This window comes from Pleurodeles waltl, chromosome 3_1 (genome assembly GCF_031143425.1).
Source record: "Pleurodeles waltl isolate 20211129_DDA chromosome 3_1, aPleWal1.hap1.20221129, whole genome shotgun sequence".
Classification (NCBI taxonomy): Eukaryota; Metazoa; Chordata; class Amphibia; order Caudata; family Salamandridae; genus Pleurodeles; species Pleurodeles waltl.
The window spans coordinates 107,308,619-107,452,797 of NC_090440.1; the positions used below are offsets into that span (position 1 = coordinate 107,308,619).

General features: G+C 45.5%; 1 protein-coding gene across 1 annotated transcript; it reads left to right on the forward strand.

Moving 5' to 3' along the window:
- Positions 1–4,082: 4,082 nt before the first annotated feature.
- On the forward strand, positions 4,083–73,599 carry LOC138283338 (succinate receptor 1-like). The gene is made up of 4 exons (XM_069221334.1): positions 4,083–4,156; positions 7,811–7,873; positions 23,102–23,156; positions 72,619–73,599. Exons 1-4 carry the CDS (start codon positions 4,083–4,085, stop codon positions 73,597–73,599), a joined length of 1,173 nt encoding a protein of 390 aa, XP_069077435.1.
- Positions 73,600–144,179: the final 70,580 nt, after the last annotated feature.

Sequence of the window (144,179 nt, forward strand, 5' to 3'; positions counted from 1 at the left end):
CTTCGCAAAAAACACCTCTGTTTTCTTCCAAAATTTTGGACGTGTCCACGTTGCGCTTTGGGGTGTTTCCTGTCGCCGGCGCTAGGCCTACCCACGCAAGTGAGGTATCATTTTTATCGGGAGACTTGGGGGAACGCTGGGTGGCAGGAAATTTGTGGCTCCTCTCAGATTCCAGAACTTTCTGCCACAGAAATGTGAGGAACATGTGTTTTTTTAGCCAAATTTTGAGGTTTGCAAAGGATTCTGGGTAACAGAACCTGGTCCGAGCCCCGCAAGTCACCCCTCCTTGGATTCCCCCAGGTCTCTAGTTTTCAGAAATGCACAGGTTTGGTAGGTTTCCCTAGGTGCCGGCTGAGCTAGAGGCCAAAATCTACAGGTAGGCACTTCGCAAAAAACACCTCTGTTTTCTTCCATAATTTTGGATGTGTCCATGTTGCGCTTTGGGGTGTTTCCTGTCGCTGGCGCTAGGCCTACCCACGCAAGTGAGGTATCATTTTTATCGGGAGACTTGGGGGAACGCTGGGTGGGAGGAAATTTGTGGCTCCTCTTAGATTCCAGAACTTTCTGCCACAGAAATGTGAGGAACATGTGTTTTTTTAGCCAAATTTTGAGGTTTGCAAAGGATTCTGGGTAACAGAACCTGGTCCGAGCCCCGCAAGTCACCCCACCTTGGATTCCCCTAGGTCTCTAGTTTTCAGAAATGCACAGGTTTGGTAGGTTTCCCTAGGTGCCGGCTGAGCTAGAGGCCAAAATCTACAGGTAGGCACTTCGCAAAAAACACCTCTGTTTTCTTCCAAACTTTTGGATGTGTCCACGTTGCGCTTTGGGGTGTTTCCTGTCGCTGGCGCTAGGCCTACCCACGCAAGTGAGGTATCATTTTTATCGGGAGACTTGGGGGAACGCTGGGTGGAAGGAAATTTGTGGCTCCTCTCAGATTCCAGAACTTTCTGCCACAGAAATGTGAGGAACATGTGTTTTTTTAGCCAAATTTTGAGGTTTGCAAAGGATTCTGGGTAACAGAACCTGGTCCGAGCCCCGCAAGTCACCCCATCTTGGATTCCCCTAGGTCTCTAGTTTTCAGAAATGCACAGGTTTGGTAGGTTTCCCTAGGTGCCAGCTGAGCTAGAGGTCAAAATCTACAGGTAGGCACTTCGCAAAAAACACCTCTGTTTTCTTCCAAAAATTTGGATGTGTCCACGTTGCGCTTTGGGGTGTTTCCTGTCGCGGGCGCTAGGCCTACCCACACAAGTGAGGTATCATTTTTATCGGGAGACTTGGGGGAACATAGATTAGCAAAACAAGTGTTATTGCCCCTTGTCTTTCTCTACATTTTTTCCTTTCAAATATAGGAGAGTGTGTAAAAAAGACATCTATTTGAGAAATGCCCTGTAATTCACATGCTAGTTTGGTCACCCCGGAATTCAGATATGTGCAAATAACCACTGCTCCTCAACACCTTATCTTTTTGGAAATACAAAGGTTTTCTTGATAGCAATTTTTTACTCTTTATATTTCAGCAAATGAATTGCTGTATACCCGGTATAGAATGAAAACGCACGTCAGGGTACAGCTATTTATTGGCTCTGGGTTCCTTGGGTTCTTGATGAACCTACAAGCCCTATATATCCCCGCAACCAGAGGAGTCCAGCAGACGTAACGGTATATTGCTTTAGATAATCTGACATTGCAGGGAAAAGTTACAGAGTAAAACGTAGAGAAACATTTATGTTTTTTTCACCTCAATTTCAATATTTTTCTTTTTCAGTTGTTATTTTCTGTAGGAAACCCTTGTAGAATCTACACAAATGACCCCTTGCTGAATTCAGAATTTTGTCTACTTTTCAGAAATGTTTAGGTTTCTGGGATCCAGCATTGGTTTCATGCCCATTTCTGTCACTGACTGGAAGGAGGCTGAAAGCACAAAACATTTCAAAAATGGGGTATGTCCCAGTAAAATGCCAAAATTGTGTTGAAAAATTGGGTTCTCTGATTCAAGTCTGCCTGTTCCTGAAAGCTGGGAAGCTGCTGAGTTTAGCACCGCAAACCCTTTGTTGATGCCATTTTCAGGGGAAAAACCACAAGCCTTCTTCTGCAGCCACTTTTTCCAATTTTTTTGAAAAAAACGAAATTTTCACTGTATTTTGGCCAATTTCTTGGCCTCCTTCAAGGGAACCCACAAAGTCTGAGTACCTCTAGAATCCCTAGGATGTTGGAAAAAAAGGACGCAAATTTGGCTTGGTTAGCTTATGTGGACAAAAAGTTATGAGGGCCTAAGCGCGAACTGCCCCAAATAGGCAAAAAAAGGCCTGGCACAGGAGGGGGAAAAGGCCTGGCAGCGAAGGGGTTAAGTGCTACTTTGATTATAATATTGCATATTCTGCACTATTTTTGGCATGCCTGTTTTTGCACTTCGTAGGATGTGTTGCTTTTGTAATGGTACCAATTTGAGACTGGAAGAATCGCAACCGGCACCCCCAGAGGGGACGCCCAATAGAGATATGTATGTTAAACATAGTATTTCTTCTATAATGTACAGCACATTATGGAATAAATACACTCGTGCGGATCCTGAGTTACGTTGGCCTATGCATGGGTCATTTGATTTGTGAAAGATTGAGTAGGTGGAACAATGTATGTGTAAGCGAAAGTCTAGGCAAGATATGTTTGACTGTGTACGAATGTGGGAGAAAGAAGTGCGTGGATGAGTGAAGCGTGAGCAAGCCTTGCTTGAGAAAGAGCAGCGGAAGAAGGTATATATGAAAGCATTGGAAATGAGAAATAAATAAATAAATGACTTAAAGGAGCTAGAAGAGGCAGAACGTAAATTAAAGGTAACTGCCCAATACACCGTTAGGCAACCTCTCTATCCTATCCTTAATAAACCACACAATGATTTTTTGTTACTAGATCGCCCTCCACCTCCGTATGTCGTTCCTTCTGCCCCTCATGAGTTAGCTAAGGTCTCCGGTTCGGAGCAACAGAAGATACGAGACAGTCGCTCTATGCTGCCTGCTGACCGTGCGTCTGAGCTTAGATCTATTGCTTGTAAAACAATTTGTAGCGTTGTCTCTGCTTCTGAACTTTTAGACAACATGAAAGGGTGGACGGAAAAGGAGCAGCTATATTTTACTGAGGCATTTGGCACAGAAGTTATTGAACTGTATGGGAAATATTCTGATGAGTTAGAGCTCGATGATGTAGCAGCTGATCATAAGCAAATGCGTGATGGTCTTTTTGTTTTCTCCCAGGTGGCTGATGCAATCAGGCGTTTGATGAAATTATGTGTTGTGGCAGTCCGTTTGCAAGAGGAGAAAAGGGCTGTGGACGTAGTTGCACGGACATCTCAGACCGGCGGGGTGCAAGCTTCCATCTTCGGAACAGATAAGACTATGACAGTTCACGCGAAACCAATGCGGGAGGCCGCGCCTTTGTATGTTCCTCCTAAAGGATTGGGTACAAGTGATGATAAAACTTCTGTTGATGCTAAGGGTTATTTTATTTATAATTGGGTGTATACTCCTTGGAATAGGGCAGATGTAATGGTACTTAAAACAGCATTACCTGACCCGTGGAAAAATCCAGCCGCCTTTTATGAGGAAGGTGAGGGAGCAATTAGTTCTTGTACTATGACTTTGGCTGACATTGATTTATTTTTTGGATTGATATTACAGCCAGATATGTGGAGAACTGTTCATAAAATTGATGATTGTGAAGTTTTTGGGGTGTCATGGAAAGAATTAGAACAGATGGACGGGGATAGGGAACCTGCGAAAAAGCCATATCAGTTGATTCTAGATCTTCCTGCAGTCATATATAGTTAAGTTAAAAACGATTTTCCCCCTAAAAAGATAGATTGGACTGTTTTAGTGTCTTGTAAGCAAAGGGCAGATGAATCGGTCTCTGATTTCTTTACACGCTTTGAAGAAGCATTTCATGATTTTAGCGGCCAGTTATTGGCAGATGATACGGGCAGACATTTGTTTGTCTATAAATATGTCTCAAATCTGTTACCAGGAATAGCTAGTCTTCTAAAAGCTAGTGAAAGTTCATGGACTACCTCTACTCCGGTTTCTCTTTTGACTATGGCTCAGTATTATGAACGTCAGGAATTAGAAGCAAAAGGTAGCGAGGATAAAAAGATTAAAGAATTAAAGACGTAGGTTATGTTGGCTGAAGCTTATGGTTTGCCTTTTAGAGGTAGTGATAGAGGTGGACGTGGATCTTATGGTTCTTCTTACACTCATTCGAATTTGTCTGTTGATCAGTGTGCGTATTGTAAGAAATTTGGGCATTGGGCTGCTGATTGTCCAGCACTACGTGTTCAGCAGTGTTCACGTGGTCGGGGACAAATGAGAAATCGCTCAGGATATTCAGGGCCTAGAAGAAGCACAAATGATCATGCTAGGGTTGATGCTAATGTACGAGGGCAGGATGGGTTTAACACTTTTGATAGACGGAACCAATTCCAGATGTCTAACCATGTGCAGCCTGATTTCCAAGATTCTGCTTATGCATAGGATTGCCTAGGATGGGGTAAGGAATCAGTTGAAGTTCCAGTAGATCAGAGGGGTCCCTATGCTACAGCACATGTTTTGGGTTCTACTGATCAGTTTCTGGTTGATACAGGAGCTACTCGTAGCGCCTTGTCTAAACAATTGATTCCAAGGGCTCCCCTGTCTGGCTTAACCATTACATCGATAGGTTTCAATGGAACACCTTCCCCTAGCCCATTGTCACAACCACTTGCATTCCATGTTGATAAATTTTCTGCTCCATGTCCATTTTTCCTTTCTCCAAATACACCAGACAATATTGTGGGTCTTGATATGCTCAAGTATTTCAGGGCTACAATACGATGCTCTCCTGAAGGGGTACGTGTTATTTTAAATGATAATCATCCTGTGATGGAAAGAGTTTGTCTTGTTAAAGAGGATATTGCATTAGCTTCACTCCCTAGTACTTGGTGGGCTACTTCAGATACTGATGTGGGACAAATGATTATTCCACCAGTATATATTAGTGTCAAGGAGGGAGCTGTATTGCCACGTTTGCCTCAATACAAAATTTCACAGGAGGGCGAAGAAGCACTCACACAAATTGTGCATGATCTTATTGCAGTTGGAGTTGTTAAGGAAGTTCCGTATAATGTTTGTAACAGTCCGATTCTTACTATTCTGAATAAGGATACTGATACTAGGATTTACCGATTCATTATTGATTTACGAGAAGTCAATAAGATTGTGATACCACAATATCCTGTGGTATCTGACATCATGACACTTCTTACTTTGGTTCCCCCGACAGCAACTACGTTCTCTGTGATAGACTTGAAGAATGCTTTATTTTCGATCCCTATTCATCCTGACAGCCGATATTTATTTGGTTTTACTTTGAATAAACAATCATATAGATTTTGCAGAGTTCCTCAAGGCTATACTGAGAGTCCAAGTATTTATAGTCAAGCGTTAAAACGACAACTTGATTCTTTTGCCTGAAGATGTGGCTCTCATACAATATGTTGATGATATTTTGTTGGCAGCTGATACCCCTGAGCAATGTGAAAAGTGCACTTTGTCCTTACTTTCTTTTCTTGCTTCACACCATCATAAAGTGTCACAAAAGAAATTGCAATATTGTAGACCAAAGGTAACCTATTTAGGTCACCTTTTGTTTAAGGAGGGCCGTGCACTTACATCAGATCGGATTCAAGCAATTTTATACACACCAGTACCCTCTATACAGAAAGATGTTCGTGCATTCCTTGGTCTTACTTCTTTTTGTAGGCAATGGATATTAGGTTTTTCAAAAATTGTCAAACCTTTGCTAGCACTTTTGACTAAAGATACTCCAATGCCCCTCCAATGGACGGATGAATGTGAGACTGCTTTCCGGCAGCTACAACAAACCCTTTGTTCAGCACCAGTGTTAGGTACTCCAGATTACATGAAGCCTTTTGCACTTTATGTACATGAGAAAGATGGATGTGCATTGTCAGTTTTAGTACAGACACATGGCGATAAGCAGCGTCCCTGTGCATATTTTTCAGCAGTACTTGATCCTGTCACTCGAGCGTTGCCTGGGTCTTTTCGTTCAGTTGCCACAACAGCTGTGTCAATACGTTCAGAGTGAAGGGATAGTTTTGTCACATAAGCTGTTGGTGTTACTACCCTATGCGGTTGATGCTCTTTTAAATCAAACAAAGACACAACATTTAACTAGCGCTCGCCTGACAGGATATGAATTGACATTGCTGGCTCCTCACATTACACTGAAGAGATGTGCAACACTAAATCCAGCCACTTTGTTGCCATATCCGGTGACTCAGCCTCAGTCACAAGAAACACATGATTGTATATTCCTTACCGAAGAACAGACAAAGGGTCGTATTGATTTACAAGATAAGCCCCTTCCAGATGTAGACGGGGAATTGTGGGTTGATGGGTCTTGTTTGAAGTTGCCAGACAGTACGACCTCAGCTGCATATGCAATCACCACAATACACACGGTAGTGGAGACAGCTCGTATACCACAGAAGTCAGCTCAAGCAGCTGAACTAATAGCTTTGACACAAGCATGTGAGCTTAGTACTGACTTATGCATGAACATTTATACAGACAGCCGCTATGCTTTTGGAGTGGCTCATGATTTTGGTTTGCTTTAGAAGGAGAGAGGCTTTCTCACATCCCACTGGCTGCAGATAATGCACGGAGAATTAGTGCATAACCTCTTGACTGCATTGACATATCCAAAGAAACTAGCTATTGTGAAATGTAGTGCACACAAGAAAGTGACCGATAAGATAGGGCAAGGTAATGCCCTTGCGGACCGTGTAGCACGTGAGACTGCGATGCAGCAAACTACTACTTCTATGTATGTAGTGAAGTCACAAGCTGAACGTTGGCATAATGCTAGACAAGATGTATTAGATATACAGAAATCTGCTTCTGTGAAAGAACGTGAGCAATAGTCCGAAGAAGGAGAATTGGATGATGAGGGCTGTTGGCGGAATAAGCAGATGGATAAATGGAAATTGCCTATAGCTTTTGTACAACCTATGGTTCAGATGGCACATGGGCTGGTACATGTTGGAGCTTCAACAATAACAAAGTTGCTTACGCAAGTTTGGGAGCATCCAGAAATTTCCGGTACAGCTAAGAGAGTAGTACAGTCTTGTTTGATCTGTTTACAATACAATCCTGGAAAAGGGACACGTACTCCTGCGTGAGGGTTTGCTACACCGACTGCACCTTTTGAAGTTCTACAAATGGATTATATTCATCTTGAACGCTGCAACAATTTAAAGTATGTCTTGGTGGTGGTATGTGCCTTCAGTAAATGGATAGAGGCGTACTCCACAAAGGTCATTACCACAGCGAAGGTGCTTTTGAAAGAATTTTTCCCTAGGTTTGGTGTTTGCAGACTTTTATGGAATGATAACGGACCTCATTTTGTTGGGGAAGTTATTAAGTATGTCTTGAAAGGATTAGGGATCAAACAGAAGTTCCATGTGGTTTTCCACCCACAATCAGCAGGGTTGGTGGAAAGGTATAATGCTACTTTGAAGCTGAAGTTAGCGAAAATACAGGCTTCCACATCCTTAACTTGGCCGGATGCATTACCGTTGGCATTATTGTCTATTAGGTCAGTGCCACACTCTCGAATCAGCCTTAGTCCTTATGAAGTGGTGTTTGGAAGGTCAATGAACATTTGGGGAGTTCCTAAGCCAAATTCTGTATATGATGTACCTTGTGTCCTGATGAATGATTATTTGGCACAGTTAACCGACAATTTGGTTTCTATTCATCAACAGGTTCGAGAAGCACTTCCTGACAGATGTACAGGTGAAGGTCATTAACTCCGACCTGGTGACCAGGTGATGATTAAGTCCTTCGAAAGATCAAGCAGCTTGGAACCAAGGTGGCGAGGCCCAGAACAGTTGCTCCTTGTGACAAGGACAGCAGTTCGAGTGACGAACCAAAAGAATTGGGTCCATAGTACTCACTGCAAGAGAGTGCTACCTACCTTGGTGGAACCTGCTATGCTGACCGATCATCGAGAGATTTTGACCACGGAGAAAGGCCGGGCTATATCACCTGACGAATCTGCAGAGATCTTCCAGGACGATACGATTTCTGGAGTGTTGCGATATAATTTGAGACCGAGGAAAGACCCCGTAGTGCTGGAGAAAACTGGTTGAGCTACCGCCCTGGATTAGTGAAACGGAGAGCCAATGTGGCAAGGGGGGGGGATCAGCCATGCATTAGAGTAGAGACACCCGTCTTGGTCCGTGGTGAAGAAATCAGCTGCTGCCCAGGGATAAGAGCTCCAACGATTGTTTTTAATTAATTTTGGAAAGGGTCGATTATCACTGTTGCAAAAATGAATAACAAACTGATCATTAGTACTATGGGGTTTGTTGTTGTTTTGGTGGTTATAGCAATTAATCACCTGGTATGTTGAAAAGAAGGCTCCTGCTCGTGAGTTTTTTCTTGCCACTACTCCAGTACCAGAGGATCACTATTACTTTACGCTTCCCTATCAGGAGTAGAAGCACCGTCAATCGTACTTCAATAATACTTTCATTCAGATGTTGCATCATACTCATAATGCTACCAATACTACTAACTGTTGGGTATGTGGAATGATACCTGCGCATCAAAAGAAAGGAGGAACACCTTTCATTCCTCTTCCTTTTTCACACAATGGTTCTTGTCAAGCTTGGTATACGTTTTTGTTTGCATCTGGAAAACGTACAGAGGGCGGACTTCTTTTTCTCCTTAATAAAGTATGCTACCAAGACAAAGATGGGTATCCCCAAGCCAAATGAACTAAATGGGAATGGGAAGAGGATCAACCGGACAATGTTTCAACACCATATGTCTTCACAAATATAAGAGACTCTGACAAGAAAGAACAATTTGTGATTTCTGTTACAAAAACTAAAGCAGATTTATGTATACGTAGCATTGGGCAAATTCCAGTAGGGATAAGCGATTGTACCTTGATTTTAACTATTGAGGGTGTAAATAATAGTAGTTTTACAGCTTCACATAATACATACTTTGTTTGTGGTAACTATGGATATTACCAACTACTTGTTGGGTGGCCAGGTGTGGGTTATGTATCTTTTCTATTACCCCCTGTGTTTTTGGCCCCTGCATCATATCATCGAGATTTTAAACTGTTCAATGACATCATTAAAAATAGATATAAAAGGACAATAAGTAGAAATGAGGTAGACCAAACGGATACTAGCCTGCAACAATATGTTGATTTTAATTTAGGGTTGTTCTCCTTTGTGGGTGCTGCGTTAAACAGTAGGAAAGTGAGACGATTGACTAGGGTTGTGGAAGCTGTTACCAATCAGGCAGCTCTAGCACTTGGGAATATTACAGAGGAGCTCCAAATTGCGAGGATTTTAGCACTCCAAAATCATATGGTACTAGATGTGATATTAGCTGATGGAGGTGGTGCATGTCGCATCATCGGTAGTAGTTGCTGTGTTTTTGTTCCAGATCACTCACCTTCAGTATATGATGCAATATCTAAATTGCATACAATTGCTGCAGAAATCCACTCAGAGACTGGTACTTGGGCTTTTTCTGGATGGTTTTGGGCTCTTGTTTCCGCTTGGGGCTGGAAACTACTGACTATCCTGTGTGTAATGATTGCAATATTTTTCACATGCTGTATCTGTATTCAGTGTGGTCCAATGTTCTGCTCCATGTGTATTACTGTTTGTATGCCTACCAAAAGAAATATTACAGAAATGAAAGCACAACATATGTTAGATAAGGAAATAGCTGAAATGATGAGCATAAATATACAAGATGAATATTTAGATTATCCCAGAAAGATGAATGTCTTCAGCTAATGCTGAAAGGGTCGTCTGTTGTAACTTAATAGCAATTAGATTAAGCATTAGCAGAAGACATCTCGTATTTAGCAACTATTGTGAACATTTGGCGGAATCCATTTTGTATTCATGGCAGACATTTTCTCTGCCATGTGCTCGCCATGTGCTCTGTCCTACCTTTCTGTTAACTACTCTTGAAAATCTGTCTAGTGACAAGTTATATTTAGCATCTCCCACTTTCGCACATGCCCAGTAAGATCTGCAGCTGTTAGTAATCAGTAATAGACAGTAATATGTCAACTAGTCCTTGAAACTGTTAGCCCCTCCTACCTGTAGACTGTGCATTTCCATATGACCTTACATGTATGTAAGTCTTGCTTCTATAATTGTACCACCTTCTTTTAGCCCCTGCATGGGTATAAAAGGAGCATGCTCTCTTAGTTCAGTGTGCTACTTCAAACATTACCAAAGGGTACTGTTTGAACTGTAGTACCACCTCATGAGGTTTAATAAACTTTTTTCTTTTATTTCAGTTTCTGTGCCAACTTCTTCCTATATGGTCTGAGGACTTTGTGCAGAGAAGGGTGAACCCCTTGCACTAGTAGGCCTTGCTGAGGCTTACTTCAACATAGGGGCTGTCCTGACTGGTGGGTGACTCCTCCTTGTTTGTCTCATTATACTCTCCTGCCTTGCCGCCAAAGTGGGGGCAGTGGCCGGAGGGGCAGGCATCTCCAGTAACTGTGATGCCCTTGGGTGCTGTAACAAACAGCATGAGCCGTTGAGGCTCATCGCCAGGTGTTACAGTTCCTGCAGGGGGAGGTGAGAAGTACCTCCACCCAGTGCAGGCATTGTTTCTGCCCCAGAGAGCAGAAAGGCTCTCACCCCAAGGGGGGAGAAACTCGTCTCAGTGGCAGGTTCGCACAGACCAGTCAGTCCTGCACTGAAGGATTAGGTAAAATACAGGGGGCATCTTCTAAGATGCCCTCTGTGTGCATTTTGTAATAAATCCAACACTGGCATCAGTGTGGGTTTATTATTCTGAGAAGTTTGATACCAAACTTCCCAGTATTCAGTGTAGCTTATGGAGCCGTGGAGTTCGTTTTGACAAACTCCCAGACCATATACTTAATATGGCCACACTGTACTTACAATGTCTAAGAATAGACTTAAACACTGTAGGGGCATATTGCTCATGCAGCTATGCCCTCACCTGTGGTATAGTGCACCCTGCCTTAGGGCTTTAAGGCCTGCTAGAGGGGTGACTTACCTATGCCTCAGGCAGCATTTTATGTGCATTGCATCCTGAGGGGGATGCCATATTGACTTTGCCTTTTTCTCCCCACCAACACACACAATCTACAATGGCAGTGTGCATGTGTTAGGTGAGGGGTCCCTTAGGGTGGCACAACATGTGCTGCAGCCCTTAGGGACCTTCCTTGGTCACAGGGCCCTTGGTACCACTGGTAACTTTTACAAGGGACTTATCTGTGTGCCAGGGATGTGCCAATTGTGCAACAATGGTATATTTTAAGTGAAAGAACACTGGTGCTGGGACCTGGTTAGCAGTGTCCCAGCACACTTCTCAGTCAAGTCAGCATCAAAATCAGGCAAAAAAGGAGGGGGGGGTAACTGCAACAGGGAGCCATTTTACTACAGTATGTCATTGCATGATACTAGTCAGTGGTTCCTTCACATGGGCATGTACAACAGGTGACGATGAGCAACTTCGGAGTGTGCCCCACTCCACTATCCATATAGTTAAAGTTCCATTCCTAATGATTACTCAAGCATTAGGCGTTTTATTAAGTTGTTTAATCCAACTAATAATATAGAATCTTAAATCAAACAATCCAAAGACTTGCAGCTTATAGCCCCATCAGACCATGTCAAATGCCTTCTCTAAATTCATGGAATCCTCTGCAGACATAGCCAGGAAGTACTTTACATGTGCTAATTGGCACAGACTATGGGCCTTATTAGGATTTCAGCGGACGGTTTGCACCATCTGCAGAATGTCCGACTGGGAGGTTGCCATCACACTAGCTATCTCCCCACCGGACCCATTAAGAGTTGCCCGCTGGGCTGGTGGGCGGAAACTGAAGTGTCTGTCGGCCAGCCTTGCGGGAAACAGTCGGCAGCATTGCTGCTGGCAGGGTGCACTAACACATTTGCAATGTTTCCTGCCTGCACAGCAGACAGTGAACATTGCGATGGTGCTGGGTAGGGGGACTCCTGTACAGTCCATGCCTGTGGCCTCCTACATCTGTTCTCCACCAGCCTTTTCATGGCGGTAAAACCACCTTGAAAAGACTGGAAGAGAATGAGGTCATAATCAGCAGGGAGGCTCTGCATGCAGCGCCACCCTGACTGTCTGCGATCTCCGCCACTGCCAGGCTGTCGGGATCATGGATCGAGGCGGTGTTGGCAGGGGTCCTAATGTGGCGGTCAGACCACCACGTCAGTGGTGGTCCTGACTGCCTCAGCAAGATTAAGGTGGTCATTACAACCCTGGCGGTCGGTGTTAAAGCGGCGGTAAGACCGCCAACAGGCCTTCGGTAAAAAATTTGCAATTACGACCGTGGCGGAAACCGCCAACAAAGACAGCCACTTTAACACTCTGACCGCCACAGCGGTACAAACAAACAGCTTGGCGGTCACCGCCAACAGACAGGCGGAGGACAATGTACCACCCACAGTATCACAACCTACCAATCCGCCACCTTTTCCGGGGTGGATTCACCGCGGACAAAAACACAGCAGAAACAGTACTTCGAAGGGAAAACGCTCACCTCTATAAACCCCATGAGGAATCTGGACGCCATAGAACCCGAGCTCCAGATCCTGCCAGCCTTCATCTTCTTGCTCCTCTACCAGGAACACGAACGCCGGCGGCGAAGACAACGGTAAGTACTACACCTATGACACAGGGGAGGGTGGAGGGGAAAAAACAGGGACACACATGCAACACCCCCACCCCCACCCTCACCCACTACAACCCACACACTAATACAGCATGATACATCTCATTTACACCCCCGAAACCCCCAGGAAGAATGCAAAGACAAAAGCAAATGAGGGTAACCATTGTAATCTATTAAAATCAAGGACACATAAATATATATACACTATAAACAAATATATACACCAAGAATAGTAGTCCAGGTAGTGCTCCATTGAAGTCCGTGGAACACTGGGCCCACACGGCATGGGCGAGGCCCACACTCAATCCCTGAACATGACGGAGAGAACACTGCAGGGGCATCAGATAGCAATAAAACAGGCACCTCAGGGGGAAGGGAAAAGGGGGGCACCTCAGCCGGTTGAGTGCACGACGCCAAATCCATGAGGGAGCCACATGCCCACTGTTCAATCCTGGGGAGTGCAAAGCCACAGTCTCTCAAGTCTCTACAGTGGGTGGGTTGCCCACAGTTCAATCCTGGGGAGTGCAAAGCCACAGTCTCTCAAGTCTCTCCACTGGGTGGGCTGCCCACTGCTTTATCCTGGGGAGTGCAAAGCCACAGTCTCTCAAGTCTCTACAGTGGGTGGGTTGCCCACTGTTCCATCCTGGGGAGTGCAAAGCCACAGTCTCTCAAGTCTCTACAGTGGGTGGGTTGCCCACTGCTTCATCCTGGGGAGTGCAAAGCCACGGTCTCTCAGGTGGATGCCTTTCTCCACCTGTTCTGGAGGGGGCCTTGTGCCCAGAGTGCTTCATCCTGCTCATGACGGACTCAGTAGCGTCAGTGCCCTTGGCGCTCATGGGCCAGCGGTGCTTGTTGCGGGGGTGTCCTTGGCAGCGGTGCTTGTGGCGGCGGTGCCCTGTTCAGCGGTGCTTGTTGCGACGGGGTCCTTGGCAGCGGTGCTTGTGGCGGCGGTGTCCTGTTCAGCTGTGCTTGTGGCGGCGGTGCCCTGTTCAGCGGTGCTTCCTGCAGGGGTGTCCTTGGCAGCTGTGCTTGTGGCGGCAGTGCCCTGTTCAGCGGTGCTTGTTGCGGTGGGGTCCTTGGCAGCGGTGCTTGTGGTGGCGGTGCCCTGTTCAGCAGTGCTTGTTGCGGCTGTGTCTTTAGCAGCGGTGCTTGTGGCGGCGGTGCCCTGGTCAGCAGTGCTTGTTGCGGCGTGGTCCTTGGCAGCGGTGCTTGTGGCAGCGGTGTCCTGTTCAGCGGTGCTTGTGGCCGCGGTGCCCTGTTCAGCGGTGCTTGTGGTGGCGGCGCCCTGTTCAGCGGTGCTTGTTGCGGCGGTGTCCTTGGCAGCGGTGCCCTGTTCAGCGGTGCTTGTTGCAGCGGAGTCTTTGGCAGCGGTGCTTGTGGGGGCGATGTCCTGTTCAGCGGTGCTTGTGGCGGCGGTGCACTGTTCAGCGGTGCTTGTTGCGGCGGGGTCCTTGGCAGTGACTCAGCTGCTGGCAGTCCTTTCTGGCCCAGCGGGGCTGGTGCTGGCAGTCCTTCATGGCCCAGCAGGACTGGTGCTGGCGGTCCTGTCTGGCCCAGCGGGACTGGTGCTGGTGGTCCTGTCTGGCCCAGCGGGGCTGGTGCTGGCAGTCCTGTCCTGGGCAGCGGGGCTGGTGCTGGCGGTCTTGTCTTGGCCAGCTGGGCTGGTGCTGGCGGTGGCCTCCTGGGCAGCTGGGCTGGTGCTGGCGGTGGCCTCCTGGGCAGCTGGGCTGTTGCTGGCGGTGGCCTCCTGGGCATCGGGCAGATGGAGGTGGCCTCCTGGCCAGCGGGGATGATGGCGGTGGCCTCCTGGCCAGCGGGGATGATGGCGGTCTTCTCCGCCGTGCTGCTCTTCCCAGACTTGCTGACTTTTTTGTGGCCCTTACCCACCTTGGAATGTGTCGCAGCTGACTCCACACTCCCACCTGTACCCCTGTGAGCGGCTTTGGTGGCTGGAGTCATCCCCTTCTCCCACCGGGAACTGGCCAACTTTTGATGCTTGACAGGTGGGGGACTGTCCGTGCTGTGGCTCCGTGCCACACTGGCTGCCCTGGTGGCCGGTGCATTCCAGATTCCGGTGACTACAGGCACCACTAGTCCCAGAGATGTTGTGGCTGAGGTGCTAGGTTGGGACCTGGAGAGTCGGGCCCTAGGAGATGGATGGGGTGGCGGAGGTGAGGGAAAGAGGTCAAGGTTGGACAGGAAAGGTTTCTTGGGAACACTGGGACGGGTAGCTGAAGGTGGTTTGGGAGTGGAGGAAGAGGTTGTGGTTGTAGGAGGTGTTCATTTGGTGACTTTGGGTGAAGGTGCATGCGCTATAGGCTGTCGTGAGGTGGATGGCTGTTGGGTGGGTGTGTGCCTGCGTTTGTGTATCTTGGGAGGTGGCGTCACAGACACACTGGGAGAGGACGCAGGGGACGTGTGAATGGCAGTGGGGGTGGTGACTGCACATGAGTGGTGTGTGGTGGTGTGTGTGCTGGTGATGGAAGTAGTGGCTGTAGATGTAGTGCATGCAGGTGTGAGTGTAGACGAGAATGGGAGGGAGGAGGGAGACGAGGAGGAGGGGGACACAGTGGAGGCAGTGGATGTTGGTGTGTCTGCTTGTGTGTGATGCTTGCGTGAGTGCCTGTGGGATGTGTGGTGCTTATGTTTGCCAGTGCTTCCCTTGTGTGTTGACATGTGTGCATGCTAGTCTGAAGGTGTGCTTGGGATAGGCTGAGGTAGAGGGGATTGGGTCTGGGTGGAGGAAGTTGGAGGGGGAGGCTAGAGACAGGGACAATGGCTGCCATCAGTGCTGAGGCCAGAGTCTGGAAAGCTTGCTGAAGGGCTGCCTGACCAGAATGAATGCCCTCCAGGAATGCATTTGTTTGTTGGAACTGCCTTTCTACACCCTGGATGGCATTCAAAATGGTAGACTGTCCAACAGGGAGGGACCTGAGTAGGTCAATGGCCTCCTCACTGAGGGCAGCAGGGGTGACTGGGGCAGGGGCTGAGGTGCCTGGGGCGAAGGTGATGCCCACCCTCCTGGGTGAGCGGACACGGGGCAAAGGCTGAGGGGCTGCTGGGAGGGCGGTGCTGGTAGGGGGGTGGCGGCTGTACCTGTAGACGCAGGGGGAACAGATGTTGCTGCCACCACAAGGAAGCTCCCATCAGAGGACGAGTCTGTATCACTGGTCTCAGCTCCTGTCCCCGCCATGGAGCTCACCTCGCCCTCTGTCCCACTGGTGAACTCCGAGTCCGTAGTGTCGCCCTCTAGGACCATGTGGGATGCAGCTCCCTCCTGCTCCGGTGCCACTGTTCCTCCGCCTGGTGATGCTAATGCACACAAGAACAGGGAGACCACAAAAAGGGGGGGGACGACAGAAGAAAGACATGTTGAGTGCATGCATTACCGCTACCGTTGGCGGACACAACAGACACAGAAGCCCCCTGCACTACACCGCGCACTTGGGCTCCACTGTTCAATCCCTGGGACATGGCCTACAAGGCTATGGCCGACATCTGCACACATGGATGACACAGGAGCCTGACTAGGTGTACTTGGCACTGTACACAGGTGGGGTGGGGTGCCACAGGGTCTGCCAGAACAAGGGGACCTAACTAGCACACTCGCCCTGGCCTAGGGAAACCCACAGCCCGCCTCCCCCACCCAGACACCTCCACTGCGTGCTGAATCAGCAGAATGAGACTGTACTCACCCCCTTGTGTCTGCTGTGATGCCCTCAAGCGCCCATCCAACTCCGGGTACGCCACCGCCAGGATCCTGAACATCAGGGGGGTCATGGTGCGACGGGCACCCCTCCCACGTTGGGAGGCTTTCCCCAGCTGGGCCTCCGCCATCTTCTTGCTCCAGCGGCAAATGTCCTCCCATCTCTAATGGCAGTGGGTGCTCCGGCTGTGGTAGACCCCCAGGGTCCAGACGTCCTTGGCGATGGCACGCCAAATATCCTTTTTCTGGTGGGCGCTGACCTACATGAATTGTACATGGGGAAAAAAAATAAAGTTATTACCAACTGCACTGTCACAGTCATTGGCCCCCATCCCTACCCTTGCCATGTGGCACATGCACTCACCGTTGTTTCATGCACGCCTCAATCCCCCCCCATCTTTCATCCACCCCACTCCACACAGGCATTGCCCATACAGCATGGTAACGGTGTACTTACCTGTTTGTCTGGAGGACCGTAGATTAGCGTGTACTGGGGGAGGACCCCATCCACGAGTTTCTCCAACTCCTCCGATGTGAAGGTAGGGGCCCTTTCCCCAGACGCACGAGCCATTGTCTCTTCCAGACCGAGGTCACAGCAGCACTTGTAGTGTAGGTCCTCTCCTGTCGAAGATCAGGTATCGAGTGATTGAACAGATAGAAAATGGCGGTCACGTCCGCTGCGGTCCGTACCGTCACCATCGGCGTACATCGTCATTGGCTCCTGGGACCCATAGAGTCCAATGTTAACCAAAGCAGAATTGCGCCACGGTCTTTGACCGCCTACCGCGACGGTGTACAACGCCAGCGCAGTTACCTCACATCCCATTGTCCCACTTTACAGGTCAGGCAGCCGCCATTTCAGGGGCCCACATGGCTTAATTTTTAACTGCGTCACACATACCTAGGCCTTGCCTCAACACTCATACAGGCCAAATTTCTGATTATGATTCGTGTTCTGTGTAAGCTGTGGGTACGTACCTCCGAGTTAGTTGACTCTGTGCTCGCTGTTGTCCTTCATAGGCACCGTCCGCTGGGACATGTGAGGAGGTGGCGGCATCCTCCGGTGTACAGACCGCTGGTGGACCTGTCGACAATGGAAGAAAGACATGTGATCATGACCTACAGGCTTGATTGTGCTACAGTCCTGGAACTGTGTGCCCAGTTGGAGCCAGACCTGATGTCAGCTATCCCATCCCACAGGAATCCCTCCTCAAGTGCAGGTGCTGTCACTACTCCATTTCCTTGCAAGTGGGTCATTTCAAACAACAGTGGCCATATCATCAGGGATGTCCCAGCCTGTGTTTTCCAACGTGTTGTCCAGAGTGTTGTCTGCCCTGCTGAATACATGCGGAGCTACATCGTTTTCCCTCAAGTGGAGGATTTGCCTACAGTGAAAGGTGACTTCTATGCCCTGGGACATATCCCCAACATCATAGGTGCCACTGATGGGACACATGTGGCTTTGGTACCCCCCTGCAGGAGTGAACAGGTGTACAGAAACCGGAAGAGTTATCATTCCATGAATGTGCAGATGGTGTGTTTGGCAGACCAGTACATCTCCCATGTTAATGCCAAATTCCCTGGCTCAGTACATAACGCTTACATCCTGCGGAATAGCAGCATCCCTTATATGATGGGTCAACTCCAGAGGCACCGTGTGTGGCTATTAGGTGAGCACCTGGAAGCAAGTCAGTGGGAATGGTTGTCTGGGTCGGGGCTATCCCTACAGGTTAGTGTGTGTCTAACAGTTGTCCCTCGCCATTTGCAGGTGACTCTGGTTACCCCAACCTGTCATGGCTACTGACCCCAGTGAGGAATTCCAGCACAAGGGCAGAGGAACGCTACAATGAGGCCCATGGGCGAACTCAGCGGATTATAGAGCAGACCTTCGGCCTCCTGAAGGCCAGGTTCAGGTTCCTCCATATGACAGGTGGATCCCTATTCTACTCACCAAAGAAGGTGTGCCAGATCATCGTGGCCTGCTGTATGCTTCACAACTTAGCTTTGCGACAACAGGTGCCTTTTCTGCAGGAGGATGGTCCAGATGGCGGTGTTGTTGCAGCTGTGGAGCCTGTGGACAGTGAAGACGAGGAAGCAGAAGAAGAGGACATCGACAACAGGAAATCGGTGATCCTGCAATATTTCCAGTGAGACACAGGTAAGAATACAAACCTGCTTACTGCATGTACTTTAACACTACTACCTCTGAACTGTCTGTCGTTTTCACCCAGTGTAGGGTCACTGAGTTGTCACTTTCCCTTACGATTTCACAGATGTGGGTCCCACTGTGTGACATTTGCTTTGTTTCCTCATGGACTAGAGCTGTGTGACATAGGTATGTTGACATTACATTTGAAAGAGCATTTTGTCACTGTAATTGCTAATACACTATTTCGAAATCACAGACTGACTCCAGATTGTTTTGTGCTTCAAGGGTGTTTATTTAAGTGCTCAATATTGGAGGCGGTTGTAAAATGGTGAGGGGTGATGGTGGAGGAATGTCCATTGCAGAGTCCAGTCTGCATTGCCCAAATGGACATAGGAAGTGGAGCTGGGGCAGTTTGAGGAAGGACAGGGTGACAAAGTGGGACAGAAGGGAGACATTCAGGGTGGTCTTATTTCTTGGTGGGGGTCTTGGCATCGTTCTCTGTCTTTGTTCTGGATCTCAGGGACCGTTGATCACCCTGTGCAGGGGGTGGGGTGCTGGTGTGGTGGTCCTGTGGCGGTGCCTCCTGTCCACTAGCGCCGGCGGAAGTGGTGAGCAGTTCATCGTCCAGGTTAGTGTCAGGGGCCCCTTGTTGTGCCACAGTGTCCCTCCTGGTGTTGAGGACTTCCTTCAGCACCCCTACGATGGTGCCCAGGGTGGAATTGATGGATCTGAGTTCCTCCCTGAAGCCCAAATACTGTTCCTCCTGCAGGCGCTGGGTGTCCAGAAACTTGGCCAATAACATTGCCATCGTCTCCTGGGAATGGTGGTAGGTTCCCATGATGTTGGAGAGGGCCTTGTGGAGATTGGGTTCCCTTGGCCTGTCCTCCCCCTGTCGCACAGCAGCCCTCCCAGTTCCTCTGTGTTCCTGGGCCTCCGTCCCCTGGACCATGTGCCCACTGCCACTGCCCCCAGGTCCCTGTTGTTGTTGGGGTGGTGGGTTAGCCTAGGTTCCCTGTAGTGGTGGACACACTGCTAATTGACGTTCCTGGGGACAGAGGTATGGGCCCGCTGGGTGGGTGCTGTGCTGGTGTTTCCAGAGGGGGGAAGCTCTGTGGTGGCCTGTGACTGTGTCAGGGGAACCGACTGTCCCGAGGTCCCCGATGGGCCGGGCTGGTCATCTAGATCCAGTTGGACAGAGCTGCTGTCATCACTGTGGGCCTCTTCTGTTGGTGGTGTGGACATGTGTGGACCCTCCTGTCCTGTGACGTTGGGTAGGTGTCTTTCATGGGTATAAAAGGATGTGTGTGGCATGGTGTGCAATAGGTGGGTGACCGTGTACCCCAGTGCTTGCATTGCTGTGTTGGTCCTTGTGTGATGGTGGTTTAGAGGGTGTATGGGTATGTGCAGTGGCCATGCATTGGTGATGGGTGTCTATTCTTTGTTGTTGCAAACAGGGCTTGGGCTTGGGATGTGTGGTTTGTGATATTGGGACATTTGTGAGGAGTTGGAGTGATGGGGGTGAGGATGGGGGTATGTGATAGCATGCAAGTAGGGTGGAGGATGTAATAGTTGAGATTTGACTTGCCAGAGTCCATTCCTCCATCTACTCCTGCGAGGCCATCAGGATGCAGAATCGCCAAGACCTGCGCCTCCCATGTTGTTAGTTGTGGGGGAGGACGTGGGGGGCTGCCGCCAGTCCGCTGAACCGCAAGGTGGTGTCTTGAGACCACAGAACGCACCTTCCCTCGTAGGTCGTTCCACCTCTTCCTGATGTCATCCCTATTTCTTGGGTGCTGTCCCACTGCGTTGACCCTGTCCATTATTCTTCGCCATAGCTCCATCTTCCTAACAATGGAGGTGTGCTGCACCTGTGAACCGAATAGTTGTGGCTCTACCTGAACGATCTCCTCCACCATGACCCAGAGCTCCTCCTCAGAGAACCTGGGGTGTCTTTGCCGTGCCATGGGGTGGTGTGGGTGATGTGTGGGGTAGTGTGTGTAGTGATAAGTGGGGTGATATTTAGTGGTGTGTTGTGTGAGGTGCATGGAAGTTATGTGGGTGATGGTATTGTGTGCTTGTGGATGCTTGGTAGTTGTTTGTAGTGTCTCTCTCTGGCCTTTTCTCTGTAATTGTGGTCGTAGGGATTTGTGTGTGATGTGTGTTTTATATTGTAATGGGTGTGTGGGAGTGGTGTGTGTATGTGTATCAGGTGTGTGTATTTCGAATTGTCCAATGTGGCTGTGTTTTGTATATTTGTGTGTATTTTGAGCGTAGCGGTGTGTACCGCCAATGGAATACCGCGGTTGAAAGACCGCCGCGTGGATTCGTGTCTCTTAATAGTGTTGGCGTATTTCTGTGGGCGTGACGGTGGAGGTTTTCTTTTCGCCAGTTTATCACTGGCCTTTGGTGTGGCGGACTTCTGTGGGTGTCTGAATTTTGGCGGATTCCGAGCAGTGGGTCATAATGACCGTGGCGGAATTCCACTGCCGCGGCAGTGTCTTGGCAGGCTTCTGCACGGCGGTAAGGGGCTTTTACTGCCAATGTCGTAATGAGGGCCTAACAGTCTTAAGACCGCCAGCTTCTTAATGAGGGCCTATATATAGTACTGCAGTCATGCCTTCTCCTATCTCACTCCTAAAGCCTGGAAAAACCTGAAGCTGCACATCAGAGCAGCCTTCTCCATTCTTGAATTTTGCAAGAATCTAAAGGATTGGCTTTTCAATCAGGCCTACCCTCAGCTGGGTCAACATGGCTCCTGCTTCAGCACTAGGATACCCTCTTGTGAGATAGTGCGCTCTATAAATATACATAAAATAACAGACTGTGTCAATTGATACAACCAGATTATATGGGTGAATTTAGTCTGAAATTACCATCAAGAGTTCCCTTGCAATAGTTCCACTGGATATCTTTGCATCAACAGTCATCACTGAGAGCAGTCTACATTACCTTAAGCCATTATATATCTTGCCACACAGTCTGTACTACTCAAATAAAATGGAGAAGCTAACCGTTTTATAGGGCCCCATTACAAGCTTCTAGTAGAGCTGTGTACTTATTTAATGATGAATAAGCTGTACTCTTGATATGTACCCAAGCACAGCAATTTTCCTCTGCATATGCGTCTTGACAATCTGTTTTCCATAGTTACTCTGTCCAAAGATTGGGAGGGTCATGTCTGCTTATTTACTTTGCAGAACTCTTGCAGAATGACTAGTGGGTTGTCCCCACCCTAGTGAACTGATCACTGCTCCCTACATTATGTCCCTAATTGGTCCAATTTACTGGAGTCACAACGTACCAGTGAGCTGTAACGAGTCTGAGGATATGTAGGATTTGAAGCAGTGGCCCAGATACTAATCTGCCAACCCTCCACACTATGGGATCCACACAAACCAGGAAACACACCAGTGATGCACAATTCCTACAGGGATAAAAGGGAAATGATTAGGAAAGTAAAACAAAACACTGCAGTCAGCTCTGCTATCAAGAGTTTGGAACTGACTAGTTTCCGGGAATGTCCCTGGGTCTTAAGAGGTTGGCTTATCAACAGAACTGGTGGACATTAGATGCAACCATTTTGGGGAAACTGGCTCTGAGGCATGAACAATACCAGTATGGGATGTAGTTCACAAGATGTATACTCTTTAAAACATAAACAGTGAGTAATGATAAAGCACATTATGCAAGAGTAAAGCATCTCAGACAAATTAAGCTTTCATTATCAAGGAATCTCACCCAATACACCAAATCTGAACAAGGTAGTTGACAAGTCTTGGAATATATCAGGAATTCCATTCTAGGACAGCAACACAAATCATTTCAACACTAAGAAAAATAATGGGATTGTATGGAGGTATAATGAAATTAAGACATATGTACAGTAGTGTTAACCTGCCTAGCAAAGCTAACTCCATTGCTAACTTCATTGACCAAGATGATTTTTTTTTCAATCTAAGAACACAGTCTTCTCCAAGGTAACACATGGCCTATTAATCCTGCCCATATAGACAGGCAAATTGGGCTTGATCCTTAGTCCAGTCCAGCCTGAAAGCAACCAAACTGAATTTCCAGTCTACTGCCCCTGTAGATGAAAATCCAGGTAACCGCAGACCAGCTTCAGACTCCTTCGACCTCATCGCTGTCTTTTAAGTTGGATCCTGGTTAGTGGGATGAGGAAGGGGACTGATGAAGGACCTGGGCTATTACAATCCTGAATACATTTTCCTGATGGTTAGACTATTCAAGAAGAGTTTTGTGAAGAACAGTGTCTTCATTTCCCTCTAAAAGAACATGATTGAATGAAATTTCTAGATCCCGGTAGTCAGGGAGTTCCACGTCTTAGGAGTATAACAATATATGGCAATTCATCTTCTTTCTTTCTTGCTGAATAATTGTGTTTCAAGCCTGTTGGACTTGATTCTGTCAGTGATATGTCACTCACTGGTGATCTTGATCTCATTTGGCAGATGTGGTGAAGCACTCAAGTTTACTTCTTTACATGTGATGAAGCTGACACTAAAGGTAATTGGACAAGTACTCCTGAAGAAAGGCACCCAATAGAATTCATCAAAGTTGGGTGTGATTCTGTCAAACTTCCTGTGAGCCTTGATGCATAGCGTGTAAGGGTCATATGTGGTTCTGGGATGCTAGTGAGCAAGTTAGAACCCCTTCAAGATGTGAAAGGACAAGGGCATTCTGAAGTCTGCTTCATGGAGAAAAGGCTTGTTAATATGGTGCCAGCTGGTTTGTGTCTTTTCTTAATGAGCTCTTTGTAGCTGATGTTGGTGTTGATGTAGAATTTTAGGGATCTGGCTCAGTTGAACAGCTATGGGGTGAAGCCATCAAAGGTTTTTCTTTGAGAGCCATATTTGCATACATGACTTTAGGGCAATGGCAATGGCAATAACTATGGCAACAGAGGGCAGCCCTACCTGGTCCTCCTCTGTCAAGTGGAACTCCTGAGAGCTGACGCACTATGGATCTCAGGTTCTGATAGTTAGTCAGATTTCATCCCCCTATTGTAGGCCCCATTTCTATTCTACTTAGGACAATGGCAAAGAATTCCCAGTTCAACCTGTCAAACCCCTTTTCTTTGTCTAGCATAATCAATGGGCTGGGATCCTTTTGAGTTTCTCCCTTTCTATTAAATAAATGGGACATATGTCATACATTATCAGAGCCCTGCCTTCCTTGCACAAATCCTACGTGGTTCATGTTGACCATCAGTGGTACGATTTTATCGAACCTAGAGATCAGTATTTTAGTGAATAGTTTAGCATTTGCATTCAACTGAGCTATTGGGCAATGTGAGTTGCAGTCTACAGGGTTCTTCCCCACTTTAGGGATAAGTGCAATCTTCTATTTTCTAATTAAGGGTGTAAGTGGTAAACAACGAGGTCAATGAGCCAAGCAAAACAGCAGCATTGTCTCTATAGAAGGCTACCCAGATACAACTGGGTCCCTGTCCCTTTTTTGGTTTCATAGTCTTCATGGTTTCCAAGATTTCCTGCCCCTCCATTAGCTTATCTAACTCCGCTATCCCTGGCTGTGGGATTTTTGCATCAAATACCTAGGTGAGAAATGCGAACATTTTGCATCTGTTAGTCTGTTCAGAGGCACATAAAGATTGATAGAACTTGATGAGCACATCTCTTTTCTTACTTTCATCATGCAAAAGGTCACTTCCCACTGCTATGGGAGAGTTTGCCTTTTATGGTCTGAGTCTCATAGAAAGAAAATGGTCCACCATATTGCCCTTATTGTAAAACGTTCGCTTTACCTCCAAGGACTTGTACCTGCCTTCTTATTGTATTAATGTCTATAAGGACAGGGGAGATTTTATGTTGGAATTGGAAGTCAAAGAATTGGCTGGGCAATTTATCGTCCAACAGGAAATAATCACACTGTGTCCTTGTTTTGATCATCCCATTTACTCCTCTAATGGTCACCTTAAAACTGTCCCACTGTGTGTGTGCAGGTTACCGTCCCCTGAGTCATTCTCTGCCATGTAGGTAATTATGACATTTCTATGTTCTTCTTTATAAACTGGGTCTCTAAAATATCACATCTGCATTGTCTGCTACCCACAACTGGTCTCCGGTCTCTTTCTTCTGATTCGATCTCCAACTTAGCATGATCAGATACATCATCCATCCTCCATCCTCACCAGCCTATCCAGTAAATTTCTAGAGAGGAAAATATAGTCATTGTGTGTATAGGTCCTATGGACTGAGGATTAGAAGGAATAGTCCATCTTGTTGAGGTGAGTATATCTCTGTCAACCACTGCTTCTTAAAATACTCCTTTCATATTTGGGACATATCTTCCATGTGCACAGAAGCCTAGGCTGAGCTTTCACGCTCCAGATCCCAGACCAAATTGAAATCTACATCAATAACGATTGAGTCAGATGTCTGGCCAATATTGTCCCTAGAAATACATGTTTTAAGTCATCCTGGGCATTGGGCCTATATATATTCATCAATAAATACTGTTCCCCATGCACTTTAGCAAAAAGTATGATGAAAATTAGCATTTGGAAAATAAAATGTCCCTTTACAGGAATTGTTACCCCTGACAACTGATTTTTGCTGATGCCCAAAACAGCTGGGGATAGGACCTATACCTCATTTGGTGCGTATCTTCCCTAAGATCTTGGGATGAAGATTATATTTCGATTTGCCTGTCTGATGTATCTTCATACACTATTAAGGCTCCTAATATTCAATAATTCACTCTTTGTCTCCCCCTTATGAGCTTGGAATTCTTCTCTCAGGTGCCCCAATCTATTAAAGGAACAGAAAAATCTTAACCCACAACCAAACATTCCAAACAAATTAACTTTCATAATAGGTGCTGGATCCCAAAATATCCTAAATAAATTGACTTGTCAATGGCACCAAATCCTCAAGGAAAAGCTGCTGTTGTTGAATCTGAGAAAATGTTTCCTAGACTGCTGTACACATCTACTGTGCTTCACGCTGCTCTCAGTATACCAATCCCCCCCCAAAAAAAACCAAAACACATTCAATTCATTCCCACCAGGCTTCAAACACCCATCACAGGATGATTATGCATGTGTGCTCAGATTGAGTGTGTCTATCACTCCTGGTGACCAATTCCACTAAAATGTAATATAAGCAACACACTTCCTCTCAGTTTCAGATTACTAAATAGCCAACATTTCTGTGTCACTTTGCTCTTGGATTTAGATTTAAGGATTCTTTGTCTCTGTGACATGGGGGGTCATTACAACCCTGGCGGATGGCGGAGAACCGGCGGTAAGACCGCCAACAGGCTGGCGGTCTTACCTTGGTGTATTATGACGATGGCGGTTACCGCCATGGTCAACCGCCGGTTCTCTGTCCCGCCCGCCAGGGTGGATACGACCGCTGGGCTGGAGACCTGGGTCTCCAGCCCGGCAGCCGTCATCATACCGCCGGCGGTATTTGGACCCGGCTTACCACCGTGGATTTCCAGCGGTTTCAACCGCCATGAAATCAATGGCGGTAAGCACTATCAGTGCCAGGGAATTCTTTCCCTGGCACTGATAGGGGTCTCCCCCACCCCCGAACCCCAACCCGACTCCCTCCCCTACACCTCCCACCACCCCTGCCACCCCCCAAAGGAGGCAGGGCCCCCCCTCCCCACCCGACCCCCAAAATAACATTACTCACATACACCTGACATGTATGCAGGCACCACCAACACGCACACACCCCAACATACATGCCTACATCCACACACACAGTCAGACACGCACACCCACATTCAAACATACACGCACACATCCATACAGACATACCCACAGCCATACACGCACTCATTCCCATACACACAACACCCCCGCAAGCATACACGCTCTCACACACCCCCTCTACATACACACACGCACACACCCATGCAGGCACACAAAACACAACATCCCCCACCCCCCTCCCCTAACGGACGATCTATTTACCTGGTCCGTCGATCCTCCGGGAGGGGACGGGAGCCATGGGGGCAGCTCCTCCGACACCACACCGCCAACAGAACACCACCACAGGATGTGATTCGCTGGGCGGTGTTCTGTTGGCGTGGCGGTGGAGGTGGAGCAACCTCCACTTCCCCGCCGCCCGCAAGTATGGCTGTTGGCGGCTCTCCGTCGGAATAACGACGGGAGTAGCCAACAGTCATAATACGCCGAGCGGCAAACCGCCTGCACAGGCGGTCTTCCGCACGGCGGTCCCTTGGCGGTTTTGCTAAAAGACCGCCGAGGTCGTAATGACCCCCCTTGTGTATTGCATTTCCATGCTTTTGCCAGGTAGTTCTCCTGGGAGGATCGTAGTCCCTCTGCATCTGAAGACTCATCACCGCCATCGCCAGGTCTCTTTCGGTTACAGGATCATTGTTTCCTTGCCATTCCATTCAAACTGCAAGTCATTCAGGTACAACCACTGATATTTATTTTGCTTGTTTGCTATCCCCCGACTTAGCTCCTGAAAGTCTCTATGGCCATGTAGCATGGTGGCTGCCAAATCCTGGAACAGAGATACTTCAATACCTTGAAACAAAAGTGACCTGTGCTTCTTTGCACTAGCCAATATTTTTTCTTCTAAGGGTTAGCTTGTTGGTTTTACATCTATGTCTCTTGGACACAGATCCTCTTTCCTCTTTTGTCCTCTCTGTGCACTTGGGCAATTAACACAGGTCACTTACATCCTGTTCCAGAAGAACTCAGAACAATTTTGAGAAGTGCTCCAACATGCTTGTTCTTCTGCCAAATTCAGGATCTGAATGTTGGTTCATCTAGATCTATTTCCCAAATCATCACATTTAGAGGTAAGCTCTTTGATTTGTGTGTCTGATTGTAGGGGTGGGCAGATGCTCTGTCCCTGAAAATGTTTGAAATTACACCTCTGTATTCACAAGGCTTTGATCAAATCACTAATATCTACCTTGCTGTCTGTTATTTGTTTACCCAATTTGTAATGCAGAATAATCATGTTGTCTGTGAGCGATTGTTTGACCTGGCCCTTTCTGCAGGGTCATCCCCAGGCATTTTGCCTTTTCCCTCCCCTTTTTGCTGAAACCTTTTTTTGGGGCGTTAGGACTCCAGGCACTTTACCACTGCTGCACAGTGCTGAAGTGCAGGTGCTCTGTACTCTAAACATGCCAATATTATCTTAACCACAATTGGTATATTTAATTTACTTGCAAATCCGTAGTAAAGCACACTACATATGCCCAGAGCCTGTAAATGAAATGATACCAGTGGGCCTGCATCACTGATTGTGACACCTGATTGTAGCCCTGTAAATAAGTCTCTGGCCTGCCAATGCAGAGCCTGTGTGCGCAGCTTTAAACTGCCATTTCAACCTGGCAAGTCCACCCATTTTCCAGACCCAACTCTTCCTTTTGATTACACATACGTTACACATACGTTACCCCAAAGGCAGGCCCTAGTAAGCCCCAATGGCAGGGTGCAGTGTATTTAATATTTAAAATTTGGAGATGTACTTTTAAGTTTAACATATCCTGGTAGTGAAAAACTGTTAAATTTGTTTTTCACTAGTTCAAGTCCTATCTCTCTCATAGGTTAACATTGTGATTGCCTTAAAACATCTTTTACGTATAGTTTCTAATTGGGACAAAATAGAAATGTGCAGTTTGGTATCTCTGGACAACCAATTTAAAATCACAACTTATGGTGAAGTCGTATTTTAAATTATAACTCTGAAAATACCACTTTTAGAAAGTTGACATTTTCTTACTTTAACTATTCTGTGCCTCCGTCTATCTCTGGATACATATCTGGGGTGGATGACAGCTGGGCTTTGTGCATTCCCTCTAGACAGTCACACACAAAGGGAGCTGGAGTGTGACATTTGCATCCTGATGGCCCATTACCAGGCTAATGGGTCTTCCTGGGCTAGACAGGAGGAAAGAACTGACACTTAAACCTGAATAAGGCTGTGCCTCTCCTCCTACATAGGGCTGCATAACCCCCTGTAGAGTGTATGGAGCCAAGAAAGAAAAGTCAGGGACCTTGTGATCTTCAAAGGCATCCTTGGAGCCTTCCTCACCTCCAATCCTGGGCCTCAGAAGTGGTTTCTACAGCTGTTTTTTGCAAAACACGGTGCTACGACTTGACTGAAAAATCTGCGCATTGCTCCTCTGACACTGATGCAGAGTCTGCTTGATGACAGTGTATCCACAGCCTCGTTGGCTCGACGATGATGCTCTATGCTGCTCGTTGACGCATTCATCTCAACGAAGTTCAACGCAGGACCCGACTGTGAGGATCTACAATGAGTGAGTGGAAAATATGTATTGCCTTTGCATTTGCTCCTCGATGTTGATGCTTCCTCCATCCAGGGTACTGTTTCAGCGGACCCTGTGTGGGTTCTGTAGCTGGCCTTTCCTCCATCGCAGTCGTCCTGAACTTTGGATTTGCACCATTCTCTCACTGCCTCAAGCAATCTTTTAACTACTGGTAACTTCTAAGCACTGTTTTTACATTTACTCTTTTAAAATTCATATCCTGACTTCTACTGATTGGATTTTGGAGTTTTGGTCTTGTTTTACTGAGATAAATATTCTCTATTGTTCTACAATGGTGTGGTGTCTTTTGTGGTGTCTTTCTCTCTGTTACTGTAATCGGCAGTTGCACAAATACTTTACACATTGCCTCTTAAGTTAAGCCTGACTGTTCTGTGCCAAGCTACAAGAGGGTGAGCACAGGTTAAATTAGGTTGTGTATTTGACTTACCCTGACTAGGATTGTGGTCCCTACTTGGACAAGGTGCATACCTCTGCCAACTCGAGGCCAAGGGCCTCATTTAAAAGTGGCTTGTGCTGCCACTGCATCACTTTTTTTGACACACCAGTGGCACATGCTACAAACCTATATCTAGAAGGCCACGCAAAGCCACTTTGCGTGGCTTTTTGTGGCCTTCTAGATATGGAGTAAGGTAACGCAGCACAGGTTGCTGCGATGCCTTACCTTACAGCAAAGAAGTATTTATGGGTGTTGTGGTGGGTGTTCTCACACAACACCCATGGATTTTGACGCATTCCCATATTTACAAGATTTTGTAAACCTTGAAATGTGTCAAAAGCATACGCCTCCCAAAGAGAGGCACAAGGGAGGTGTGAAATACCTTTATATATCCTAATGTTTCCCTTTTCTATGGAGGAAAAGTCCTCACATGATTGCTTTTGTGACGGAAGGTGTGTCTTCCTGCACAAAAATAGTCATTCCTTCAAAGCAGACACCTTTGCACAGTGGGACAAGGGTGCCTGCATTGGTGCATGGCAGCCCATTGTGGCCAGAGCAGGGGAAAAGGACAGGAGTACGTCGTATCTCATATAAACAACGAAACCCTGCCCTTTTCTTTTGATGCACCAAGAATTCATGTGGCGCAGCCTGTTCCAAAACCTCCTAAATGAGGCCGCAATTTCTAAAAGTAATTTATCAATGCTTGCTTTTGATTCAGCAGGGTAAGTCTTCAGCTCTTCTTTTGTCAAAGTTCCTGTGTGTTTTGTGGCCAAAATATCAGAAACTGTAAAGTATTTGGCTGAGACCTCAATAACTAATAGTCTATTTTATTTTGTTGGTTAATTCTGTGAGGTGGCAGGGAAATATGTAGGCTGCCAATATAGCTTAATCCTTCCTTGCAGGAACAGTTTCATGTGCCAGGCATGCTGAAGGCTCAACCGCAGTGTTCAAAAGCAGGTCATCCCATTGGGCCTACACCACACTAACAGCACACTTCAATTGCCCTGTTTCAGAGAGGCACCCATCCCTCCGTGGATGGCCTCTACAGTTCTGCTTCTCGCTCTGTGCCTCGCTTTTCTTCAGGGCCAATGTCCTCTCTATAATTGAGAAGTCACATAAGTAAGGGCTGAGCAGCACATACATATTCATACCACCTCTTTTGTTTTCTTTCCCATGCCTGCTTAGGGGCCAACCCTCTTGACATGCAGTACACAATGCCTGCGCTCCAATGTAAGAGGGGACTGAGATGGTTGCTCCCCAGTGCTTAATTTGTGCTTGTTGTTTCCGGTGCGCGGCACCGCCACCTATTTTTTAGGGCTGGCACTTATTTTTCTGCCTCAAGCATTTACTGCGAACGGAGGAAGAGATAAACGAGAAAGCGTCACAATGGGAGAAAGCAGAAAGCTGCAAGAGTGAGCTGAAGGTGCTGGGAGTGACTTTAAATGGATTGAAGAGGCCAAAGATGGCTTCAGGATTACACTGCCTCAGTATTCCGTTTTAGCACATTTAGTTGCAGCAGCCGCATGTTTAAGAGGAGGGCTTTGGGCACCGGCACGTTTTTATTTTCAAATTAAGCACTGTTGCTCCCGCTGTTCATTCAGCGTGCCACGCAAAAGCCACCTGTGGTCCCAATACACCCAGTTACAAAGGTCCCCCAGATCATTCTCTCTTGGTAGAGTTATTGACCCTGTTCTCCTCTGGGTTGGCCTCATCTCAATGGACTCCCTCAGCTCTTTTCAATATTTTGCAGCCTCCACATTCCCTCTCGTGGACAGGGCCTACAGGAACCAGGCCATGTGGGTCTCAGCCACCATTTATTTTCGCAAGCTTACCAGACGGGGCCCTGGTCACTACATACATCGCTTTAGCCATGGGCTGCTGTCTCCCTAAGACCCCTCCACTATGACCAGGGGCTCCTCTGACACCTCCCGCCAGGTTACTCAGCAACCTTGGCCCCCAGTAGAATATCACTAAAAGGATGAGGACTGGAGTGACAAGGATTCATTACACTCCAGTTGCCATCTTCAGGGTATGTCAATAAAAGTTAACTTTTACAAAATTACATTTTCCCTGCCTGAAGTTCCATTAGCCTGCTAGCAGCAGCCGTATCAGTGCTTGACCTTAATGATTAATAATGAGATGTGCAAAGTGATCAAAAGCTGCAAAACCTTTGCAGGAAGACCAGTTAGGGTGAACCCTGGCACCTCATTAACCTGTAAAGGGTTTGCCCTTTTACAAGTAAATGCAAGGTGAGACTGTGGAAGGCAAAATCTGTTACTCCAGTTAGGCTGGCTTCAACCCCATTGGGAGGGAAGATACCCTCAGACCCAGTTTTATGCAACCACAAAAGAAAGAGTTACTAATTTCCCTTATCACACTTCTGGATGGCCACACAGGCCCTGCACAAGGGAGAAAGGTTTTCCCCATTTTGGATTTTAAGAGCAAGGTGCACGGTGGGACTATAATAAGTAGAGCAAACAGGAACTGCTGAAAATGTAGGCAGGTTTGTTCCTGGGAACCTATACCCCATTCATTAGGGAGGTGCCAGGTGTCACCCCTTAACACTAGCTGTACCTATCACTGAATTGTATTATAATTTTATTTATTTAGCATTTACTACTCCTGACAAGGCGTTGAAGCGCTGAATGTGTAGCAGCATGCTGCTCCAGAGCTGACGGTTAGTGGCTAATCCAGTATTATTGCTTATTGTTGACTATAATTTAATTGTAATTGTATTTATATAGCACTTACTACTCCTGACAAGGCATTTAAGTGATTTTCGGTGAATAGCACGCTATATTGGAACCCAAGGATTAGTGGTGTATTAGTATAGGGAAAAACAAGTTAATTTGAGGGCTTGACATGTTATACATGTACGTTTGTTAGTTTGATTGAATAGGATAAATTAGGTTTAGAGGAGAGAAATAATCTAGAAAGGGATATTAGGAAGATCATTGTAGTAAAATGAGGTTTGGGGTTAGTCAAGCAGGGGAATGGAACATCGGGAAAGGGTTATATGGGAGATCATAGTATTAGAATGAGGTTTCTGATGATTCAGGGAGGGATAGAGGGGGGAAGTCAAGAAAGGATATTATGGAGATCATAGTAATAGAATGAGGTTTGGGTTGAGTCAGAGAGTGTAGGTAGAGGATAATGTCAATATATAGATACATAACCACATAAAAAGGGATACACATTTGTAAGCTAATTAACAAAAGAGATAGAAAATTGTATTGCATAAAATTCAATATATTTAAGTTTAGAGAATAGTTAGAAATTCAGACTTTCAGGGGTTGCTCTGTGAAAAAAGCAAATTTATTTGTGTACAGTTCAATATTGAAATACTTATAGATACAGTTGTTATGATCATATTTATATAAGGTGATAAATAAAATTACGAGCCTCATAATCATACAATCAAATAACGTATATGAAAACTATGCAGTGACCTATATGCACGTTAAGCATAAAATAATGAATAAATGTATCAAATGATACATAATTACAGGCATTTGCCCCTCATCTATGTTAGGGAGTGGTGGTCATGTAGGTCAGAGCCAACTCAAGTAGCCTTCTGAGGATAAGATAGTTATCCATGGTTCTTATGTTTGAGGGCAATGCATTCCATAGTTTGGCCACTTAAGCAAAGAAAGATGCACATTCCCCAAGTTTTTTTCTTGTCTGTTGGGATTTTGAGTCGGGGTGTCAATCTTGAGTGGAGGTTCCTTTGTTGTATGTATTTTGTGATTTTATTCCTGATAAAAAGTGGTCCTGTTCCATGTATTGCTTTGTGGGTGACATAAAGCAGCTTGAAGGCGGATCGTCAGGCAACTGGTAACCAATAAAGGGAGGGGAGATGTAGTCCTGTGGCTTTACATGTAGGAGTAGTCTGACAGCAGGGTTCTGAATTTTTTGTAGTTTTTTCATAGTTGATAAAGATGATTCATGGTAGAGGCCTTGACATAATCAAGTTCAGAGTGTACAAGGGAGATAGTTGCTTGGACCTGTTGTGGAAAACCTTGCTCGGGGAAGATGCATCACATAATGTTCACAGTAATGAAGCTTGATTTTGCTAACTTGTTCACTTGGGCATTCATTGATAATTTGGAGTCCATGGTTACAAAGTTTCTTACTTCCTTAGACACTTTAGGAGGTGGTCTCAGACCTTCAGGCTCAGAGTGGATCATAATTTTTCCTATCATCTCCTATGAGTATTTCAGTTTAGGAAGCATTCAATTGAATGTGAGTTTAAATTCATTGATAGTGTTTCATGGTCAACTGTGTCGAAGGCAGCTAAAAGGTCCAAGAGAAGTAGTGCAAAAAACCATTTCAGTTTGCTGTGTTTATAAGGTCATTCCAGATGCCAATGGGGGCAGATTCTGAACCTCTCCTTGGACAGAATCCTATTTGGAAGTCGTAAAGTATAGAGTCATCTTCAATTAACTGTGACGTCTTGGCAAATGCTGCTCTTGCCCAGGAAAAGTACAGTTGTAATCGGTCTGTAGCTGTTTGGTGCATGTGGGTCCAGGTTTGTTTTCTTTAACAATGGGCATATGTTTGGCTTTTTAAGTCTTCTAGAAAGTTTCCTGTAGTTAAGGAATTATTGATGATTTTTTTTACTGGTGTGGCAGCAGAGATGGTTATGTTCATGTGGATTGTGGTGAGGAAGGGTCCGAAGGGCTGCTGGCTGGCCTGCTCGCTTTGACCAGATACCTAAATTCACTTTGTGATAGTTCTTTGAACAAATGCACAGAATGGACTATCCTACTGTTAGAGGAGAGTGTTGGAAAGGGTTGGTGATGGTAGTTTTCCTTTGTTTTAAATAGGAGTCCAACATGTCTGCTTTGATTGTGTAATGATTTGACAGTTTGTTCTTAATATCTTGAGTCATGGGATTAATTCCTTCTGTGCACTTTGTGAAATTCTGTGAGAATTTTATAAAATTCTTTATTTGAATTCTGTCTGCATACTACTTTTTTACCTTTATTGATTATTGACTTGTATATTCTGTTGTTTGTGTCAGTGACGTTTGTATTGATTGCTATTTGTTTTGACCCAGATGAGTTGCAGCTTTACAGTTTGTTGTTTTATCTTTTTTAGTTCTGCCTTCCTCCAAGGTGTTTTGTTTCTTTTGTTCTGTTTCATTGTTCTTAGTGGTATTAGGATTTTAATTGCTTCCTGGATCCACTCATAAAGTTTTGGAACTGAATTAATTGTGTCTAGAACTGGGTTGGAAGTTAGTTGTGTTTCTAGGTGTTTTAAATTCAGTATGTTCCATGTTCAATTGGTGGATGCATGTATGCTGGCCTTAGGTATGTTGATCAGTAGTGTTTTGAGTTAGTTAGAAAGCTACCAGATGGTGGTCTGACCATGTGACTGGAGTAATCCTTTGAAAGGTAACTAGTTCTGGATTTGCAGAGATGATATCTAAGATGTATCCAGTGATGTGTGTGGGTTTGTGGATGTTTTGATGTTTATTGTGTCTAGGCCAGTGATGATCATTCTTGCATTTGGCATATTGGATTTGTCAAACCATATATTTACATTCCCAAAGGTGCATAAGTTGATGTGTAGTATCATAAGGTTTGAAACTGTGTCTAGAAATGCATCTGGGGATGTTGGACTGCTAGATGGTGGTATGTAAAGAAGGAGGAAGTTACAGGAGGAAGTTGTGAGAGGGTTGCATCTGGTCATAATGGCCTCACAACCGTGTATGGAAATGTTGTCAGCTTTGGTGAGATGTATTGTTTCCTTGACTACAACAGCTAGTCCTCCTCCTTTTTTGCCTATGTAATTTTGCATGACAGTTTTTATAGCCTGGGGAATTTGTTCATGCAACACTGGAGCCATATCATCCCCTAAACATGATTCACTTATGAAGAGGAAGCCAGGTTGTGTGTCAGTGAGGTGGTCGGAGATGTAGTGCTTGCTTTTAGACAGTGATCAAGCATTTATAAGTGGGCAGTCCAGAGACTGTGTTTTGGTAGTGGTGTGTCTTTTTTGCTTGATGAGTTAGTAGTACTGTGTAAGTAAATGTATTATTAGTGTTGGTATTAACTGTATGAAGATAACCATAATGTTGTTTGTCTGTATTGTAATTCTCATCCAGAAGGTTTAGAAGGCATTTTGCTGGGTCTTCATGTAGGTGGTGGAGATGGTGATTGAAAATGAGGTGTTGGGCTGTGTTATTTTTGTAGCATAGCCTTGTGTAATAGGCATGGAGATGCAAAGTTGTGAAGAATGTTATTTTATTTTTGTTTTATTTATGTTTGTTCAGGATATTAGGTGAATGGTTTAGGGGTGGTGGTGGACCATGTGGGTCATGTTTTAAGGCTCTAAATTGTGCAATGTATGAGAGGCAGGTTGATAAATGTTGTTGTGTTGGGGTGTTTGTGGGGGTATTGGTGAAGATAGAAGACTTGGGAGCAAAGATGGTTTAGGATTTGTATTATTTTGTAGTCATGAGGGTGGTAGTGGGCTTTTTTCCTGTTTTGTGATGGAATATAGAATGAAGTTGTGTGTGTAATATTTCGATGTGCTGGTGTGTGCTTTATGTTTGTTTTTGTGGGGTAGTGGGATGAGGTATTGATGTAGTGAATTTCTTTGAAGGATTTGGAAGTAAAGTATTGTTAGTGAGTGGACATTGAGTGGTAAAGGGGCGGTGATATGACTTGGAGGACGGTATATGTGGTGTGTGAGAAGGGATGGATAGGGATTATGAGTGTTAGTGTTAGATTTGGTAGCACAAAGAGGTAATATGTGTGGTGGAGTGGAATGTAAAGATTGTTTTGGTTGTACGTTTTTAATAGAAAGATGTGGATGTGTTGGTGGTTGAAATGAAAGAGGGTTAAGTATAGGTTAGGTGGCAATGTAAAGGGGTCTGGCAGGAATAGGTAGAGTGTAGAGCTGGTGTTTTGTATGAACAGGAAGTGTGTGTTTGTAGAGATTAAGGTTAAGTATAGTGTGGGTTTGTGTTATGTTGGTGATGTGTGGATTTTATAGTGATATAGGACAGAGTGGTGTTTTGTGTGACAATGAAGATGCTATTGTGTGGCAGTTGGGGTAGGAGGGTGTATAGATGTGTTTTGTGGGGTTTTGTAGTGGTTATTGAAACATTGAAGTATGGTTAGGGTTTTCTGGTTGTAAATAAGTAGTATGCATTTGCTGAACGTGTGTTATTTAGGTTAAGGTGGTGACTGGTGAATTGTGAAAAGGGCCACAAGCATGATCTGGCCTGAACAGGCCCGAACAGACAGCTGCAATTGTCCTCTTCTCCCTTAGCCTTGGCTGAGACTCCCTGTGGGGGAGTGATATAGTAAATTTCTGTGAAGGATTTGGATGTAAAGTATTGTGAGTGGACGTTGAGTGATAAAGGGGGTGGCAATATGCTTTGGAGGAGAGTATATGTGGCGTGTGAGAGGAGATAGATACAGATAATGAGTGTTTGTGTTTGATTTGATAGCAGGAAGAGGTAATATGTGTGCTGGAGCTGGGTGTAAGGATTGTTTGTGTGTTTTTCATAGAAAGAGGTGGATGGTGTTGGTGTTTGATATGAGAGAGGGTTGAGTATAGGTTTAGAGATGGTGTTTTGTATGAACAGAAAGTGTGTGTTTGTAGGAATTAAGTAAAAACCCTAGCCCTAACCCTGGCCAATCAGAATTCTATCCTGGGTTATGGCCAGACGTTGCAAGATGGAAAGCCCTGAGAGGGCGACCCGCCTTCCGAATACACCTACCGCCATCTGCCCTTTGCATAGCCCACTGGCATGGACTCTGTGATCAAAGGGGACAGGGAACTGATTGAGCCGCAAATCAATCAAATTGGTGCCCATATAAACCCGGCATGGGCCAGACGAGTGTGCATGGGCCCCAGGCCTGCAACGTGGCACAGACCTCAGCTGGGCTCCCTTCAAGCAGTGATGGGGGGACAATCGGGAGACAACAGAAAGAGGAGGTACTGGCCTGGTGTCCTCAGCCACACAGAGTGGTCACTGAGAAGGTGCTGTGGCCCCTGCAAAGTTGGGGGGACTGAGGTGGCTCTGGCAGCTTGTGTTGGGGGTAACAAAAACAAGGTCCTGGAGGCCAGGAGCTTGGATGAACATACAGCGATGGAGTGCAGTGAGTGGTAGGCAGCTGGCCCACAAACTGATTCTCCTCCCGCTTCTACATCCCCCTGCCCTCTTTAAGGGAGCTCTACAAATAAGGCCTTGGCACATGGGGGAAAGCATCAAGCACACAGCCCTATGATGTGCTACAGAATGCTCTGGTATGCAGAGGGCTGACTTGGAGGCCAGGACTGTGATTTAGACTGGGGCCTTCCGTCCCCCCTCTCTCTTTTGTCTTCTCTCCCTCTTCTTTTTTCCCCTTTGGCTGTTCTGGCTATGCTGCCCTTAGGTGGGAAGACATACTGAGACTTGGTGGATGCTGTGCTGGAACTGGGGCTGATGGACCCCTGTTACCCTGATACCTGAGCCCTACTGATGATATGGTGACCCCTCCCTAAATTCGTGCTGGTAATCGCGGGGCTCAGGGCAGTGCAGAGAAGACAACCCCAGGACTGCTCGTGCGCCTCTGGTGCAAGGACCAGGGAAGAGGCGGGTCCTGTACCTGTAGCTCATATCTTCAGCGGTCTGGAGAGATATTACCCTAAACTGAGGCACCTCTGGGGTGAGGCACATCTGGGGCACATCTGGGGTGGACTGCTTGGCAAATTGGCCTACCAAGATTATGTGGAGAGAGGCAACAACCCACTGTTGCCTGGCTGTCCATCCCGAGTGCTACGGCCTGTGCTGTCCCGCAACCTGTTAAACGGGGGTCTAGCAGGTTCACACAAATCATTCATCATGCTTGTTAGAAGTTAGGTCTTTGGTTGGCAGTCAGGTTATCCCCTGTCCAAGCAAGGACCCTCACTCTAGTCAAGGTAAAATAGAATCACCCTCAGCTAACCCCTGCTTACCCCCTTGGTAGCTTGGCACGAGCAGTAGGCTTAACTTCAGAGTGCTAGGTGTAAGGTGAATACACAGTAACTTAATGAAAACACTATAAAATGACACAACACAGGTTTAGAAAAATAGAGAATTTTTATCCAAACAAAACAAGACCAAAATGACAAAAATCCACAGTACAAGTCGAGTTACCAATTAAAAAGCAAAAAGAGTCTACATGTAGTTTTAAACACTACGCTAGCGCTGCTAGCGTGAAAATGCACCTGGTGCATGTCAAAATAACCCCGCACGGGCGAGTGTGCGTCAAAAAGGGCCTGCGATGCGTCAATATCACTCACAAGCGAGACCTTGCGCTGTTTCTCCTTTAGTCGGGTCGGCGTGCGTCATTTGTTCTCTCCGCAGGAGAGCGATAAGTTGATCCGGTCAGCACTCTCGGGTCCGGGCAAGCCTTGCGTCGTTTTTACACACCCAGTGGTGTTTGCGTTGGAAATTCAGCTGCACAATGATCTGAAAACCATGCAGTGCGGGTTGTGATCTCACCAGCTTCTGTGCATCTTTTCTCCATCCCTGGGAGTCGATCTTCGGGTCGCATTGTAGGCGAGTGTCAATTTTCAGCTGCGATGCCGGCGGCGCGTCGATTTTTCAGCCACAGATCGGAGTCACGTCGATCTTTTCCCCGCAGAGCGTTCTGTGCGGGATTTCTCACTCTTGGGCTGCCAGCTTCTCCTTTCAGGGTCCCAGGAACTGGATGGGCACCACTTGGCAGGGTAGGAGTCTTTCCAGAGACTCCAGGTGCTGGCAGAGAGAAGTATTTGCTGCCTATGAGACTTCAAACAACAGGAAGCCAGCTCAAAATCAAGCCCTTGGAGATCTTCACATGCAGGAAGGCAACACAAAGTCCAGTCTTTGTCCTCTAGCACAGGCAGAACCAGCAACTACAGGATAGCTCCACAAAGCACAGTCACAGGCAGGGCAGCACTTCTTCTTCAGCTCTTCAGCTCTTCACCAGGCAGAGGTTCCTCTTGGTTTCCAGAAGTGTTCTCAAAGTCTGGGTTTGGTGCCCTTCTTATACCCAATTTCTCCTTTGAAGAAGGCCTACTTCAAAGCGAAGTCTCTCTTGATTGTGAAATCCTGCCTTGCCCAGGCCAGGCCCCGGACACTCACCAGGGGGGTTGGAGGCTGCATTGTGTGAGGGCAGGCACAGCCCCTTCAGTGTGAGTGACCACTCCTTTCCTCCCTCCTAGCACAGATGGCTCATCGGGAAAGGCAGACATCACCCCAGCTCCGTCTGTGTCACTGTCTAGTGTGAGGTGCCACCAGCCCAACTGTCAAACTGACCCAGACAGGGAATCCACAAACAGACAGAGGCATAAAAATGGTATAAGCAAGACAATGCCCACTTTCTAAAAGTGGCATTTTCAAACACACAATCTTAAAATCAACTTTATTAAAAGATGTATTTTTAAATTGTGAGCTCAGAGACCCCAAACTCCAGATATCTATCCACTCTCAAAGGGAATCTACACTTTAATCAAATTTAAACGTAGCCTCCATGTTAACCTATGAGAGGAACAGGCAAAGCAGCAGTGAAAAACAAATTTAGCAATATTTCACTTTTAGGACATATAAAACACATTACTATGGGCCTGATTACAACTTTGGAGGACGGTGTTAAACCGTCCCAAAAGTGACGGATATACCACCTACCGTATTACGAGTTCCATAGGAAATAATGGACTCGTAATACGGTAGGTGGTATATCCGCCACTTTTGGGACGGTTTAACACCGTCCTCCAAAGTTGTAATCAGGCCCTATATGTCCTACCTTAACCATACACTGCACCCTGCTCTTGCGGCTACCTAGCGCTTCCCTTATGGGTGCCTTACATGTAAGAAAAGGGAAGGTTTAGGCCTGGCAAGTTGGTACACTTGTCAAGTCGAATTTACAGTTAAAACTGCCTACACAGACACTGCAGTGGCAGGTCTGAGACATGATTACAGAGCTACTTGTGTAGGTGGCACAACCAGTGCTGCAGGCCCACTAGTAGCATTTGATTTACAGGCCCTGGCACCTCTAGTGCGCTGTACAAGGGTCTTACTAATAAATCAAATATGCCAATCATGGATAAGCCAATTACATACACATTTTGTAAAGGAGCACTTGCACTTTAGCACTGGTTAGCAGTGGTAAAGTGCCCAGAGTAACAAAAACAGCAAAATCAGAGTCCAGAACACATCAACAATGTGGGAAACAGAGGCAAAAAGTTAAGGGAGACCACGCCAAGGATGGAAAGTCTAACAACGCTCCTTTATTCTTTGGCCTACAGAGTCTGAGCATGCCTGTTGGAGACTTTGCTCTGCAACATGGGACAAAGAGAAGGCACTGAGCTCCACTGCCATCAGGATAGACATGATACTTCTGCTTCTGTGGCCCTACGGACCAATCCCTCCACCAACCTTAAATTAGACAGCATTCTGGATGCTAGTTCGGTTCGATTGCCACTGCATCCGCCCTGGAATTAGACCGTGAAGATCAAAAGAAGTTGGCTGAACGTGTCTCCCTTGCTAAGCAGGAGTTTACAGGCATGCCTCCATACAGAAATTAGGGGCCCGAGTGGAGGACTCAGTAGGACGCTGCCACTGTAACAATCTCCATATTGTGGGTGTCCCAGAGGGAGCAGAGGGGTCTGACCCCATCCAGTTTTTGGAAACTTGGCTCTCAAAGGAAGTAGATCCAGGCCGACTGACCGCCCATTTCCTGGTCTAATGTGCTCTCAGGGTCCAAGCATGATGCCCTCCGGTGGGGGCACCGCCACGCCCAATAGTAGCTTACATAATGAACTACAGGGATAAGGATTGTAGTGAATCCTAGTTTGTTTTAACGGGATAACAGGAGTTAGCTTAGCCGTAGGCTTGTAAACTCGTGCCCCCGTCACCTAGTGACTTTTAACCTACTTAGCATGCTCTGTCTTAGTCCATTTAATTATTTATTTCCTTTAAGATGGCGGCCTTGTTTATAGTTAGGCCACTTGTTATGAGTTTTATTATCAGTGTCACCGCACCAAGGCGTCAAGATCAAGCACGAAAGACAAATAAACAGTAGGTGTTCACACTTAGGGATTTTCCCTCTCTATACTTTCGAGGGATTGTTGATATTAATTGTCATCCCAAGCATGCCTGTTATCTATTGTTTTGAATTACACCTACGTCAGGGGACCTTGTAGATCTGTATAAATACATCACACTTTAGACAGATAATCAGAGGGATTCCGACCAGAGGGCATCGCCACCATCGCTGATACCGATGCCGCAGTCATCTTGGCGCTGACCCAGTCTTCGTGTCCCTGCGGAGTCTGAGATAGAGACCTCATTCCAAGGTAACGAGGGTTGGGGGCTCCTCTCATGGACACGGCTTTGGCAGATTAGGTTTAACGAACCCAGCTCTCCTTTAGGTAGGAGGTTAGGCCTATTCTCATTAGGGTATTAGGGCATATTCCATTTTATACATACATATATATTTCTTTTATAGATTTGAAAATGGTGGGGGTCTTCATAACAATGACTCTCTTCTTCACAATACTGTTGCTTGGTATATTCATTATCCTAATCATTGCAGTTCATGCAACTTATCGCAAATTGCAGTTACGTTGAATAAAAACTATTATAACTTCACTGCATCTATGTTATTGCCTTTGTTTGTATGAGACATAATATATCTGTGAGAAAAGGGTAATTTCCGTTTAACCACAACAACCCTGAGAAATCTTACTTTGATTCCAATGCGTAAGCGACTGCTACAAATCACGTTTTACTATTGGGTTTCTGGTGAGGTACTGCTAGTGAGCTGGTAAGGTTTGGACAACAGTTACAACTAGTTGTAGGAAAAGACTTAGGGCCAGATGTACAAAAGGGTTTTACCCATTCTGTGTCTATGGGAAAAAGCTTTCGTACATATGGCCCTTAGTCACCTACAAACGAAAGCACTGTCATCCTGAGACCAGCAGTCTTGCTCAGAGCAAGAGTCCAAACTACGACAGGATGTGATCCTTCAAGTAGCCAGAGAATGCCCTCCACTACAATATGATAATGTAAAAGTATTCATCTTCCCAGAATACCATCTTCCCAGTGCAACACCACAGAGCCTTTTTTTCTGAGAGTGGAACACAAGCTAAGACAGGTCAGGCTCTGATACTCTCTGTTTTTCCCAGCCAAGTTCAAGGTAATGTTTGGACGCCAGAGTTATTTTTTCACCAAACCTGGGGATGTCTGGAGTTGGGTGGAACAGAGACGTTATGAGGCCTCTGCACCAATGCCGTAGAAACTATGAGTCCCATGATGCAAATGGCGCACAAGCTCACGTGGGTCCTACACCAGAGCAGGCCAGGGAGGAACGGGCTCAGGCCCTAAAGGTCACAGCCAATCTCTGGGAGGAGCACAAATCACCATCAATTACTGCTTCAGGAGATGGGTATTCTGATATTGACTCTTCCCACTCCATTTGCATTGGGAACTCAATGATATTACTCATTTACGCAAAGGAGCAACATCACTGACCTTGTCAGTGAACTGCTCTGCCTCCTCGTAGCTCCACCGGCAAGTAGAGCCCTTTGTTTCTCTGAACTCTGACCTCTGTCAGGAATTTGAGGCCCTCCTCCACCTGCAGGCTTCTGCCTGCGCCTCATCCTTGGTGTCTAGTGTCTCTGCTCTTCTAGGCTGCCCTCTGCCCCTCTTCTCCTTTTTTCCTCTTTTGCCTCTGTCTCACTCTTTGTGTGCTTTTCCTTCAGTGTGTTCTGTCGCCTTTGTGTTCCTTTTGTCTTTCGCTTTCTGCGTTTTGCTCTCTCCTCCCCGTTTCTTTCTCCTCTCACTTCGCTCTCTCTCACTCTCCCCTCTTTCTCTCTGCCCAGCCGCTGCTGCCCCTGAGGCCCACCCCCTCCTCTCTCTTATGCTGTATCCCTGCTGCTGCTGCCCCCATGCCACGCCTCCTTTTTTCGTGCCGTTTTCCTCCCCGCTCCCGCCTCCCACTTGCCCTCTCCCCCCCCCTAATTAATGGCGGCCACTACGCAGTAGGATGAGCAATATCACTGACCTCGTCAGTGAACTGCTCTGCCTTCTCGTAGCTCCCGTGGCAAGTAGAACCCTTCGTTTCTCTGAATTCTGACCTCTGTCAGGAGTACGAGGTCCTCCTCCACCCGCAGGGTTCTGCCTGCGCCTCATCCCTGGTGTCTAGTGGGAGAGCTCTGCTCTTCTACTAGGCTGCCCTCTGCCTTTCTTCTCCTTTTTTCCTCTTTTGCCTCTGTCTCGATCTTCGTGTGCTTTTCCTTCTGTGTCCTGTCCCTTTTGTGTTCCTTTTGTCTTTCACTTTCTGCGTTTCACTTTCTCCTCCCCATTTCTTTCTTCTCTCACTCCGCTCTCGCTCTCCCTCCTCTCTCCCCCCCACTGCTGCCCCGCAACCCCCCCTTTTTTCGTGCCATTTTCCTCCTCTGCTACCGTCTCTCAGCTGTCCCCTCCTCCCCCCTCCCTACTTAAAATGGCTGCACTCAGCAGTCGCACCGCTAGTGCACTGAAGGCACAACTAAGGCAAGCCCGTCTGCACCTGGACCGTGCCCAGGACGAGAACCCCTGGTTCTCGTTCCCCCACCGCTGCAAAGCATGACGCGGCTACAACACCATCACCCTCCATGCACTCAGCACCGGCAGCTCATCCACCTGCCGCCAGGCCACCCGGAGGCTCACCCGCAGACCCTTCTCCTGCTGGAGCTGCACCTTCACCAGCATCCATGCCAGCGATCGACCCGCCAGGGCAAGAATCCTACTCAACACATGCTTCATCCACAAACACTCCATCGAACTTTGAAACCTACTCGACTCAGCCTCCCCGAACGTCGCCCTCCTGATTGAGACCTGGAGGAGTGCCTCCTCAGTGCCCGACATCGCCAAAGCCATTCTGGATGGCTACAATATCACCCGTAGGCACTGCACCAACAAACCAGGAGGAGGCATCACCATCATCTACAGGAATACTCTCAGAATCATGACCAGCACTGGAGACACCCTCAGCGCCTCCGAACACCTACACTTCCAGATCCACACCGATCCAAACACCACCCTCAGAGGGACCCTCATCTACATACCCCCCAGACCCTGACAGCAGTGCAGCTTCATCGACGTCGTCAGCACGCACGCCCTCACATCCACAGACTACATACTCCTTGGAGAACATCCACTTTGAGAACATCAACGACAACAACTCCACCACCTTGCTCGACAGCCTCGCCAACCTCAGACTCAAGCAACTCGTCACAACACACCCACTCTGCAGGACACACACTCAACCCCATCTTCTCTGCCAGCAAACACGTCTCCTTCAGCGACACCACTGAACTCCACTGGATCAACCACCGCTGCATCTACTTAACCTTCGAGAAACCCACAGCGCACCACCACCTGCAGCGGATTCCCCACCACAGCTGGAACAAGGTCACGAAGACCAGATGATTACCACCCTCTCCCGGAACCCAACAATCGACACCACTGACACAGCCGCCCGCAACCTCAGGCAATGGATCGACGACTGTGTCAACACTCTTGCCCCAATCAAGAAACCTTCAAACAGACGCACCGACAGAAAGACCTTCTGGTTCACCGCTGACCTCCAAGAATCCAAGAAGGCATGCCGAAGATTGGAGAAGAAGTGGCGCCAAGAACAGACACCGGACAACCACACAGCCCTCAAGAACGACATCCGCAGACACCACCAACTCATCCGAACCGCCAAAAGAACCTCCTTCAAAGAACGCATCAACAACAACACACACAGCTATAAGGAGCTCTTCAACATCGTGAAGGAACTCTCCAACCCCGGTTCCAACACCAACGACATCCACCATCGCAAGACCTCTGCGACTCCCTAGCCACCTTCTTCTACCGCATGATCACAGACATCCATGACAGCTTCAATAACAAGACCCCCCCTGTCAACCACCAACACCACAGACTCACCGCCCCCCAGCCACACCAACCTTCTGCTCTCCTGGACCCACGTCAATGACGATGAGACCATCAAAATCATGAACACCATCCACTCCGACTCACCATCCAACCCCAACTCCTGAAGATCATCAACAATTCCTTTGAGATCGTCACCTTCCCTAAGAGCTGGAAACACGCAGAGATCAACGTCTTCCTCAAGAAACCCAAGGCGGACTCAAAGGACCTAAAGAACGTCTGGCCCATCTCCCTGCCCCCCTTCCCGGCAAAAGTCATCCAGAAGATTGTCAACTCACAACTGACCCACTTCCCCATGGAAAACAACACTCTGGACTCGTCCCAATCCGGATTCCCCAGCAACCACAGCACCGAAACCGCCCTCATCCCCACCACTGAAGACATCAGGACCCGACTTGACAACGGCAAAACCGTGGTCCTCATCCTCCTGGACCTCTCAGCCACCTTCGACACCATCTGCCACCACATCCTACGCACACGCCTCAATGACGCAGGGATCCACGACAGAGCCCTGGACTAGATCACCTCCTTCTTCACCGGCAGAACCTAGAGAGTCCGCCTCCCTCCATTCTGCTTTGAAGCCACCAAGATCATCTACTGCGTACCCCAAGGGTCATCCGTCACCCCGACCTTCTTTAACATTACATGACACCACTCGCAAACATTGCCCGGTCACACCACCTCAACATCGTCTCATACGCCGATGACACTCAGCTGATACTCTCCCTCATCAAGGACCCCGCCAACGCCGAAACCAACTTCCACAAAGGAATGAAGGCCATCGGCAAATGGATGAAGAACAGCTGCCTGAAACTGAACTCTGACAAGACTGAGGTCCTCATCCTTGGCTCCACCCCCTCTGCCTGGGATGACTCCTGGTGACCTGCCACACTGAGAACCGCACCGACGCCCACCGACCACGCACTCAACCTGGGGTTCATCCTGGACTCATTGCTTTCAATGACCCAGCAAGTCAACGCTGCCTCTTCCTCCTGCTTTAACACTCTCTGCATGCTTCAGAAGATCTACAGATGGATTCCCACCGGAACCAGAACGATGGTCACCCAAGCCCTAGTAAGCAGCAGACCGGCCTACAGCAATGCCCTCTATGCAGGAACTATGCCCAAGCTCCAGAAAAGACTGCAATGCATACAGAATGCCTCCGCACACCTCATCCTGGACATCCCCTGCCACAGCCACATCACAGCCCACCTGAGAGACCTGCACTGGCACCCCGTCTACAATAGAATCACGTTCAAGCTCCTCACCCATGCTCACAAAACACTGCACAAAGCTGGACTGGAATACTTCGATGACTCACCTTCTATATCCCAACCCGGCAGCTTCGCTCCGCTGACCTTGCCCTCGCCACCGTTCCACACATCCATAGAATGACGGTGGCAGATCGTCCTCCCACCTCGCTGCCAAGACGTGGAACATCCTTCCTTTCGATCACAGGGATTGAGATAGGCCTCCAAGGGTCGTTATGTGTTGGTAGAGAGGATCCTGGATGGCAGGACTGTATTGCTGGGAAGCATATATAGCCCTAACATGGGATAACCAACTTTTTTGGTGAAATTATCACCGACTCTTACCAGATGGGCCCATATCCCATGGATATTGGGCGGGAATTTTAATTGCATACTTGACCTGCAACTGAACCGCTCGCACCCGCCGTTATCGTCCTTCCTGGTGGTGGCAGCCATGACCCCAGGCCACACCACCCTCAGCCCTAACACTGACATCCACCCCTAAAAACTGTCCCTTCCCCCTTAAAATTACCCCAAACCCCCACCCTGAACCGTAAAACACTGCCCCCTTTAGAAAAAAACAAAAAACTCCCTGACTCCTCCCACCCGCCTTGAGCCTTAAAACTACCCCACCCTAAAAAATTGGCACTTATTTTGAGGGCCAGCGCTTATTTTTCTGCCTCAAGCATTTACTGCAAGCAAAAGACATATGGGGATGACAGAGGAAGAGAAAAACGAAAACACGTCAGAAAGGGAGAAAGCAGAAAGCTGCAAGAGTTAGCTGGAGGGGCAGGGTGTGGCTTTAAATCGAGTAACGAGGCCCGAGATGGCTTTAGGATTATGCTGCCTCAATATTCTGTGTTCTCACAATTAATTGCAGCAGCCACATCTTTAAGAGCAGTACTTTGGGCACCTACACATTTTCCTTTACAAATTAAGCACTGCTAAAACTACCCCACAAACCCAGCCCCAGCCTTACTTACCTCTCCCGTTTCTTCCTCTTCTGTTCTTCTCTGCCTATCCACACAGCCAGACCACACAAAGTTCTCTGCCTTAACCACGCAGATCAGAACCCTAAGCCCTAGGACCAATGGGAGACATGGCAATTTCACCCAATCAAAGCCCTAGCCCTAACAACCAATTGAAAGCTAAACCCAAAGCATCAGGTCCAATAGAAATCCTAGCCATAGGAACCAATCATAACCCTAAACCTATAAGCCAATCAGAACTTTAACCATAAGCCCTAAGTGCAATATAAACCCTAGCCCTATGAATTAATCAGAACCACAGACCTATTAGTCAAGCAGAACTCTAAACCTAACCCCTAAATCCAGTAGAAACCCTAACCCTAGGAACCAATCAGAACCTTACCTTTATCAGCAAATCAGATCTCAAACCCTATGACCTAGGTCCAATAGAGACCCTATCCCTAGCAGCCAGTCAGAGCACAGATGCAACAACCAGTAAGAAACTTATAAAAGGAGTATGTGACTTTAAACACAAACTGGTGTGTGGGGCAGGAATGTGCTCCTGAAGTAAGAATCTCCATGGATACAAACAGGCTAAAATCCAAACTATGTAGGTCCTCTTCAACCCTGCAGGTAAGGCCCAAATCAAAATCCACAAAAAATATTGCTTTTGCTCACTTAAACAAATCACTTTTCTAGCCAAAACCAAGTGCTACTTAATTTTCCAAAAACAATTTTAACCACAAAACAGGATAAGCAGTCTCTTAAACACACTCTTGTTAGCCACAGGTGTGTATTGCACCTTTTTAGCTTGTAAAAAGGGTGTGGGGTGGATTGTCTTCAAGAGACCTTAACACAGTATAGTGGAAAACTAGGAGAGGAATTTAAACAGTCATGAGTTTAGGAAAACTGCAGTTTTAAAAGTACAAATTGCACAGAAACCGAGAGAGCAATATGAACAGTCACTGGTTGAGGATAAAAGCAGTTTTAAAGTTTCAAAATACACAGCACAAAGTCGGTGTTCTTATCACCTTCTTTGACACCCTACTCTGAATACTTTCTGGGCCTATAGAAGAGACAAAGGACTGCACCTGCTGTTTGATACCTGTGTGGAGACCTTAATGGCTGGACATTTTGCCACTTGTACCCAGGACAAGAAGGTGGACTTCAAGGATCAGTTGGCTGACCTCTGGTGTGGCTATTGGGACACAAAATGCTACTAGAGGCCCTTTTTTAGTTCTCTACCTACCCAGTTGCAACTAGGCTTGAAATGGACTGTGTCAATTAGCCTATCCAGGAGTGTATCCTGACACCTAGATGCTGTCCCTGAGGTCCTGCGACACTTGGCTGTGTGTAACTGGACTTCTCCTGAAATGTTGGGACTTAGAAAACTTACTGGAGATTCCACCTGCCTGCAGGAACAGGACCAACGACCCCAGCTGATCCAACCAAGGCACAGCTTTGCTGGGATAAACAGACCGGTTCCTCCTGCTTGTACCTCCTCCTCTGAATGAATGAATGAATGAATGACATAACACTTGCACAGCGCATCAGCTGCCCAGACTGGGCCTCCTGGCACCTGCAGTAAGGAAGGTCACCGGTAGCTATTAGTCATCTCTATTTAAACAGAAATTCTGGAGATGTGGCTCTGAGCAAGAATAGTAAGTTATTCCTGCAGCAAATGTGTTTCAGCAGGCACTTGGAGAGAAAGTATCAAGCATTGTGAAACCCATTGTTAAATAGAGCCTGCAGTTGTGCCTGGCTGGAGGATTCTGAAGTCCAAAAAAAGAGTCTAAGGTCCTGATTTAGAGTTTGGGGTAGGGTTACTCCATCACAAATGTGACGGATATCCCGCCTGCTGTATTACAATCTCCATAGGCCATTATTGTTTGTAATATGGTGGGCGGGATATCAGTCATGTTTGTGATGGAGTAACACTCTCTGCCAAACTCTAAATCAGGCCCGAAGTCCGAACATAGATATCTTGACTAAGCAAAGGAACAAATAGTATACGGCTGTCATGCCGACCTCTCTGGGTGCAAAATTGTAACATTTGCTAAGCAAAGCTTTTTCCACTAAAACCTTCAGCAGGATCCCGCCAAACAGCTATCTGGCTTCAAGAGAATTTCCTCAGATAGAGCTGACAACCCTGCCCTGCTTGAGGATTTTGACTTCTATTTCAGAGGTAAACCCTAATGTAAAATCTTTGACTGTGGCCAGCCTGCTTGGCATATCAGACACACTGTGGTGGTTATGAAAGTAAATTACTTTATTGAAGCACTAATAAAAGTAATGTGTAGAGTTCAATAAATGTTGTTACTTGAAAAATGCCAGATGGTCATCTGTGTAATCTCAAAAGTATCGGACTCTATATGTAGAGGCACTATTTAATTTATAGCTCCTCTCTACTTCTTTGTTTTTGAGAGTCACTTGAGCACTGCACTCTTATTCGACCCTCACCCTCTCTTTTTAACCTTGGTCTTCATCTACCCTGTACTGATTAAAGTTTTTGATGTTTTGGTATGATGAATAACCAATTTTAACAGTTTTTTGCTCTCTCCATTTTTTATTGCACTCCTAGCGTAAACTATTACGCTTACTCTAGTTGAGCAATACGGCATAAGAGCCCACTTCGGGGTGCCCGCCAGGCATTGCAGAGCCGGCCTGGTGAGGAGCATTTCCCGATGATGATGCTTGTCATCCATTGTGATGCATGAGGGCTTTTGCTCCTGATAGTTCAGGTCCCCTATGAAGCCAGTACAGTTTTGGAACAGTGTATCTTTATTTATCGTACTATAGTTGGGAGACTGTACACTGGACCACGTAACCTCCCGGTCCCTCCTTTCGCCATTTTCTATATATTGTATTTAAAACTCATCAAGTTGTAGCAGGCCTACATTTATTGTATTATTGTGCTAAAAGAGGCCTAATCATGTTTACTTATTTAGCTCTGCATAATTGTCAATTTGGTAAGGCCAGTGGGCAGATACCCTGACCAGCGGCACAGCACAATACTCATGTGGACAGTAGGAATGAAGTACATACATGTCCACCTCCTTCTAGAAAATATTGTTACTTTAGATTACATGTTTTCATGGTAGCCTCTTTAACAGAGCTTATCTCTTGCTAGATAAACTGTAAAGTGATATTTAGCTTGACATGTTTAGTTGCAAATGTTTACTAAAACTAAATTAACAGCCTGTGGATCACCTTAAAAAAATTGGTGCGGTTGGATTTCTATTACCCTGATAACAATTATGAGATTCAACATGTATTCACTGAGCTCAGCAGAAGGTAGGGTGTCCAAGTGCAGCAGTTTAAAAAACGCATTCTGCAGCACACATAGGAGGACACAATGCAAGGGTGCCTGCATTGGTGCTGGTAGCCCATTGTGCGCCAGTGCTGAGGGAAAGGACAGGAATGTGTTGTATCTCATAGATACAGTGCATTACTGCCCTTTTCCTTTGACACAGGGCAGCACAGCAGGAATCCTTGCGGTGTTGCCCTTTGCCAAAACCTCATAAATGGGGCCATAGGTGTTATCTAAATGGGCCATCCCAGGCAGGATGGGGGGGTGGAACTGTGCACTGCCCGACTTGCCCTTCAGTAGACTTTCACTCCAGCTCTCATACAAATAACTTCAAACCTGCTTATTGTGCCATGTTATGCAGGAAGTGATGTAATAGGATATCCTGTTTACAGAATCTGTACAGTGGGTGTACTTTCACTTTCACTTTGCAGTCTCTGATTATTCTAGACTGTGTGGCTGTGTGCAAAGTGTTGTCCTGTGAATTTGTGCTTTTGTGTCCAGAGTGCCATCTTACTTGTTGTTTTGTCATCAATATTGTGTTGTAGAATACTGTCTGAGTGTTTGTTGTATAAATGTATCCAGTCCAGTGTTGTATTTATTGTCTGTGGGAGTCTGGTGTGGGTACTGTTATATAGGGGATAGTTAGGCTCTTCTATTTGTTAAGTTTTCTTTGTATTTCCTCACTCAAACTTTCCCCATTTCCCCCTTTTTTTCCTTTCTTTTTTTACTACTACTTTTTCCCCTTTTTCTGTGCCTAAATGTCTGGTAGGCCACGTCTCTCCAGGATGGATGAGGAGGAATTGGGGGGGGTTCATATGGCTGGTTTGCCATTTACTCCCACTGATGCTGGAGGCTGGGGGTAGGGTGATACAGGGGTATCACACGGAGGCCCGAAAAGTCTGGTGGGGGAAGGTGCGCCATCACTTGGTGCGTCTGTATGGGAGCGAACGTAATGAGCATCAATTGAAGCACAGCTGGGCTGACCTGATCTCCAGGGAGCAAGATCTGCTAGACCACCTGGGAATCATGATTGGTGGCCATGTTGGTGAGTACAGATCATGTAAATGTACACAATTAAAAGCTGTGTAGTGACATGAGATGATTGGTACCCAATCTGCCAGATAAGTAGCTGACTGTGTGTAATGCTAGGGAAACATACAGGGTAATTGATGCACTATGTGAAGGATGACAAATGCTTGCAGTCAGACTGCTCATGTTTTCCACACTTACAGGTTGCTTGTAGCAGAATGTAATGTAGTGCCGCCTTTGTGTCAGACAAGCGACACATTAATGACGCAATCAGGACTCTACAGGTCACAATTGCCAGTGAAGTATGGATGTAGTAACATCATACCTACATATGTTGACGCTATAGCTAGACTGACATTGGAAACCCTACATGATGCTGACCGTCACGTCAATTGATGATAGCAATGTGGCCCAGACATATGTCTCATGTGTGTCTGGTTAGTTTGTAGGGAAAGTGTTCACAGAAGTGCCATGCCTGTTCGGGATAAATGTGCTCCTTCACATTTTATTGATACATGCCAGATCTGAACATGAACCATATTTGTAAAGGAGTCAGGTGCCCTCAGCTAACATCTTAGATAGGTATTTTTTGTTACTTGTGCCAAAATCCGATTAGGGATGGCAGTCCAAAGGTATGGACTAGGGTACAAACATCTATGTTTGGTGCCAATCACCATTGTTTGGGCACATCAATTTATGAAACTGTAACAACATTAGGTATTGCCAAAGTACCTGGCCCTCTGTACCATGTACCTAACTGTCACAAATGTGTCATGACCACATAGGCTGTTTGACAGGTCATGCAGTCCTCAAGTAACCAGCTTTTGGATGTCTCTCTTGGATGCACATGAAGAGATGAATACACACCTATATTGTTGCTGCACACTAATGGAGGTGCATGTTTGCCACCACATGACAGTCAGGGCCACTGCATGTGTGTAGAAGTGTGTGTAACTGTAGCAGGAGACCCTTCCTATGTAAATGTTGCCCAGGAATTATTCCATGCAGTAGGAGCATGTCTGAAAGTGTTTCATTACTCATGTCAGATTATCACATTGTATTTGTATTTGAAATTGTTTGTCAGTGCACGGATTCTGAGCATATTCTTCCTTCCATGCTTTACAGGTGGACCTGCACCGTACACAGTGGGAGAGGTGGCTCGTTTTGAGGACCCCGACACCTACAGTGAGTGTTGACATGTGTGGTATGTTTTGTGTTTGCTCGTGATGTGTGATGGACTACTGTGTGTTGAACACATTGCAAGGTGTGATGCGCTGCCCAATCATTAGTCTTGTTCCATTAGTGGGATTTCAGTTATCACATTATTTTGAGTTGACCAATGCTTATCCATTTGTCTGATCTTGGGTTTGTAGGCCATTCCTGTAGGGCCCGCTATGGGAACTGGAGTGAGTCATGTGGAATACACTAGTTACAATAAGAGTTGCACTGTGACTCGTCTCGGACTGAGTCTGCATGTCAGACTGACATTCTCCCAGATAGCTTCTGCAAATGGCTTGTCTGAAGACTGCTGCTTCCCTATTAACCGATGTACTGAGTACACTGTAGGTTGGATCTTCCGGGAGCATGTACTTCCACAAGTTGTACTAGAAGTGTGTTGGACTAGAGTGCAACGGCCTAGGTGTGCATGCTATTCATGATCATGGGTGTTCTTGCTCCTCTGTGTCTGTTGAAAATTATGCCTCACTGGAAGTATGTGATGTAGCCCTAGGTCAGTACATTTTGACATGTGTGGACCTTGGATAGGACAAGGTTTAGCTGACTCCAATTTGTTGATAGCCCTTACTGGTGGTGTGTGTGTGGAGCCAAAAACATGTTGAGATTTCTATACACTCCTGGGTGTGCATGTATTTTGGGATTGTTTGTTGTTCTTCCCCCCCCCCCCCTCAAACACAGGCATGGGTTTGTGAATAGGGTACCTAGGACTGAAGCAACCAGTATGTTACACATACTTGTGATTATATGAAATATGGTTTTGAACCTAGTGTACACACTCAGTTATGGCACATGAGTACTATACTAACAAATCCCATTACAAATTGCAGACCTTGAAGTTTGTGATTGTTATCACATACACTGACATATGTAATCCAGGCAATAGGCGGAGGAGGTGCAGCATGATTGTTAGCTGCAACTGTCAGTACTTTGATGACAAGTTATTGCCAGTTGTTACCCATCATGTAGATTTTGTATGTGCTATGTGTGAGATGACCTTTGTAGGCAGGCTTTCCATGTACTTCCTCTGAGACTTTCAATGATCTGTATGGTGATATGAGCTGTTACAAGTACAGTAGATGTATTGTCAGATTGAGCACTTGTGCTATTCCACACAATGCTGTTCCTATGGTAAATAGTTGCCTTTTGTCTTCACAGCTGCAAACATGACTGCCGCACAGAGGCATGAATTTGAGAGGCAGGCCATGAGGTACCGACACATCCTGCAGGTGCAGTCGGGGTTCCGAAGGATGGCCCGTAAATACCAGTCAGATCGGGCCTCCGGAGCATGGTGGGCTTCACCACAGGGTGGCCCAAGGTTGCCCACTACAGCCACCACCACCACGACCACCAGTTCTCCCCAAGTGGCCCCAGCCACAGCGGGGACAGTTGTCCCTGCCTCTGCAGCACACCCAGGCCCCAGCACTGTGACAGCAGCAGGACAGTCCAGTGGGCTAGGCTCAACACGCCCACAGAGCACCTCTGCCGGGACCCAAACAGCAGCAACACCACCAATCGACCCTGCGGTATTCCTGGCTTTGGAACGCAAAATGGACAAAGTTATAAGGAAGGTGGACAATCTCAGCCAGGATGTCGCCTACATCAAGAAGCGGGTCAGATCTATCAGGCGGACCCTCCGGAGGGCCAACCTCTAGGACTGATATATTCAATGGTCATTATTCCCTCCCCACCCTCCTCTTTCCTTGTTATCATGATTAGTGGGCTTGGGGGATTAGTGTTAGGTTAGTATAGGTTGTTAGTTTAGTTAGTGTTAGGGAGGAGGGTGGGGGGGGTCCTGATTCTTTCTACTTTTCCTTATTAAGTGTGTGGGTGGGGGTCAATGTTGGGGTTCCTGTGTGTTTAAAAAAAAAAAAATATATATATATATATATATACTGTATGTATTTAAAAAAAAAATCAAAAAAATATATGATTGTTTAGGATAGTATAGTATGTGTGTAGGTTAGTATGTGTTGTCCTGCATGTGTTCTGTCTCATAATGGTGGGTGTGGGGTTGATGTTTAGATCGATTCGTTATATGTGAAGAGTAAGTTTAGCTTAGGTTAGTTAGGGACAGTTGTGGGTAATGAGTAGTCAGGTTAGATTAGTGTAGGTATGACTTTTCCCTTAGTTGCCTCTGGTGTGATTAGTTTGGAATAAATATATAGATAAACCTTTGCATTATGTGTTAACTGCTACTTGATCATGGCCTTGGCATCAGTGTAGATGATTGTTGTTCTATGACATTTGTGTCCTATGCTACAAACAAAAACAAACTGAGGTGTAAAATGGCAGCTACCCCAGTGCTACCTTGGTAAGTATCCACCATTTGTTAGAACCACCAATCGGAGTTGACATGGATCACAAAGGATTTGTGTCGATGAGTATGTTTTCTACGTCACAAAGTGTGCTTCCAGACTTGGTATTGTGGGGACATTTTTAGGTCGGACTGCAGTGTGATGTTCAGGGACGTCTTTGAAGATGAGGTCTTGTTAACACTCTTGTCTTCTTGTCTTCATAACTGACAGAGATCATTTGTGCAAAAATTCAGCATGATTACCTATTTGGATGTTTACTCAGAAAGGTTGATTGATGCTGTGTTTTGTCGTGTTTGCTTAGATTAGACTGCATAGTTCAATGTGTTAGTATTGCATGGTGACAAAATTTATCAGGCACTATTAGTTGACTTTGATTTCTCTTGATGAAGCATTATTCTGTCCAACACAGCATGATGGTGTGTGGTTTCTCCCTTCATCAGTTATTCTCCTCAGCATGGGCAGGCTACGATGCAATCCTGCCCACTGCACAGATGTATCTGACTACATGATGTCAGGACAGTTGTATTGATAAGCAACATGATTGTCACACAGGCACATTTGTGTTATCTACTGCACAGTTGATGTGTCAAATTACACAGAGACATATTTGGTGTGCAAGTGCTATTTATTGATAGGTGCTGTAGTGCAATATGTACATTGTCCATGTTTGCTGAGTCAGTTCTAGTGCAATCTTACATGGTGATCCTACAGAAGGGGTGTAGATAATGCTACTGACATGCTGGGGTGATGTTACAGACAGTGCAGAGGGACAGGATTTTCCGATTAGTAGGAGAGAGACATTAACTGGGCATGCTGACAAGTTATACAGTGGTTTGCAGAACAGTCATTGAGTATAGTTGTTGTAAGACTGGCATTTGACAAAACGTAGGACCTTGGTCAAAGTAGGCCATGGTGCAGGAACTAGTGCTTCCGGGTACTCTTCCGTGTGAATGTGATCTGTTCCATGTCTTCTTCTTCTGATGTGTGTGTTGCCTGCTTTGTCCTTGTTGTTGTTGGTTGTGAAGGGGCAGCACACACCTCAGTGTTAGAAGACGTGGGGTCAGACATCCCGGTCGCTGCTCCCTGTGAAGGTCTTAAGGGCAGTACTGCAGCAAGGAGGGTCTGCTGGTTTTTGAGAATAGCAGCCACATCACGATGGTAGGCAGCCAGGTCGGCCCTGAGGGAGTCATGATTGCATTCGTGCATGCAGTGGAATGTTCGGGGTGCGAGGTGTTGTGGCAACTCCCTTACTGCAGTGGTGAATTCCTTGACAGTTTCTTGTAGTCCTTGCAGTATGGATGTTAGGGCTTGCATAGCTGCTGCCTGATCTGCAGATGACATCATGCACGAGCGCACCCCATCAAGGCTGGCTGCCATAGTTTGCATCCCCACCCGCACCTCCTTGGCCAGCTCCCTCTGTACTCCAACTACAGTTCTTTCAAAGCTGGTGCCAGTGTCGTCAGAGTCCTCAGCTGTATTGGAGCTGGCAGGTCTTGCAATTGGGGTGGTTCCTCTGCGCTGGCTGCTTGTTCTGTGCTCCTCCTTGTGACTGAAGGTGGGATTTGGAGGGTTTCAAGGACCTTTTGGATGGTCTCCTGGGGAATGTTTATGGGCTCGTCATCCATGTTATCAGGGAAATCTGGGGCAGGCATATCGGCAGGAGATCCATCTTCCTCTGCAATGAAACAGGGTACAATTAGTGTGTCTGTGTTGTGACAATTTTGATGTGACGTGCCTGCCTTTTGATGAATTCACTTTGTGATCTTGTTTTGTATTGCTATCTGCTGTCCTTCAGATGGGCATTCTTCCAGGCCTATGGCCCACCTGTGTGTCACATGTATGTTCTTGAGTTATCAGACTTGTCAACCTCATCGCCTCTAGGTGTTGCTTTATGTCAAATAGAGAATAGCCATCTTTTTGTCCTACTCGACACTCCGTGTATATCCATTCTCATGGTGAGACCTTTCACTGGCTGCGGGTGTTCTGATGGTCCTGGCAGCACACTTGACTCTCAGGACCTGCACCAATCCCTGAGCGTTCACATTGACTTAATTGTAATTGACATGTAGCATATCCTATGCATGGCAATGTTATGATGTGATATGGATGTTGATATTGTTAATGTGTCCTGCTGATGTTGGGTAATGTGTGTTACATTGGATTGCCCTGATAGTCGTTTCAGTGTCCTATTTCGTCCTCTGACTGTGCAGGTGTATTTCAGTGACCAGTTCCATGTGTCCCCTCCTCAATGCTGTTGTCTGAGCAGTATGACATTTGTGATGTTTCCTTGTTTGCCAGGCATGGGAAGGACCCTGACATATGCAGCATGGGTGTGTCCTTGGTGGTGTGTCACTCCTATTGTTGTTTACATTGGCTGATGTTTGTGACACCTATGGGCATTGACATTTGCGTGTACTGGGGCCTTTGTCTTGTTTCAGGAGATTGTTGCAGATGTCATCCTCACCCCATAATTTAGGTATGTATGTTCCATGGGGAGGTTACTGCCATTGGCTACTATAGCTGCACACAGATCAGAGGTGGTAGTGGCAACTGTTGTTGCAGTTACATTGCAGTTGTCGTTTTGCCTAGAGGATTGCTAATAGGGCCCTAGTTACTGTAGGAGATATGTTGGCTGACGAGTGTCAGGATGTAAGTTTGACGTAGTGGCCTTCCCTCCTGTCGAGGCTTTCCCTTTGCCCCCATGGGACTGTTGTTGGTGTAGTGTAATGTTGTGCCCCAGCTTCTGTTTGTGCAGGCCATGCCCCCCTGCAGTACCCCTTTACCCATGCCTCTCCATGTATATGATGACTTACATGCAATGTGTAGTAGGTATTTCCCCCCCTGCTTGCAGTCAACATTATTGTATTTTAATTCCCCATGCGACTTACCCTGCATGTGCGTTGTCTCGTGGTCCTGTCCTTGAATCCCTGTGACGTTCTCCTCAGGGATGACGGCTGCGACCATCTCTTCCATGTGGTCCAGGGCCTCCTGGTGTGCTGGACTCCCACCTCCAGTCTTCAGTGCTGCCTTCCTGTTCCGGGCCATCTTTTCCTTGGTCCTGCGTTTGCAGTCATGCCAGCGTTTCTTACACTCGGTGACTGTCCTGTGTACTTCAGCCTCACTGTTAATCTTGTCAACAATTTGTTGCCATGGCCTCTCTCCTACTGATTGGCAACTTTGAGGTGATAAACAGTTGGTGCTGGTGTTCAGTCACCTCTTTAACCAGGATTTCCTGCTCCTCTGCACTGAAGCGACACTTTCTTTTCATTCTATAAATGTCCTGGTTCTTGTATGGATCGTCCTGGCTTGTTCCTGGTCTGCTGTCATCTTCCTGGGGTCTATAATGGCATCTGGGATCCATTTTGGCTCTCCTCTGGTGCACTTGCAGTTTTCGCGGGTATTTTTGACGCTATTGCATCAAAAAACGGCGCATATCCAGGTTGCGGTGTCGTAAATCGACCCACAGTCATTTCCGCCGCGTTAACGTCGTTTTCCTTTACGACTTGACGCCACGGTGTGCTTCAAAAATAATGACTCCCACCTGTTGATTGTGCCGCCATGCGTCAAAGTATAAATTTGATGCCCGCATGGTGCTACGAAATGGCGTTAGCCGGCGGTAAAAAAATTTACGCAAAACTGCGGCAGCGCAGTTTTGCGTTAGAAAGTATAAATATGGCCCCTAGGCTCTGATTTATACTTTTTGATGCTAAACTGCGCTAACGGAGTTTAGTGGCAAAAAGTATACCGCTGGCTGGCCCCATCCCAAGACAAGGGCCGGGCATCATATTTATGGGATGATGTTAGCCGACAGTAAGGCCCGGCTAGCGTCATAAAAAAGGACGCTAGCCGGGTGGTGGAGATGTAGGGGAACAGGGGATTTAGCGTCAAAGGATGATGGTAGTATGGGAAGAGGCATAAAAATGCCTCAGACCAGACAAGCATCATTTTCTGACATTAAAACCCCATGGACATGACTCCCGTCTTAGTTAAGACAGGAGTCATTTCCCCCACCCCAATGGCCATGCTCAGGGGACATATGTTTCCTGGGCATGGCCTTTGGGCCCAGTGCCATGTAGGGGGGCCCAAGTTAGGCCCCCCCATGGCACTACATAAATTTTTTTAAAAAACTTACCTCTACTTACCTATATTTACCTGGGATGGGGTCCCCCATCCTCCACAGTCCCTCCGCTGTGGGTGTCCCTGGGGCTAGGGAAGGGCACCTTTGAGCCTTTTGACCATGGCAAAAAGGCTCACAGGTCTCCTAACACCTGCCCTGACCCAGGCATTAAATAATGGTGCTGAGCAAGCTTGGCGTCATTATTTAAGGCCCCCGTGCCTTATTTTAGCACAGGAGAATTAATATTGCACTAAGGCCATATCACCATTTTTTGCCCAGTGACCCCTACCTTGCATCTCATTGACGCAAAGTAGTTTTCTACAGGCAAAAAATGACTTTAACTCCAATATTTTGATGCTAGACATGTCTAGAGCCAAAATATAAATATGGAGTTAAGTTTGCGCTGAATTAGCGTAAAAAAATTACACTAATTCATTGCAAACAGAATATAACTCTGCCCCTTTGCTCCATAAACTAACATGGGAATATTTTCCATGAGCATAAGTATTGCTAGGAAGGAGATGAATGTATCATGAAAGGACCCAAATGATTGGTAATGATAAATCCAACAACTTGCCACTGTTGAATTTATCAGAACTAACTTATCATAACTAATACAGAAAACAAGTTATACGACTTTCTTTTCTGTAAGCCAAATTTCAGGATGCTAGTGGCCTCTCCTGATTGGTCAGCCTTAACAGGATTAGCCAGGTTGCTTTGATGAGGGGATCAGTGGCCTGCACTGAGTAGTGGTAATCTGATGGAGGAGGTTGACAGATGCTGAGGCCAGACCAGGAGAAGGGCTGGGTAAATCAAACTGAGCTTCAAAGGAAGCAGGACAAAAAGGAATGCCATCCAGGCCTGCCCTCTCACCCTGTACCCCACAGATAGATAGCCCAAGAAAGGAATTTGTAAATGTCCAGAAGGTGGGGTGGAAATGAGCCACACCAGTAGGTTGGTTTAGCCAGGTCTTGCTCCTCAGGAGGAAAATCAACCATTTTGGAATTTTAAAGTGCAGTGCTTTATGGGCCAAGAAAATGGCACACTTTAGAGAAAGCTATCATGCTTTTGGGTGGTACCCTGCAGCTTATTGGACAAGGGTGTCGCCTCCACTCATCCCTCAAAATGATTGAATAAAAGTGGCTTATCTGCATTGCAACTGAGATCTGCTGCCTGAAACCACTATGAGAAGAAGGACTTCACTGATGGAACCTTGGTCTGCAACCCCAAGGTCTGCACACTGAAGTACTGCTACTGTTACACACTGGAACAACAAGCCTAAGAACTGTACCTTGATTAAAGAAGGACTCATGAGTGGACTCCATGAAAGCAACAGGTTTACAGAGCTTACCTGCACAAACAATCACAAAAGTCCCAAGCCTGAAATGCGTCCAGTTGACTTTTAAGGATCTGGCCAGTCCTAAACTTCCAAGCACCATCTCAATCAATCAATCAATCAATCAGGAACTTGTAAAGTGCACTACTCACCCATGAGGGTCTCAAGGCACTGAGGAGGGGAGATGAAGGGGGGGTGCTGCTACTGCTCGAGTAGCCAGGTCTTGAGAAGTTTCCTGAAGGTAAGGAGGTCTTTGGTCTGACGCAGGTGGATGGGAAGAGTGTTCCACATTTTGGCGGCGAGGTGTAAGAATGATCTACTGCCAGTTGCAGCTCTGCGGACGCGTGGAACGGTTGCGAGGGTGAGGTCGGCAGAGGGGAGATTCAGGGTTGGGGTGTAGATGGAGAGTCACTTGTTGAAGTATTCTGGTCCAGTATTGTGCAGTGCTTTGTGAGCGTGAGTGAAGAGTTTGAAGGTGATTCTATTGTTGACTGGGAGCCAGTGCAGGTTTTTCAGGTGGTCTGTGATGTGGCAGTGGCATGGAAGTCCAGGATGAGGCATGCAGAGTTGTTCTGGATGCGTTGCAGCCTCTTCTGGAGTTTGGCCGTGGTTCATGCATAGAGAGCATTGCCATAGTCCAGCTTGCTGCTTACAAGGGCTTGGGTGAATGTTCTTCTGGTTTTGGTGGGTATCCATTTGTAGATCTTTCGGGGTATGCAGAGGGTGTTGAAGCAGGAGGAGGAGATGGCATTGACTTGCTGGGTCATGGATAGTGAGGAGTCCAAGATGAATCCTAGGTTGTGTGTGTGGTCGGTGGTAGTCTGAGTGGTTCAGAGAGTGGCAGGCCACAAGGAGTCATCCCATGCAGAGGGGGTGGAGCCGAAGATGAATTGAGTTTCAGGCAGTTGCTCTTCATCTGTTCGGCGATGGTCTTCATTCCTTCGTGGAGGTAGGTCTTGGCGGAGTCCTTGGTGAGGGACAGGATCAGCTGGGCATTGTCAACGTTTGAGATGATGTTGAGGTTGTGGGATCAGATGATGTGAGCGAGCGGGCCATTGTAGACGCTGAAGATGGTCGGACTGAGGGACTAACCCTGGGACACGCCGCAGATGATTTCAGTGGACTCTGAGCAGAATGGGGGGAGGCGGACTCTCTGGGTTCTGCTGGTGAGAAAGGAGGTGACCCAGTTCAGGGCTCTGCCATGGATTCCAGCATTGCTGAGGCGTGAGCGTAGGGTGTGGTGGCAGACGGTGTTGAATGTGGCCAAAAGGTCCAGGAGGATGAGGGCCGCGGTTTCGCCGCTGTCCAGTATGGTTCTGATGTCATTGGTGGCAGTGATGAGGGCGGTTTCAGAGCTTCTAGACCCTTGGATGTGTGTTTTGGGGACTTTGAACCCTCAAGAGGAACTTCAGGAAGAAGTTCCAGAAGTTTGGAGAGGTTTGGAGCAACTTTTGTAAAAAGCTCCATAAGTGGATCAAAACACCATCGTGAGTCAATCTGACTACCTACAACTGCGACCCAGCCAGGATTTCAGGATCGTCCCACTGAAAGTTCTGGTGCTCCAGACTTCCAGGATTTGACCAGGGCACAGTGGAAAGGCATTCCAATGATGTTGCATCGAAATTGGCTTGATGAGGAGGACCACATGACGTCGAGAGAGAAAACCTCCAGAAAAGTTTCTAAGTGCAAAGGTAAAATTTTGACCATGGCTGTATCTCTGCAGGGCTTCATTGTGGTTGGCCTTAAATTTTGACTTTGTCCCGGTCAAGCACGACCAGATATCTCCTATTGATTTCAAAGCACTAGAAAGCACATGTTTTATTTAATCTTCAAAAATTCATAACTCCAGCAACTTATATTGTATTCTTGTTGTTTTGGAATCATTTCAAAGATAAAAATAAATACTATTTTTATAAATTGGTGTTGGATTTGCATTGTGTGTTGTCTTACTTATTTACTGTATTGGTGCATTTCAGGCCCATATTTATACTTTTTGACGCTAAACTGCGCTAACGCAGTTTAGCGTCAAAAAATTTAGCGCCGTCTAACGCCATTCTGAAGCGCCATGCGGGCGCCGTATTTATGGAATGGCGTTAGCCGGCGCAAGCAGACCGGCGCTGCCTGGTGTGCGTGGAAAAAAAACACGTAGACCAGGCAGCGCCGGCGTAGGGGGAAAATGGCGTTAGGGCGTCTTAAAATGGGGCAAGTCAGGTTGAGGCAAAAAAATCGCCTCAACCCGATTTGCGCCATTATTTTCGACGCCCAGACGCCATTTAAATGACTCCTGTCTTAGTAAAGACAGGAGTCATGCCCCCTTGCCCAATGGCCATGCCCAGGGGACTTATGTCCCCTGGGCATGGTCATTGGGCATAGTGGCATGTAGGGGGGCACAAATAAGGCCCCCCTATACCACACAAAAAAATTTTAAAAATATAAAAAATTATACTTACCTGAACTTACCTGAATGTCCCTGGGGTGGGTCCCTCCATCCTTGGGTGTCCTCCTGGGGTGGGCAGGGGTGGCAGGGGGGGTCCCTGGGGGCAGGGGAGGGCACCTGTGGGCTCATTTTGAGCCCACAGTCCCCTTAACGCCTACCCTGACCCAGGCATTAAATAGTGGCGCAAATGCGGGGTTTTTTGACCTGCCACCTCCCGGGCGTGATTTTTGCCCGGGAGTATAAATACGACGCATTTGCGTCGCCGTCATTTTTTTAGACGGGAACGCCTTCCTTGCATCTCATTAACGCAAGGAAGGCGTTCACGCAAAAAAATGACGCTCTTTACTCATACTTTGGCGCTAGACGTGTCTAACGCCAAAGTATAAATATGGCGTTAGTTTTGCGCCGAATTTGCGTCGAAAAAACCAACTCTAATTCGGCGCAAACGGAGTATAAATATGCCCCTCAGGCCCATATTTATACTTTTTAACGCTAAACTGCGCTAACGCAGTTTAGCGTCAAAAAATTTAGCGCCGTCTAACGCCATTCTGAAGCGCCATGCGGGCGCCGTATTTATGGAATGGCGTTAGCCGGCGCAAGCAGACCGGCGCTGCCTGGTGTGCGTGGAAAAAAACCACGTAGACCAGGCAGCGCCGGCGTAGGGGGAAAATGGCGTTAGGGCGTCTTAAAATGGGGCAAGTCAGGTTGAGGCAAAAAAATCGCCTCAACCCGATTTGCGCCATTATTTTCGACGCCCAGACGCCATTTAAATGACTCCTGTCTTAGTAAAGACAGGAGTCATGCCCCCTTGCCCAATGTCCATGCCCAGGGGACTTATGTCCCCTGGGCATGGTCATTGGGCATAGTGGCATGTAGGGGGGCACAAATAAGGCCCCCCTATGCCACACAAAAAAAATTAAAAAATATAAAAAATTATACTTACCTGAACTTACCTGAATGTCCCTGGGGTGGGTCCCTCCATCCTTGGGTGTCCTCCTGGGGTGGGCAGGGGTGGCAGGGGGGGTCCCTGGGGGCAGGGGAGGGCACCTGTGGGCTCATTTTGAGCCCACAGGCCCCTTAACGCCTACCCTGACCCAGGCGTTAAATAGTGGCGCAAATGCGGGGTTTTTTGACCCGCCACCTCCCGGGCGTGATTTTTGCCCGGGAGTATAAATACGACGCATTTGCGTCGCCGTCATTTTTTTAGACGGGAACGCCTTCCTTGCATCTCATTAACGCAAGGAAGGCGTTCACGCAAAAAAATGACGCTCTTTACTCATACTTTGGCGCTAGACGCGTCTAACGCCAAAGTATAAATATGGCGTTAGTTTTGCGCCGAATTTGCGTTGAAAAAAACGACGCTAATTCGGCGCAAACGGAGAATAAATATGCCCCTCAATGCTTTACATAACTGTCTCCTAAGTTAAGCCTGCCTGATCGTTGCAAAGCTACCAGGGGTTGAGTTAGGGGCTGATGTTTTGAGACCTTGACTGAGCCTAACACTGTCTGGGGGCATTATTGCAAATGGTAGGTGCATACTTACTCATACTAATAACCAGCGCTTAACAGGTACTACATGCCCCTTTCCCTTTAATTATTAAAATATGGACCAAGGGCATGGGGTCCCGTGGTGCCTATTTGGGCTTGAGAAGGGGGACCATGTGCCCCTTCCTAAAACAGTAAGATATTTGCCACTGGGGGCTCTCAAGGCTCAGGTAAGGGCACCACATGCCGCTTCCCTATAATTAAAATATGGCCCCAGGGCATTGGGCCCCTGGAGCCCAATTGCGGGCCACACAACTTCCTCCACTAATGTAAAAGTATTTGTCTACAGGGATTTAGTCTTCAGGGCCTGTTAAGGCTTACAGAAGGGGTTCCACACGACCTCTTCCACTATATTTAAAGTATGTCTCCTGGGATCCGGCCCCTGTTACTCATTTGGGTTGGGGGAGGGAGACACTCATATCACAACAAGACTGCTGGATTTGGGGTGGCAGCACCTTTTCTTGTAGGTGACTGAGTAACTCCCACACCAGTTGGCAGCTGTCGGCCCAACCCTTGCGCATCTCCAGCAGCACTTCACCCGAACCCAAATGGTAGAGGTGATTGGTGGCAGCCTAGGGCATGGAACTCTGAAAACACCTCAGGGAAATCAGAGAAAACAAGTCTTACCCTTTTCTCTCCACATACAAGTCTCTTACACACACAAAGGCAAAAAAAGAGATGCAGGAAAGTTCTCAGTACGTTTATTGAAAAGACTGCAATCTACGATAAAATGCTTGAGATGCAGTGATAAGAAAAGTGAGAATTAACAAAATCAGGATTGTGAAAATCAGCATTGTAAATATGAACAACCCAAACATATTGCAATGTCATGGACCTATCATTCCAACCTAGTAGCAAGGGGCAGATTTAGGCAAAGTGGTGCTGAATCCAATGCAGCGCCACTTCTCTTGCACCCCTCAGCGCCCCCTATGCCATGTGTGCACAGTATTTAAGATACAGTGCACCATGGCCATAGTTAGGGAACTAGCGTCAACATTTTTTATGCTAGTTTGGTGCTTTGCAGGATTAGCGACAAAAACATTGATGCTAGTCCTGCAAAGTTAATAGATGCCCTTTTTAATAAATGGTGTGCCTCCTTTTAACGCCTGCTCAGATCAGACATTAAAAAAATGCCACAACAATTGGCGCAAATAAATCTTTTGGATTTCTTTGCACCATTTTTTCACACACCCCTAATAGGGGGAATGCCCCCTTGCATACATTATGCCTGGCAAAGGCATAATGTGGCGCAAGGGGTAACAAGGTGGTGCAATGCATGCATTGTGCCACTTTGTAAATCTGGTGTGGCAATTTGTGAAGCCTAACACTACATTAGAGTAAAAGAATGATGCTAATGTGGCACTAGAGCTTCTTAAATCTGGGCCCTAATCTCTAACCCCTTTCAAGATCATGGAGATGTATGCTAATCCTGTCTATGCAGTCTCCTTGAAAAGCACACTGCACCTCCGTTACCTTAGTACAAGGTCAGGCCTCCAGTCTCCAGATCAAGCTCCGTAGTGACACAAAGGCTGAGGTCGTCCGCAAACCAGCATGCAGCATGGATGGCAATTCCTGGCTGGAACCCCCTCGGATGTCCTGTGTCCTACAAGGTGTTTATATAGGGGACATGTTTATGTTCTAGCACAGAAGCCTGACGTGGGTATGTACCTAAGCACTGGACAGTTTACGTAGTCTTGTGGTGACAATACAAAATACTATCCTGTGTGCCACGCATTAAGTTCTTGTTAACCCGGGGTACTGAACACGATGCAGAATATTTTAACATAACCCTGATAGTGACATTGTTGCAGAATAGCAACTGATTACGGAAATAAAAACATTACAACTAAAACAAGCTGAACTAAAATGAATAAAAAATGACTAAATCAATACAGAGCATATTATATGGCTAAAAGGACACAGGCTGCAAGCCTAAGCTAAGCCAACACTGTGCCGTGGAAGGGAACTACAAATGGCCCAATGACACTAATATTAATGTATTTGGCCACAGCGTTAGGGTCCCTAGGGCCAATAGTGGCATGGGATGGGGGCCTCTCATGCATGTATTTGTAAAAACCAAGGGACCCAGGGTCCCTGGAGCCAATAGCCACGTGGGGAGGGGGCTGCACCCTCCCCTCCCTCAGCGATGGGGTTGGCTGCTTGCTGGGCGTTGGATGCAGGGCCTGCGAGGGGTTTGTTACAGGCCAGGTTCAGCAGCCATTCTTCTATATTGTTGGCTTTACATATGGTAATAAAATAGTACTTTAAAAACCCTTGAAATTCACTGAGAAAACAAGTGTTAAAGTGACATTACAGTTACATGAAAATCTCAGCGCCAGTGTAATGTCTTACAGTCAAAACAACACATACCTGCCAGCTTACAAATTAATTTTATAGTGCAAGGACGCGGTGGGGCCTTGGAGGAGGAAGGAACTTGTGCCCAGAGCTACCTAAGAGGCACTCTGCCTCTCACTCCCTCCCAAAACACACAAAAAAAACACAAAGGGTCATTGAGGCTGCCGCTGATGTCCTGGAGTGTTTTCACACTTCCTAATGGACATCAGCTGCTTACTGCCTCCGTGAACAAGTTAGAAATCCACTGTTTACTATGATTTTCCGCTTGTTTTCTCTGCCACTGTGTGATTTCAGCTCTTCACCAGTTAACCATGCAAAGGGAGCCGAAATGATGTGACACACGGTGGCACTGTATGAGTTGGTAGGTCTGAAAAACCACTGAAATTCACCAGTTATAGTTATCCCTAGTAACTATACCTTGGGCCATCCACATGCACTGCTAATTATCTCCCACATTACATCAATCATAACATGTTCAATCATATAATTGAAAACATCATTTCAACATCTGAAATGACATCTTTGATGATTAGACTGTGCAAGGCAGGAGGCACGACTTATAATACTCGAAATAACTATAACTGAAGAATTACAGTACTTTTTAGTTTAAAATGTTACATTTGCACTACAATGTTCACCCAACTATAAGGTGACTTTAACCTTTGTTTTTGCAGTGAATATATATATGTATAATGCGCTAAGATAAAGACTGATTAGTACAGCATGTGTACACATGATACCAGAGGGAGGAAATTTGGTTACAGGTCACGTGCAGCTCTTAGAAATTTAGTAAAATTGTACCAGCATGATTAAACTGGAGAATGACAGGACAGCCAGATGGCTGAATCTACTCGCTGTATTTAAATTAATTTCTGTAGGTGGCACCTTTATATTAAAGTGTTGTCAAAGCGGGATGATATGTCCACTCTCTGTCAACAGCGAGACGCCAGCTCATTCTGTTTGCTGGTGTCATCTACCTGGTTCCTAGCCATATTTATGACTAGCAACCTGCAACGGGAAGCTTCCACATAAACAAAGAGGCGTCCTCCTCATGGTAGCTGTGGGCTTTTGAAGATTAATCACGGCGGGCGCACTGGCTGCAGGCCAGGAATAACACTGCGCACATGGGTGTTCTTTTCTCCACGTGAAGCTACATTTCTCACAGATTTGTGCATCCACCTAAGGTGCGGTGCTTTTCGGGTAGATTTTTTCCATCCACTCTAAATTATTCATATGTTCTCTCCAAATACAAAATATGATGCGTTCAGGCCTGTTACCATGGAATCCCTAACTTGGGACTATCTATTAGTGACAATCACAGATATCATGCGTTTCAGCCTGGCCCCTCGGTGCAGCCACACCACATATTTGCAGGTAAACAGCAGTCTCTCATAGCTTCCGAGGCATTCGGGAGGCTTGGCGGCGGATGCGCGCGCTGTGTGCCGCACACTGTGTGGAGAGGATGGCTGAGGCATCTGAGCAGGTAAATGCGTCTGCGGCAGTTTAAATTATATGGATTTAGAAGAGAGATAATCGCTCGCGAGTGTGCCCATTGATGTAGTGACGCCAGCACTGCAATAGTTCGATATCCGAAATGTGACGTTGTCGCGTTCTTTTGCAGTGGTGCCCCCTAGGAACGCTGCTAAAGCAGACATATGCCCCATTTGGAATCGGTTTGTATTGCAATTGTATTTATGTGGCGTTCCACTCTCCTGAGGAGGTTCCGAAGCGCTTTCAGTGGAAGTGTGGAACGGCCCTCCCTAATAATGCAGAAATGTGAAAGCTGTATTCCAGAAACGGTAGAAAATAAGCTTATTGGGTTTATTAATGGTTGGAGGGGTGCACATTTTGAGCTTGATTTTAGCTCGATAGAGACAAAAAGTAGATACTGAATACAATTGCAACAGAAGCATATGATTGAGAGCTGATGGTTTTAGAATTCACATTAGGAAACGAAAAGTACAACTTCAAACGAGATCATGAAAAAGTAGCTTTTCACGCGTCATTCTGATACAGACTCTACATATGATTGTTAAGCCTGTAGTTTATTGTGCATTCATTTTTAAATATATTGCTGAATTAAAGGAAAATGTTGTCTGGTCACGAGGGTATAACCGTTATGAAAAAGCCTCCACATAGTCTCCGGTATAGTATATCCTAATAATGAGGTCCCACAGGTACTCCTAATTTTGGCACCTAATCACCGTGAGAAGTCGTATTTTACCGTATATCCCAAACTCTGACAAAGCCACATGTGTTAGGGAGAGGGCGGATTACGTTCCACCCTCAGTCTTGGTCCTGTTTCCTAATTTGCCCCAAGTATTGCGTTTCCCTTCTTCCTGTTCAGGCACACTGAAGTTTAAGGCTGGCTTCCCATAATGCACTATCGCTCCCCTATCTGAGTTGGTTTTGAGGAAGATCATTTTAGTAACAAGTCCCTCCCTCATTCCTTTCTTCCATAGCAACTATGTATCTATTTTCTGGTCCTTGCCACCTCTCCTACCAAACAGCCCATACAGTGCATTGACACAGTCTCAGGTCTGCATAAAGGGCTTAACAAGCAGCCTGGCTATCAGAGGTCCAAGCTGTGATAATGCTTGATATCGTAAGACAGAAGGTAGATTTGTAGAGCACTGCTTGTCACGGGCGAGGGTATCCAGGCACTGGCTACAGCCTACTCACTAGTGTCTAGTCACTCATTTGAAATAGACCTTTTCACAGCTACCGGGTGGTATATACAATGAGTCATCAACACATAACTTATGTTTGTGTATCTGATTAGGAAGTGTTGACGTTATGGACAATAGTGCACAGGCGTCCACATAACTTATGACATCAACACAGCTGATTAGACTTTAGTGTTTGTTGGCTTTCTTAGCTGAGTGGGTCACATGAGACATGTGCAGTATGTCTGAACTAGCTTCTTTCCCTAGAAACTAAGAACCTCTTTTACAAGGCCTTTGCGCCACCACTGACTAATTTTTTGGGACGCAGCAGTGGCAATAGCAGTGCTTTACACTGTTCCAGGTTTACAAACTGACATATTGGGCCCAATGCATCAGTTTGTAAAGCCCTACGTCAAATTATACCTGTGCAAGGTATAATGTATGCAGGGTAGGCGTTCCTACGGGAAAAGCCATGCAGAACTGATGCAGTGAAATTTACATTTCACTGCGCCACTCTTCGACTTTACTGTGTCAGAATGTTACCGCCTGCTCAGAGCAGGCTTAAAATTGAAGCAATGCTTTTCTCTATGGGGGCCTCCTCGCATTGCAGGAGTAGCGTCATTTTTTTGATGCTAGTCCAGCAAAGCTTGAGTTTAGCGCCAACAGAATTTCTGACGCATCTGTCAAAACATGTGTCATGGAGCCCTGTATTGTAAATACAGCATGTCTATGGCATCATTTGGAGATGGTAGGGCATCAAAAGAAATCTGACACATCGGGCCAATATTTCAGATTCTTGAAAATGAAGCCCTACATTTATTCAGACCAAGTATGGGAGTCTCTTGATGAGACAAAAGGTAAACATTTTATCTTAAATTCTTATCTTATCTTTAGATGTACAATAGGTTTATGTTGTGAGAACAGATATTGTCGAAAACTTGAAGAAGGAACAAAGAGTAGGGATTCAGTGGAAAACACTGGTTCTTCCATATAAGCCCTTTCACAATGCACACACACTGTAAGAACCCTATGTGCCAAATCAGAGTTTCAAGTCACTAGGTGGCACAGGATTTCCTTTAATGTAAGTCTTACCAAGGTGTTGTTAAATAAACCTACAACTCATTAAAACTGTACACTATATATGAGCACATTAACAATACGACCGCTTATGTGGTTCCCTGTGGGTAGATCCTTGCTGGAGTGTCAGGATATTTAAATAAAAATCAAAAGAAAATCGCCTCCCTGAAAAAAGTTGAGAACTAACTGAGTTACTACAGTATGATGCTGTTCTAAACGGGCTCTGATCTGGCACTCCTTGCCCTACATGGTTACCACTGGAAACTAAACATTGGTGAAAAAGCTTGAGGGAACACCTATTATCAAGACTCCCAGTTTTCAGTTTTTACTGATTTTTACAGATAAACACAAAGAGAAAACCATCATTACTTTCTGTCTGTCTGTCTGTCTTTTTTTTATTTTTAAATATAGATACATATGGAAAATATGTTATCTTTTGGATGATTCACACTTCTGTCAATCATGAGTGTTCAATAGTTGTGCAGTTTGACAGGCCAGGGAGTTAAAACAATTAAAAAGATATCCTAATGAAGCTTATGCAACTGCAGCAGTACAGCTATTTAAGCTGTTCTGCAATGCAAATGGTATCAAATGACTGAATTTTACTGTAAATGGTTAAAATTAGTTGGACATTCAAACTTGAGTAAACATTTGTTGGTGAAATAAATGTGGAAATGTACCCATTGCAGTTTCATTTTTTGCACTAAGCACAAAATAAATATGGATAAATACAGATAAAATCAGCAAAAAGTAAATATGGATAACTATCGATGGAAATGCAAAAAAAAAATATACTGCAAAACTGGTAGCGCAACTTTATTATAAACGTGGACTGTTATGTTTGTTCTCTTTGAGAAGCATCCATCACTTGTTAGTTCCTCTGTGAGTTACAAAGCTGGATCAGTTTCATGCAAATGAGCACAACACCACCTCTATAGAGCAGATAGACCCAAACCTCTCGACATTGTACTCTGTGCAGCTAATATTAGGAAACCCCATATAAGGCTAGTCGCTCGGTCTTATAATTCATGAAGGGGTCTTTAATCACTGATAGAACCCTTGGCACAGGACCATCGTGCTAAATTTAGGTCCAGATTTAAGCCTCCTTGCTCCACATTAGGGTCATTCTTATCACACAAGATTTACAAAGTGGCGCAATGTATGCAAGGTGCGACTTGTAACCCATCGCTCCACATTATACCTGCGCCAGGCATAATGTATGCAAGGGGGGCGTTCCCCCATTAGAGGGGGCGAAAAAATGGCGCAAAGAAATCGAAAAGATTTCTATGCGCCATTTTTTGCAGCATTTTTAATGCCTGATCATAGCAGGCATTAAAAGGGGGCACACTGTTATTTATAATGGGCCCCTACATACTGTTTAGGGTTAGCGCCAACATTTTGGCTGTAACCCTGGACAGTACATCGATAGTGTCACAAATTATGTTAGAAAAAATATGATCTTATATAGCCATTGCTCAGAATACTGATGTTTAAATAATGTTATAGAAAGATATAATGCTTTTTCCATAGGTATGTAATATATTACCAAACATGACAGTGAACACAGTTTAGGCTGTGTTCACTTTCAAATTATGTTTCGAAAGAACAGTTATTTTCTAATTTGTAATTGACAGAAAGCAGAAGAAGACTTTTGTGAAAGTGCCAAGACCATCTTGGGGACCATCCAGAGGACAGTCTTCCCTGCCACATTTTTGTCCATCCTAGTAATCGGGCTGATCCTAAATTTCTCAGTGATGTGGATCCTCATCTACCGAGTGAAGAACTGGAACCGCACCGCAATCTTTCTTTGCAACCTAGCCGTGGCGGATATTACCTGGATTCTAACGCTTCCCTGCTTGATATATTACCATTTCAACCACCTGCACTGGATATTTGGAGATGCAGCTTGCAAGATCACCAGAACAGTTTATCACGCCTGTTTCTACTGCAGCATCTACTTCGTCACATGCCTCAGTGTGGACCGCTATCTAGCCATAGTGCACCCGCACAAGTCTTACCTGGTTCTAAAGAAGCATCAATCACTCCTGATCTGCATCACCATATGGGCATCCACTGTCCTATGTAGCACGCCCGTTACTTTCCTGGCCTCCACTCAGACTTGTGACAGCAATAAAACCACGTGCTCTCTCTATGTCTTCTCCAATGCCACCTACATCACACTTCCCTTTTCCTTGTGTACAACCACCATTGGGTGTTTGCTTCCTTTTGTGTTCATCTGTTACTGTTACTGCAGCAGCCTTGGCGAGCTGCGGAAGGGAAAGCTCCGTCGGTTTCAGAAGAAAAACACTCTAACAAAGCTCATGTGCTCAGCTCTGATCATTTTTGGCCTTCTTTACTTACCGTACCATGCCTCGAGGAACACCTGCATCATCCTGAGAGCCTACTGGCCCAATGCAAGCATTCCCATTGAGGAATCCGACGCCTTCTTTTTCGTCGAAATGGCGGTCTGCAGTCTCAACACCTGCATCAACCCGCTTTTCTGTTTCGTTAGTGGTGGTGATTTTCGAGAACAAGTTTGCAAGCTTTTGCCATCATTTGGACACATCGGCACCTGGAGGGCGAGGAAGAATAGATCTACCGTTCACCCTAATTAACCAGTAAACCTATACAAATGTGGAACTATGTCTATTCTTCAGTACTTCTTCAACTGTTCCTCGATGAAATTGCACTTTTTCTGTAGCTAATTCAGAATTGTGCATTTAGCTTTGAACTGTGTTCGTGTTTTTATTAGCGCTGGAATATCAAAAGAGGCTCTTTTGCGCGTGCATCTCTATTAAACACCAATCAAATAAGCGCTCACGTGTAATTTAAATGTTATAGAATTATTTCGGTTGACGTCATAAATTAATTGAACATTATTTCATACTTTGGAATGACGTAAGATTAACACCTGATTACACTTAAACATTTAGATGAAAGATTATCTGGTGAAAGCAATCAGCAACTGAGTCCGGTTCACAAATACAGAAGAAGGGGATATTAGCTCTGATTCGTCCAAACGTAATTCAAGTCCTTAAACTCAGGAGTAGCGCCAGACTTTAAATGAACATTGACTTTCATTGTGTGAAAAGTTACTTTTTGACCTATGGGAAGAAAATCATTAAATCAGTTGGGTGGTAGCACGTCTGGTCATGGCTTCTTTGTTGACTAGATTGGAATTTGTTGAGAGCTCAGAATGCTATTATGTATTCAAATGTTGGGGCCATTCAATAAGTCATCATACGTGCACCCTGGCACTCATTGTTGTGCACATGCATTCATTCATCCACTCACTCCCTTGACTGACCTTTCATTTACCCATCATCAACAAATGTACACCCAGACACAAGAGAAAGTAAAAAAATACAAGTTGAAAAAAGAAACGTGCACTGCTCTAAAATTGACTCAGCCATGTTTGCACTAAAAATCAAAATTGAACATAGCATTGAAAGGACTTCTTGAATTGTTATTATACATAGTGTATCATTATTTTAAATATCCAGCATTGCCAAATCAGCAATGTATTTGTCAACTTGGAGCGGTAAAATAATAGGACATTATGAACAATACCACTCCAAGATGGCTGCTCAGGTCATCTTAGAATGGTATAATGCCTAGTATTTCATGGTTGTACTGATCCAACATGGGCCACACAATGCTTCAAAATTCAGTTGCCATCTTGGAATGCTAAAACAATGATACACTATGGACAACACCATTCTAAGATGGCCGGCTAGTTTGAAAGCAGGTTTATGTTGATGTGCACACTACAGGTGAAATGAGCGGGTAGCAAGCAGCCTGCTAGCACTGTTCAGGGAGCTGTAGGATACTGTGAAAAACAAAATAAAAAAGAAGTAGGAAGTAAATGCAAGGTGACCTAATAATGCAGAAAATGAAAAATCAAAGGACTAGCCCACCAACCCTGTCTCAGAAACACACTAAGTTTTAGGCAGATTTGCACATGTGATCAGGCAAAGTTCTGTCACTCAAAGACAATAAAGCCAATGGCCGAAGTGGGCTAACATATTACCCCATGCTGTGTATTGCCATGGGAGCATGTTAATGGCAAATAAACACACCAATGCAGAAGAGAGCTGACCAAAGCTGTACAGGTATGTATTTTTTGTGATTTATATTTATTACAAGAGTGTGTAACACCACTAAATCTGTCTAGCCCTTGTAAATCTGTCTAGCTTTCCTAAGAGGATTATCACAGTGCTACGCTTAATTGTAGGATTTGTGAGAGGGGGGTAACCAAACCATTGCCCACTAAGTTAATCTTTGCGATGTTTTGTAACAAAATGCCGGTCTACAGGTTTTATCATTGGCTTGTTACCCTAACCAGGTCTGTCCAGCTGTATTGAGCATCAGTTTTCCAACAGAGCACCCAGCTAGCATAGTATCTTAAAATTACAAATATACACAAAATGACAAAACAATATATAACTCCTCCTAAGAAGAAATAACACGTATTCTCACAGTGCACATTTTCTACACCAAGGGCAGTGGCGTAACAAAAAGTGAGGGGGCCCCTGCAAAGTACATGGAGGAGGCCCCCTCCCTGGCCCACCACCTACCACTTTTTCTGAAGGGGGTCCCCTGGAGCTTGTGGCCCCTGCACCGTGGGGGCTTACATTACACCACTGACCAAGGGTTGGTAAGAAGGGGTAACCAACTTCAAAATCCTTGCCTGCAACAGTAATCTATGGGATGTCATGTAAAGAAATACTGATCTACAGCCTTTAAAACAGTGTAATAATGATTTGCCCTTAAGGGCCTATTGATTTTACCATGTGCTTCTCAAAACAAATAATACAGGTCTGCTGCCTTTGTCATAACTTTTCATAAGAAATAGGCAAGACCTATGCCATCTGATATCATGTTTCTCAATAAATCATCTAGGCCTATTGTTAGGGTTTGTGCACAGCAAAGAGCATGTCCCCTCTCACTGCACTAGTGGGTTCTGTAATAGCTCCCTTTTAAACTTACTATTGAAAGCCTTTCTTGTTATCTCACCTCCCCCCCCCCTAGGCTTCTGTGTATGTTGTTTAATGTGCTGTTTTGTTTACACATTGGGCCTTGCTTTTACCAAGGCTTCTTTAAAACACTCCTCTCTAGGCCATGTGTTAATTTAACTCATTTGCATAATAACTGAAACTCTGCACACCTTTCAAGAACATGTGCAGCATGTGAGGACCACACCCAGCTCTTCAAACCACACCCAGCTCTGCACACCTTTCAAGAACATGTGCAGCATGTGAGGACCACACCCAGCCCTGTCTATAAAAGGCAGCCCTCGAGCCTCGCCCAGTGCTTGTGCTCGTCTACCTCCCGCTTACCTGAGGACAGATCCCTCGGCGCTGGCACTCCTGCTCTCTACAGACTTTTATTGGCTTCAATGGGCGCAGCTGCTGGCTCTTCCTTCTTCCGGTTTCCGGTTCCTCCTTGCCTCAGCCTCTCTCCTACAAGCAACCTGCAAAAGAGAAAGAAGACAAGGTTAGACTGATCAGTATCTCTTGCCAGCAACAAGTAAGTGCAAAACTTTTATTACCTGAAAGAACTTTAACAACAATTTCTGGATTCGTGTATAGACAATTTGAAACAAGATACTTTCCACGAACATTGTGATTCAAATGTTACAACAATACTTTGCGGAACTTTGTGAAGCAAACATTTTTTTATGGAACTTTTAAGAATCGAACCGTGGAAACCATTAACAGCAAGGCAAACAGTAAATCAAGGACTTGCACAAATTACATGCTGTATTTTGACGTAAAAGTACAGTATTTGTTTTATAAAAGATTCTGGAAATATGGGAAAAGTGAGTCTGCTATTGGCAATTTAGGCTTTAGTTATATTAACATGAATGTTTGATATTGATAATTCTGATAACGGTATTTGTTTAATGTTTTAGAAGCTTTAGAGTAATAGAAAGCACATCCCAGAGCAGTAACACATTCCAAACCTGGAAACTAGAGACCAGGATCCAAGAGGTACTTTTAGAAGAACATTTCTAATAAATAAAGGGATAGTCAGGAACCCAGTTAGGAATAGGATGTACTTATCTGTTCTTTGTTTATGTTTCATTAGGCACCAGTTTCTACCGAAGTCAGAGAGGGCCGCAGATTTGTGCAGCACTTCAACAGTGGAAACGCAAGAACGCTGTTGTCTCTTTATTTTATTTTATCCACTTCCCCCCTTCCCTTGAGCTTCTGTTCTTAGTGCACTGTTTTAAAAAATTAGTGTGCTGGAACAAGCAGTTTCAGGGTGGGGTCGGATTGTCTTCAACCTCCATCAGAACTGAACAAGGACTCAGGTGAGCTGGGCTTTGACAGAAGCACAAGCCTTAAATAAAAAAAAAATTTCAGTTCTGGTGGACGATGAATATCGGGGAAGAAATAGAGGGCATTGACGTCACGGATATGGCGCAGGCCCTAAATGAGGACTTGGCTCATAATGAATCAGTGTCTGGCATCTTGCAACATATGCAAGAGGAAATAGAGAGATTAAAGATGGAGAATACCTCTTTAAAACAGGATTTAAGCAGGTATAAATTTAGGGTATCTCAGTGGAACACAGCTTTTACGCCTTTGTTTAAAACCTCAGAGACAGGGGCGCCATCAAAACATACAACTTTGCCTCCCCCAGTTGAGGTCACTGTTAATGTTCCTAATGCTGTGCCCTTAGCAGCACCTGAACGTTTTCATGGAGATAGTAACAAATTCCATGTTTTTATCAATCAATGTAAATTACACTTCGTTTGTAAGCCACAACAGTTCCCTACTGATGCTACGAAAGTGGCATTCGTCTTGTCTTATTTGGGTGGCACAGCAGCCAATTGGTCAATTCCTTTCGTGGAGAGAGATGATCCCATCCTCCATAATTGGAATCAATTTAAACGTACCATGACCAGCCTTTTTGCAAAACACACTTTCATGCAGGCAAGTGATAATGAGCTTTTAAATCTTAAACAAGGTAACAAGGATTTATTGACCTATCTCACTAGTTTTAATCGTTTACTCACCGAGACACACTGGCCAGAAGAAAAGCGTGTCTCCCTTTTCTATAAAGGTTTGAGAGACGAGTTAAAAGACGCGCTGGCTCATATCGTTGATTTGCCAGAAGACTATTCAGACTTTGTAGATTTAGTTGTGAAATTAGAACATAGACTAGGAGAAAGAAAGGGAGATAAATACAAACTGGAATCACGGTTAACTTGTATTAGACACGAGAAGAAAGACCCAGATAATAAACTCCCTGAACCTGAGCCTATGCAAATAGGGACACTCAGAGGTTCACTCACATCAGAGGAAAAAGAAAGAAGGAGAAAACTTCAATTATGTTTATATTGTGGAAGGGCAGGTCACTTTGCCAGAGAATGTCCAGTAAAGCCTAAAAATCCACGAAAGGGTGCTGTTTCCTCCACCTCCTCAACTGAATCGGGAAACGATTAAGCTCGACAAGGGGAGAGGTTACTTGTTCGAGAAAACATCTTAATCAAACCTCTAATGCTGCAGCCTTCATGGTACCGCACATACCTAGACATTTCATAATTCAGGTCGTTTTAATTGTTACTACCCAAGTGAGGCATTCTCTCCCTGTCCTACTGGACTCAGGCGCGACAGGAAATTTTGTGGATAATAAGTTAGCTGAAAACTTAGGACTTCCTATGTGCCTAAAGCCTTGTCCAGAAGCAGTATGTGCAGTGGATGGGTCAGAATTGACCTCTGGATTAATCACAAAACAAACAAGTCCACTTGTTATGGTCTGTCAGAACGGGCACACAGAGGTGATTAGCTTTGATCTGATAGATACTCCTAATTTTGGTTTGATTCTCGGGGTACCCTGGTTAACAACTCATAACCCAAAAATTGATTGGGTGAATAGAAATGTTACTTTGGATTCCTCTTTCTGTAGAACCAATTGCTATCAAGAAGCAGGTACAGAACAGAGCACAGTATTACACTGTGCTAGTGTTATACAAGATGAACCAAGTCTCCCTCCTGAATATTCTGACTTTAAAGACGTCTTTGATCCAGTAAAGGCTAGTGTGCTGCCCCCACATAGGTCTTATGACTGTCGTATAGATCTTATCCCAGGGGCCCCTTTACCTAATAACAGAGTATATGCTTTGACTGACGAAGAAACCAAATACTTAAGAACCTACCTAGATGACCTACTACAGTCTGGGTTCATCCGTCATTCCACATCTCCGGTGTCATCTCCACTCTTTTTTATCCCGAAGCCGGATAAATCCCTGCGCGCGTGTATCGATTATAGAGGACTAAATAAGGCTACAATAAGGGGGATGAGTGGAAGACAGCTTTCAAGACAAAGTTTGGTTTATTTGAGTACACAGTAATGCCCTTTGGGTTATGTAATGCCCCTGCGGCCTTTCAGTTCTTTATAAATGAGGTCCTACACAAATTCCTGGACGTTTGTGTCATAGTATACATAGACGACATCCTCATTTACTCTAAGAACTCAGAAGAACATACCCAACATGTTCGTGCAGTATTATCAAAGTTAAAAGAAAATAATCTTTTTGCTAAGTTAGAAAAGTGTACTTTTAATGTCAGCAAGGTGGACTTTTTAGGATACTGCCTGTCACCTCAAGGAATAACTATGGATGTAAAGAAAATCAGTGCTATTGCTGATTGGCCAGAACCATCCTCTGTAAAAGATATTCAGAAATTTCTGGGTTTCGCCAATTTTTATAGGAGGTTTATTGCACATTTCGCAGACATTGCGGCCCCAATAACTACCTTGTTGCGGAAAGGGCAACGATTTCTTTGGACTGATGAGGCGGCACACGCCTTTCAACTCCTAAAACAAAAGTTCACTTCAGCCCCAATTCTGAAACATCCTGATCCTGACTTGCCTTTTTTTGTTGAAGCGGATGCTTCACAAGTAGCTTTAGGAGGAGTTCTCTCTCAACGAGATGCAGTAGATGGCCAGTTACATCCTATAGCCTTCTATTCCAAAAAGTTATTACCAGCTGAACAAAATTACACTGTGGCTGAAAGGGAACTACTAGCTATCAAAGTAGCCTTTTCAGAATGGAGGCACCATTTAATGGGAGCCAAGTACCCAGTTACAATCTTTTCTGACCATAGGAACCTACAGTTTTTTGGATCACTTAAAGCACTAACACCACGTCAGATGCGCTGGTTAATTTTTTTTAGCACATTTGACTTTGTAATAACCTATAGACCAGGAGCACAACAAATTCAATCTGATGTGTTATCTAGATACGGACATACTTCAGACATGAAACAAGATAAAATAGGAGAACCCATTATTCCTCCCCAAAAGTTTTTGGCACCAGTACAACAGAAGGATTTCATCACAGATCTATATAATGCACACATGCAAATAGCACCTCAGGATTGGTTAAAAGATTCCCATAACACAATACAACGAGGTTTATTGTATCACGACAACATGCTGTTAGTGCCCACCTCTGAATTACAAACACAGGTGATAATTTGGCATCACGCCTCACCGTTGGCAGGTCATCCTGGTTGGGTAAAAACCCTGGAAAATGTGCAAAAACACTTTTGGTGGGACACTATAAGAAAGGACATTAAGCAATTTGTCACTACCTGTCCAATTTGTGCAAGACATAAATCTTCTCATAAGGCCCCTGACGGTTTGTTAATACCAATGCCAACACCCAAGCAACCTTGGCACACTGTGAGCGTAGACTTTATTGTAGGTTTACCACCTGTAAAATCTTTCACAACAGTGTTGGTTATAGTGGATTCTTTATCTAAAATGGCACATTTTGTACCATTACGGAAATTACCCACGGCGGCAGAATTTGCCGATATTTTTATAAGGGAAATTGTGTGTTTACATGGTTTGCCAAGCAAAGTGGTGTCAGACCGAGGGAGCTAGTTCAACTCTAAATTTTGGAAAAAATTATGTAAAAAACTGAAAATAGATGTGGCATTATCCACTGCTTTCCACCCAGAGACAGATGGACAGACTGAACGACTGAACCAAACCTTACTTCAAACGCTACGTTGTTTATTGGCTGATTATTCTAGTGAATGGTTAGAAGCTCTCCCTGTAGCGGAGTTTGTTTATAATAATACTGAGCATTCAGCTCTACTTTGCTCACCATTCTATTTCTTGCAGGGGTATCATCCAAGAGCTATACCCATTTTGTTAGAAGATTCTCTGTTACCTACAGTAACGGATAGACTAACAAGGTTAGGTGACATACAAGACAAAGCCAGGAAACATTTATTAAAGTACAAGGAAAGCATGAAAAGACAAGCAGACAAACACAGATCTGAGGCCCCAATGTATAAAATCGGTGACAAGGTATGGCTCTCCACAAAGAACCTAAACATAGAGGGATCCCGAAAGCTGCAACCACGTTTCATTGGACCCTTTAGTATAACTGCCATAGTAAACCCGGTAACAGTAAAATTAGATTTACCAAAAGAATATCCAGTACATACTACATTCCATGTGTCCTTGCTTAAGCCGTACAATCCAAAAACCCGACCTGAACCACCACCTCCACCCATACCAATTAAGGGAAATCTAGAATATGAAGTGAAAAGCATAAAAGACTCAAAAAGAATTAGTGGACGTCTGTTTTATTTAGTAGAATGGAAAGGATATGATAAATCTGAGAATTCATGGGAACCAGCATCATATGTACATGCCCCACAGCTGATTAGACGGTTTTATTTAAAAAATCTAGGAAATCCCCGTCCTGTAGGAGGGCCTTTGAGGGGGGCAACTGTTAGGGTTTGTGCACAGCAAAGAGCATGTCCCCTCTCACTGCACTAGTGGGTTCTGTAATAGCTCCCTTTTAAACTTACTATTGAAAGCCTTTCTTGTTATCTCACCTTCCCCCCCCCAGGCTTCTGTGTATGTTGTTTAATGTGCTGTTTTGTTTACACATTGGGCCTTGCTTTTACCAAGGCTTCTTTAAAACACTCCTCTCTAGGCCATGTGTTAATTTAACTCATTTGCATAATAACTGAAACTCTGCACACCTTTCAAGAACATGTGCAGCATGTGAGGACCACACCCAGCTCTTCAAACCACACCCAGCTCTGCACACCTTTCAAGAACATGTGCAGCATGTGAGGACCACACCCAGCCCTGTCTATAAAAGGCAGCCCTCGAGCCTCGCCCAGTGCTTGTGCTCGTCTACCTCCCGCTTACCTGAGGACAGATCCCTCGGCGCTGGCACTCCTGCTCTCTACAGACTTTCATTGGCTTCAATGGGCGCAGCTGCTGGCTCTTCCTTCTTCCGGTTTCCGGTTCCTCCTTGCCTCAGCCTCTCTCCTACAAGCAACCTGCAAAAGAGAAAGAAGACAAGGTTAGACTGATCAGTATCTCTTGCCAGCAACAAGTATGTGCAAAACTTTTATTACCTGAAAGAACTTTGACAACAATTTCTGGATTCGTGTATAGACAATTTGAAACAAGATACCTTCCACGAACATTGTGATTCAAATGTTACAACAATACTTTGCGGAACTTTGTGAAGCAAACAGTTTTTTATGGAACTTTTAAGAATCGAACCGTGGAAACCATTAACAGCAAGGCAAACAGTAAATCAAGGACTTGCACAAATTACATGCTGTATTTTGACGTAAAAGTACAGTATTTGTTTTATAAAAGAATCTGGAAATATGGGAAAAGTGAGTCTGCTATTGGCAATTTAGGCTTTAGTTACATTAAGATGAATGTTTGATATTGATAATTCTGATAACGGTATTTGTTTAATGTTTTAGAAGCTTTAGAGTAATAGAAAGCACATCCCAGAGCAGTAACACATTCCAAACCTGGAAACTAGAGACCAGGATCCAAGAGGTACTTTTAGAAGAACATTTCTAATAAATAAAGGGATAGTCAGGAACCCAGTTAGGAATAGGATGTACTTATCTGTTCTTTGTTTATGTTTCATTAGGCACCAGTTTCTACCGAAGTCAGAGAGGGCCGCAGATTTGTGCAGCACTTCAACAGTGGAAACGCAAGAACGCTGTTGTCTCTTTATTTTATTTTATCCACTTCCCCCCTTCCCTTGAGCTTCTGTTCTTAGTGCACTGTTTTAAAAAATTAGTGTGCTGGAACAAGCAGTTTCAGGGTGGGGTCGGATTGTCTTCAACCGCCATCAGAACTGAACAAGGACTCAGGTGAGCTGGGCTTTGACACCTATAGCCCACACTGTTGCCTTGCCTCTATCACCAATTCAGTCCCACGATACTGAGCATAAACAAGGCAATTTTCAGGCATACAGTTATGAAATAACACATTTTTACAGAATAACAGTTGGATATGCATCCTGTCTCAAATGGTCTAAAAGGATTATCACATTACAAATTCTCAATCCCAAGGATGTGTCGTAAGAGGTAATCAGCACTTAACACTTTGCCTACTATGGTAATCTATGAAAGTCCACATATCAAAACATGTGTCTGTATGCTTTAAAGCATTGTAATATCCTTAAAAACCTTTTACCTTTAATGCATGGGTTTCACAGTAAATACGTCAGGCCTTTTGCCTCTTTCCTATGGCATCTGACATACCTTTTCATGATGAATCAATCCGATGTATAACAATTATCATTTGTTTGTTACCATAACCGACTCCAAGCTACTGCATTGAGCAAAAGCTTTCCCACAGAGCAATCATCTGGTGTATGTTCATAAAATTATAAACATGTGATAATTTCAGTTCGAAAAACATTGTACAACCCTTCCTAAAATGGGGTAAAGGATTAACACAGAAAACATTTTCTACACACAGCATTTGTCAGAGGAGATAGTCAACACCAAAACCCTTGCCTACTACAGTGATCTGTGAGATACCATGTAAGAAAATAGCTATCTATAGTAGTGTATTGGAAGGGACAATCACTGCTCACAGGTCGATCTTCAGATTCTGGCTCAGAGACTAGAGACTGCTTCTGTGGTTTAGTGCTCTATACATGTTTAGGGACTCATCCGTTCCCCATCTCACAGTTAACATCTGGGATTTTTTCTTATTAAAATAAAACCATAAGGAACACATCCCCTCTCAGAAATGAAAGATAACCAATTTGACTCTAACATTGTAATAGCCATGATGTATGTGATGCACCATTCCCATGAATACTTAATCAATCAATCAATCAGAGGTGCATATAAAGTGCAGCTTTTCACCCCAGGGGGTACCCAGGTGCTGAGGGCTGTCACTGTGGGGTGGTGGTTTCTCATCAAAGAGCCATGTCGTGAGATCTCTCCTGAAGTAGAGGAGGGTGCAAGCGGTATGCAGCTGGGAGGGCGGTCGTTCCAGAGCTTAGCGATGATGTAGGAGAAGGAGCGCCCACTGCCACAACTGCCACACACTCTCGAGACTTGTGCAAGGGTGAGGGAGGAAGAGCATAGTTCTCTGGAGGGCCGGTGGAAGGAGAGTCTGTGGTTGATGAAATTGGGTCCGATGTTGTGGAGGGCTTTGTACCTGAGGGTGAGAACCTTAATCTTGCACCTCTTGGGCACGGGCAGCCAGTGGAGATCACTGAGGTGGGACGATATTCCAGACCACCTGGGCAGGCCAAGGACCAGTCTAGCTGCTGCGTTCTGGATGGTTTGGAGGCAGTGGAGGAGCTGGGTGGGGAGTCCGGCATAGGGGGCGTTTCAGTAGTCTAGTCTGCTGGCGATGAGGGTTTGGGTTACCATTCTTCTGGCTTTGATGGGGATGGGGACAATTTTACATAGCATGCAAAGGCTATGGAAATATGAGGAAGTTACTGCATTCATCTGTCACTTGAAGGTGACTATGCTGTCTATGATGGAGCCGAGGTTGCAGGCATGCTCAGAAGTTATCAGGGGTTGACGAAGGGCCACCAGGTGTCATCCCAGGGGGAGGTGTTGTTACTGAAAATTATCACTTAAAAATTATAAGAGACCAAATGGGTTGGACAGTGTGAGTTATATCTAAGTGAAACCAATGATGTGTAGACAGAGTCAGACAGGTCAGAATCAGTCAGGTGTTCCTCTGAAATGTCAGAAAGAAGAAAGTCGGGGCAGAGTCAGTAACGTGATAGACATACCTCAGAACACTTACAGCAATTTCTCCACCAGTTAATTTATTTTTGTACAGTTTTATGTAGCATGAACTCAACCACAAAGTATTGGAATTCTTACATGAGCAGCAGTTGTTTTTTTTGTAGGCACCGGGACATAAAGTGATTTGTAGAGAGTCACAGGATATTGAGCCCACACCGAGGCTCAGACTTGGTTCCCCAGGTCCAAACTCAGCAGCTCTGGCTGTTAAGCGACATCCTCCCCACCAGTAATTGAGGTACCTAAAATATGCATATCACATTTCAAACTAATGCTTCATTGAAATGTTCTGTTTAGAGCCCTCCTACTACACCTTGGCATACGGTAACACAAGCTTAATATAGAATGCATCATTGTAAAAACTGCAAACTCCGACTTGAATTGAAGGACTGCAACTAGGATGCTGGGCTCCATTTTCTGTGTTATGCATTTCTCGCTGAGATCTTTGCATTAAAACAGCAGACCCAAACCCCGAATCATCCAATTCACTGTTTCTTTCTAGCAGGGTGATAAAACGATTTGTACAGGATTGGTAACTTTGCTACATAAGCCATAGTCTAAAGTGCAATACAAAATACAATATTGTAATGGCATCTGACTTTTTAACCAACTTCAGAATACCCTGTTTTGGAGCCTCTTTGTTTCATATTCTTTATTAGGTAGCAAAGACCCAGGAGTGTGTATAAATTCAAAGAATTCGAAGGCAAAAATGGCCACAAATCCCATTTAATCTGCCCATTTCCTAGCTTGCTGAGTCACTAAATGCCCTATTCAATCTCCATCTTTAACATGTCTCAATATTTTCCATCTTTAGCTGACCTTCCTCCAACCATTAGTTCCCTTTGGAATATCAGGTTAGAAGAAATGATGTTTCTCCACAGTTGTTTCCTTTAATACTCTGCCTTTTCACACATAACCTCCTGGATTTTACTTGAGATTATGTTCTCTATGAAGAATCTTTGCAAAAACTTAGGACCTCATTTACAAACCTTTTGTGCCAGCGGTGCATCATTTTTTTTGACGCAGCGGTGGTTCTAGGAGTGCACTTACACTGCTCCGTATTTACAGACTGACACATTGGGCCCAATGCGTCAGTTTGTAAAGTCCTGTGTCACATTATATCTGTGCCATGTATAACATATGCATGGTAGGCTTTTACACGGAAAAAGCCACACAGTACTGGTGCAGTGAAATTTACAACATTTAATTGAGTCATTCTGCAATTTCACTACATCAAAATGTTACCACCCGCTCAGAGCAGGCATAAAATTGATGCAGGGCTTTTTCCTATAGGAGACTCCTCGCATTTTTTATGCTACTCCAGCTTTTGGTGAGTTTAGCTCCAACAGATGCATCAACATTTTTGGTGCATCCATGAAAACGTGCGTCATTGAGCTCTTTATTGTAAATACATTGCATCCAAGGCATCGTTAGGGGATGTGCGGGAAGTGCAAGAAATGTGGCTCATCGATAGCTGTGCGTCAGATTCTTGTAGATGAGGCCCTTAATATGAGATTGATAAGGTTGTGAATACAAATATGTCTTGTTACTGTGCATAGGCCTTCTTAATAGAGTTGAATAAAAAAAAAAAAACATAAATGATTGGAGACCTTGACACTTACTTTGGTGAAATGACATTTGTAACCTGCCCTTCCTATTGGTCTCCCGGTTTAGAGGATGTGGCCACTTTGGGTGCGATGCACTGCAGATGAAAAAAATGGAAAGCAAGAAGCCCATTAGCATTGCTTGGAAAGCTATAGTATCCTCTTAAGAAACATTAAAATAAAATAGGAGAAACAAAGAAATGAAAGGAAACTACAAAAAAAGCAAATTAAAAAACAAGCATTTGTAATGCAAAAAGTCTTGCATTTTCTTGAGTTAGAGCTATTAGCATTGTAAATTCATAACTGGACTCATAATTTCGTCTTTTCCTGTCATATAATTCCAGTGGCCCTGAATATAACTAAAGCACTTCCATTTACCTTCTTTCTCTATCTGCAGCAAACAATCAAAATGTTGCTATTTATCACCCTAATTTAAATCTACCCTATTCATTCCAATAGAATACCACTTGCATCACTCCACCAACAGAGTTGCTGGCCCTCCCTCCAAGATGTCTCCTGTTAGACCTGACAGCCTTAGGGTGGTCACCCCTAACTTTTTGCAAGCCTCCCTCCACTTTTTAGACACTGTTTTTGCTGGTTTTTAGACTCTGCGCGCTTTACCACTGCTAACCAGTGCTGAAGTGCACATGCTTTCTCCCTTTAAACTTGGTAACATGGGATCATACCCAATTAGACTATTTAATTTACTTATAAGACCCTAATAAAGTGCACTATAGGTGCCAGGGCCTGTAGATTAAATGCTACTAGTGGGCTGCAGCAATGATTGTGCCATCCACTTAAGTAGCCGCTTAACCTTGTCTCCGGCCTGCCATTGCAAGGCCATTGTGTGCAGTTTCACTGCCAATTCGACTTAGCATTTAACAGTACTTGCTAAATCTAAAACTCCCCTTTTTCTACATATAAGACACCCCTAAGGTATGCCCTAGGTAACCCATAGGGCAGAGTGCTGTGTAGGCAAAAGGCAGGACATGTACCTGTGTAGTTTACATGTCCTGGTAATGTAAAACTCCTAAATTCGTTTTTACACTGCTGTGAGGCCTGCTCCCTTCAGAGGCTAACATTGGGGCTGCCCTCATACAGTGTTTGAGTGGTAGCTGCTGATCTGAAAGGGGTAGGAAGGTCATATTTAGTATGGCCAGAATGGTAATAGAAAATCCTGCTGACTGGTGAAGTTGGATTTAATATTACTATTTTAGAAATGCCACTTTTAGAAAGTGAGCATTTCTCTGCACTTAAATCTTTCTGTGCCCTACAATCCACGTCTGGCTGGGTTTAGTTGACAGCTCCTTGTGCATTCACTCAGACACACCCCAAACACAGGATACTCAGCCTCACTTGCTTACATCTGCATTTTGAATGGGTCTTTCTGGGCTGGGAGGGTGGAGGGCCTGACACTTACATGACAATGGACAGTAGCCTGCCTTCACACAAAGGACTGCCACACCCCCTACTGGGACCCTGGCAGACAGGATTGAACTGAAAGGGGAACCTGTGCACTTCTGAGCCACTCTTTGTAGTCTCCCTCACTTCAAAGGCACTTTTGGGTATAAAAACAGGGCCCCTGCCCTATCAAGACAAACTCTCCCTGGAGAAGAAACCTGAACTAGAACCTGCATCCTGCCATGAAGAACTACCTGGCTGCCCAAAGGACTCACCTGACTGCTTTCTGTGAACGACTGCTGCCTTGCTGTTGCCCTGCTGTCTTGCTGCTCTCTTACTGTGCTGCAGAAGTGCTCTCCAAGGGCTTGGATTGAGCGTGCCTCCTGTTCCCTGAAGTCTCAGGACCAGAAAAGACTTCATCTCTGCAAGAAATTCCTTGTGCACCGAAAAACGACGCACAGCCTGTGAAAAACTACGCCCAGCCTGCACCACAGTGAAAAATCATCGCACGCCGAACCCGGAACAGCGCTGCCCGACTCCGCAACAGGAAGAACAATGCAGCGCCTGCGATGCGACCGGAACTTCGACGCACGGCCCACTGGATCGACGCACAGCTGACCCAGAATGACGCAGCTGGACTTCCAGAATGGAATCAACGCCGTGCCTGCCGTGTGGGAAAAATTTCCACGCATCGCCCACTGGAATCGACGCAGCGCTTGTGACTTCAACGCAAGCCCAGGATTTTCCACGCATTGACCCCGGGGCGTCTGAAAACCAAGCAACCCAAAAAGGATCCAAGTCCGTGCGCCGGAAATCGATGCACGGCTTCCCCGCGAAGGGGCGAAACCAACGCACACCTACCTGTTTTCCACACATCTCCTCCTCTGTGGCCCCTTGCGAGGATTTTTCAACGCATACCTGGTACTTTGCCTTGCAAGAGTCACTTGTTGTTTCTAGAAGACTTTAAGACGCTTTATATTGCTTTTGCAGTAAAATCACAATTCTAAAGACATTTTATATTACTCTTCCAGTAATATTTCAACGTATACTTATTGCATTCTAATCGTTTTTGACCTGCAATTATTCAGATAAAGATTGTATATTTTTACAAACACTGTGTGGTGTGTTTTTGGTAGTACTATATGGTGTTATTGTATGATTTATTGCACAAATACTTTACACATTGCCTTCTAAGTTAAGCCTGACTGCTCAGTGCCAAGCTACCAGAGGGTGGGCACAGGATAATTTGGATTGTGTGTGACTTACCCTGTCTGGAGTGAGGGTCCTTGCTTGGGCATGGGGTAACCTGACTACTAACCAAAGACCCCATTTCTAACACCTCCCACCAGCAAGTTTAATAAAAAGTGCTGTAACTCGGCCAGCACTGCCTGGGTCCTAGTTTTTTTTTAACACTGTCAGCAATGTTGCTGTGCAACGTGGCTAAAACATTGTCAAAGGCAATAGCTTGCATAGGCGAGACCTCTTGACTTTACCAATGCTTGTTTTGTTTACCAAAGAAGTAAGTAGTGGCTAGGGCTCACATTTTTGGCATTGAAACCCAAGGGGTGGCTACTATATAAAAGTATCCAAAATGCTTCACAGAAAATTGATTTTGCTGGACTTGCAGGCTGCAGCACAACACTATAAGTAAAAGTGTACCACATTTCCAGTGTCTGCATGCAAGATCAGGTACAACAGACTCCTTCTCTGCCTCCGCAAATGAGACATTTAACCACTTGGTGGCTTCATACCCTCCTGTTAAGCTTCATCACTGCTTCATCAATTGTCCCAGTGCTTAATTTGAGCCAATGGTTTCCGGTGCATGGCACCAGCACTTATTTTTGAGGGTTGGCACTTATTTTTCTGTCTCAAGCATTTACTGAGAGCAAAAGACACATATGGGAAAGACGGTGGAAGAGAATAATAAAAAAGTGTCAGAAAGGGAAAAAGCAGGAAGCTGTAAGAGTGAGCTGAAGGGGCAGGGAGTGGCTGTAAATGGATTGAAGAGGCCCGAGATTACTTCAGGATTAAGCTGCCTCAGTATTCCGTGCTCACACATTTAATTGCAGCAGCTGTGTGTTTCAGAGGAGAGCTTTGGGCACCAGTATGTTTTTATTTACAAATTAAGCACTGGTTAGTCCCAAGATGTTCAAAGTATTTGACCAGCTGGGGAGACTTGTTCTGTTGTCCAGGTATCCATTCCATTTAGAGTTTGGTGCAGAGTGAGAATAACTTAATTCAACATTGGTTATGATGGCTTCCACGTTTTACATAGTGAACTGATGATGTGTTTCTAGTCGAACTTCATAGGTGCAGATGACAATCCTGGCTCATGATTAAAAGACCTCTGTCAAATCAGTTTTCTGTTCTGATCTCAGCTCCTTGTGGTGTGCCATGTTTGTGTGGGTGTTAGCAAACTCTCTTGCTCACATAATCATCAATTCCGTATATGTAAAAAGTCTCTTCGATTGTACTTTGATGAGTAATCCGATCAATACTGATAGTGTACCACTCCATTTATGAATCTCTGAAGCAGAAAAGGTTCAACATTAACTAAGGAGACACCCATAGTCGCAACATATCACCAGAATCATGGGATAGCAAAAGTGAAAGCACATGCCTGTTGACCCCAAATCACCACACAGTAAATTAATTCACAAGATATTTACTCTCTATGGCAGGCCATTGTATGCATCATTGTATGTTCTTTCAGCAATCTTTTAATGAAGCATGTTAAAGAACAACAATAATAGACACAAACAACCCGTGATTAAAATGGCAGGTGTCATCGGGTTACTTATAGCACTCAGGTTAGTTAAATCCCAGCTGTACCAATGAGCAGCTACGGAGTAGGTTTTGCCAGTGTCACTCCTTGAACACATCTATGTGAATACCAGAGTCTGTCTGCTCTCTTTAAAAAGTGGAAACAATGGCAAAACCACTAAGGCCCTGATTACAAGTTACACAGTACTGCTGTGGTGCAAACTCTGCATGCAATATTTACATTGGTGACATTGCACCAGTACTCTGGAGTGCTGGGACACCGGCCCACTAAACCAGTCAGAGCAGAATTCCAGATGGTAATCTCATTCTGCCTGACTCGTGATCAGTCCATAAGTGAGCCTTAGCTGTTCTTACTTTTTACTATACAGTATCTCTACTGAGCTAACAAAAAGCCTCCCAACACCTCCAAGAACAAAACCTTGACTGATTGGGTAGCACACCCATGTTAAGTGTTCACGCTTTTGTTGAAAAAGGTCGCTGTGTATGATTGTTTGTCAATGATTAGGATTGGTATTTTCCGTCAATTGATGCCCTAGGTGTTTGTTAAACAGGATCATCTATGAGAATGTAGGATGTAAAGCAAACTGAAGAACAGAAGGTTGTACAACTGCGGAAAGCGGTGCAGGCTTTAACACCCGAACACTTAGGCCCTCATTCTGACCTTGGCGGGCGGCGGAGGCCGCCCGCCAAAGTCCCGCCGTCAGGTTACCGTTCCGCGGTCGAAAGACCGCGGCGGTAATTCTGACTTTCCCGCTGGGCTGGCGGGCGGTCGCCTTCAGACCGCCAGCCAGCCCAGCGGGAAAGAGGCTTCCACGATGAAGCCGGCTCGGAATCGAGCCGGCGGAGTGGAAGCTGTGCGACGGGTGCAGTTGCACCCGTCGCGTATTTCACTGTCTGCGCAGCAGACAGTGAAATACATGTAGGGGCCCTCTTACGGGGGCCCCTGCAATGCCCATGCCAGTGGCATGGGCACTGCAGGGGCCCCCAGGGGCCCCGCGACCCCCCCTACCGCCATCCGGATCTCGGCGGTCCGACCGCCGGGATCTGGATGGCGGTAGGGGGGGTCGGAATCCCCACGGCGGTGCAGCAAGCTGCGCCGCCGCGGAGGATTCAATGGGGCCGCGGTACACTGGCGGGACCCCGCCAGTGGTGCCGGTCCGACCGCGGCTTTACCGCCGCGGTCGGAATCCCCATTGGAGCACCGCCGGCCTGTCGGCGGTGCTCCCGCGGTCCTCCGCCCTGGCGGTCAAAGACCGCCAGGGTCAGAATGACCACCTTATTCTGCAATTACTTGTTCATGGAAGTTACAATTGTATGTTAGTGTTGCTGATTTACTATACATTTTTGAATAAATGTATGCTGAAGCCCCGTCCGTTACTTGTAGCTGATTTTTTGTGCCGGAATCCATCAAGTATTTTAATTTCTGCAATTCAGCAAAAAAGTCAAACCTTATCAAATATGGTGTTTATTCACATTTCTTCTGTATCTGATTAGAAGTGCAATGAAAATTTTTCAAAAGTCGACAATCAGCCTACAGTAATGATGAAAGATACTGAGTGCATTGGTAATATTTGATGTTGATTGAATCTAGCTACAAAGCAGCCAGTGCATAACAATGGCCGGCGCAGGCCCTGCAGTTGTGGGCCGAGCTGCAGGGGAGCCTCTGAGCAGAGCACCCAGGCCTGAGAACTCCTGAGTAAGTCCAGAGGGGGGCATCTATGCACTTTGCTGGGGGACCCCCTTGTCATTACGCCACTGAAAGAAACAGGCTATACAGAAGGGGTGATTCAATAGTGAAATTGTTGTAAAACGGGAGCGAGGGTTTATAGAAGAGTAGCTTGAGTGGGAATTCTTAGGGAGGAGTCCGGGAACTCGGCTGTCACAATGCAATTAAATGTTGTTTTAAGAGACACTGTATATAACTGATTTTTAGTTTGCTTTCTGAAAGTGAAATAGAATGTGTTCTCTGAAGAAAAGTGATCTTGGGAACATGGGAATGTTGAAAGGTGTGGGGATGGGTGGGTTTGGGAACGGGAAGCCTACCGTTCTCTTCCACATTCCTGTACTTGGTGAAGACATTTGCCCCAGATATGCCAGCAAATCACCTTAATAAAAATAGCTCTCCTAGCACAGAGCTGTGCCTGCTGGCATTTCCTTTCGACTTGTACGACGTTCTTGTAATTTAATAATTGTTTTCCTTTCTGTAATTTTTAATGAGGCTGTGTTGCAGTGGTTGTCATTTTTTTCCCCGAGACACAGAAAGGCCGTAATGAAAGGTGCATTCTTTAAAGAAGTCTGCTGTCGCCAAATAGGAACGACCCTGCCGTAAGCAAAGAACCTCAGTGAACCCGTAGGAATAAAGCCTCTTGGCGAGCAAGAGCCGAACAGTGATGGCAGTAAAAATAAGCATTTGCAATGCAACGGGTCTCGCATTTCTCCGCATTTGTAAACTCCCAACCGGACTTTTCTTGCCTCATTAAGTGGAAAAAATGAGCACGATCGCGCTGCTAAACAAGTGAGATCACGCTGCTGAAAAAGAGAAAAAGTAGTCCACAAACTGGACGGAAAACAGCGAGCCTGGTATGTTTTCAGTACATGGTCCCTGCGCTCGAGGAGGGCTAACCACCGGAAAAGGCATGACATATGCATGCCTTCCACTAATGAAAGCAAGCCGATTTTAAAAGGCAAGCCCACAAACCAATGAAAGACACTGACGTGACATGGGTGGGGCTCCGAGCCCTTTTCTAACTAATACAGCTAACACCAAACTCCTTCCCTACAGAGGTAAACTGTGACATTTAAAAAAAACAAAATACTTATCTGTAAGCTTTAATTCAGCGAAATAATCTACCCTTAAATCCCTGCTGACTTTAACAAATGCTGTTCACAATCAAACTTTTCATAATAAAGAGAGCAGACCGATTCCTATTCAGATGTACAAAGCATTTCCTAATTACAAATTGGGCATTTAGGAAATGCAATTACCATTGACTCCAAGACGATGGTAAGCATGTGTAATAAAAAAAAAAAAAACACCCAAAGATGCTTTTAAAAAAAAAAGTGAAATAGAGCACACATGTCCCTAGGGCATATGTATGCTTTAGATGTGCACCACTATCTTATGGGTGCATCATGGGGGTCCTTTTGCCCATAGCCATCCTTAGTTTTGCATTTCTAAAAAAGCATTTTCCTATTTTGGAAATGCAAAACTGGCTCATTGCAACAAATGGCATGTGATTTCTTAATTGCGATTTCCTAATAGCGATTCCTACAAAGTAGGAATCGCTATTAAGAAATCAGTATTTTGATACATATCATTTTGCATTTCCTAAATAGCGATTTCTATGAAGTTACTATTTAGAAAATGCAAAATTGCATCTATGTACATCTGGCCCTACCTCTCCCAAAAGGGTCTGTCAATGATGCTGACATTGTAAATCTTCTATTCCCACAGTTTGTTGGAGGGTGTACCCAGCTCCAAAAACCTTGCTCTACTTCAGTAATGTATGAGATCCCCAGTGCTTAATGTGTAAATAAAAAGGTGCTGGTACCCCAATCTCTCCTTTGAAGCTCGCACCTGCTGCAATTAAAGGTGCAAGCACAGTACACTGAGGCAGCATAATTCTAAAGCCAACTTAGGTCTCTTTAATCAATTTCATGCCACTCCCTGCCCCTTCAGAACACTATTACAACTTTCTGCTTTCTCCCTTTGTGACACATTTTTGTTTTTCTCTTCCTTCCTCTTTCCCATATGCATCTTTTTGCTCACAGTAAATACCTGATGCAGAAAAATAGGTGCTGGTCCTCAAAAATAAGTGCTAGACCCCCCCACCAGAAACCACAGGCTCAAATTAAGCACTGGAGATCCCATGTAACAAAATACCTATGTGCAGACTTTAATAAAGATTAGAACATTGGAATGTTGAGAGCTCCATTGAAGACGAAGGCAATAGCTCGGGGCTTATAATGGCTGGTATAAGTTCGGAGCTCAGACATCCCAATGTTTGTCTTCATGTTTCTCCCTTTTTAATGTAGAACATTCTATTCTTAATGTGTGGAATTTTCTAATAGCATAATGGCCTATGTGCCTCAGTCTATACCATTGTTAAAGACCCTCTCCCTTGTTTTAGGCCCAACCCGCAGGCGAGGGCCTATAATTCGGGTTCAGGGCCTTTAACAACTCGTATAACCCTCATCAGTGGGCTATATTAGAGCATTAAATGCTGAGAGCTTCATTAAAAGCAATAAAATGGCTCATGGCCTTTTAATGACTGGTATAAGGCTCTGGATCCAACATTCCCATGTTTTTCTTTCTGTTTTTCCCTTTTTAATTGAGAATCTTCTACTCTCAGTGGAAGAATGTTCTAATAGCATTATAGCCCTTCTGCCTTAGGCTAAACCTGTTGCTCAAGGCCGTCTCCCTGGTTTAAGGCCCCTTGTAGCCTTTAACAACTTGTATAGCCGCCAGCAGCAGGCTACAATGCTATACTAATAACAATCTGCCCTTAAATGCCTTTCAACTTTAACATATGGATTTCACAATAAATATATAGGTCCTACTGTTTTTAGCATAACATATTATGTAACTAATCAGGACTATAACCTTTACCGTTGACATGTCCCCAGACGTACTGTTAAACAACATGGGAAGAAAAATTAAGGGAAAAGAAGCGCTCTCGACGTTCCCCTCTTTGGTAATAAGCAATATAACCAATTACAAGCACGGTGCTCCAGGCCAAGGAGGATCTTCCCCTTCCTCCAATAACGTATCAACAAAGACACAGACAAATTGCTACAGAGACCAAGGCACACGTGAATTATAAACATAAAGTCAATACTTCATAAGTAATATAATAGCAAAACAATAGTAATATTCAGGTAAGACGTGTAAATGGACAGAGTTGCAATGGAGTCCTTTGGATGAAAAGTTCATCTTTAATGGAACACAAAACAGCCCCCGTGGGTTAATATGTACAGTCTCAAAACCAAAAAGTTCAAAAACCTGGTTGTGGCCCTGTTTTGGGCATTGATACATATGCGTGACTATGGGATATTGTTTGTCCCGCTGTCTGAGAGCTCTAAAGTGTTCACTAATTCTTATTCTGAGAGATCTAATGGTACTGTGAGAAATGGGGTCTTTGGTTGACAGTCAGGCAAGCAAGGACCCTTACTTTAGTCAGGGTAAGTCACACACAATCCAAACTATCCTGTGCCCACCCTCTGATAGCTTGGCACTGAGCAGTCAGGCTTAACTTAGAAGGCAATGTATAAAGTATTTGTGCAATCAATAAATCATACAATAACACCATATAAATACCACAAAAATACACTACACAGGTTTAGAAAAATATAGAATATTTCTCTTATTAAATGCAGGTTAAAACGATCAAGATTTGATAAGTACACGTTGAGATATCTCTTTAGAAAATGATAAAAAGAGTCTTAAGTTCTTAAAAGTAATGTGTCGCTTGCAAACACAAAGTACATGGTTTACGTATAAATTATCTGCAATCGACTGCAGAGGAGGAGATGTGTGAAAACTGGGAGGTGTGCGTCGGTTTCTCCAGGTGCACACAGACAATGCATCGATATTTTTCACGCAGCACGGGCCTTGCGTCAATTTCCGGTGCGCGGACTTTGATTACAGGTTCTGGTTCAGAGTTTCTTCCCCAGTGGTATCTTGTCCAGAATTGTCTGAGTTGGTAGGGTCAGAGGCCCTGTTTAAATACCCAAATGGGCCTTTGAAGTGTGGGAGACTTCAAAGAGTGGCTTAGAAGTGCACAAGGTCCCATTTCATTTCCATCCTGCCTGCCAGGGTCCCAGTAGGGGGTTTGGCAGTCCATTGTGTGAGGGCAGGCCACTGTCCTTTGACATGTAAGTGTCAGGCCCCCCACCCTACCAGCCCAGGAACACCCATTCAGTATGCAGATGTGTGCAGGTGTGACTGAGCATCCTGTGTTTGTGATTGTCTGAGTAAAATGCACAAGGGAGCTGTCAACTAACCCAGCCAGACGTGGATTGGAGACAGGCTCTAAGGCACAGGAGGATTTGAGTGTAGAGAAATGCTCACTTTCCAAAAATGGCATTTCTAGAATAGCAATAGTAAATTCAACTTCACCAATAAGCAGGACTTTCTATTACCATTCTGGCCATACTAAATATGAACTGGTTACTCCTTTCAGATCAGAATCTACCACTCAAACAGAATGTGAGGGTGGCCTTAATGTTATCCTATGAAAGGAGCGGGTCTCACTGCAGTGCAAAAATGAATTTAGGAGTTTTACACCACCAGGACATATAGAACACACATGTTCATGTCCTTGCTTTTACGTACATAGCACCTTGTCCTATGGGCTACCTTGGGCCTACCTTAGGGGTGACTCATATGTAGAAAAAGGGGAGTTTAAGGCTTTCCAATTACTTTTAAATGCCAAGTCGAAGTGGCAGTGAAACTGCACACACAAGCCCTGCAATGGCAGGCCTGAGACATACTTAGAGGGCTACTTATGTGGGTGGCACGACCAGTGCTGCAGCCCAATAGTAGCTTTTAATTTACAGGCCATGTGACACATGTAGTGCACTTGACTAGGAATTTACAAGTAAATTAAATAATCCAATTGGGAATGAGCCAATGCCATCATGTTTGAAGAAGAGAGCATATGAACTTTAGCACTGATTAGCAGTGCACAGAGTCCTAAAGCCAGAAGAAATGAGGTCAGAAAAGAGAAGGAGGAAAGCAAAAGGTTTGGGGGTGATCCTGCAAAAAGGCCATTTCCAACACTATGGTTGTTTGGGTGGGCCGCTATCACTAAAACCCCCAGCTATTTTTGTAATCTGTATTGTAACCAAATACCTTTCTATAGCATGTAACATAGGGCCAGATGTAGGTAGGTTGTAAATTGCGAGTTGCAATTTGCGAGTCCTTCCGACTCGCAAATTGCAACTCGCAATTTGCTATGCAGAACGGTGTCTCAGACACCGTCTGCGAGTCGCTATGGAGTTGCAAAGACCCACCTCATTAAAATTAATGAGGTGGGTCGCAATTTGCGACCCCGTGGCGGTTCAGGGCACTCATGGGGATGGAGGCCTGCTGTAGGCAGCAGACCTCCATGTCCGTGACTGCTTTTAAATAAAACAGTTTTTTTTTTTCAAAGTGCAACCCGTTTTCCTTAAAGGAAAACGAGCTGCACTTTGAAAAATAAACCGAAACCTTTAGTTTCGGTATTTTTCAGGGCAGGTAGTGGTCCATTGGACCACTGCCTGCTCTGAAAAATTATTTTTAATGCCAGACACAAAGGGGAAGGGGTCCCATGGGGACCCATTCCCGTTTGCGACTGGGTTACCATCCACTTCAAGTGGATGGAATTACATCGCATTGCGAGTCGCAAATAGGAAGGGAACACCCCTTCCTATTTGCGAGTCCGAAATGCATTTTGCGAGTCGGTTCCGACTCGCAAAATTCATTTCTACATAGCAAAGTGGCTTTAGCGACTCGCAAACGGCATTTTTCGCCGTTTGCGAGTCGCTAAACCTTTGCTACATCTGGCCCTTAATGTGAAAACAATCTATTGTTTGAGGCCTATTGGTTTTTACCATTTGTTTTTCATAACAGTAAACCAAGCCTGCTGCCTTATAATAACTTTTCATATTAAACAAACTGGACCAATGGCATCTGGCGTAATATCTTACTGAACACCAGCCTAGGCTACAGCTGCTTTCATTGGCTTGTCACCACAATTAATCGAGGCCTACCGCACTTAGCGTAAGCTTTACTAGAAGGCAACCATCAGGCACACATACATAAAATTGCAAATGTATACATAATTATGCTTTGTTAAGCATAATATTATGTTTCCTAACAGGGATTAACAAAACACTGCACAGTGCAAATCTTCTCATCCTCAGGGTTTGTCAGAGGGGGTAATCAGAACCAAAACCCTTGCCTGCTAAGGTAATCTGAGATATTCCATGTAGCAAAAAAACCTGTAGGCTCTAATTCAGAGTAATAACAATCCACCCTTAAATGCGTATTGACTGTAACAAATACTTTTCACAATCAATTATGCCAGGCCTACTGAATTTATCATAAAATTTCATAATAAATATTCAGGCCTATACCTTTTATCATTGGATTGTTCCACTAATCAAATTAAGACTACTTTACTGAGCATAAGATTTCCACTAGACAACCATCAGGCATACAGTCCAAAAAGTACAAATGTATGCATATTTGTGGTAGAGCCTAAAAAGTAGTATTGTTATGTTTTAGACCTGTCATCCTTGCTGTGGTTTTCCCCTGAACTTTTTGCCTTCGGATCTCCTGTTTTCCTGACTTCATATTTTTTCTGGCTTTAGGACTCTGCACACTTCTCCACTGTTAACCAGTGCTGATGTGTGTGCTCTCTCCTTACAACATGGCTGAACTGGCTTATACCCAATTGGCATATTTCATTTTAATTGTAAGTCCTTAGTAAAGCAGCACTACCTGTTCCCAGGGCATGTAAATTAAATGCTACTAGTGGGCCTGCAGCAATAATTGTGCCACCATTTAAGTAGCACTTTCAACACGTCTCAGGTTTGCACTGCAGCCAGTGTGTGCAGTTTTAAGCTGCCATTTCAGCCTGACAAAATGAACCTTTTGCCAGGCCCAAACCTTCCTTTTAATACTTATAAGACATCCCTAGGATAGGCCCAGGAGAATCAGGAATGTATGCTGCAATATATTTAAAATGTTGGACATGTAATTCTAAGTTTTACATGTCCTGGTACGGAAAATCTCTTAAATTAGTTTTCTCCCATAGGATAACATTAGATTTAACTTATTACATTTAATAAACTGCAACTTCCAAATGGGAACAGGTGACTCATTTATGTTTGGTGTCTTAGAATTGTAATACAAAAACCTAACTGATGGTGAAATCCGATTTTATATTGCAATTTAGAAAATTCCACTTTCAGAAAGTTGGCATTTCCTGCCTTAGCCATTTGGTGCCTGCATCCTGTCTCTGGGTCACATGACTGGGTGTAGCTGACAATTGGGATTTGCACATTCCTCATTTACAGTCACAGAATAGAGAGTTTAGGTGTGCCTGGATGGGCCATCACTGGCAGGATGAGAGATAGGAGCTGGGCACAGCCCTACTTATACTTGAATAGGCTGTCTCCTGTCTCTACACAAAGGACTGCATACCCCCTGTAGTTAGTCTTGAGCCAGGACAGTCTGCCTGGGGACTTCAAAGGGGAACCTCCACAAGCTTCTTACACATTAAAGGACGGCCCAGGTATAAATACACCAAAACCAACTCTTCAGTTATTTTGGAAGTAGGCCTAAGGGGCTCTGCCAGTCTCTGTAGACCCAGCAGAACCAACACATCAATGCTGCTGGGTGGATCTTCCCCATTGAAATGACTCACATTGCCTTCGCATTCTGCAAACCCCTTGGAACTAATTCTGGACAAGGCATCCTCGCACAGGCCTTCGCATCCATCATCAAGGACAGTATCAATGACAGTATCAATGACTATGCAGGACTTCGCATCGCAGCCTCGCAACTCCTCTGAACTGACATATTGCCCTGACTGTGCGACGTATTCTTAACCCCAGACTTCGCATTGGAAGTCCTCGTTGGCAGAATCCTCAACGACGAAGCAGGATCGTGCATCTAAGCCTCAATACTCCATGGAGCCGACACATCACTTCGGCTGTGGAATGCATTTTCAACACGGACCCTCGCAACGCTCCACAAACCAGGATTTTAAGGATCTTTGTACAGCAGGTGGCCTAAACTTGTGACTTTGTCCTAGTCCGGCATGACCAGATAATCACGGTTAGAATTTTGTCATTTAGTTCCTCTTTTATTTATCAAAAATTGCTCTGTTTTTTAAACTTGTTGTGGGAACCTTTTGTGTGGTGTTTTCACTTTACTACTGCTTAAAGTGTTGCACAGATACATTGCACATTGCCTCTAAGTTAAGGCTGACTGCTCTGTACCAAGCTACTGGATGGGTGAGCACAGGTTAATATGGGATTTGATTATGCCTTACCCTGACAAGATTTGTGTTTGCTTCTTGAGTAGGGTTTCACCCCTCCTCAAACGGTAAACCCAATTTCTTACATTGGCGATCAGCAGTGAGGTTTAGGACTTGTGTTTGTGCAGTACCTGTAGGAAGCTGGCCTAGTGTGTGGAGTAGGTGCCTAAGGTACTTAGGGCCAGATGTAGCAAGCCGTTTGCATGGTGCAAACTGCGAAAAACACAGTTTGCGCCATGCAAACGGCCTCACGCGATACTCATTCCCAAATTGCAAGTCGGTACCGACTCGCAATTTGGAAATGCAACTCGCAAATAGGAAGGGGTGTTCCCTTCCTATTTGCGACTCACATCGCAATGCAGAGTTGCTTTGTGACCGCGAATGCAGTCGCAAACCAACTCGCAGTTACCACCAGTGTCACACTGGTGTTAACACATTCGCAAAAGGGAAGGGGTCCCCATGGGACCCCTTCCCCTTTGTGAATATAGACATAAATATTTTTTCGGAGCAGGCAGTGGTCCTATGGACCACTGCCTACTCTGAAAAAAATGAAACCAAATGGTTTCGGATTTTGTTTCATTTTGCAACTCGTTTTCCTTTAAGGACCTGCTTAGCAAAGACAGGAGTCATGCCCCTCTGCCCAATGGCCATGCCCAGGGGACCTCTGGGCATGGCCAGTGGGCACAGTGGCATGTAAGGAGGCCCAAGTTAGGTCCCCCTATGCCACGTAATAAAAATAAAATATATACTTACCTGCACTCACTATGGATGGGTCCCCCCATCCCTGGGTGCCCTCCAGGGGTGGGCGAGGGTGGCAGGGGGTGTCCCTGGGTGCAGGGAAGGGCACAGGTGGACTGCTTCCATGGTCTCCCACCCTGGACATAAGCCCACAGGTCCCTTACCACCTGCCCTGACCCAGGTGTTAAAAAACTGCGCAAATCCGGCTGGGCACTATGTTTTAAGGCCCGCCTCCTCCTGTGTGTAATTTTGACGCCGGAGGATAAATAAGGCGCACATGCCTTAGAGTCATGTTTTGCACGGGAACGCCTACCTTGCATGTCATTAGCACAAGGTAGGTTTTCACGTACAAAACATGACTCAAACTCCATAACTTTGGCGCTAGACGGGTCTTGCGCCAAAGTATAAATATGGAGTTAAGTTTGTGCCGAATTTGTGCCCACCAAGCTGAGGATAATAGGAGTTGGTCGACGGTGAGGAAGATGAGTCAGCATTGCATCCCTGGAGTCGGAGTCGAGTTCCTGGAGGACGCAAGTGATGTCCCACGCTGGAAGGAAGATTGCAGTCAGGTTTGCGTGTACGAATTTCACCAACAAGCCTTGGCACAGGCAAAATTCATGGTTGACTAAAAGTGGTGCTGCTGGAGACCAGCAAGGCCCTGGATGACTCAACTCAGGAGGGGAGTCAGATGGGACCCCCAGCATCACAGAGAGCCCACAGAAGCAAAGACAGCATTCACAGGAGTCCCACAGGACGGGGACACAGAAGGTGCAAATGGATCACATTCAGCACATATGCTAAAAATCTGGTATGGACCCGGCTCTTCAGGACCGACTTTGCAGAACCCTGTTCTAACCTCTGTCCTCTAACTAAGGTGGGGTTCCCCACCAGGGTATTTCCAGTGCATGACTGTAGCTAGCCTTGGGGTAGGGGACAGCCCAAGAGACACTTCTCCATCCCTGACAGGTCAGCCCCATCCAGTGTGTTCTCCAAGTCAGACACCACCTCCACCAGAACCATGTACCCACTGGGCATGACCAAGTCATATGTATGAAGTCTGCATCTAATACACTACACCGGGGGCATTTCTTGTCAGACATACCCAGCAATACATTAAGATGGTGGGGCGTAAGAAACATCATGTGTAGAAAGTTGAATGGATGTAATAAAATCGGATATTGCAAGATGCAGTGGGAACATGTTCCAAGGCCTGACACCATTCCCCACCTCACAGCTCTCAGCCCAGGGCTCTCAGTGCGGGGCTAGCCCAGTGCTAGCTCCCACTGATGTCAGAGTAACATTAAATCTAGCCATGTCAGCCATATCTGTGTCAGGAGTAGTGCCATTTTATGAGGCCATGAAACTATCCTAGGACCTTCTTCAAAAGACATGACAATCTAAAAAACCTTCTGCAATGGTGGCTCTGACTGACCCTGTTACCACAAAACATAGACTGCGGGGCGTCAGCCACAGACGTGATAAACTGTGAGGCAGGCAAGCCTATATCCATTGTGAGTTAATCCAGGGTTCTTAGTCTATCCTTGACATAACAGTCCCCCACCATGAGGATGTTCACGGCAGTCTAGGCCCGCAGTGCTGGGCCATGAGGGGACTGCAAATAGGCGTTGGGAGGCTCACCAGTGTTGGGGAAAAAGTCTCATGTGACCTGATAACTTGGCGAATTCCTTCCAACACCATAGCGTGATTTGCAACAGCTTGCTCCGTGGGTGGGGTGCTTCCCCAGCAGGAGGGCTATCAAGCATCCACAATCAGACTCTGTGCCATATAGCTCATGCTTCTCACTGTGGCAACCGTTGAGCCAATGGGCCTGCCACTGCACCTGTGCTACAGTGTGATTCAGCTCGAAGTTATGGACTCCCAATCCCCCCTCACTGGTCGGGCACTGAAGGGTATGCAGTGATGCACTATATCTTCCCTATCCCATATGAGCTCTCACACCAGTGTGTTTAATGACCGAAACCAGGGTCTCCGGATCCAAACAGTAAGTTTCAGAAAAAATAGAGCGGAGTGGACAAGAAGATCATTTTTGGGAGTGCAATCCGTTCCATCACGGGGAGCCGCAGCATGGGCCAAAACACAACGCTACCCCTCAGTTTAAATTCTCCTTGACTAGCCTTTTTGTTTTTTTTAATTCTCCCACTGTTGTGCATGAAACCACTCCTACAAGAATAGAGTTTGAGGTGGCCAACATGAATTAGGACAGTTTCATCTGGAGTTTGCTTGTGTTTAACCCAGACAAGAATTGTTGTTGCTGCTTGAGTAAGGCTTTATCACTCTCGATCAGTAACTCAATTACCTAGAAACACATTCATAATAAGAAGGCTAGATGTATGGCATCCAACATACCATTTCCCAGTGAAACAATCAGGCCTATAGCTTGTCTTAATAACCAACTTAGCGCTACTGGATTGAGCATAGGCTTTTCCACAGGGCAACATTCAGGCACACAGTCATAAGCACACATGTATACAAGATCACAGTTGGCTGAGCAACACTATCTCTCCTAAGAGCGCCTATTAAGGATTCTCACAGACCAAATCTTCTGTATCCATGGTTGGTCCCATGGGGTAAACAACACCAGAATGCTTGCCTACCACAGTAATCCGTGAGGTTCCATGTAACAAAATACATATCTATTGGCTTTTACATAGAATAATGACAACCCACTTAAATGCCTATTGACTTTAGCATCTGATTTTCACAATAAATCCACCAGGTCTAGTGTCTTTATTATACTATTTCATTTAAACATACCAGGCCTATATCCCTGATCATTGGCTTACCATCATAAGCAGCTGATTCCTGCTGTATCGAATATAAGCTTTTCCCAAAACACAAAGGGCAAGCCCACAAATTCAGTACAATCAAATACTCTGACTCAGGGGAACCAGCAAGTGGTCGGAGCCTAAGCCCCATTTACAGTTATATTCTGAAAGATCTTTTTTGTTGATCATATAAGGTCACGCGACAGGTGCATTGTCAAGCTGCACTTAAAAATCCATGTCGATTAGTGTTACCCTGGGCATACCATGCTGCTCTCTAACACAAAAAAACACAAATAATGTAAAATATGTAACTTTCTAAGACACTTTAGCAGCATTAAAATGCAATCTGCATGACCCGGAACGTTCAAGCTTAGGCAGCAATAATACTGTTGGCTCAAGCAGCTGGATAAACAAAATAATTAATAAAAATCACTAAATTAAAAGAATAGTAAACCACACCGGTCTTATTGCCAGAGTCTCATGAGTGTTGTCTTGGAAACCCTCAACCACTAATTACCACCACCAGCATATATGATCTCCTCTGTGGTGACATAGTAGATAGCATCATCATTGAGTTCTGCACCTGGGTACTTACTTCCCCAGGTGAGTGACAACTGCACTAAGAGGGAGAGTGTCTGGAAAAAGACAAAAGGTGGGATCTGTACAGAACAAGAGTTAAAATTACCCTCTCTACCTAAAAGAAGTAAGTTTATTGCAAAGAAAAAGGGATATGGGTAAGATTAAACAAGTGAAGGTGATGTTCTGCGGACATATTTCAGGTCCTAAACATCACACAACGTGGTCAACATGTTTCACCCATAAACGCCCCTGAGGGTCAGTTGGCCTTCATCAGGACTTTATGGATCAGATCACTGTTAGTCATCAAAAGAGAGCGCTGTGCTCAGGTAAGTACAATCATTTATGTATCTTTGTTGTTTTTATATGGTGGAGCTTACTGTCACAGGTATAGTTGTTGCCTGTAATCTCTGAGGAAACAAACAAAAAAACAAAAAATACATAAAGGAGGATGATACAAAAACTTTTTGCATGTGAATTGTTAATTTGCCCGTGGTCACTTCCATCTTATACCCGATGTGTAGCTAAACACCATTTGTAAGAGGTATCTATAGAGTATACTTGTACAGGTTTATTATGTTCAAGGACGATATCCTGATTCCGTCTGCAAATCACACAGCACAGTGGCTGGAATCAATGTGTCATAATTCCTGCAGGCAGTGGTACATGTGTTGGTGATATCTAAAAACTGGAGATTCTCTCTACCTTCCAATACATAGTGGTGCCCTTAGAAATTGGTCTCCTCATATCCTACTCAAATAAGAAAAATACTGTGGGCATTTTTATATTGTTGCTTTCAGCTTAAATAGCAGTCAAAAGTTATGCATTTGTGGAATAGAACCACAAATCACCAATAAGCCTACATCAACCTCCCCATCCTGGATATTGATTACTCTGCCAGAGCCTTGGTTTAAATAGGTGGGCCTCCTTATGACACTACATAGCACATGATTTCACATGAGCCCTGGACTAATGCTTGTGGAGGCTCATTGGGTGAAAAAATAGACCTCAAGTCTGAAAAAACAACCTCAATGGTGTCTATAAAGGAGGTACGGGATTAAGAAATAGAACTGATGGTTGCTTACAATGACGTGGATGGAGTGTTTTGACTGGCACTCTATGGTAACAGGCCATGAAATAATAATAATGAAAAATGTCCAAGCTAACGAGAAGGAAAGTTTCAGTTCTATCAAGGACACGACAGTGAGCATTATGCAATCATCTCTTCACTTTATTATTCATCAGCTGTCAAAGAACATATAACAAGAAAAAAACAGAATAGGCTACATGTCCCATGAACCACTCAGGAAACGGTTCCATAGTAACCAATCTCCAATCACATAGCTATCCGATATATATATATATATATAAGTGTGACCTCCCTTCCTGTTTCTCTTCTTCGCTGGAGGAAGTTAACCTCAACCGTCTGCTCTATCCGAATTTCTGTTCATTATCTATGAGATAATCTACATTATCCAGCTATTACATTACTTATTTTCAGAATACCATTCTTAGCCTGACAATTTATCATCAAATACAATTGTATAACCAGGCAGAACATTGCATACATTCAACAATCAGTGCATTTAAATTAAATTTTTATAAACATTCTTTACTTTACTTACTGTTAACAAAGTAAGACAGGTAGGGCCAAGAGATCACTCTCTGGTATCTCTGAGTGGGACAATCCTTGCTTCTATGTCCTTAATAAAAATGAAACTTTCCTTCCTGTTAGCTAGAATTGTTTTCATTTTATGTCAGGACCGGAGGCAAGAATTATGCAAGTTCAAATCTTACTCACCACCAACACTGCAGCATCCAGTGTAAAACGTTTTGAAGGTGGACTGAGATGACCAGTCTGCAGCATTCATAACATCTTCCAATCTACCACCTACTGGAATGGCCTTAGATGTCACAGCTCCCCTTGTGGAATGAGCTTCAAATCTTTGAATGTCAGCTCCGACTTTCGCCATGATCTACCTTACCCACTTGGCAATAGATGGTGATGATACCACCTTGAAAGGTTTCCTTAGAGCAATCAACAATTGTTTCTCATCTGCAGGTCTAATTAAGCTTGTCATCTCCTCATATGCCTTAATGCATCTTAGCAGAAAAAGCTTGGGATTGCCAGGGAAAGCAGGATAGGATGCAGGATAAATACCATGGTATTTATTTTTGTTCTCCTAGAGATAATGAAGGACACCCCTTCTAGTGTGAATACTCTGGCCGATATATCTAGGACTCTCACATCTGAAACTCTCTTACAAGAGATGAGGCACAGTAGAGAAGCAAGCTTTGCCGAAAGCTCTTTCTTTGAAAGATATTGATTAACTTGCTAACTTGTGAGGAGCCTCAGTACCACATTAGCGTTCTAAAGTCTGGAATATCTGGTTTCTGGCAGTTTAGTAAGCCTAATCCATTTAATCACTTTACAGATCCAGGGGTGTTCTCCTACTGGCATGTTGTCAACAGTATCGTACCCTGCCGAGATGACTGACCTGAAAGAATTGATAGTACGGTATGCCAGTCCTGACATTGCCAATTCTGCCAGAAAGTTCAGGATATGAGTAACTTCTGCCTCCAAGGGATCGAGATATCTCCCCGTTTACCAACGATACCATTGCCGTCAAGCCATGTCTCTAGATCTGGCTTGTAGCCCATGCTTTATGTGTGAGGTTTGCAACCTCTTTTGAAAAGTGATCACCTTGCTAGTGGCACCTGAATTTCTCCAAGCCATGAGTTTGAGGTATCCCTGTAGCAACAATGGGTGTTGGTAACCCTGAGGGTCCTGGAGTATCGATGGGAAGAAGGGCAATTCTATTGGGAGATCCCATGAGAGTTCCATCAAGATCAGGAACCATGCTTGCGATTTCCAGATCGGTGTCACTAACACCAGCGATGCTGTTTGCTATCTTTCCTGAGTCTCTACTCTGGAAATCATCATAAATGGTGGGAAGGCATAAGGTTGATTCCTCGACCAGTCTTGAAGGAAGGCATCTACCGCCACCAAGTCTGGGTCTGTTCGCCAGCTCACATAGCACAGAAGTTGATGGTTTAGTCTGGATGCAAAAAGGCCCAGACTGAATGGTTCCCATCTGTTTTCTGCCATTACCGAGATCTGCTTCTCCAGGCAATGGTGCCCAAAAGTCCTTTGCCTACTCCGACAGAATTTACTATCATGTACCTCCCAACCTGTTGCTGTATTGGACTGCTGAGACATTGTCCATCCGCAACAGGATACATCAGGGTACCTTGTCTCTGGTGAGAGACTTTATCACCAATTAGCCGGCCAGGAGTTGTAGGCAATTGATGTGAAGCTACAACTCCTCTTCCCACCAACGGCCACCCATGGATATGTCTCCACATCTGGCGCCCTAGCCCTGATGGCTGACATCTGATTCTGTGATCATATCCAGTGTTCACCCAAAAATCACTCTGCCGTTCTAGGCCTCCATATGGTCTATCCACCACTGAAGCTCCATCCTTGCTTTGGCGATCAAGAAATAATTTCTGAATATGTCAGCCCCCTCCTCAGGTGAGTTGCCCTCAGTCTCTGTAGGGCCCTGTAGTGCAAAGGTCCCAGGAAGATGGTCTGAATAGATGAGGATAGGATAGTAATCCCACAATCCTGGCCAATTGGATTAGGAGACTGTCCCTCCTCAAGACATTTCTGAGTTCCTTCCAAATCATGGATCCCTTTGATCCCAGAAGGCTCAGGGATAATGTGACAGAGTTGATGAGAAATCTCAAAAAGGACATTTGCTGGGCTGCGGTCAGTTCAAAGTTTTATTGTTGATGACGAAGCCCAGTTCCTGAAGGAGCTCAATAGTTGTGTTCAAATTGTGGATGAGCTGTGACCGCAACTGATCCATCAGGAGGATGTCATCTAAGTATATGATTATCTCAATTCCTTGGAGTACTTCCACTACTGGCTGGAGGAGCTTGGTGAAGCACCACAGCACTGATGGCAGGATGAAGGGGAGTGCTCAGAACTTGTAAATCTGCCCTGTCCAAGTGGATTGAAGAAATCTGTGATGGGGATGGTGGTTGGGGACTGTGAGGCATGCAACCTTGAGGTTCAATCTTACCATTTAATCCCCTGTCAGTAGGACATCTTTACAAGGTGGATACCCTCCATTTTGAAGTGTTGGTAGACCAGCCATTCATTGAATTCCTTCAAGTTTATGGCAGGTCTGAAGCCCTTGTCCTTCTTCTCCACAAGGAATAAACTGCTCAAAAAACCCATTCGGTGTAATACTGACCTGCAAATTACCCCTTTTTCCAGTGTATCATGTATCAGAATCATCTTCTCATTCGAGAAGACCAGAGGAATTGGATGTACCACCTGAGTTGGGGATCTGTAAAACTCTATGTAGAATCCCAGGACTGTCTGGAGAACCCATGGGTCTGCTGTAATTTTTTTGAATTGTGAGCATAATTTAGAAGTCTCCCCCCCTAGGTGTTGAGGAAAAGCAAGGATTGTGCTTACCAGAACTACCTTTTTGGTGCATTTGTACCTCCTCTGCTGGATCGGCCTCTTTGAATCTGCCTCTACTGTGGAAGAAGGTTCCTTGCCGACCGTCGTCCCATTTTCAACTGGCCTTTAATGGGGCCTTGTTGGTATGGTCGGCCAGAGGACTGACCCCTTCCTTGTCCAGCCCCTGCAAAAACCTTCCCAGGAAACATTTTCTTGATTGATGACCAGGCTTTGTCGAGGGAAGAGAAGATAACTACAAATGTTCCCAGTTCCTTGACAAAGGGCTCACCAAAAAGTCTTACCTGGGCAATGGTGCCTGCCTTTGAGATGGCAAGTTCCCCCAGCTTGGGGTTAATCTTGATAAATAGTGATCGACTCCGTTCAGCTGCCAGCGCACAATTTGCATTGCTCAGCAAGCACATTGCTCTCTATGCCCAGCCTGTAACGCTCTCCGAAGACATAAGAATGCATGACTGTTTTGACTGCTCCACCGTCTCAATGATTTTTGTGAGGGGTCCAACTACATCCAGGAGTTTGTCCTGGCACACCCGCCAGGATCGATCTATGTGCTTCTTAAGGTCCTTCATGTATTTAGAAAAGACGGTGCACGTCTTTGCATCTGTATCAGGATGGCCGCTACCTTCCCACTTACTGAGAGCATTCCTTCCTCAAGTGAGCTCAGACCTCTTTTTCTAATTTTTGGTGTATCTTGCTGGCCACATATTCCACCACCTTTTGGTCTGTGGTCCACCCCACAGATCTGGGGTGATATACACTGTTCATGTTCAAACATGTCAGAGTGTCTGGTATCCACACCTAGGAAATCCAAGGCATTATATCCCGGGCACCATGCTCTACCCTAATCCTGACCCTCATCAGGAGATATCTCCATGAGAATTGCCCTCTTCTCTATAGGGAACCCCAGTGTCAGGGTCTGAATTTGGTGCAACCAGATTGTGACTGTTGTTCGCTCAGTAGGGTGTATTTTTCAGCTGCATGCACTCTTACGGAAGGTTTCTCAGAGTCTGTTGAAACCTTCCAGGTACTCTGTGTCATGCTTGGAGTTTTTTTTTTTTTTAACCCCAGCATTAAGGCCACTAGATCCTGCATGCAAAGACGTCCTAAAAACCCCAGTACCTGGTTGTGCAATTTGTCTATTTGGGCCTGGTGGGGGGCCAGCACTCTACAGATGGACTGAGAAGATTCTTTGTCCACTCATGCAGGAAGGAGTGAGGGGTTCATTCCTCCTCCACTTCATGATAGGAGGAATATTTGTGGTCGTTAAAGGAGTACATTTTGAGAAGATGACAGAACTAAAACTAATAAGTGCCCCCAAATATATATATTTATAACTGGGTAGCCCGCATGCTGGTGCTAACAAACCTTAAAAGGGTGCAGTTTAGATAAAGAACCACAAAGCAGCGCTCCAAATGCCTGAGCATGTGAGGAAACACTGCAGGAGCAGTGTCAACATGAGGGTTGGCAGGAAAGAACTCTGAGAGAATCACAAAGGGAAATCCTCAACAGAGCTTTCCCAACACGCATGTGAATCTGTTAGAGAGCTGTGGAGCTGCTTAGACAGGCCCGACCCACCCAACAAATCAGACAATTGGCTCAAAACGGCGTCACCTGTAGGACACAGAAAGCTAATTAGCATATTGTGCAATAAACTGTATGGCAGAAATAACAACAAAGACACAACAAACAATGCAGTAATCAACAAGTCTCCAGCAGTACAATGTTAAAATGCCAAGCACAATGAAAAATATACGTGAGATAGAAAGCAGGCAGTGACTTAACTGATGAACAATGAGGAACATGAAGGAACGTCTTGCATATGTATACATCCCATAGTTATGTGATTGGACATTGGTTTGCTTTGGAGACCTTTCTTGAGTGGTTCATGGGATCTGTGATCCATACTGTTTTTGTCCTGTTATATGTTCTTTGAAAGCTGCTGAATAATAAAGTGAAGGAAAGGAATGCATAATCCTCACCTCCAGTTCTGACACAGAATCATCAGGTATGTGTTTTATCTTGCCCCATGACATGTGATAAAGATAACATCTCTAAAACAAGAAAAAGCTGTTCAATCCAATGTGGATATGCGATGACAACATATACCCATCTAACCAAAGAAGTCAAAAACTGGACCCCGGGATGGCTGTAGTCAACAAAATGATAAATTAATAGAATTTGACACAATAAGCCTGTTTTCACCCCATGAGTTGGTGACGCAGAGTGCAAATATAGATCTATTATCAGTCATCGTTTACCTGTCATGTGGGGGATGTAGAAATATAGACCTCAAAATCAGGGGGATCTTCCAAACGGCTAAGTACAGTATTGTGTTGCTCTTCATGAGTGGATATTCTAGGCACCAAATGTTCACCAGTCTTATGAGGTGTTAGAAATGGGGGTCTCTAGTTGGCAGAGGTATACACCCTTGGCCAAGTAGGGCCACAATCCTAGTCATGGCAAGTCACAACACAACATAAATTATCCTGTCCTCATCCTCTGGCAGCTTGGTACAGATCAGGCAGGCTTAACTTAGAAGGCAATGTGTAAAGTATTTGTGCAGTAACTCATACAATAACAGTGAAAATACCACAACAACTCACCACACAGGGTTAGAAAAATAGATACTATTTATCTGATTAAAATAAGGTCAAAACAACAATAATCCAATAAGCACAAGTTGAAATATCACTTTTGAAAGATTTAAAAGAGTCATAATCCTTAAGAATCAGTTGTTGTTTCTTTGTAGCACACAGTAACTGCAATGCATAAAAAATAACAATGCATGTGGACCGCAGAGGATGAGATGCTTGGAAAAATATGGTGTTACTTCGGATTTTCCAGTGTGGCACAGATGATACGTTGTTTCTTTCCATGCTGCAACGTGATGCATCGATTTCCAGGAGCGCAGCCTTGCTTCCTTACTGAGATGCGGGGCTACTTTGATACCCAGAGACGCTGCGTTGAATATCCTTGATGCGCTGGGAGAAGGAGCAGGTGCTGCATTGATCCGGTCGGTGATACAGTGAAATTTCAGGCGCGAGGCAGGTGCTGTGTTAGAGTTCCGGTTGCTAGACCAGCACTGCATCATTCCAGTCAGTGGTGCGACGATTTTCCATCCGTGATGCAGGTGCTGTGTCGATTTCTGCAGGTGTTGCATCGATTTTCTAGCGCACAGGGATTTCTTGAAGAGGTGAAGTATTTGTTGGCCTTGAGACTTCAGAAACAGGAGGCAAGCTCAATCCAAGCCCTTGGAGAGCACTTTAGGAGGAAGGCAGAGTCCTTCCAGCAGAGTCAGGAGTACCAGGCAGCAGGGCAACAAGCAGGAAAGCAGTCCTTCAGCACAACAGTCCAGTTGAGTCCTTTAGGCAGCCAGGCAGTCTCTCTGACAGAGTCCAAGTGTAGGTCCAGAAGTGTCTGATTTGGTGGGGTCAGAGACACAGAATATATATACACCCTGTTAGAAATGGGGTCTTTGGTTGACAGTCAGGCTACCCCCTGTTCAAGCAAGGACCCTCACTCTAGTTAGGATAAAAGAGAATCACCCTCAGCTAACCCCTGCTTACCCCCTTGGTAGCTTGGCAGAGCAGTAGGCTTAACCTCAGAGTGCTGGGCGTAAAGTATTTGTACCAACACACACAGTAACTTAATGAAAACACTACAAAATGACACAACACCAGTTTAGAAAAATAGGAAATATTTATCTAGACAAAACAAGACCAAAACGACAAAAATCCAACATACACAAGTCAAGTTATGATTTTTAAAAGGTTTCAAATAAAAAGAGTCTTTAGGTAGTTGTAACAACACACTAGCGCTGCTAGCGTGTAAATGTACCTGGTTTGCGTCAAAAATAACCCCGCACGGGCTGTGCGCGTCGAAAATAACCCTGCACGGTTATATGCGTCGAAAACAACTCGGCACGGCGATGCGCGTCGAAACAGCCAGCCACGCGACGGTCCGAAAGTCCCGCGGCGCAGGTTGCGATCTCTCAGCCTTCGTCAGCGATGCTGCGCGTCGTTTCTCCTGCTCCGGGCGTCGATTCTTCGGTCGCGTTTCCTGCGGCGTCGTTTCTCAGCTGCGGAGCCGGCGTCGCGTCGTTTTCTCAGCCGCGATCGGATTCGCGTCGATCTTTTCTCCGCACGGCGCTCGGTGCGTGTATTTTTGTCCTTAGGCTGCCAGCCTCTCCTTTCAGGGTCCCAGGAACTGGAAGGGCACCACAGAGCAGAGTAGGGGTCTCTCCAGAGACTCCAGGTGCTGGCAGGAAGAAGTCTTTGCTATCCCTGAGACTTCAATAACAGGAGGCAAGCTCTACATCAAGCCCTTGGAGATTTCTTCTTCAAGATGGAAGGCACACAAAGTCCAGTCTTTGCCCTCTTACTCAGGCAGAAGCAGCACTGCAGGAAAGCTCCACAAAGCACAGTCACAGGCAGGGCAGCACTTGTTCCTCAGCGATCAGCTCTTCTCCAGGCAGAGGTTCCCCTTGATTCCAGAAGTGTTTCTAAAGTTTGCAAGTTTGGGTGCCCTTCTTATACCCATTTTAGTCTTTGAAGTCACCTTCCTTCAAAGGGGACTCACACCTTCTTGTGAAATCCTGCCTTGCCCAGGCAAGGCCTCAGACACACACCAGGGGGCTGGAGACAGCATTGTCAGAGGCAGGCACGGTCCTTTCAGATGAGAGTGACCACTCCACCCCTCCCTCCTAGCAGAGATGGCTAATCAGGAATGCAGATCACACCCCAGCTCCCTTTGTGTCACTGTCTGGTGTGAGGTGAAAAACAACCCAACTGTCAACTGACCCAGACAGGGAATCCACAAACAAGGCAGAGTCACAGAATGGTTTAAGCAAGAAAATGCTCACTTTCTAAAAGTGGCATTTCCAAACTCACAATCTCAAAATCAACTTTACTAAAAGATGCATTTTTAAATTGTGAGTTCAGGGATCCCAAACTCCACCTGTCCATCTCTTCTCTAGGGGAATCTACACTTTAATCATATTTAAAGGTAGCCCCCATATTATCCTATGAGAGAGAGACAGACCTTGCAACAGTGAAAACGAAATTGGCAGTATTTCACTGTCAGGACATATAAACCACATTACTATATGTCCTACCTTATCCATACACTGCACCCTGCCCTTGGGGCTACCTAGGGCATACCTTAGGGGTGCCTTACATGTAAGGAAAGGGAAGGTTTAGGCCTGGCAAGTGGGTACACTTGCCAAGTCGAATTTACAGTGTAAGAATACACATACAGACACTGCAGTGGCAGGTCTGAGACATGATTACAGAGCTACTTATGTGGGTGGCACAACCAGTGCTGCAGGCCCACTAGTAGCATTTGATTTACAGGCCCTGGCACCTCTAGTGCACCTTACTAGGGACTTACTAGTAAATCAAATATGCCAATCATGGATAAACCACTTACATACAATTTAAACAGGAGAGCATATGCACTTTAGCACTGGTTAGCAGTGGTAAAGGGCTCAGAGTTGAAAAGCCAACAGCAACATGTCAGAAAAATATAGGAGGCAGGAGGCAAAAAAGTCTGGGGATGACCCTGCAAAAGCAAAAGTCCAACACGACCCCCTACCAGCCTAAAGCCAGGGGAGAACAATCAATACCTTGATGTACTTCCCTGATTGGGGCGATAGAACAGGGACCCAGGCCCACAACAGCAGGGGCATGCTCCAGTTCTACGCCTTCCTGACTCCAGTTGGATCCCTCTGTCCATACTCTCAGGGCCCGCTAAGCTAACCCATGGGGAACCCTTCTCCACATCTACAGACACCATCTGTGCAACACCTAACTTTACTTTGCTCATAGATGTATTGCAATGGGCAGATAGTACCACCAGGGCCAACACAATGGTGTTGCCCACTCCACCCCTGGGGTGTGACTCTCGTCCTTCCCCCCCCAGGGGCAACTCTGTCCACCAGGACAGCAAGCCACAGTGGCCCCAGACAACTGTCAGGGATGAGAGCCCGACCTCAGGCCTCTCTAACCACTGTGACTGTGGAGAGTGGGGGGTGGTAGCCCCAGGTGCCTGGCACCCTTTGACCACTCTCTCTTCCACCAGGTCAGGGATGACAACCTGACCCTGGTCCTCCCCTCTGGGGCTCTGTACCCTCCCTGCAGAAGCGGCACCCCCAGAGTCAAAAACTGTCAGGGTGCTTGTAGAAGCAGTCCTGCACAATTCTTCCATCAGTGCAGGGATGTTAACCTGCAACTGATCCTCCAACCTGGGGTCTGTACCTTCAGGTTGGACCAGGGCCAGGGGTGAGGCTTCCCTCCCCCTGCCCTCTCTTCTGGGGTCCTGAACCACCCAACTAGGAGCGGCCCCCCCAGAAGACAACATGGTAGGGGCACTGTTAGCAGTAGCCCCTTCCTCCAGGTCAGGGGGGACACCCTTAACCTGGCCTCCCAATCCAGGGCCTGTACCCACAGACTGGATCACTGCCTGGCAACCCAGGACTTCCTGGGGGGCATACCTACCCCCTACCAGGTCAGAGTTTACCCTCTGAACCTGGTCATCCAACCCAGGGTCACCACCCTGCGGTTGAACCACTGCCTGGCACACCAGGACTTCCTGGGGAGCACACTTACCCCCCATCAGGTCAGAGTTTACCCCCTGAACCTGATTATTCAACCCAGAGTCACCACCCTGCGGTTGAACCATTGCCTGGCACACCAGGACTTCCAGGGGGGCACACTTACCCCCCTCAAGGGACACACTGTCCCGAAGGGCCACACAAGAGTCTGGCTGGCGCAGGTCTCCTGACCTCTGCCCATCTGACAGAGTCTGGATTCCCCCCAACCCAGAAATGGTCTCACCAAGGTCATTCATGGGGGGCTCTGCTCTCAGAGCTGACCCCTGACCCTCCAGGTTCTCCACTGGGGTCCGCAACCCCCTCTCAACCCTCTGTCTGGACTTCTGCAACCCCTCACTAGGAGTGGTACTGCCAGACACCAGAACTGGTGGGACGCTGGCTACAGCCGCCCCCCCAAGTTCTCCTGACACTGTGGGGTCTCCCTCAACAGATGGCCCTATGGTACAGGCTAGGCTCCCCTCCTGGGGTTCCCGCAGGGAACCCTCCAGGACCTGGGACCGGATCTCGGGCACCTTGGGCCTCAACCCATCCCCATTCCCTCTCCTCTGAGACTGGACATGGGGTCCCTCACCCATCCCACTACACTGGGACCTACCTGGGACACTACAATCCTTCCCTACCTCACCTGGTTGGGAACTACCTAGACCACTCCTCTCAGGAGCACCCCCAAATGCCTCTTCAGACTCTCTGGTACTCACCCAGAAGTCTGCCTCCATTGTAAGCTCCCTGGGGTCAGAGAACTCACACTCCACCTGGTGTTGGCATAGCTCTGGAAAATAAGGACTAGACATCTGCTCTCCAGCAATTACATCACTCAGCCCCTCACATGAATTAACCAAAGTACCCTTCACCCAACCATCCAGTGACTCTGCTTTGACAAAGCACCCCACATCACCCTCCTGAGACTGGTGAGACAGTACCTGACTGTCCCTGACACTCAACCCACACTCTTCTGGGATGTCTTCACACTCCATAACCAGGACTTCTACTTGGGGGGAACCCCTCTCCCTGTCACTCTCACCTAGAGTCAGTAGAGTGTCCCTCCCACCAGTAGGAATATGACTCCCCATGCCAGTTCCCCAATCCACCTCAGGGACCCTGTGCATCACTGGAGCTACCTCATACCCCTGAACCTCCTGGCGTGTGTTAACTCCCTCCTTCAAGTAGGGCACCACCTCTCTGGGCATGTGCACTTCTGCAGCATCACTGGATATACAATTGTTGCTGCCACCATTCCAGCTGGACTCAGCCCTCATGACTTCCAGCTCTTTCAATTTAAGCTCGTAAGCATAAATCATTTTTTTAATCTCTAAGTCCCTCCTCCTTTCTGCCAGGACTAAGGCTCTCTTCTCCTCGGCCCTCTTAAGCTCTTCCAGACTCCGGATTCGAGCTAGGAGCCTATCATCTCTTTCTGTTCCCTCCTCAGGGCCACTGCCCTCCTCTTTGGAGTAGTCCTCCTCCTCAGAGTAGTTATCCTCCTCAGACTCATTTGGTGGTGTTGCCTGACAACGTTTCAATTCATCCTGAAACAGGGCTGACTCAAGATCCTCCCTTCTGGATTCCTTGTTCACAGCCAGTCCCCTTTCCATGCAGAATGCTTTAAGCTGCCACTTTTTATACATAGATAGGTGCCAGAAATTGACTTCCATTTCTGCAAAGGCTTCACAACCAAAAACCAAAGTCCAAAAATATTAGCAATACTTCCAGGAGGACATCAGAGAACAAAAAGCAGAATCACAAGACAAGTAGTATGTGGTCACGTAGTGGTCTGAGATCAAAAACAGTAGTGTACACTCAATTACTGTATGTCAAGTACAAATACAAGTCCAAATCCCGACCGCTGGTCACCAATGTTAGAAATGGGGTCTTTGGTTGACAGTCAGGCTACCCCCTGTTCAAGCAAGGACCCTCACTCTAGTTAGGATAAAAGAGAATCACCCTCAGCTAACCCCTGCTTACCCCCTTGGTAGCTTGGCAGAGCAGTAGGCTTAACCTCAGAGTGCTGGGCGTAAAGTATTTGTACCAACACACACAGTAACTTAATGAAAACACTACAAAATGACACAACACCAGTTTAGAAAAATAGGAAATATTTATCTAGACAAAACAAGACCAAAACGACAAAAATCCAACATACACAAGTCAAGTTATGATTTTTAAAAGGTTTAAAATAAAAAGAGTCTTTAGGTAGTTGTAACAACACACTAGCGCTGCTAGCGTGTAAATGTACCTGGTTTGCGTCAAAAATAACCCCGCACGGGCTGTGCGCGTCGAAAATAACCCTGCACGGTTATATGCGTCGAAAACAACTCGGCACGGCGATGCGCGTCGAAACAGCCAGCCACGCGACGGTCCGAAAGTCCCGCGGCGCAGGTTGCGATCTCTCAGCCTTCGTCAGCGATGCTGCGCGTCGTTTCTCCTGCTCCGGGCGTCGATTCTTCGGTCGCGTTTCCTGCGGCGTCGTTTCTCAGCTGCGGAGCCGGCGTCGCGTCGTTTTCTCAGCCGCGATCGGATTCGCGTCGATCTTTTCTCCGCACGGCGCTCGGTGCGTGTATTTTTGTCCTTAGGCTGCCAGCCTCTCCTTTCAGGGTCCCAGGAACTGGAAGGGCACCACAGAGCAGAGTAGGGGTCTCTCCAGAGACTCCAGGTGCTGGCAGGAAGAAGTCTTTGCTATCCCTGAGACTTCAATAACAGGAGGCAAGCTCTACATCAAGCCCTTGGAGATTTCTTCTTCAAGATGGAAGGCACACAAAGTCCAGTCTTTGCCCTCTTACTCAGGCAGAAGCAGCACTGCAGGAAAGCTCCACAAAGCACAGTCACAGGCAGGGCAGCACTTGTTCCTCAGCGATCAGCTCTTCTCCAGGCAGAGGTTCCCCTTGATTCCAGAAGTGTTTCTAAAGTTTGCAAGTTTGGGTGCCCTTCTTATACCCATTTTAGTCTTTGAAGTCACCTTCCTTCAAAGGGGACTCACACCTTCTTGTGAAATCCTGCCTTGCCCAGGCAAGGCCTCAGACACACACCAGGGGGCTGGAGACAGCATTGTCAGAGGCAGGCACGGTCCTTTCAGATGAGAGTGACCACTCCACCCCTCCCTCCTAGCAGAGATGGCTAATCAGGAATGCAGATCACACCCCAGCTCCCTTTGTGTCACTGTCTGGTGTGAGGTGAAAAACAACCCAACTGTCAACTGACCCAGACAGGGAATCCACAAACAAGGCAGAGTCACAGAATGGTTTAAGCAAGAAAATGCTCACTTTCTAAAAGTGGCATTTCCAAACTCACAATCTCAAAATCAACTTTACTAAAAGATGCATTTTTAAATTGTGAGTTCAGGGATCCCAAACTCCACCTGTCCATCTCTTCTCTAGGGGAATCTACACTTTAATCATATTTAAAGGTAGCCCCCATATTATCCTATGAGAGAGAGACAGACCTTGCAACAGTGAAAACGAAATTGGCAGTATTTCACTGTCAGGACATATAAACCACATTACTATATGTCCTACCTTATCCATACACTGCACCCTGCCCTTGGGGCTACCTAGGGCATACCTTAGGGGTGCCTTACATGTAAGGAAAGGGAAGGTTTAGGCCTGGCAAGTGGGTACACTTGCCAAGTCGAATTTACAGTGTAAGAATACACATACAGACACTGCAGTGGCAGGTCTGAGACATGATTACAGAGCTACTTATGTGGGTGGCACAACCAGTGCTGCAGGCCCACTAGTAGCATTTGATTTACAGGCCCTGGCACCTCTAGTGCACCTTACTAGGGACTTACTAGTAAATCAAATATGCCAATCATGGATAAACCACTTACATACAATTTAAACAGGAGAGCATATGCACTTTAGCACTGGTTAGCAGTGGTAAAGGGCTCAGAGTTGAAAAGCCAACAGCAACATGTCAGAAAAATATAGGAGGCAGGAGGCAAAAAAGTCTGGGGATGACCCTGCAAAAGCAAAAGTCCAACACACCCAAAAATGCCTTTGAAGTGGGAGAAACTTCAAAGAGTGGTCTTGAAGTGCACAAGTACCCCTTTCTGCCAGGATCCCTGTGGTGGGTTATCAGTCCTTTGTGTGAGGGCAGGCCACTGGCCTTTGAAGTGTAAGAGCGAGCCCTTCCTGCCCAGCGAGACCCATTCAGTATGCAGATGAATGCAGATGTGACTGGGTGTCCTATGTTTATGGCTGTCTGGGTGGAATGCACAAAGGGAGCTGTCAACCAGCAGAGACCAGATGTGGATTTGAGACAGGCTGTAGGGAACAGAAGGCAGTAAGTGCAGAGAAATGCCCACTTTCTAAAAGTGACATTTATAAAACAGTAATATTAATTCCAACTTCAGCAGTAAGCAGGATTTTCTATTACCATTCTGGCAACACTAAACATGACAGAGCCACTCCTTCCAGATCAGAATCTAACATTCAACAGTATATGTGGGCAGTTCTAATGCTAGTCTATGCGAGAAGCAGGCCTCACAGTAGTGGAAAATGAATTTATGAGTTTTTCACTACCAGGACATGAAAAAACACATAAGTACATGTCCTGCCTTTTATCTATATAGCACCCTGCCCAATGGGTTACCTAGGGCCTGTCTTAGGAGTGACACATATGTAGAAAAAGGGGAGTTTATTGCTAGGCAAGTAGTTTTAAATGCCAAGTTGAAGTAGCAGTGGAGCTGCACACACAGGACTGGCAATGGCAGGCCTTTGACATGGTTAAGGGGCTACTTATGTGGATGGCACAATCAGTGCTGCAGGCCGACTAGTAGCATTTAATTTACAGGCCCTGGGCACTTGTAGTGCACTTTACTAGGGACTTACAAGCAAATTAAATATGCCAATTGGGTATGAGTCAATGTTACCATGTTTTTTTGGGAGAGAGCACTTGTAGTGGTAAAGTGTCCAGAGTCCTAAAGCCAGCAAAAGTGAGGTCAGAAAAAGAAGAGGAGGAAGGCAAAAAGTTTGGGGTGACCCTTCAGAGAGGCCAGTTTCTAACATGGGGGATGATAATTAATGAGTAGGCCTCAGGATCAGGAGGATCTTCAAAATAGCTGTGTTCAGCATCATATTAGTCTTTGTGAGTTGATGTTGGGTCCACCAAATGGACGTTATTCCTAATCAAAAGCTATGTATGTATGTATAGAATTGTCATTCTCTGAATCCAGGGAGGTGGGGCCATGTCCATAACACTGTAAGAGAAACCCAGAGTTTATGCGGTGATGATGACAGACTACTGTTCACAAACGAAAACTCATTGTTTATATGGTGCACTAAGCTTCTGGCAAATGCATCCATACACTTGTATGATATACTAAACTGCTAGCAAATGCAACCATGTGGAGGGTAATGCTAGTGTGCCATTGGCTGTGTCCTATATTTGTTGATGTGAAGTTAGGTGTACTGATCTGCTTATTTCTTCTCCATCCGACTACTGACTTGGTCATCGTTCAGAGTTGCTCATTGAGTTATTTTTCCTCTAGGCTCATTGCTTCAGTGGCAGCCAGGGGTGTTATAATTCAGGCCAGTGTGGAAAATCTTCATACGGTAGAGCCATTATTGTTTTTTTTTTTAAAGAACTTGTTTTGCTTCCTTGTCAACATGATTGTTAGAAATGGGGTTTTTGGTTGGCAGTCAGGTTGCCCTCTGTCCAAGCAAAACCCTCACTCTAGTCAGGGTAAGTCCCACACAATCCAAAATCAGCCTGTGCCCACCCTCTGGTAGCTTGGCACGAGCAGTCAGGCTTAACTTAGAAGGCAATGTGTAAAGCATTTGTGCAATGAATCATACAACACCATAGTATAACCCCACAAAAATACACCACACAGTGTTTAGAAAAATTTATAATATTTATCTGGGTATTTTCAGGTCAAAACGATCAAAGTTGCAATATGAATTTGTAAAGATATCACTGAAAAGTAATATAAAGTGTCTTAAGTCTTTAGAAAGCAAACAAAGTCTCTTTCAAACACAAAGTACCTGGTTTCTGGTGGAAAATCTCCTCAGACGGCCACAGGAGAAGAGATACGTGGAAAACTGGTGTGTGCGTCGATTTCTCCTCAGCACACACGGACTTGAGTCGTTATTTTCCACGCGGGGAGTCGTGCGTCGTTTTCCGGCGCACGGACAGTCTCTTTCTGTGGATCGCGGGGAGCACCAGATGTCCTGGGTCTGTGCGTGGATTTTCCTGCTTGTTTTCCGGCTGCGCGTCGTTCTGCGGGGCTGCGCGTCGAAGTTTCGATCTCACGGCAGGCGTCGCGTCGATTTCTCCTGGGGAGTCGGGCGGCGTTGTCCTTGCGAGGCCGTGCGTCAAAGTTTTGATCTCACGGCAGGCGTCGCGTCGATTTCTCCTTGGAAGTCGGGCGGCGTTGTCCTTGCGAGGCCATGCGTCAAAGTTTTGATCTCACGGCAGGCGTTGTGTCGATTTCTCCGGGGAAGTCGGGCGGCGTTGTCCTTGCGAGGCCGTGCGTCAAAGTTTCCGTCGTCCCGCAGGCGTCGCGTCGATCAGCGTCGGTGTGCTGCGTTTTTCTCGCCGCGGAACAAGCTGTGCGTCGAAAATTTCGGCGCACGGAGCGTCCACGTGGAAGAGAGAAGTCTTTTTGGTCCTGAGACTTCAGGGAACAGGAGGCAAGCTCTATCCAAGCCCTTGGAGAGCACTTTTACAGCCAGACAAGAGTTCAGCAAGGCAGCAGGCCAACAGCAAGGCAGCAGTCCTTTGTAGAAAAGCAGACAGATGAGTCCTTTGAGCAGCCAGGCAGTTCTTCTTGGCAGGATGTAGTTTCTGGTTCAGGTTTCTTCTCCAGCAAGTGTCTGATGAGGTAGGGCAGAGGCCCTGTTTTATACTAAGTTGTGCCTTTGAAGTGGGGGTGACTTCAAAGAGTGTCTAAGAAATGCACCAACCCCCTTTCAGTTCAATCCTGTCCGCCAGAGTCCCAGTAGGGGGTGTGGCAGTCCTTTGTGTGAGGGCAGGCCCTCCACCCTCCCAGCCCAGGAAGACCCATTCAAAATGCAGATGTATGCAAGTGAGGCTGAGTACCCTGTGTTTGGGGTGTGTCTGAGTGAATGCACAAGGAGCTGTCAACTAAACCTAGCCAGACGTGGATTGAAGGGCACAACAAGGTTTTAGTGCAAAGAAATGCTCACTTTCTAAAAGTGGCATTTCTAGAATAGTAATATTAAATCCGACTTCACCAGTCAGCAGGATTTTATATTACCATTCTGGCCATACTAAATATGACCTTCCTGCTCCTTTCAGATCAGCAGCTGCCACTTCAACAATGTATGAGAGCAGCCCCAATGTTAACCTATGAAGGGAGCAGGCCTCATAGTAGTGTAAAAACGAATTTAGGAGTTTTAAACTATCAGGACATATAACCACACAAGTACATGTCCTGCCTTTTACCCACACAGCACCCTGCTCTAGGGCTTACCTAGGGCACACACTAGGGGTGACTTATGTATAGAAAAAGGGGAGTTCTAGGCTTGGCAAGTACCTTTAAATGCCAAGTCGAAGTGGCAGTGAAACTGCACACACAGGCCTTGCAATGGCAGGCCTGAGACAAGGTTAAGGGGCTACTGCGGTGGGTGGCACAACCAGTGCGGCAGGCCCACTAGTAGCATTTAATCTACCTGCCCTAGGCACATGTAGTGCACTCTACTAGGGACTTACAAGTAAATTAAATAGTCAATTATGGATAAACCAATCAGTAGTACAATTTACACAGAGAGCATATGCACTTTAGCACTGGTTAGCAGTGGTAAAGTGCCCAGAGGTCAAAAGCCAACAACAACAGGTCAGAAAAAATAGGAGGAAGGAGGCAAAAAGTTTGGGGATGTCCCTGTCAAAAAGCCAGGTCCAACAATGATGTAGTGTGTCTAAGACCACCCACTCAAGTTTGTCGGCTCGATGTTTTGAAGTGAGGAAATGGTTACTCATGCACGTTGTTGCTTTTTTACACCTAATGTTGCTGCGGTGTTCCCCGATATGTATTTTGATATTTCTGAATATCATGCCTATATCCTTCAATAAGCAGGGACAAGTAGTCAAGTAAATGACGCGACATATTGCAGGTCGTATGTTTTCGGCCAGTTCAGGGTGCCTGAGGTGACTATTCCAGTGTATGTTAATAGCTTTCTTCACGCGGTGGTTACACATGTGAGGATGTCTTCATCAGGGTTTCTGTCCGTTTGTTCCAAGAGCTTCTCTCTATTCTGGTTCTTGGGACATTTTCAGCATTATTGTATGATATGATCAGTATATTCGCTCTCTTAGTTTGTTGGTGAGGTTGTGTGCTTGGCTGTTGTAATCCTGTATTTTACCGCAATTGCTACGAATTTTCAGGAATTGATGGTAGGGAAGATTCATCCTCAGTGGGCATGAGTAAAAGACTATTTCTATCTGTTGCTTTGTAGTACGCCTTCATATTCAGTCCTCTGCCTTCCCAGAAGATGGTTACATAAAGGAATGCTATGCAGCACAAGTGAACTTAAGGAAGTAGTTGCGTGTGTTCAGCCATCTCAAAAATTCCTGCACTGAATTCTCGGTTCCTTTCCACATGATCAAAATAATCATAACTCTGTGAAAGGAAAAAACTTATTTTCTGTTCTCTGGTAGCACACAGCTTCTAGCTTCTAGCCAATCAGTACACATACTCCTGGCTACCAAGATGTGGTCAGAGCTAATGCCCCTCTCTGTAGTACTCCTGAAAGCTCTTAATTTAGGTTGCTTACATTATGTATGGCGACAGCCATGCTGTCAAACCAGACCTAACAAGCTTCTCATGTTTGGGCAAATGCTTCTCATTCCCTTAGGACAAACACAGGTATGCAGACAGAAAAACAGATATGGTATGGGCAGGAGCAGTTTAAGCTTATCCCACACATAAACTGCACATTCCTTCACACACACACATACAAGCTTAAACATTGGCAGGAGCAGAGTAAGGTGTGATCTCAAAAACAACAGGCATGCCCTAGGCTAAATCAGTTCAAAATAGTGGTCGAATGCCATTGGATGCACACTATAGGTAAACTGTGGGGTACACAATAAAAAGCGCTTATCTGTAGAACTTAGAACTAGATGTATGGACTCTTATGCAGATCTCTAAAAGCAACAGACACACACAGTAATTGGTTTTTATAATGATATTTATTATGTTCAATCAGCATATAAATCTTGTGTATACGAGTGATGGAAATTATTATTGTCATCTCAGCAGCAATACAATAAAAAAGATGACTATTAGAAAAACCCCAAGCGTTTTATATCACGCATCTCTTCTATAACAATTATTCTACTGCCTGTCTAACATTATGGCCCTCATTCTAACTCTGGCGGGCGGCGGTTGCCACCCGCCAGGCGGGAAGCGCCATTTGCCCGCCACGCGGCCAAAATACCGCTTCCCGCATTCCGACCTTCCCGCTGGGCCAGCGGGCGCTAACAATGTTATCGCCCGCCGGCCCAGCGTGAAGGGGGCCTGCAACATTGAAGACGGCTCCGAATGGAGCCGGTGGTGTTGCAGGTGTGCGACGGGTGCAGTTGCACCCGTCGCGCTTTTCACTGTCTGCTAGGCAGACAGGGAAAAGCAGGCTGGGGCCCTGTTAGGGGGCCCCTGCACTGCCCATGCCAGTGGCCAGGACACCCGTTCCCGCCAGCCTCTTCCTGGCAGTGTAAACCGCCAGAAACAGGCTGGCGGGAAGGGGGTCGGAATCCCCAGGGCAGCGCTGCTTGCAGCGCTGCCCTGGCGGATTCGCCCAGCCGGCAGGAAGCCTGTTGGCGGTGCTTCCGTCGTTCTGCGCCCTGGAGGTCCAAGACCGCCAGGGTCAGAATGACCCCCTATATCTTTTTTTCTTTCAGCCTCCTAAGTATGGTGTAAGCTTATTGAGTAGGATTTCCCCGCACTACCTTATGCAAGCCATGTAGTATTCCATATACCTCTAGAAAGCTCCTAGGCCTACAAATGGATATACGCTGTCTGACACTTTTCCCAAATTAATACGTTTTTTTATCTGCATCTGCCAAATTATTAGGTCTCTTTATTCCTTTCTTCCAAATTAATCTCTCTGGTGAGGGGAGGTACAGTTCTTGTGAAGTTTCTTGATCAGTATCACTGTGTGAACAGTGCCTCAGATATAGACATATTCAAAATGCATGCCTTTGCATCAACACATGCTATCTTCCACATTACCTCCATGACCGGCTGGCTCACCTTGTAGTCTTGTACATTACACTTAGCTTTCTGAAGAGCAGATTAGAAGTTTCCTTCAGAACTTCTGTCCAAGCCCTCGTAATCTTGCATCTGGATGATGGTAGTGCCCTGAGCCATGGTCTCCCAGACTCCACACTGCCCCCATGAAGGGCACCCTACATGACACAGCAGGTTTCATCCAGGGCCTAAAACCTTAGGATCACATCACTCCGTCTTGCTAAAATGCCAGACAGGTTCACATCTCTGGTGGGTATAGGCACACCTGTAGCCAAGACACCATCCTACTGCAGACTAAGAAGTGTAAAAATGAAAAAAGACAGCTGTTCCTTTCCAATGCTGTTCCAATGTAGGAGTGTTAAAACAACCTCTTTAAAGGACAATATATCACAATGCATTAACTGTCGACAAATCAGCCACCTCTCCAACCACTTGCTGACTTTATGCTTGTCTTTCACCCTGTATAGTGCTTCAATGCCTTTTGGCTAGGTTCGCACTACAGAAATACCACATACATGCTTCTCTCCAAGGTTACTCTCATTCCAAGTTTGTAGTCTCACTTGTTTCCCCTTTCCCTCTTTCTTTACTGCAGCTTATGTTTACATTGATTTTACACAACATTTTAATCTTTTCATTATTTGAATTTCTCTCATATTTTGGGCTATCTGTCCTCTACTCACAAATTCATGTTGACTTCTCTCCTCTGCCCATCTCTGCCTTCCAGTCCTTCTAGATTTGTTCTCCAGATTTTGTTTCCATTCAGCTTCCCTCTGTACCCTTGTTTTCCTCACTTACTCTCCACCCTCTTCTCTTGATAATTCCAACCTTACCTCATAATTTGCTTTCTCTGTTCAAGAACTGCTGCCCTGTCTGGCTTCTGGTAGTTTCTTGTTGAAAACATAGATAGACATAGGCCTCCACTACAACCTGGGTACAATGTTGGAAATGTGATTGCAACCCAGGAACAAATTACAGACTATGGTGAGGATTTACTATGTTTTCATGCAGAGCAGCAAGAAAAGTTGCTGTGTTAATGCAGAGTAGCTCTCCTTTTTGCTCTCCTCCTGCACCTATGCACATGATAGAGCTGTTGGCCCTTGTTCTTACGTCACCTCCTGAGATAGACCTTTTTAGGATGCCTAAGGGGTAAAGGAAAGTTAGAACCAATCTTCCAATTCAATTTACAGTGCAGTCTATTTGATTACACTGTAAATTCCAGGAAATGGTAGATAGGCTCAAAAGGTTATTACAGTTTGAAAGCCAAACTAATGTAAATGAATCTCAGAAATATGCTATATAAGTACAAAATCACCATAGGTGAATTAAAGCGTAGAATGAAATTAAATTGCATAAGCATTAGGTATATGAGAATTTCTTTTGAAGCAATACAAAACATGAGAAACAGAATTTGATGGTCTTTATACAAGTTTTGGTCTTCTTGTCTAATCACTGATTAAACCTATGTTAAACTAAATACCCTGAACTAAACTAAGTAAGGGAACTATATGTATTTCTTGGGAAAATAGGAAAATGTCAGCATAGCACGCGGAAGTCAACGCCCTCCTGAAGAAACCTACGGCGGACCCCAGCGACCTGAAGAACTTCCGCCCCATCTCGCTCCTCCCCTTCCCTGCCAAAGTCATCGAGAAGACCGTCAACAAGCAACTGACCAAATTCCTTGACGCCAACAACCTACTCGACCCTCCCAGTCTGGATTCCGAGCCAACCACAGCACAGAAACCGCCCTCATCGCAGTCACAGATGACATCAGAACTCTGATGGACAACGGAGAAACAGTCGCCCTCATCCTCCTCGACCTCTCGGCTGCCTTCGACACCGTCTGCCACCGAACCCTAATATCCCGCCTCCGCTCCACCGGTATCCAAGGACAGGCCCTGGACTGGATCACTTCTTTCCTCTCTAACCGCTCCCAAAGAGTCTACCTCCCTCCGTTCCGCTCAGACCCCACCGAGATCATCTGCGGCGTCCCACAAGGCTCCTCGCTCAGCCCGACTCTTTTCAATGTCTACATGAGCCCCCTCGCCGACATCGTATGCAAACACAACATCAACATCACCTCCTACGCCGACGACACTCAGGTGATACTTTCCCTCACCAAGGACCCCACCAGCGCCAAGACCAACCTGCAAGATGGAATGAAAGACGTCGCAGAATGGATGAAACTCAGCCGTCTGAAACTGAACTCAGACAAAACGGAAGTCCTCATCCTCGGAAACACCCCGTCCGCCTTGGACAACTCTTGGTGGCCCACGGCCCTTGGCACCGCACCAACCCCCTCAGACCACGCACGCAACCTCGGATTCATCCTGGACCCACTTCTCACCATGACCAAACAAGTCAACGCCGTATCATCTTCCTGCTTCCTCACTCTCCGCATGCTCCGAAAGATATTCCGCTGCATCCCCGCTGACACCAGAAAAACTGTGACCCACGCCCTCGTCACAAGCCGCCTGGACTACGGAAACACCCTATATGCAGGAACCACCACAAAACTCCAAAAACGTCTTCAGCGAATACAAAACGCCTCCGCCCGCCTCATCCTTGACATACCCCGCAACAGCCACATCTCCGCCCACCTGAGACACCTGCACTGGCTTCCCGTCAACAAAAGGATCACCTTCCGGCTCCCCACCCACGCACACAAAGTCCTCCACAACAAGGGACCCGAATACCTCAACTGTTGCCTCAGTTTCCACACACCCATCCGTCAATTTCGCTCCGCCAACCTCTCACTCGCTGCCGTCCCTTGCATCCGCCGCACTACGGCAGGTGGGAAATCCTTCTCCTACCTGGCGGCCAAGACATGGAACTCCCTCCCTGCCAACCTCAGGACCACCCAGGACCACCTCGCATTCCGGAGGCAGCTCAAAACCTGGCTCTTCGAGCAGCAGTAACCCCCCTCCCCTAGCGCCTTGAGACCCTCACGGGTGAGTAGCGCGCTTTATAAATGTTTTTTGATTGATTGATTGATTGATAGCAGAGACGTCTGTACAAGTTCTGATCGAGAGTTGTTGCAAAACATAAAGCCACACAAACGAATAAGGAAAACGAGGTCTGTACCCTTCAAGTCTCAAGGGAATCTGCCCAGGCCTAACTATGTGAATACCAATTAAACCTACAGAATCTTCGAGAACTCCATGTCGGTAGTTTTCCATCTTTCTTAAAGTTGAAATGGGGAACTCCCCTCATGTCTCTCATTCCACAAAATGAACACCAGGACAACCTTGGACATCTCCAGGAGCCTAGTATACAAACAGGAGTCATTTCTTATTTTGTTAGTGCTTCCTCATCCTTGCTAAAGTATCCTCCCTGAACCTTACTATCTAATACACAATGTGCCTTTCACTAACTGTAGAATGACATGAGCCCACCTGCAAAGAAAGAATATTGCAGCGCAAGCGAAACCCCACGTTGAAGGAGTACAATGGGCTGCCTAGCACCAAAGCGGGTACTCTTACATCATGGTGCAAGGGTGTCTGTGTTGCAGGGAGGATTGTTTTGTGCAGGAAGAGGCACCACCCTGCACAAAACCAATCCTGGGAAGCTTTCTTTACAAGTAGAAATACATATATTTCTCCTTGTTGGCCTCACCTTGGGAGGCGTACGATTTTGGCGCATCCTCAGGTTAACTAGGGTAGGTAAATCTGGGGGTGCTTTTAAATCCATGGGTGTTTTGTGGGAACACCCACCGCAATGTCCATGGAACGCCTCACGTGCGCAGAGTAAGGCAACACAGAGATTTGCACAGCCTTGCCTCACTCTATATCTATGAGGCCAAAGTCAATCAAAGTGGGTTTGCGTGGCCTATTAGATAAGGTTGCAGAGAATGAGCCACCATTGCATCACAATAAATGATGCAACAGCGGCACAAGGGCTCATAAATGTGCCTCTCAATGTTTAAGGCCTTTTGGTTATGCTAATCTAATAAAACATTCCATGCACATTCAAAATGCACTATTATAAGTGCATTATACTATTATAAATGAAGGAAGGAATTGTAAATGAATTGTGAATATATGCATTTTCAACAAAGCAATATAAATTAAAATGCCTTGATACTAATGTGTATGAGTACTGCTACAATTTAGCATGTTAAAGTCAGACATTAAAGCACACACGCATGAGTCGCTAGTCTTCTACCTTGAATACAACTTCAATAATACAATTTGGGTGCTTCACTTTACATTAGTAACGTTAAAGCACCTGATACATATGCTGTTGATTACATTTTTAGGTTACCTTTGTAACGCATAAAGATAACGACCAAAATTGCGCGTTACCACACACAACCTTGAAACATACTGCAAGAGCTTGTGTGCCACGACAAGCATAGGTTTTGCACCTTTAGTGCAAACTATTATGCTGAGACAGCGTTTAACTCCCTTGCCACTTTGCATGAGAGCTGTACAGGCCAGCAAACACAAAGTGATGAAAACGCTTTTGGGGAAAATAAAATCTCAAAATTCATGCCTGCCTTGAAGAAGCAGTGACTATTGAAGCAATTCCAGTTACACCCATGGAACGCCACCTTAACATAAGATAGCACAAAGCTTTTTTGCACACTTTTACAACAAAAACCTGGGTGAAAGTGTTGGCAAATCTGCTCCCAATTTTTTTTTTACAAGGTGGTAAATATTGTGCAGGCAAATAGAAGAAAAATTGCACAGTTCAACAGGGTTAACTCCTCCACTCAGGTATGAAACTGGGACTCCGATGCAAATTGCTCGCCCATTAATTAAAGGACTCTTGTTAAATTGGGATATAATGGGCACATCACTTACATCAGAGATTGCTCCACGACAGTAACTAGGTTATTCCTAAAACTCATTATAAAGGATGTTTTTCATTTATTTATCTTGCGTAATCAAGGGGAATGGATCAATGCTACAATATCCAGAAAGTTAACTAGGAAATAGAAGCAAGGGCAGTACACTGACACGGTGAACTGGAGCCCACCTCGATTTTAAAAAACTCACCAGGGGAGTTACTTAAAACAACCAAATATCTAGTTTGTGGCTCGGACATGTGTTGTGACCGGAAACGTGGAAGGCTGCTGAAGTGAAACCTGTGAGATCAGTCCAAACCCTGGAACATTCTCTCTTCCTTCATGCGCAAACAATATGTTTAACAACCTTATCAGCTCCGGCTCAACAAAAGATGAATCTGTCACATGCCTTCCAGTGTACTGTTTGCCCTTTCTGTCCCCTATACGTTCACATATTGTAAAAGGGAAAAGAGACACTGGACAAAGTAGGTTCAGTGTAGTGAACGGGGACAAATTGAGTGATAGCTGCGGCAAATCAATTCAGCGTTAATTTGATGCCAGGAGACATTAATTTACAGTTGCTTGAGCCCAGACATATAAACGCTTTGTCCGAAGAGGAGTTGTGTACTCTGGCGTTGTAATATGCGAACAATGAATTTAAGTGTCTACGTTTTGCCTGTGCGAATATCATATCTGGATAAAAAAAAAAAAAAAACATACTTGTTTTTAGACATATGATTGCTCCATTATAGAGTTAGTGCTTAATTTATAAAAGTATAAGTGCCGGGGACCAATGTTTGCCCAGAAGCAACTTACAGATAAAATTGTGCATGGCTAAAATTCTTGCCCTACAAATGAATTCCTATGTTTTAAATTTAGGTTGGTGGCCCTCTCTTAGGCAGAGCAAACCAGGAACTGGAAATGCGACCCAGGTTGCCAGGTATGGTCCCACGCCCTGTGTGAGTCAGAAAAGTCTGCTTCCTTTGTTGTTATTGCCCTCTTTACAAGCAGGAGCAGAGCTCACTCTCAATGTCCAATAGCCAGAATATGAGTGGCCTAAAATTTGTACAGATTGCTCAAATGATTATAAAGGCATAACAGGGTAAGACAACTTGTTATTTTCTCTAATAACGTTCGCATAGGAATGATTTCTGATGTATCTGTAATTCTGAAAGTGATGAATAAAGGTTCACCAAATGTTGAGTGTTCGGCAGCTACTCATGTTTGGTGGACGTCTGAACAGCCATTTTGTGGGTAAAATGCAACAATCAACTGTGCGTGCTCTAATTATGTATATGTCCTTAAATGTTCACCTGAATACAAGAAATCATAGAAAACTATGCATGCACCAATATGGCACGTGCCCGGGACTCTCAGAACCCATACATTGTGAATGTTTGCTAACATTGTTCGGTGTTAAAAGGAACTCAGACCAGAGGGAGAACTGATGCTACATTATGCAGAAGTGGGCGGGACGAAGAGGGACAAACACTTGAGATAGGCGCACCCACAAAACCACATGGCCTGCCGTGGACTATGGACAACAAATACACCCCAGAAATATTAGGCACACGATGTCAAAATGTAAACTTTCCATGCCCTTGCTTAGGAGGAAGAGATGGCCTTCATTCAAAGCATTGTCCAACAGTGTGTGTGTAGGGGGGGGGGGGATGGTGGCGGGTGGTATTTCATAAGTGTGTAAGGCCTTGGGAGATGTATGCCAACAAATCCCATTACTTGTCCAATGGAGAGAGGGTTAAAAACGTGAAAGCTCAGGGCAGTGATTACCCCCCATGGCATGAATTAACGTCATGCCATGTACAAGTGTAAGGGGTTGAATTTCGTTACAACCCTTAGGGCAGGGGAATATTTGGTCACTTAAAACTCTCCTGCACTGTGGAAAAGTGGGAGGAGGTATTCTGTGATAACCGTGCTCATCAGTGGGGAGATATCCACCTTCTAAGCCCATCTCATACTGTAAAAGACCAAGGGGTTCAAGTGCAGGAGTAACATAAGTCCTTAACTCTCCCTACCAGCATTGGCAGAGTGGGCGACAATAATCTCCTTTGCACAAAAGAAATAGTACATTTCTAATACAAATAAACATCAGCATTTTCTGAATATGTGTGAGTGTAAGGGGGTGGTTGTTACACGCCATTCCTTGCCCGAGGGCCTGTGGTAAACCTTTACCCCACTCTAAATAGATATAGCGCGGGGAGAAGGTTTAGAAATCCCTTACCTTTCCCAAGGGCAAGCTGGTCACTCTTGGGTTGAGGGAGGAAGAATTAAAAAAACATATATATAATGTTTCAGCCAACAGCTGATCTGGTGCCATAGTAACATTCTATGAGATGACACTAGGACAGGTGGCATTTTCCCTCAGTCACCTTTGAAAACACTGAGGCATCCTTGTCCTCTGGGGCTCAACAGATGTTACTAGGCACAGGGCATCATGTCAGCTCAGTTGTTCCAGTCCTCTGTAATCAACTTCAAACTGAGTGATATAAGTTGACCTGGAATTCCGTGGCCTGCTGCATTTTGTGATTTTGTGGGCTTAGGAGGGGCGGGCAGCTAGGAAATACCCTGTCCTGCTCTTTTTTTAAATTGTTGTTTTTAATCTACTCTTGCCAGTGGGTGATCGTGCTAAGGGTATCACAGGGGCACCCTCCATCCTTGGAGAAGATGAAAATAATGAACGTGTGAGGGGGAGAGGACCTGCCCTACCCATACCATAGGGCATGTGCATCCTCCATCCCATTTCCTTTGACCGAGCTGGGTAGGGAGAGAAACACAATACCAACCCACCCCCTCACTTGAGCGTCTACAAAAGACACCTCTGTACTTTGGCTGAGGGAGGCGGGAAACACACTACCCAGCCCTTATCCAATGTAGGGTTATAGGAGTAGTTGAAAATACACATCATTGCCCTTTGGCAAAGTTCAGTTTTATAGAGGAACAAAACAACTCCCCTCTTGGCATTGAGCAACGTGCAAGGATAAAACACATCCTCCAAACAGAATTCGGTTTTAATCTCTGCAACATTCTTGAACATTGGCAGAAATCAATCTTCCTCACCATTTTGGCTGAACACCGTCTAGGTGTTTTCAGTAACCCCTTGCCCCAACTTATGCAAACACCAAGCATAATGTATGCAAGGGGGCCACTCTGCCTTTGGGGGACTGCAAAAATGGTGCAGTGGAATCTAAGAGATTCCACTGTGCCACTTTTAGTAGCATTTTTAACACCTGCACAGAGCAGGCATTAAAAGGAGGCACATCATTATTTACAATGGGCCTCTGTACTTTGCAGGATTAGCGCCAACACTTTTGGTGTTAATCTTGCAAGGTACAACAATAGTGTCAAAAATTATGATGCTATTGTCCCTTACATGCGCTATGGTGCATCCCATGGTAAATATGGTAAACACATGGTGGCATTGGGGGGACGCAAGGGGCCACAAGAAAAGTGCCGCTATATATATGATGTAGTGACACTTTTCTAAATTCTGGGCCTTTGTTCAGCAGTCCTAACTGGGTTCTTGTAACCTGCCTGTACTTCATCGCAGTGGGCTTAAACTTGCAACTTTTTTCTGGTCCGGCACAAACAAATATCCTTAATAGCGATTTGTGCCTTTTGGCTCTATTTTTACTTAAAAGTTTAAAATTCAAGATCTCCGGTTATACTGATTGGATTTTTGTCGTTCTGATCTTGTTTGATTTATTAAAAAACTTTTTTATTCATCTCTCTCCGTTGTGGGGCTCCTTTTGAGGTGTGTTTTCATTGTGTTACTGTTTGAAGCGTTGCACAAATACATTGCCTCTAAGTTGAACCTGAGTGCTCTGTGCCAAGCTACCAGAGGGTTGAGCAGTGGTTAATAATGGTTTTGCTTGTGCCTTACCCTAACAAGGATTGTGGTTGCTGCTTGTCCAGGGCTTACCCCCAGTCAACCAACAGCCCAAGTTATTACACATATTTACATAAACCTTCTGACACTACTGAAAATCAGGCACCAATGCACATCATGGGCAGCTGGTGACATTTGAAAGTGGTGGGGTGTAAAAGCACAGTAAGCAAGCCTGACTGCCAAAAGGAGGTTTTGGGGTGTTCTTCCCCTAAGAAAATGTTGAAAAAAGATTGGGCAAATGATGCATTTTTAAGTAAATTTGAGAAAGCAAGAAGGTTAATAAAGCAATTGTGAAAGCATAGTTATGACATCAATAAAAATATTTCATATGATAATGACATAGGCAGCTGCTTATTCAGTATAACCACAGAACTTCATAACAGACTTTGCTGACTAACAATGCTGAGTACCTCACAGATTTCCTTATTTATTGAAATACCTTCACAAATTAAATCTTCTGAGGAAACACACGTTATTGTGATTTGTCGGACTGGACACAATAAGACAGCAAGGAATGAACATTAAAAGGCAGTAGGGCACCCTACAAGGCACTGTGGTGGTCATTATGGCACTGACGGTCTTTTGACTGCCGGGGTAAAAGTGGCGGTTTCACCACCAACAGGCTGGCAGTAAAGACCGCCACATTCTGAGTGTGGCGGGTTGGCTTCTGCCAACCTGCCACATCTCTACTCACACCACCATTGCGGTCGGACCCGCTGGGCCGGAGATGAGCATCTCCGAACCTGCGGTCCACAGAAGTCCACCGGCGGTATTAGGAGCCACCTTTCCATCAGGGTTTCCGTGGCAGTAGCTCCGCCACGAAAACCCTGGCGGAAAGGCTAAGAGTGACAGGGAATTTCTTCCTTGTCACTGGTAGACAAGTCCCCCATACCCCCGCCAAGTACAAAAATACCCTACCCCCCTCCAGGTACAGTGCTCCCCTCCAGGTACAGCACGTCCCTCCCCCCCAGGTACAGCACCCCCATCACCGCATACATGCACACGCACACAGACACCCACTCGAACCACACATACAATCATTCACCTACACTTACATACACACATTCACTCACACGCTCCCATACTCGCATTCACCTCAGCACTCATACATGCATTCAACCAAGCATGCACACACCCATCCAAACATGCACACACACATGCAAACACCCACACCCCCACCCTCCCACACCCCTCCCCTGTCAGGCGATCAACTTACCTGGTCCGGGGAGGAGGTCGTCCGGCAGGGAACGGGGAGGGGCTCTTCCACCTCTGGCAGCGCCCCACCATCAGGACACCGCCACGCTGAATTATTGCACATAATATGGCAGGCGGTGACCTTCTGGTGGGGTGAGGCCAGTGGTAGAACATGCGCCTCCGCCCGCCAGCACGTCTACTGCTGGATTAACACACAAAACCATCCATATGATCAGACATGTGTATACCAAAACATCACCATCAAATGGTCACACACTAACCAAAAACACAGTCAGATTCCCACACTTGCCATCAGATGCCTACATACAACAGACACATATACACATGGTCAGACACTGACATGCATTGCTACATATGAGGCACCTATGCACTTAATAACACTTGCCAAAACAATTCTAGCAAACACCTATCCATGCCAAATGACAACAGCAAACATAATCACACGCCCAGGCATACCAGCAAACAAACATGAGCCTATACAGACACCAAATGCAGCATCAGATACATCTATAAATATCCATGCAAGCCATCACACACACGAGTACACCATCATTCATTCATGCATTCTGTTAGACTTGTCAGACGTAGGATGATCTCAACCCCCCCAACATTTTGCCCCCTCCTCCATTTTTCTGTCTTTGTTTTTGCTTGGATTAGGTCTGATAACCAGTGCTAAGACTTTTGTTATGACATGCGGCCCACGCAATACAAGGTCCAAACAATTTACTATGGGTGGACATATTTTAAATAAGGTAAATAATTTTTGTTATTTAGGCATATATATGAGTTCCTCTTTGTCTTGGAACACTCACCTTAATTTTAAGTTCCAACAAATGACAAGGAATAATGAAGCGATGTTTCGCTTTACTCGCAAATTAGGTCACAGACCTCTTGTTCAGATGAAAACACTTTATAACTCCAAGTGCATTGCAGCAGTCTTATATGGGGCAGGTGTTTGGGGCTATAACAATATACCCTCCCTCCAAAGTGCTGAAAATAAATTCCTGCGTAGACTACTGATGGTACCAAAGTGCATAGCAAACATCATCAGTCATGAGGAAATTGGTCAATGTTTTCTGGAGGACAGGGTTTCTATTGCCCCATTATTGCTCTGGATTAAATGTTGGCTGAATCCAGTGGCAAAACTTGTTCAAGACTGTATTTCTGACTGTTTACAGTTGGACAACTCAAATAGGATCCCCTGGCTTGCGTTTTTGCGAAAATCTTTTGAGAAGTTAGGGCTCAGGTATATGTTTGAAGAACCCCAACTGTTAACTATAAATTCTAAGTCTGTCTTGAAATCAACTTATTCTGGGCATACATCAGATTTGAGATTTTATAGCTCCCTGATATTGAAATCTTTTTATCCTTATATTCGGATTGCTACGGCTCCATGTCTGGAACCTTATCTGATCTGGTTTTTATGTTCTAAAATTAGCTCTCTTTTAACCTTTTTTAGATTTAATCTGATTCATTTTAAGATAGCCTTTCCTAAACAATGTATTTGGCAAAAGGATTTACCACCCTGCCCTTGTGATTATAAATCAAAGCAGAGTACTTCCCATTTTTTTCTTTTCTGTTCTTTATATGCTATTCCCAGAAAGGCTTTTATTTTACCCATCTTCTGTCATCTAAGACCCATTCATTATAAGGATGCCTTATTACACTTTCAGAGATTGACAGATATTCAACCTGTCATCATGTACTAAATTTTGTTAAAGCTTCTTTATATATTAGGAAAAGGATTACTTTGATCTAATCCCTATACGTTTGTGAGAGATTTTTGCATAACATTATAAGGTAGTTGTTAATAGTTGCTGTTCCGAGAAAACATCTGCAAATTCTGTATTCTTTGTGATCTCAAAATTGTGTCCAGTACATTTATTCGCCATCTGTCAAGGGGTTTCTGGATTGGTCATTTATATGTTGTTTTTAGATAATGTTTTTATGGTATTTAAATGTGTTTTATACTATTTATAGATTTGTAATATGTGTCTTTTGTATGCACTTTTATGGCAACCGCCGAATAAAGTTCTTTGACTGACTGACTGACAGTGTTACAGTGCTTGTGCTCTCTTCTAGAAACAGGTTAATATTGGTTTATCCCCAACTGGCATATTTAGTTTACTTATAAGTCCCTATTAAAGTGTATTATATGTGTCCAAGGCTTGTAAATTAAATGGTACTAGTGGGCATGCAGCACTGATTGTGCCACCCACTTAAGTAGCCCTGTAAACATGGCTCAGGCCTGCCCTTGCAGTGCCTGTGTGTGCAATTTTAAACTGCCATTTGAACCTGGTCAAGTAACTGTCTTGCCAGGTCTAAACCTTTCTGATTAATACATATGTCACCCATAGAGTAGTCCCTGTACAGCCCCAAGGCAGGCTGCAATGTATTTGAAAAGTAGAACACATTCCTTTAAGATGGACATGTACTGAAAGTGAAAGACTCTTAAATTCGTTTTTCACTACTGCAAGGCCTGCTTGCTGTAGTTACCTTTTTGCACTCTATAGGTGTAATTTCCAACTAGGACACACGTTTGGTGTCTCTGGAATTACAATTTAAAATCTTAACTAATAGTGAAGTCAGATTTTAAATTTCAAATCTGAAAATGCCACTTTTAGGAAGTTGTCATTTTCTTCCCTTAGCAATTTGATGCCTACAGCCTGTCTTTGGTCATATGACTGGGTGTAGTTGGCATTTGGGCTTTGCATATGCCTCGTAGGCAGCCACACACAGTGGGACCTTAGGTGTGACTTGATGAGCCATCTAGGGCAGGATGGGAGAAAGGAGCCCGACACAGACTTGACACAGCCTTGCACTTCAAAGGCACTGTGTAGAAGCTTTTCCTGTCTTTCAGAACCAGGGTATAAAAGATGAACCTTAAACACCATTACTCCAGTTCTCTTCTGGGCCTGTTGATACTCTCCCAGAAATAAGGACTGCTGTACTGCTGAACGACTGCCACTCTGCTGGACTGCACTCTGTTGGGCTCCTGCTTTGCTGTGCTGACATGCTGCCTGCTGTCTTCTTGCATGGGTGAGAAGGACTAGAACTGCATCTCTTGAACCCAGAACCCAGAGTGATTCCAAGTGCTAGTTAGCTGGCCCTCTGATCTGAAGTCCCAGGGACATAACAGACGTCCAACCAGCCTGTTTCTGCACCTGGACTCTGCCACCTGAGAGTATACCCTGCCAAGTGGTGCCACCTTAGTCCTGGACACTTGTAAGTGGGCCTAAGGTCCTTGCCAGTGGATCAGACCTATTGCAAAGACTTGCATCGCCACTGCTCCCACATGTTGGGTCCGACGTATTGCATTTCTCATCAACGGCAGCCTTGACGACGCCACTAAACCTCTGCAATGCACCTTCACAGTTCTTCAGACTCAACGCATTGCCTCGACTACCCATCACATCCCCGACACTGACCGACTCAAACCCTATCAGCGGTATCCTTGATGTCGATGCAACAGGACCTCGCACCACAGCGTCACTGCATCATGGAACCGATGCAACACCTCAGCTGCTTGACACATATTCAATGCAGATTGAAGCCTCATTTTGTTTTTTACACTAATGTGGCTCAACAAGGCCAAATTTGCTGCGCCATATTTACAAAGTGGTGCAATGCATGCATTGCACCACTTTGTAACACCTTGCCCCAACTTATGCAAACACCAAGCATAATGTATGCAAGGGGGCCACTCTGCCTTTGGGGGACTGCATAAATGGTGCAATGGAATCTAAGAGATTCCACTGTGCCATTTTTAGTAGCATTTTTAACACCTGCACAGAGCAGGCATTAAAAGGAGGCACATCATTATTTATAATGGGCCTCTCTGTACTTTGCAGGATTAGCGCCAACACTTTTGGTGTTAATCTTGCAAGGTACAACAATAGTGTCAAAAATTATGATGCTATTGTCCCTTACATGCGCTATGGTGCATCCCATGGTAAATATGGTGCACACATGGTGGCATTGGGGGGACGCAAGGGGCCACAAGAAAAGTACCGCTATATATATGATGTAGTGACACTTTTCTAAATTCTGGGCCTTTGTTCAGCAGTCCTAACTGGGTTCTTGTAACCTGCCTGTACTTCATCGCAGTGGGCTTAAACTTGCGACTTTTTTCTGGTCCAGCACAAACAAATATCCTTAATAGCGATTTGTGCCTTTTGGCTCTATTTTTACTTAAAAGTTTAAAATTCAAGATCTCCGATTATACTGATTGGATTTTAGTTGTTCTGATCTTGTTTGATTTATTAAAAAACTTTTTTGTTCATCTCTCTCCGTTGTGGGGCTCCTTTTGAGGTGTGTTTTCATTGTGTTACTGTTTGAAGCGTTGCACAAATACTTTACACATTGCCTCTAAGTTGAGCCTGAGTGCTCTGTGCCAAGCTACCAGAGGGTTGAGCAGTGGTTAATAATGGTTTTACTTGTGCCTTACCCTAACAAGGATTGTGATTGCTGCTTGACCAGGGCTTACCCCCAGTCAACCAACAGCCCAAGGTATTACACATATTTACATATACCTTCTGACACTACTGAAAATCAGGCACCAATGCACATCATGGGCAGCTGGTAACATTTGAAAGTGGTGGGGTGTAAAAGCACAGTAAGCAAGCCTGACTGCCAAAAGGAGGTTTTGGTGTGTTCTTCCCCTAAGAAAATGTTGAAAAAAGATTGGGCAAATGATGCATTTTTAAGTAAATTTGAGAAAGCAAGAAGGTTAATAAAGCAATTGTGAAAGCATAGTTATGACATCAATAAAAATATTTCATATGATAATGACATAGGCAGCTGCTTATTCAGTATAACCACAGAACTTCATAACAGCCTTTGCTGACTAACAATGCTGAGTACCTTACAGATTTCCTTATTTATGGAAATACCTTCACAAATTAAATCTACTGAGGAAACACACGTTATTGTGATTTGTCGGACTGGACACAATAAGACAGCAAGGAATGAACATTAAAAAGCAGTAGGGCACCCTACAAGGCACTGTGGTGGTCATTATGGCACTTACGGTCTTTTGACCGCAGGGGTAAAAGTGGCGGTTTCACCGCCAACAGGCTGGCAGTAAAGACCGCCACATTATGAGTGTGGCGGGTTGGCTTCTGCCAACCTGCCACTTCTCTACTCACACCACCATGGCGGTCGGACCCGCTGGGCCGGAGATGAGCATCTCTGAACCTGCGGTCCACAGAAGTCCACCGGCCGTATTAAGAGCCACCTTTCCATCAGGGTTTCCGTGGCAGTAGCTCCGCCACGAAAACCTATGGCTAACAGTGACAGGGAATTTCTTCCTTGTCACTGTGTAGACAAGTCCCCCACACCCCCGCCAAGTACAAAAATACCCTACCCCCCTCCAGGTACAGTGCTCCCCTCCAGGTACAGCACGTCCCTCCCCCCCAGGTACAGCACCCCCATCACCGCATACATGCACACGCACACAGACACCCACTCGAACCACACATACAATCATTCACCTACACTTACATACACACATTCACTCACACGCTCCCATACTCGCATTCACCTCAGCACTCATACATGCATTCAACCAAGCATGCACACACCCATCCAAACATGCATACACACATGCAAACACCCACACCCCCCACCCTCCCACCCCCCTCCCCTGTCAGACGATCAACTTACCTGGTCCGGGGAGGAGGTCGTCCGGCAGAGAACGGGGAGGGGCTCTTCCACCTCTGGCAGTGCCCCACCATCAGGACACCGCCACGCTGAATTATTGCACATAATATGGCAGGCGGTGACCTTCTGGTGGGGTGAGGCCAGTGGTAGAACATGCGCCTCCGCCCGCCAGCACGTCTACTGCTGGATTTCCGCCCAAAGTGTGACAGAAGTCCAGCAGTGCCCGTAATATGGTGGGCGGAAGACCGCCAGCACTTGCGGTTTTTTGGCTCCCGCGGCTTTGGCGGTCTTCAAGGAAGACCGCCAAAGTCAGAATGACCACCTCTATGTCACATTCAGGGGATGAAGAAATATGATCATATCACCCCATCCTGATGATGGAATTCCATTAGCTCCCCTTGCTGGTCCACTACATCATCAAAACTAGCTGCATCATTGAAGCAGTGGTGGCCCAGCAAAGCCCTCAAGACCTGCTGCAGCACCACTCTTATATTGACAGGGATAACAAGGTTATTAAATTATAAACAGGTGTTTTGGATCAGATATCAATTACAAAGAAGGCTGTATGAACCCACACAACCTAATGAGAGAGGTGCTGCTAAAACAAAATTATAAGATGAAAGACTCTGCAATGTATCAAATTTTCAGTAATGAGTTTCAGAGCAAAAATATGATAAACCTTAAACAGATTGAAGTCAGGCATAAACCAGTGATTTCAGTGACTCCGATAGCTGTAAAGCAGAGGAGAAACAACCGAGCACCTCAAACGTATCAGCATTCAATAAATGTTAGGATTAACACATTACTCACTTTTTGTAGCCAAAATCAGCACGTTTGTATTTAGTAGCTGCAAACTTCTCAATGACTTGAACTTTAAAGTATGGGATTCTTTTAACAAAGTCTCTCTCTATAGAGAGCATTGCTAAAGCATTCAGTCTTTCCTCAATCATGGTGTTCCTCAGGAATGTCTTGATTCTGTGTAAAATTGAAAAACATCTTTCTGACTCTGCTGTTGTCATAGGAGTGGTAATTACTATTTTTAGTAAAGCCACAGTCTCTGTAAGTGATTTCACTATATTAAGGGGCAGATTTAAGAAAAGTGGTGTTGCACCTAGTGCAGCACCACTTTCCTTGAACTCCTTAGCGCCCCCCTACCGCCACCATGTGTGTGCCGTATTTAAAATACTGCTCAACATGGCACAGGGTAGGAGGCAATAGTTTCATTTTTTTATGCTATTGATGTACTTTGCAGGAGTAGCACCAAAATGTTGGCTCTACTCCTGTATATACATGGGGGCCCATTATAAATAATGGAAGCCCCCTTTTAACACCTGCTCTGCCCAGGCATTAAAAGTGCTAAAAAAATATTGCAAGGAAATCTCTAAGATTTCCTTGCACCATTTTTTTGGCCCCCCTAAAGGAGGAATGCCTCCTTTGCATACAATATGCTTGGCGCAGGAATAATGTGGCACAAGGGTTCACAAAGTGGCGCAATGCAAGCATTGCAACACTTTGTAAATATAGTGTGTGGGAAATGCCACATTAACGTCACATTTGCGTCAAAATAGTTTCTGCAAATGTGCCGCAAGGTGGCGCTAGGGGCTTATCAATATGTCCAAAAGTTTCAGAATTAAAGCGAGCAAACTAAAAAGTGGCCTGCTATTATACATGCATTCCGTACAGTACAGTTAACTAGTTCTCAGATGCTCTTTGTTAGAGCTTAGGATAAGCTTCCCCAGCCTCATTCTGTGCTTGCTCAGGGAATGAAATATATTTGGCAAACTGATCACTTTGCAGTAATGTGGCACTCACCAAATGCTTTGTATAAGACAAATGTCCCTTTGCATACACAGCTACAGTGTCACATATTTCTTTTGCAATTTGGACCAGACAGCTGATGTTTTTTCTGTGGTTCAAGAAACTAGAATCGCAGAATGCAGCACACATAGAAGTAGCAAATCATAACTATTAAATGATGGTTTATGTGCAGGAAGGGACACCTTTCTTCACACAAACAATCTTTCATGGCGTTTTGTTCTTTCTATGTGTGCTGCAGAATGCAGCACACATGGAAAAAGCAAAAACTAGGAGAAATAAAAGTATTTCTCCGTGTTGTGCCATGCTAACACCACTCCTGGGGTGGCTGTAGTTTTTGGAGCTGCCTCAGATTTATGACTCCTTGTAAATCTGGGTCACTGTCAAAAGAAATGGGTGTTTCGGTGGAATGCCCACAGCAACATTCATTGCACGCCCCTCTGCCACAGAAAACTACATTGGAGGGGCCCATATTTACAAGGCGACATTAAGCCACAAAACGTGGCTTAG

Excerpts from the sequence above, each read along its gene's own strand:
- LOC138283338 (XM_069221334.1), top strand. The coding sequence starts at position 4,083 with ATGGCTCAGTATTATGAACGTCAGGAATTAGAAGCAAAAGGTAGCGAG. Across the intron at positions 4,157-7,810 it reads AAGATTAAAGAATTAAAGAC|GTTCGAGAAGCACTTCCTGA; the intron begins GTAGGTTATGTT and ends ATTCATCAACAG. Across the intron at positions 23,157-72,618 it reads TGATGAAGCTGACACTAAAG|AAAGCAGAAGAAGACTTTTG; the intron begins GTAATTGGACAA and ends TGTAATTGACAG.